The 143,581-nt window shown below is 41.7% G+C and overlaps 6 protein-coding genes across 11 annotated transcripts in view; 3 read left to right on the forward strand and 3 right to left on the reverse strand.

The window, feature by feature from the left end:
- Positions 1 to 13,056: 13,056 nt before the first annotated feature.
- Positions 13,057 to 16,475, forward strand: LOC122181492 (14 kDa phosphohistidine phosphatase-like). Its single transcript, XM_042874008.1, has 3 exons — positions 13,057 to 13,215; positions 13,458 to 13,582; positions 16,289 to 16,475. The coding sequence occupies exons 1-3, from the start codon at positions 13,086 to 13,088 to the stop codon at positions 16,379 to 16,381; spliced, it is 348 nt and encodes a 115-aa protein (XP_042729942.1). The 5' UTR covers positions 13,057 to 13,085; the 3' UTR covers positions 16,382 to 16,475.
- Positions 16,476 to 16,865: 390 nt separating this feature from the next.
- METTL18 (methyltransferase like 18) lies at positions 16,866 to 20,737 on the reverse strand. Its single transcript, XM_042874007.1, has 2 exons — positions 20,661 to 20,737; positions 16,866 to 20,495 (listed from the first exon to the last, which is right to left on the reverse strand). Exon 2 carries the CDS (start codon positions 20,328 to 20,330, stop codon positions 19,350 to 19,352), a length of 981 nt encoding a protein of 326 aa, XP_042729941.1. The 5' UTR covers positions 20,331 to 20,495; positions 20,661 to 20,737; the 3' UTR covers positions 16,866 to 19,349.
- An 85-nt stretch (positions 20,738 to 20,822) lies between these two features.
- On the forward strand, positions 20,823 to 37,639 carry CUNH1orf112 (chromosome unknown C1orf112 homolog). The gene is made up of 24 exons (XM_042873526.1): positions 20,823 to 20,957; positions 21,377 to 21,416; positions 22,143 to 22,231; positions 23,137 to 23,241; positions 23,760 to 23,900; positions 24,826 to 24,988; positions 25,293 to 25,377; positions 25,879 to 26,017; positions 26,450 to 26,530; positions 27,166 to 27,230; positions 27,688 to 27,836; positions 28,747 to 28,855; positions 29,418 to 29,604; positions 30,279 to 30,361; positions 30,716 to 30,767; positions 31,105 to 31,194; positions 32,467 to 32,652; positions 33,313 to 33,435; positions 34,595 to 34,690; positions 34,928 to 35,041; positions 35,430 to 35,534; positions 35,873 to 35,953; positions 36,270 to 36,383; positions 36,693 to 37,639. Exons 1-24 carry the CDS (start codon positions 20,859 to 20,861, stop codon positions 36,876 to 36,878), a joined length of 2,682 nt encoding a protein of 893 aa, XP_042729460.1. The 5' UTR covers positions 20,823 to 20,858; the 3' UTR covers positions 36,879 to 37,639.
- Positions 37,349 to 50,782, reverse strand: SCYL3 (SCY1 like pseudokinase 3). Of its 4 annotated transcripts, XM_042873529.1 has the most exons (15): positions 50,311 to 50,506; positions 50,120 to 50,205; positions 49,362 to 49,652; positions 48,710 to 48,895; positions 47,634 to 47,747; positions 46,695 to 46,751; positions 46,157 to 46,259; positions 45,462 to 45,573; positions 45,212 to 45,289; positions 44,110 to 44,249; positions 43,315 to 43,502; positions 42,616 to 42,787; positions 40,802 to 40,945; positions 39,456 to 40,192; positions 37,349 to 38,053 (listed from the first exon to the last, which is right to left on the reverse strand). In XM_042873529.1, the coding sequence occupies exons 3-15, from the start codon at positions 49,524 to 49,526 to the stop codon at positions 37,991 to 37,993; spliced, it is 2,259 nt and encodes a 752-aa protein (XP_042729463.1). In that variant the 5' UTR covers positions 49,527 to 49,652; positions 50,120 to 50,205; positions 50,311 to 50,506; the 3' UTR covers positions 37,349 to 37,990. The 4 variants fall into 4 exon arrangements, with proteins under 4 accessions (XP_042729463.1, XP_042729462.1, XP_042729461.1 ...); XM_042873528.1 differs by lacking the exons at positions 50,120 to 50,205; positions 50,311 to 50,506 and adding an exon at positions 50,709 to 50,782; XM_042873527.1 differs by lacking the exon at positions 50,120 to 50,205.
- Positions 50,783 to 54,581: 3,799 nt separating this feature from the next.
- On the reverse strand, positions 54,582 to 119,161 carry KIFAP3 (kinesin associated protein 3). The gene is made up of 20 exons (XM_042873357.1): positions 119,069 to 119,161; positions 115,212 to 115,343; positions 114,637 to 114,791; positions 114,121 to 114,176; positions 113,446 to 113,587; positions 111,814 to 111,913; positions 110,783 to 110,907; positions 110,258 to 110,356; positions 109,410 to 109,588; positions 107,089 to 107,251; positions 94,365 to 94,465; positions 89,517 to 89,625; positions 88,185 to 88,297; positions 87,191 to 87,356; positions 86,858 to 86,983; positions 86,378 to 86,476; positions 85,010 to 85,095; positions 75,875 to 76,064; positions 71,696 to 71,795; positions 54,582 to 55,017 (listed from the first exon to the last, which is right to left on the reverse strand). Exons 1-20 carry the CDS (start codon positions 119,098 to 119,100, stop codon positions 54,909 to 54,911), a joined length of 2,382 nt encoding a protein of 793 aa, XP_042729291.1. The 5' UTR covers positions 119,101 to 119,161; the 3' UTR covers positions 54,582 to 54,908.
- A 14,101-nt stretch (positions 119,162 to 133,262) lies between these two features.
- Positions 133,263 to 143,581, forward strand: part of NTMT2 (N-terminal Xaa-Pro-Lys N-methyltransferase 2) — a 21,971-nt gene continuing 11,652 nt past the window's right edge. Inside the window, exons 1-2 of one of the 3 annotated variants that reach the window (XM_042873075.1) lie at positions 133,263 to 133,523; positions 140,128 to 140,303. In XM_042873075.1, the coding sequence (XP_042729009.1) occupies positions 133,283 to 133,523; positions 140,128 to 140,303 (417 nt within the window). In that variant the 5' untranslated portion in view covers positions 133,263 to 133,282. Of the gene's footprint in view, positions 133,524 to 137,533; positions 137,594 to 140,127; positions 140,304 to 143,581 lie in introns of those variants that run through there. The other 2 variants (XM_042873076.1, XM_042873077.1) reach the window with 2 other exon arrangements.

Genomic DNA, 143,581 nt, shown 5'->3' on the forward strand with positions numbered 1-143,581 from the left:
TCTAGGTTTGTTATACATGATCAAATTAGTGTTTAAGGATCCAACCAAATCATCTCTTGATAATTACTTTTGAGAGTATGTGTCAGAGGGCTGACGAGAAGCAAATATTGTCTCTCTGCATCAAGAAAGAGGAAAGAGAAAGGTAATTAGAAGCCAACGTCTCCACACAGCTACCTAGAATGATACTTGAACGGTATTGGAAAATACTAAGGAAAGCAATTGAAATATGCAATAAAACCCTGAGTAACACAGTCAATACATTATTTAAAACTCAAGCAAAGTTCTATTTATTCTTTTTGTGTTTTTTAAAGAATTGAGAACCATACCACACTCCTGACACCCTGCACTATTTTCAAACGAGAAAATAAAGTTTTATTTCTTACCGACACCCTCATTTTGTTTGAATGACCTGCAAGCATATTGCAAGTGATCTAATCTTCTCAACTACCAGTTCTCAATGCATTGCAGTTCCAGTAATGCGTGTTCAGAAAATAGAGCAAAAAGTGCAACATCTATAACTATAAAAGGAATTTTAATCACTCCTCCAGCCAGAAAAGACAGCAGAAATCTACTTGATCTTCTAAAATATAAAATGCATGTTAGAGTACTTAGGAGGAATTAGATGAACATTTCTTTATGCCCACTTAAGAAATAGTAGTTTATTATAGTAGTCTATAGTATTTAGTATAGTAGTATATTATAGTCTTTATACCCACTATAAGAAATAGTAGTTGGATTGATACGTAGTGATAGAATTGTAAAGGACATTTTTCTAGATGCTAAAGCCTTAGCAGTGCTAGAACAGAAGTTCTTCATGGAGATTTTCCTTTAGAGATTTAAGTCTTGGCTTGGGAAAAATTTCTCAGTGTCTTTAGAAGGAGCTTATGGAAATGGAAAGCAGTTAAAGTTATTTTAAATGATTAAAAGTCTTAATTGAATTTGCTATTACTACCAAAATAAAACAGATACAAGATACTTTAGGTTCCCAGATAACCTGAATATATACACATAAATACAGACATAGATTCAGACTTTTTTGGCCATGTCTTCTAAGGATGGTTCTTTACCTGTAAGGTTTCACCTGCATTTATACATTTCCAAGCTAGCCTTCCTCTTAAAGCATGCTAATTATGCATTTATGGCAAGACAAAATAGAGAATTAAATGACTGTGAGCAACGCAATTCCATTTCTTGCATAGTAGGCATAGTTGTCATTCAAATATGAAAATATTTCAAACATATTTATGTCAAAACAGTTTGCATGGTAGACATTTATCCCATGGCAAAGAGCTGTAAAATTATATACAATTTTGAAATCTTGGCAAAAAACTCCAGTCTTTCTCTTCATTCCATAGAAGAGGAAAGCGGTAGCCAGCCTTGAGGGGAAAAGGACTTCTGGTGCCAGTAGTGAAGGTGTTTCCTGTTTAGACAGGAGCTTGAAACGCTAATTATTTAGAAATTCAGAGACAAAAGGGCTAATGTACATGTTTTCCCTGAGGTCTTGATGGGAAGAAAAGATTATTTCTGAAGGCATACTCATCCTTCAGCCTCCGTCTCATTAAGTGTGAATACAGTAGGTAATACAACTGCTGCTACAAAAGAAGCTGGAATTTCTCAGGATGCCTAAGACAGTCTCCATTCTGTCTGGAGCAAAATCCCAGGAGACGAAAATCTTATCTCCTCTTCTTATTTCGGGAACACTCTGATGTGACTCATAACGCTCAATTTCCTTTAAGCCAGCCAAAATTCACATTCATTAATCCAGCTAGAGGACAATCATCACTTGCATTGGCAAGGTGTGATTCAGTCCATCGAAATAGAAAGCTGAGTGCAGGAGCAGAGGAAACAACTTGCTAAGTGACAGAGTACCTCACACCTTCAGTTAGGATAAAAGTGAGGCTGGTCTTAACATCTAGAAATCAGTTGCTTGTGGTTGCAGATGGAGCTGATACCATGCTGAACATGATTATCTGCTGGGTCCTATGGCAGTGGCTTGGATCCTTCCCACCCTCCATACACAAGGATGGATGCATGACTTTGATCCATGCACAGATCAAGCAGTGTTAATTTTACAGCCTGGGTCCATTCCATACTTCCGTGCCCTCAGCAGGGGAGATGCCTGAGCGTAAGATACTGGAAGGGATAATGCTTGCGAGGAGAACAGCTAAACTTTTGGCAAACAAGAGGAGTAAAAAAGTTGTTTCAGGATTAAGAGATCAAGTAGGCAGCTGGTTCTTGTAAAAGTGGTCTTTGTGTGAAGTGTTGTTTTCTAAGTTTCTCCCACAAAGACTGGAGGAATAGTCAGAAAAGGAACGAGTCTTTTCAATCCTTCTGACTTCTTCAGTTCCCAGAAAATACCATTTTGATTTATGAGATTGAAGATGAATTAGCAGTAGCACTTGGAACGCTGATGTAACTTTCCATTCTCTGTCTGCAGCATTATGAAGGAGAAACAACAAAAACAGATGAGAGCAGTGCCTTCACTTGCTCACTTAACATATTCCACCATTGATTTAAGATACCCAAGTTTCAGGTCTGTTCTTTTCAGTGCTTAAATCAGTTTTAGGTAGATTTCCATATACTTGTGGACACGGTATTTAATGTGTTTCAGTCGACAGCTAAATTACTTAGATAATACTTCAATACCATAACTCCTCAGGTTTCTGCAGATCTTTCCAGCCAAAATTACACACCCCATGAGTTCTACTGCTTTAGGAAGAAATATCTGTTAAACGACCTTCAGATAGGGCCTGTACAAATAGTTGTGTTTTGTTTTTGAGAAACAAGAAACAATGATAAGAAACAAGCAGTAAATAAACTCTGCAAGTGTTATCTGCAGAAAATTATAGCCAAATTTTTGAAGTATTTAGATGTTTTGGATTCTGTACCCTAAAGATGCTTTGGGTGATGCTGGCCTTCATATTTAAGTCTCTACATTTAAACACTATCATTAAAGTCAAATGTCATTTATAAAACCAAGCAGCAGAAAGAATCGTCACCCAAGCAACAGACATACTGTGAAATGAGATCTTACCACTTAGTATCTGAAATCTTTGAAGCAATGTTCTTTGCAGTTGCAAGGAACAGCTGTGCAGCAACGAGAATCTGACCAGCTGATCAGCTTGCAAAGGCTGATACCACTCACTGTAGTCATGACTTCCCTCAGATCACAAGATAACAGAATTCCTTGAACTAAGGAGCATTCAGGAGCCCTCTATCCACTTCACCACAAACTGCTGTCACTATAACATCTGTGCATTATTTGAAGAAAGAAGTAGATGTCCACTAGCTGGATAAGTAACTTTATGTTAAACCAATGTTTAACATAGGATCACTGCTGGAGGATAACTTGATGCATATAGCCTTTGTTTTAAGAATAAAGAAGTTCATTGTTAACACTGAAAACAATGGTATTAAGTTCCACGCTCTTCTTGTTTCCCGCACAAATAACAGTGCCACGAGGCTTCTTAAAGTTCCTGTTAGCTGGTATCAAGGTCACTTGAACATTGTTTATTTAGTGGGCCAGAAAACAATACTTCAACTTTCCAGTGAGGTGTTTGCTCTTCCACCCCTTCTAGATTTCTTGACTCATCAGGAAACGTGGGTGTCATCTACCCTGAAGTTGCTTCACTTCATGGAAAGGCAACAGAGTACTGACTAGACTCAATCTTTTGATGGGCTTTTTATACTCCAGTCTAAAGAGCAACGCACACAAAGACATTTTTCTCAAATAAAAGCAAGGACGGATCCTCATTCCACCATCCTCGATGCAAATTCAGCCTTCTTGGTGGTGCAAATTATTTGATGTTTTTTTTCCTTTTGTGGTAAACGATATCAATAGCCATTTATTCATCTTTTATAATCATATCTGATTGTGATCGGTAGCAGAGTCTGGTTCTTTATAATCAGCTTAGAATACTTTCATAAGAGGTATTGGATCAACGGGAAGTGAAGGGATTATTACTTATCATCTGTAAAATAATACCAGGCCTGAAAGAAATGTTCTTACCTGAAGCAGGTATGAATTCAGCTTCTTTGTACTTCTTTTAAGTGACAAAATCCATGTTAGACTGTATAAGCTACAAAAGACAAGCTACTCTATTGTCAAAATGTAAGGAAATATCTAGGTTTAAGTAAGTTGGGTGTGCAGTTGCTCTATGTTCTATGGAGTCAAAGACTTAAGTTTATCTAAAGCTTAAATCAAAGGAGATTCGTATTCTCTTCATTAACAAAAATGAGAGCAGATACACTTGCTTTTTCCAAATCAATCCATACCCAGAATTCTGCAAGTAAGTCTTTGTACAATTACATTCACCTTCTTCGTTCTGTGTTTTATCTTTGATCTAGAGTATTGCACACTCAGTACCATGACTAAGAAGGGACAGAGTGTCTCCCTGCAGCAGTGTCTTCCCAGCTACCTGGAAAGCAGCAGCAGCTAAAAAAGCTCACAAAATGTGATGGACTCTTTGTAAGTGCCAGGTAAGCACAGGAGCTGATTGTAAGCCTTCTGTACACAAATGGATAAAGTTAGTACAAAGCCCAAATGGATACAAACCATCTGTGAGCAAATGAAAACCGGATATTAGGGATGAATTTCCATCAATGAGGTTACAGAAAAGAGCAGAAATTTTAAAATGTGATGGTTTTGACACAGATGTTGTTTGGTTTCTGAAAGTGATTGTATGAGAGCATTATTCAGAAAAGTCAAACATAAAGGATCCTGCAGACACCCTGTACAATCCTGCATCCTGGAAGTTGCCTTGCATTATTCCGTGCGCAGACCAAGCCTCTGGCTTCTGAGCTGCCAATAAATACACAGACCAGAAGATGATTATATGCAGAGAGATAATGTTATTACCCTGTATTTGATCTGGCTTTCAGTGCTAATCTGAGGAGCTGGTAAGCAACAGTTGTTGAAGAAAAATCTTCATTCAAAGCCTATTAAAGCAAGTGGGCCATGCAGCAAAGCAAACCTGTGGACCCAGATGTCCATGACATGTATAGGATACAACCGTATTTCATTTGCATGAGATAAAGAATTTGAGAGAACAGCTGAAAGTTAACCCTCATTTTATTTTCTCTCCTCTTGTATGAGAGTTACATATGATGGAAATCACCTACTTCAAAAATATTTTCTTAATGCTTTCCTGTAATACAAAAACAGATGAAACACATCCTCACGTCTTGGGCACTTCTGTCACAGAACTCAATAAAAGGAAAAATTTATAATACTGAACTTCAAATTGATTGTTTCCCTTTTCCTGATTCAGATAACCTGGATTGGTCTAATGGCTTGGGAGAATCCCATGATGAGCTCCTTAGTTGTGTTGCAACACAGTTGTATACTTAACATAGTTGTTTAACATTAACATTTATTTTCTAGTAATCCTGTAAAATAAGATTTGGGGTGGTGTTTGTTTGTTTGTCTCTTTGGTGGTTTTCTTTTTTTTTTTTCCTGTTGGAATGAAATGTTACATTTGATATTAAAACACAAGTCAGTGTCCTTCTTTTATGATGTTATGCAAGTTAACTAGGATGGTCTGAGCACTGAAAACGAGCTAGAAATAACAGATTTGAGACTCACACCACAGAAAGAATCTTCTTTTTTGGCAGGATAAACCAGCTCCATGTTTCTCTGGCAGATGGCTTCTGATACCTCAGCTTGCTGCATTACAACTGGAGTACGGGCACATCTTCCCTCCCCATCCCTCATGTCAATCCACATTAACAAAGCAAGTGACAGTTGTCTACAAGTTAACAACACCCTCTCAAAAACTCTACTCGTGGCAAAATTATCTTTTAATTACAAATATAATACCATAAATCTTCATGCACAAGTTCCCTAGTTCAACTTTTTACCCAGACTTTTCCAATGATCCTTTTTGTTACTAGGTTACTCAAGAAAGGAAGCCAGTGTGTTTTCTTTGTAATCATCAGCTGTTGGGTACTTAAATTTTCAGCTTAGTAATATTAGTTGAAGACTGAAAAACACAGAACAAAGAAATGCAGGGGAAAGCAGTCATCTCAGACACTCAACCTCTGAATGGTACAGAGGCAAAATGAAATATAGTTTCAGAGGTGGACTCCTGAAATTAAACACAGGACAAGGGCTGAACACAGTGAACTGTGCTGCACACAGTGTTTTGCCTGAACTTTAAAAGAGCACTCATGTCTATTCCAATTGAAAAATACTGTTGCTGACTACACAGAATTGAACTGGACTAATGACAGTAGAAGCTCTGAACCTCTTTTTCTGTGGAAGAGCTCTTTTGTGAACACCTAATCTTTGCATGCACAAAAACATTTAAATGGGAAGTCCATTCATGCAGCCACTGGCACACAAGCCAAAAGGAAAAACAACAACAGCAGCAACAAAAAGATAGGCAAACAGTTCTTCATTGCTTTCTAATCCTGGAGCTTAAATTTGCCCTGTTTTGTACATGCACATTTTTTTAAGTGATATTTAAGGGCAGGGTTAGTAAGAGATTCAATCCTTCTGCCGTCAGAAATAAAAGTTTTAGGAATCCAGATAGCAGGGTCTTAAATAGCCATCTAGTATCGTTATAGCAAAAGAAAAGGGAAGGTGCAAGTCAGGCAAAGGAAAGGAATACCAGATTCGTATGCCCTAGTTCAATCAGTAACTTGGTTTGGATGCACCAGTTTCAGTCTGATAACAGTTAACCACATAAGCTGTCACGCTCAAGCACCATTAAACCCAACAGTTCAGTGTACTGAATAATACAGTGCAATACTGGCACAAACCAAGCCAACGTATGAATAGGGGAATTTTACAAGACTTGTGGATGATAGGAAATACATACATGGTGACACTTTATACTCATCTGGGTCCAATCCAAAGCCTGCAAATCATTATGGAAAGCAAGCCCATCATGTAACACAAAAAAGAAAAAAAAAAGTGTTGGAACATTTACTCTTATGGTCTGGATACAACTAATCACGAGAAATACCCAGTGCCTTATTTTAATCATCACCCCATCCATTCTCTGCTGTTCAGTTTGAGATATTAATGATTCTTTTCCTCAGAACAATGGCTTTAGGACAACACGATAAAGACACAACATGTCACCTGGCCAAATAAAGAAGAAAAATTTCATTTTTCAGAGTACTGCTGAAAACTCTGCCACAATTAGATATGAGTAAGCCCATTACAAAAGGAAAGTCCCTTTCTGCAGGAGTCGGCCTGTCTCTGGTTTGAGACCCCTGCTGCCCTATGCCATCCTCTTTGCACTCCTGAGGCCCACAGAGTGACGCAGTAGGAATTACCAACAGCGGGGGTTTTGTCTTTGGCCTTCAATCCAACAGGAAACTCCTATACCCCATGATGGCATAGGAAACTACTCTTGGCTAAGGTGTGTGCTTAAGAAGACAAAAGCATTAAGAGGAACGTAACAGCTGAACGTAACAGTTCAGCTTTGCCTGTTTCTACTCAAACTCGACTTAGGTCAAGGCCAGACACCTGCTCTTGTTATTAAGTACAAATCACTTTAAAGCTTAGCCTGTTTGAGGTGTGCCATAAGGATTTCTACTGCCATCTCCACCCTTGCTCATCAGCATTACTATTGTTTATTGCTAGCTCCTTCTGTGTATCACAACCAATGTGTGGCAACACTTTTTTCCAGAGCCAAGATTGCACAACACACTTCCATGCTCAAGGGAAGGAAATACCCTATTCCAGTTAAAAATAATGAGTTGTTTTTTTTTCAAATGAGCAATTCCTACAAACCCTTCTAGGCATTAACTTCAACAAGAGAAACATGAGATCATCAAATATCACATCAGATCAGTAACAACTAACAAGCAAGCTATATACAGAGAAACCACCAAAACAAAAACATACCTTTTAGACTGAGTGACACACTTAAAAGACTACCACTGACATAATCCAGCAGGCCTTATTACTGGACTGGACAAATCTGAACAAAGCAAGCTTAAGCAGCCATCATTTCAGCTACATTAGATTCTCTGCCATCTCCCAGGTGACTAGTGATAGGATAACGGCCTTGGGTTGCACCTGGGGAGGTTCAGGTTTTCAAGACCACGATGCCAGTCCAGACTGGTTTACATCCTGGTTCTTATCACAATGTTCCCATTGTCTCTGCATTAGTGCTATATCTTGCAGGTGTCACACTACTGGTTTGCATAAGCAATTACTTTATGTCTACATGTCAAGTCTCCCCCTTTTCTTCCTACCCTAGCAAATTCTTTTGCTGTATAATTCCATTTCTGTTCTAGGGTCTTAGCAAAATATTTACCTTCCTCCACTCTCCGCTGCAGTCAATGCTTCTTCCATACTTCATAGCTATTCCCAGTTTGCCTACATGCTCACATAAGATATTTCAGCATGAGGCAGAGTATCAAAACTGTGAAAATCAGAGCCAAGAGGATCACGAACAGCTGTTTGATCCAGGCTAGGTTTGACAACCAGGAAGTTAGTTTCTCCCTAACACTAGCACTACCCCAGGATGTGTCATCTTGGGTGTCTTCTAGGGTTTTCAAATGATCACAAATTCTTTTGATGTTAGTTTCCACTTTCTTGTGTTCACCAGTATAAGTGCAACAACTGGTATTGATTAGGAGGACAACTTCCTTTAAAGAATTTACCTAAACCTGCAAGTCCTTCAGCCACTGCATTTGCTATTATTTCCATTTCGCTGAAATATTTACAATATCTGTCTCTAGCCGGGCTACCCCCAGGGTAGTGATCAAAGCCTTTATAAAACCATGATACCCAGTATTATATCTTACCAAAGGGTTATCAACACCTGAGGTGCTTTAAAAATCCCACCTTGTGGAGGCAGATATCCTCCCATGCAATGTTCTTTCCAAAGATTGGGAAAAGACTTTCTGTCCCTGCCATCTCCACACAGCCACCAGTATCCCGCTCCCAATTTGCACCGACTATGAAGCCATTGCACCTATGCAATTGGGATCTTCCTCTTCAAAAAGAGAACTGAAAAACTTCCCAGACCAGAGAATATTGTTGCAGGAACCCCAAACCTTGGAATTACTTCCTGCAGCAACACCTTGGTTATTTCTTTGGCTTTATTGGTACTGAAGGGCAATGCTTCTGACCATCCTGAAAAGGTATTGTTAGTACTAGCATATAATGAAACCCCCCTTCTCTTGGAATTTCCAAAAATCAGTTTGCCACTGTTGCCCTGAAAGGCTCCCTTTCCTGATAGGCCCCACTTGTACCCTGTTTCTGGTACCAGGATCATAAAATCACTTTGTTCAAATATTTATGAGTGTCTGTTTCCCCAATATGTTTTATTATGTTCCCTTAGAATCACTAAAGGGTACAACAACATGTCTATCTGTGTATGCAGCCATCTGTCAGCTTGCTCCCTTCCCTTCTAAATCATTAATTAGATTCCTATCCTGTCTAGAATACTTTACAGGTTCTGACTCAGGTTAAAAGATTTAAAGTTTAAAGCCAGTTCACTATTTTTTTTTTCCCTTCAGCTGCCTGTTTTGCCACCTGATCCACCATCTTATTTCCAATTTTCTGTGTAGTGTTACCTTTCTGATGTCCTCTACAATGTACAATAGCCACGCTCTTTGGAAGATTTACATCATGCTGAATTTGTTTTCCATGTGTGTGAGCAATCCTTGCACTTTCCAGATGGTACCATGAGTGTGTACCACCTCAAATGCATATTTAGCATCTGTCCACATATTTAAGGCTCTTGTCAAGGCAATTATTTCAGCCTTCAGAGCAGAAGTCCCCACAGGTAATGGTTTTGTCCTTGTCTCATAAAACTGCTTCCGTCGATGAATCCAGAAAATGCCAGCATCGCTCAATGATTCCTTCTGTAGGTCTGGCTGACTGGCATAGACAGTTTCCAAGCAGCCATGCACTCCTGGCTCTGAGGTGGCTCCACATTCGTGCCCTTGGCACTCAGCAAAATGATTTCTTCCTTCTAGATTTCTGTTGAGAAACTTGATAACCATTTAAACCAAGAAATTCAACAAACTTGCAGTCCACTGAACACAGTCCTCTTTTTATTACTGTGGCATCCACATATTGCAACAAAGTTCCACGTCAGGGCAGATGAACCCAGTCTCAGGCACATGAGCCTACTGGTTCTCAAAAATCACTGGGCTGTTCTCACAACCCTGGGTAAAATTGTCCAGGTTAACTGAGACTTTTCTCTCCATATTGGGGTTTTCCTACTCAAAGGCAAATAACTTCAGACTTTCTTTGGCAAAACCAGTCAGAACAAGGCATGCTTCAAACCCAGAACAGTAAACCCCACCTACTCATTCCTTACTTTGGTTAATAAAGTGTAAGGATTTGCCACCACTGCATGTATATTTTCAACAATTCTATTAATTGACCTCAAATCTTGTACCAAATCATAGCTCTTGCTGTCCTATTTTCACTGGCAAGACTAGGGTGTCACATTTGGATTTGCATTCAATTAATAATCCAAACTCCAAAAAGTTTTCTTTTATTTCTTTTATCTTCTACAGACTTGTATCCTCAAAGGGGCACTGCTTTATCCTGATAGAGCTGCTTAACTTCTATTGGGGCTGCATTTTTGGTTCTGCCAGGCATCCCCAGTGCCTACATGCCTGGGTATAAATGATTCAAGATTTCTGTAACTTCTGGGTGTACAACATTGTTTTTTATTTCCAGTTTGGGAAACTTCCCAGCTTCTGTCATTCCATCATTCAGCTTTTGCAATCAGAGATGGTCCCCTTCCCCCTCAGCTTGAGGCAGCTTCTCCACCAACGTCCCATTTCCTTGTTATCTGCACACTGCTTTCAGTCCAGTGGAGGCAGAACTCTCCCTGGGTCCTTCCAGGCTCCCTGTACCTCTTCCCGGGGAGATCTCTGGGTCCTCGGGCCATGACTTAGTGCAGCAACAGTAGCAGCTGCTATTGTTCTTCCCAGTTTCTTTCTTTCATTAACATCTCTGTTCCTCAATCAGTTTTTTCGGATCCCTCACCTCTCTTCTCGGTCCTCACATCCCTGTTACATCTTGCTCATCTTTGTCTTCCTCAAACTGTGCATTTTGCAAATCTTTTTTTCCTTTTTTTCCCCCCACACTTTCCAAACTTTCATAATTACAAACACTATTAACATATTTCAGTTTCACCTATACCCCCTTCCCATTTGTAAGTAGCATGCTGTCTACAGCAAGACCCTTCTGCCACAGGGGTGTTCTCATGCTGGCACCTATCTGTCTTGGCCAGTGCAGATCACAAACTCTAATATCTCAAACTTACTGTTTTTCTTTAAGTCTTTTGCCATTTTTTTCCACAATTCCACTACTTGTACCCTCAATTACACTTCCATATACCATTAAAACAGTTTGTCCCACTCCCTTCAAGACCCACAAGTCAAGCAATACAGTTCTTCAACTTCTACAAACATCCAGCTCTTGGTCTGACAATTAGAATACTCAATTATGATAACTGGTCCCATTACTTCATTTATATTCCTGGTTTCTTACTCAATATTCCCTGCTCTTCCACACCTCTTGTAGGACATCTCCTCATGACTTACAGGTTCCCCTCCAATCTAAACCTACCTGGTCCGCTGATAGTTCTTGTCTGTTCCTACAGTGTTCAGGTAAGGGGAGGGAGTACTTCTGAGAAATCTTGGGGCGTACCAATGGGTTCCCCTCCCTCCAGCTGGTCCCACAGTTGAACAGAGTGCCTCCTTCCTGGCTCACCAAAATTGATGTGCAGAATCAAACTCTATAACCCACATAAGGTTATAAAGCAGGTATGTTTATTATGGCACCAGGTGCGAGGGGAATTACTCCTCATAACTTGCACACCAAACCGCCTATTTGTCACCTATTTAATATACAAAATCATACGTATGCATCGGATTACACAAAAGGTGTTTTGAGCTTGCTTAAGAGTCCCAATAACTCATCATAATATTTCTATTAGTTTAGGGAAATCATTATACTATGTCCCACCTCTGGGCACATGCATGCTGCTCTCTGGTCATCCTGGCAGGGGTCTTCTCCAACTCTTCCTCATGAAGGCTTCCTGGTGTACTTCTCACCTTTGGCTTGCTCAGTGGTTTTTGAGACCACAGTACTGGTGCTGACTGGTTTACATCCTGGTTCTTCCTACAAGGCTCCTGTTGTGTCTGCATAAGTCTATGATCTTGCAGGTGTCAGACCAATGGTTTGCATAAGCGATTTTGCTTTACATCTGCGTGTCAACATGGTTATTGAACATGGTGGTGACTGGTTTGACAGCTGGACTAGATGATCTGAGAGGTCTTTTCCAACCTTAATGATTCTGTAATGCACCTCACTGAGACAGATTTTGTTACATTCCCTGCCACACTTTGTCCATGCAAGACAGCAAAGATGGCAGGCTTGGTCTCCTAATTATAGCCCTTCCTCACCCTTCTCACCTTCCTCACCTTCTCACTCTCTGAGGTTTAATTAGCAGGAATTTGGCTTGGTTTATCAGCACTTTGGTCATTTATTTCTTTCCTCACAGTAATTATGCTATCCTGTACCCAAAAAGGTAACTAAAAGTTGTTTCTAAAATAACAAAACATTGCAAATCTTCACTGAGATTTCAGAAAGTAGCTCAGTTAACAATTTGCCCTAAGAACCAAACAAACCGTAAGACAGCTTCTCGTATAAAAACCAAATTCATCCTGTGAAGCATCTCCAATATTGTGCTCAGCTGGTACTCTTCTGGGAGCGACTTTTTACACAATCTGATTGTGACAGGAGAAGGCGGAATGGCGTTAAACTACAAGAGGGGAGATGGAGGTGAGAGAACTCTTCACTCGGTGGTGAGGAGCTGGCGGAGCCGCCCAGAGCTGTGGGTGCCCCATTCCTGGAAGTGCCCTGGGCAGCCAGAGCCCACGGCAGGAGCGGAGCTCAGTGATCTTTTAGGTCCTTTCCAACCCCACCATTCTGCGGTTCTACGACCGCCTCTGCTTCGCTAATAGTTTTATTTGTGGTACGCTTCGGAAACTTGCGTTAATAATGACGCGCTCAGGACGAGCCGCTGGGCGGTGCTACACGCGGCCGCCCCGCCCGCCGAGCCCTACGTTCACTCCCGGGTTGTGGGGCTGCCATGGCGGCTGTGCGGGACGTGGAGATCGATCCTGATGGCACGTTCAAGTACATCCTGGTGCGGCTGCAGCGGCCTGGCGGCGGGGAGCAGCGCGACATCGTGCGCGGCACCAAGGCGGCCGAGTTCCACAGTGCGTGCCGGGCGGGAGCGGGGCTCTGAGGCGGGGAGCGCCGTGCGTCCCGGCTCCTCTCTCACCCGCCATTTCGAAGCGCCTCAAACCGCATTTGTCCCGCTATGCTCGCCATACAGCCTTAATTACTGCTCGTGCCCGTCTGACAAGAGAAACCCCCCTTCGGCTCGGAGGGAAAACTGGTTGCGAATAGCTGACAGTCCTAGTTATAGGGCTCTGATGGCTCTGTTCTCCTTGTACAGATCACATCTTTGAGAAAGTAAATCCTGAGATGGAGAAGCTGGGATACGAGTGCAAGTGCCTTGGAGGAGGGAAAATTGATCATAATAGCAAAGAGAAGAAAATTAGGGTGTTTGGGCTGTCTACAGTAAGTGCCTATTGTATTCCTTTCCATCTCCGTTGTTCTGGAGGTTTTGTTTTGTAATAAGTAAGTGTGGTAACGAATCAGAGCATAAATGTTCCCTGGGAATGTTGCCTGGCTCCCCTGTGGGGAAAACACTGCTTTAAGGGCAGGAGACCAAAGCCAAAGGAGCAGATAATGTGGAATGATAGCTACAAACAAGGCTAAAAGTGGAAATCAGCGTTTCCTGGCTCACAGACTTAGTGACAGAGGAGGAATAGCCTTGTTATAAGCCACGGGGTCATGATTCAGTGTGATCTTTGGCTATAGAAACGTTGGCTGGCAGTTGACCAGCTGGGTTGTGAACAGTCTGTGTGTGTGAGAAGGGCGCACCCAGTGTGGGTGGGCTGGGTGTTCGGTGAGCGAAGGTGCAGCTGTGCACAGATCTGTTTTTGTGAGAATAGAAGTGGCTCTGCGTGTGGAAACCTGAGCGTTTCTGTTCTGTGCAAGTTACTGAGTCTTCTCATAAAGAAAGACTTCAGTGGTAATTTCTTGAATTGAGGGATGTACCATAGTCTGTTTCTTGTGTTGCTCTGTGATGCAGTATAGCTGCTTCTGTAGTAATGCTGTGAGCAAAGGTTCTTTGCTTTTAATGTAGATGAGAACAGAATAGTCATCGCTTTACATTAAAAAAAAAATTCAGCTGATTTGATAGAACTCTTTCAAATCTGCTAACCTTAACCTGATAACACATTCAAGGCCTAGTCCCTATTGCTTAACTGTTGTTAAATGTTATTGTTGCTTTTGTTCTAAGATGACGAGAAGGAATGGTTTTAAAAGAAGAAAGATACAGATTAGGTTTTAGGAAAAAGTTCTTCGTGCAAAGGGTGATGAGGTGCTGGGACATGCTGCACAGAGAAGCTATGGGTGCCTCATCCCTGGAAGTGCCCAAGGCCAGGCTGAATGGAGCAGCCTGATCTGTAGGGGTAACTGGCCCATTGGCAGGGATTGGAACTGGATGGGCTTTGTTGTCCCTTGCAACACAAGCCATTCCATGGTTCTCTGGTTCTGCTATCTCTGCATCTCTGGCTCTTCCATCCCAGATGCTTGCTGTTTCTATGATTCTTTGACTCTTGCCAGCTGGAATCATGTAAAAAAACTCACCGCTATAGGATTTGTTATAGGGAGAGAAGACAGTGGATAATACTTGCTCTACTCAATTCTCTTGATTGTGAATGCCTATCATCATTGCATTACTAGATGAGGTTTGACACCTGCCTTACTAATTTAGCTGCCAATTTACTGTTAGAAGTAGCAGTTAGCACTTGAAACACACTGCCAATGGAAAGTGCTTTTTTTTTCTTTTGTGATTCTTTTTGGTACCTTGAAACATACAGATGAGCACAAGATGAAAGCACAGTTTTACTACCAGGAGGGCATCTGTTGAGCAGAGACCTGGAGATTTGAAAGACTTCAGCTGTAGGTCAGAAGTTGGTATAGAAATCATTTTGATGCTTTTTTTCACTTGGAGATTTGCTGTCAGACTCTTAAAGAAGATTATCTTTTTTTTTTTTATTATTTTTTTTTTAATTTTTTTTTTATGAAGACCAGAGAAACAGATTCTTTTAAAGTAGATGCTGTGCTGTTATTTGCAAAGCTGAATGGGGGTCTTCAAAGCAGTTACCAAAGCAAGAGTGATCTGTAGAATTGTGATGTAAAATGAAAAGTATAAACCAGCAGTATTTTTTTTATAGAGCTCCATTATCTGGTAGTTTGAAGAGTTTGATGCATTTTCTAATGCTTCAATTCAATTTGTGCAGCTTAAATGCTAGTTTACTTAAGCTGTTCCTTCAGAGATAGAGCCAGTGATGAATTATTGTGTTTTGTATGAATTGCTCAAGCAATCTTGAAGTTTTTTCAGTCTGAGTTAAATGGGTTTCACTGAATATTACTGGAAAAAGGCAGTAAGGTGGAAATAACAGGTTTTTATCAGTAGACTGAAGTCTTTGACAGGTGACAACTTACTTGTAGTTCTGAAATAAGAAATCAAGATTAGTAACTTCAGGCAGTCAAAACGATGGAAGCGCACCTTGTATCACAACTCTTCAATTTCAGTGAAAGACTGAAACTGTGATAAATGATTTAAAGAGAGTTAAAAATGAGATAAGTCTGATGATGCTTTAGTTTGGAGTTGTAGTGCTGAAGATTATTTGTGTATGAAATTATGCCAGAGAGATAACAAGTAAAGACTTTGGTCCCTTTGGTGACTAGAATAGTACTCAGATGTTCACACATGGCTTCCTGTTCTGTTGTCCTTCAGCTGAGCTGCAGCAGATGCTCGTAGGCTCATATGTTGATGTGGGTCAATACAGTCTGTAGTTTAAAAAGAACATTCAGTAAATAGAGTGGCTGAGGGATTGGGAGTGTTTTAAAGTAAGCTTTTTGTTAGAGAAATCGTGGTGTATAAAATGCATCCTGTTACTGGAGATCGACTCATTTATTTTCTGCAAATTGGGTTGGGGGAAATTGGAGATGATAATAGAAAAATGAAGTGCTATACTGCAAGAGCAACTTTTTTTTTTTTTTTTAGAACATGCATTTATTTCTAATTTTTATTTGAGCTACTTGCAGTATCAAGCTGTCACTGCTGAATAACGTGTGTTGACAGCAATTGAATGGTCCTGTGGAGTCGCTTTCTGCACTTGTCTAATAAACTCTTGCTCTTTCTTGCAGGGCTATGGAAAAGCAGATCATTCGGTGACTGTAGAGATACTGAAAAAAGTGTACACAGATTATGAAATTACATGGTCAGATGACAAGAAATAAATTGGCTACTTATGAATGTGACAAGCAGTTAAAATCTGGAAACTTTCTGTGAGTTGTGCTTCAATAAATAGAATGGAATGTATGTTATCATGAATCCGGAACACTGGACTCTCCTTTAATTTATAGTACAGTTAAATAATCCCCAGGTATTTCTTAGTTTGCAGATCATTGCTTTGTGCAAAAAAAAAAAAACAACTTCAGAAAGTGATTGTATGCCTGGTACTCAGTAACCAAGAATAGCATGCATGTCACTAATCTGCAGCTTGAGCACTTCCCGCTTCTATTTTCCTCTGGGCTTTTTTTCCCCTAACATTCAGTGAAATAACTGTAACGGATGCTGTTTAGTTGGTGCCAGTATACAAAACTGATTTTTTTTTTTTTTTTTTTTTGGCGTTGTCCTTTCCCAAAACCATCAGATGGTCTTCAGGAGGAAGTCATCAGCTAAGGGTAGCGCATGTTAAAACAAACAGGCTTTTAAATTCAATTTCCTGAAACACTTTATGACAGACTTTAATGTTTCTCACTACAGTACTTACGAGAAAGACATAGTTTATACAGGATTTCTTACTGCAGTGACTCTCAAAAAGTATGGGGATGGGGCAGGGGAGAAAAGGAGAGACTTGAGCTGAAAATTGAGTTGCCAGTTGACCTCTTTGTTTCGTAATAAAGAAATTGGGCTTGATACAATGGTTTGCATTATAAAAAGGGGGCTCTGAGGGTCCTCTAAATTCTATTATTTTCTAATGTAATTTAACTTGGAAAAATGCTGTTTGCCCTACCAATAATAAGTCTTACAAGTAAGACGAAGATTTTTTTTTAATTCCAGATCATGAAAAGAAGCAGGAAACTGGTCACAAGGGCGATGATGATTTAGCAAGTAGAAAAGTCTTACTGGCTTTCCTGATCTAGGAACAACACTTTTACTGATGCTGAAACAGCAACAGAACAACGAGCTCACAAAATTAAGTGTGTCTGCTGACTTCTAAAAGCAGAACAGAACTCATCTGAAGTTATGGAAATCTCAATGCTGATTTCACCTGAGAAAAATATCCTATACTGATTCTCTTATCATTCTAAAATGGGAACTTAATTACAATGTGTTGGGTTTCCTTTTTTGTAGGTGTGCAATCACTGTGTGATTGTGGCTCTAGCAGTCTTCACTTGAAATTCCTAAAAGATCTGATTCTGTATTTGCATGAAAACTGAGCTGCTTGAGCAATCCACGAATAAGATGAGGATGCTGAACAAAGGAATGTTATTAAGCCTGAGACAGGGTGAGTTTGATCAAGGAATATTTTCAAGAGGAAGCATTACAATTGTTTAGAGCCTTCTTTATTCACTGTAAATACATGAGATTCTTGTTCTTAACTATATTCATTGTCATAGGAAGTCAAGATTATTATTTTTTTTGTTGCTTTAGGTACCATTCTCTGAAACAGCACCTAGCAGGTGGCCAGTCAGCATGTGCCAGCAATGATTTGTCTTCAGGCTGAGGTATATAAAATAGCAAGTAGTAGTGGTGTTCCAACTTTCCATTTTTGACAAAGAACTGCTAACAGTATTTCACTGACCTGTGCCAGAGCTAAATCTTTTTTTCTGTTCCCCTGTTCACAGTCAGCATTTGTCTGTCTTTGGCAGGTTGCAGTGCAGTCACAGCCTTAGCATCAAGTGACTGCTTTTTTCCCTCTCTGCTGTGAGAGAGCACTTCAGTAGTGTCCTAAGCATCCATTTAAGTAGTCTACTTATTTTTGTTCCATAAACAATTCTAGTTAAGACTCTTCAATGAAGTATGGGAAATCCTCTATGGCTATCTTAATAGCAACATGGTCAAAATAGGAACCTCGCAGTTGGCTTTCATACGCAGAAATGACAGGAACTTACGTAATACTATGTGACTGAAATCATTATTGTAGTGATTCCTTTTCCATCTTCTCAGACAATCTTTTCTGCCTCGAGTTTATACAGTCTCCCTTTACCCAGCTTACTGTAATGGTTGACTATCTCTTAAGTTTTTATTTTTGCAAGGACACCCAAAGCATTATTGCTGCAGTAAAGCAGCGTGTGCTGACAAGAGGTAAGATTGATGTACCTGGTACAGTCGTGTAATAGCTTTCTGTCCAAAATAATTATACAATGTTATTTTCTTTGTGAGTTGTTGGTGATTCCAAACACTTGGGACTGGATTTTGTAGTTCTCTCGTTTTGTTTGCAGTTTTTCTTATAGTAATTTCTTGAGCAACATAGTCTTGTCCCACTGTGAGCATCTTCAGCCTACGACGCAGAAGAGTGACTTGTAAGCAGACTTTTCTGAAAGTTTGCTGCCCTGCCCAACTGCTTAGAAGATTGAAGAGTTATGATAGTGTTCAGCAGTGCCCCCAGTAGCCTGAAATTACAGTAATGGAAGAAGGCAAGTTTGGAAAATGGGCCATACCATGTGGGCAGTTAGTATCTGCGGAGGTCTTAGAAAAGGAAGTAGTACAGTTGCTTAGAATACAACGATAAATACAATCACATCCCCCTCTGGTGGCAAAGCAGCAGAGCGCACAGGTATGCAGCTGATTCTGAAATTTGTTGCTGCAGTTAAATCATAGCTGAGATGGGAGCCTGGCCCTTAAGAACTACTTGCCCTATATTAGGGAGCTAAATGATCGCCCTCAGGCTGTGCTGGCACTGCCACGGAATGTGAGAGGCGGACTGGGAACAGTGACTTGCTTTATTTTTAAACACATACAAGTAACAAAATGGGCTGAAGAGATGATACTTTATGCAGGAATATACTTTTCTACCAGAATCAGAAGAGTCCTTCACTTCAGTCAAGCATCAGAATTTGTCAAAATATTTTCAATAGCTAGAAAAGAACAGCATTAACTCATCCATTTTGAATAACCCAGTAAAATTTAAAAATACGTATGAGGATAAAAATATTTTGTCTTTATCAAGATAATTTTGGAGCACTGCTGGAATTCATGTTAAGTGGAGTCTTTAAAGGCTATTTCTAAAATAAAGCGCTTTAGCCCTTCCTCAACTTCTTTCACTATGCTGCTCTTAAACACCTTCCTCTCCTCGAGGAATTTTTCAAAGAGGTAGGTACCCCCACCGACCCCAAAATAATGCACTTTGCTTGCCAAATACACACGGCCATTTTTAGCCAACAGCTGAGCCAGCGTATCGTGCAAAGCACCGTAATAGTCGGGGTTATAGATGGTCTCAGACGTGAGAATTAGATCGTATTTTGAACAGGGCTTGCTGCTGCTTAACAGGAGCTGGCTGATTTCAGACCACCCTCCAGAGAAAAACCTGCACTTGGTGAGCTCGTCAGGCAGGCACTCTGATTTCTTGCGCTTCTTTGAAGGAGGCTTAACATTCTTTCTGTCATCTTCGCTGTCAGCCTTACTGCCATCATTTATACAGTTAGCCACCACATTAGGCATGGTTATTTCCTCAATCACTGTGCTGTTGTAGTCCTGAAAGTGGACTTTCTCAGCATTTCCCTTTAAGGCGACTATTCCCAGCAGTCCAGCCCCGCACCCAAGATCCAGCACTGTCTTGTTGGCAAACTGGATTTTGGCTTCAGAAAGGAAATCCATCAGATCGTAGGTGCACTCCCAGATTTTCAGTCCTCCCTCATAGACTCCTGGGATGAGATCAGAGTGAGAAGAAACACTTTTCGACACAATATCTTCTTCATGGGTGCCATCTTGGCATGTCAGTTCCACGACAGACATATTTACATAGCACAGCCCTGATACTGTTTCCAGGACTTTATTTTCCAGTACCTTACTGACATCTGCAGGGATATAGTGCTCCTTAGCAGCTTTGATGCAGACATTTTTCTCTGGCAGCCTCGTCTCTGGGTGTTCATGTGTTGGAGAACAGGGCTCTGTCTCATTGTGAGCATTGGGCTCTTTGCTTTCATCTTCATCAGGAAAAAAATTAAATCGAAAATCCATTCTCAGGAATAACAGACTGGGAAGTCGCAGCCAGAAGTACTCATCTAAAAGCAGCGCTGATGTATTTCTCTTTTAGAGGATATTTTCAGGCACTTATCGCTGTGGAAACGAGCGCTCGGTGGGCAGCATACCCGCTGCTTTGCCAATGAATCAAGCGAATGATTCCTGCAAACAGAGCAAGCATTTTTACACAGTATCAAACTGCCAGAACGTTAACGCCAGCAAACTGGTAGCAACATCCTAATTTTCTCTTTTTTTTTTTAAAGAGAGGAAAACTTCTAAACGCATTTTAAGCACCCGTTCCCCCGAGGGCCCGCTCCCTACACCCACCACAGGCTGCAGCGCTCAGTCCCCCTCCGCCTGGCACGCGTGGTTGGCCTTCCGCTTCCATATGCGCATGCGCACCGCTGGGAGACAAGGGGGCGTAGAATACGTACGCAGCGGCCCCGAAGCCGCAGAGGCTGCTGGGAACGCGGCGCCGAGTTGAGTTTTCCCGCCACCGCTGAGGGGAGCGGAGCGCGTCGTGCCATGTCTCAGACCGACCCCGAGCTGCTCCTGCGGGAGCTGGACGGTTGGGACTGGGAGCTGTGCCGCAGGGAGCTGCCCGCCGTCCTGCCCCGGCTCCTCATATCCTTCCTGAAGGGTGGGAGGGGGGGCGGGACTGCGGTAGGGGGAGCCGGGGGTACCCACACGGGGTACCCTGAAATGGTGGGGCTGCCCCGCGCAGTTGAAGCATGTAAGCCTGTGGGTGGGTGCGGGGTTTTGCTGGAAGTGAGTGCTGAACTTCACCAAAATAAAGGCGAGAAATAGCGTGTGGCTCCTGGAGAGCTTTTAGTAATTGCCCCTGTTCCTTCCCATCCCCCAGAAAATTAAAAAAAAAACCCATAATCACGGCATACAAAGCATGCTCCCAGGACACAGAAGTGTTCTGATATGCTGAGCACCTGTGCTGGTTATGGAGCATCCCTTCGGTTTGTGGGGTTCTGCTTCTGCTAATGCCTTAATACAGTCTTACTGCAGATCCTGAGTTTCCTTAACGCTTTTACTCTATGTATCAAGAGTCCGAAGACTGGACTGAGCACATCCGTAAGTAGCAGCCAGCTGGTTGTCTTTATGCTAAGGCTTATTGTGTTGCACGTATAAGTTCTGCGTGAGTTAATGAGCTCTGCTCTCACCTGTGACTTTTCTGTCATGGTCCTGACCAATCCTGCACCTTGTACATTACAGGAATCACACACACAGCTTCATAAAGTCTCATAAGATGTGCATGTAAGGCTGTTTTTTCTTTGCCTCTATTTGTGATTTTTAGGCTCTTGAAAGGGGGAGGTGATGCTTTCTGTGGTGCTGGCTGTTATCTCACAAGTGGCCAAACCCTACCACCTACTTCTGTGATCAAAAAATATTGAGATGCAGCTGTTTAGGACTCTTGCTAACATTCACTGCTCAGCTATGTCTCAGTGTTAGCCAGCACATCAAACTGTTGTAACTATCTGAGATTAAGAATATGGAAGTTTCCAGTTGTATCTAGGTGCCAGGCTATGGGTAAACAACTGTACTCAGCCTTCAACCAAGTATAGTCCAGTGTGATGCTGTTGCTGATGGTTCTATGCATGTCGGAGCTATTATTATTAGTGTTTTTTTTTCAGCTAATGTGACATACATAATAAGTGACACGTTACATTTCTTCTCTCAGAATCGGATGTCTGATCTGTTTCTGTTCCATGCAGTTCTTTTTTTCCCTCTGTTCAGTACCTAGTACTTCTGATAATCACATGGTTTTCAATAATGTTTTGGAAATGTTTTGCTTTGCAGGTGTTTTGAGGATCCTGACTGAAATGTTTTTGCCTCATATCAGCCTTGGAGATTTGGAAGAAACGTTTTTCTCTAAAGTATTACCTAAGGTATGCCACCTTCAATTGAACGTGACATTTTCTGTCAGTACAGTACTGAAAACCTGCTTAGAATGCATTGGTTCTTCTTTTGAGGGCTCAGCAAAGAATCATTACTTCGCATGCAAAGCTTGAAATCAATATTTGACTGTTAAAAGTTTAACAGTGTTGCTGGACTACTTCTGTGATTTTTACCATTCTATACAGTGGGGAGAGGATTGAATAGTGTCTTATTTTCTCTATTTAATAATAGAATTGCTTTTTTTTTTTCTTCTTTTTTTGAGAACGTTGGGCTTTGTATAGAGCAACCAAGGTGGGGAATTTTACTTTGAGGCCAGCTTTCGTGATAAATAAGCTGAAGAACCCAATACTCCTATCACAAATAATTTTTGTCATATTTGTGAGTAATATTTTGAATAAGCCTTTAGGCAATATTGATCTGACATATGTTCTGTTTTTTGATTAAATGGTATTTTGTACTGTGGTTGTATTATACGTGTATCTTAATGGTGTTAAAGTGGTGCTGAAATGCCAACTAAAGGTTCAGGCCTCATCTTGTATATTTTAGCAAGCCTGTAAAAATGCCCAGTTGATTTCCATTTCCTTTCCTGAGTGTCCTGTAGCAAATTTTAGAGATAGAAGAAAAGTGGCTCATAGCATGCATCTCCTGAACAAGGATTACCATGCCATACCCTGCATTTACCTGGCAACTGTCTATAATTTGGGAAGAATAGATGGTTTTCACATCTTGGTATATAATTTTGTTTACAATTTATGTTCTAGAAAGCATCGTTTTCTCCCGTGAGTTATCTTGGTAGTCTCTGACTCCTGTCCAAGGGAGCACGCAGGTGTTGCTATTTATTTTGTGCATGTTTATAAATAAAATATTTAAACTATGTGAATTTTTTTCCTGACAGACTCTACGGTTATATGATAAATTGATGTATGAACTCTCCAGTGAAGCCAAAGGATTAACTGACCAGAATACAGAGTTACGCAGTACTGTAAGGAATCTTTTACAGGCAAGTCCATTATGCTTAGGTTTTACCTAATAAGTTAACTGGGTTTTTTTGAGTGTTTATGCTGTCTGCTAACTAGCTGGCAAAAATGTAATCCAAACATCATTGCAATTGAAGTTCAGTTAAAATTTTATGAATTATTTGACTGTGTTTAGCCTGTGATGTTGATCAGAACGTAAAGAAAATATCAAATTCTGCATAGTTTCTAATGCAAATTGAGTGTAATTCTCCATATTTGAAGACTAAATGTGGCAATTATTATTACAGCCATTTAGGAGTTAAGATGTTTTCAAAGTAGAGAACAGTAGCAAAAAGAAGTGGGGAGTGGTATCAGAAAAAGCATTGGATTTGTTGATATTTTGTAGACCTATATTCGTCTTTAATAAACTACTTATTGATGCAAATAGCGGTGAACTTTGAATGTCATAAAATCTAGGAGCAATTCTGCTAAGAAAAAATGCTTCTGAAGTTTGTACAGGAGTTGGAAAGCATTAATTATGGTTGTTTCTTCTTGATTTAAGACTGTAGTGCAACTCCTGGAAACTCTGACCAGTTGTGTACGATACATCTGTACACTGCAAGACTGTGTGCCCTTGGAGAGTATCCGCACCCTTCCATCCTCTGTTCTTTATATAATAAAGAACACGTTTACACACTGCAAGGTAGGCCTGTGTTAGAAGGAGAAAAATTGTCTGACTGATTGTTTTCTGGGAGATGATCCCTTTATAAGAAGATCCTGTTTCAAAATAATGTTGCTGTAGGATTTATTTCTATTGCTATTAAATCATTTACAGCATGTACAAGTACAAAAGTTATTTTTCATCTGTCTGCCCACCAATTTGTACCTGGTAGTGGCAGGCATAGGCCCTCCTATTTCCAAATTTTGCATCAGTGTCAGTTGAACATAAGCTCTGCTTATGAATGTAGGCTGTGATATCTGTGCACTTCTGATAGCTGCAGGAGTTTTCAGAGCTACAAAGGGTGATGAAAATGGTGCTGCTTGCCTTATTTATATGTGTGTTCCAAAGTGGATTGGAAGTTGAAATGAAAACCTTTTTATTAGTTACAAGGAGTAACATGTATCAGTTTTTAGATGCAACAGTAATGCCCACTTAAACAGTCAATATGAAACCAGGTTATTATAAGGACACAACAGCTTTTGGTGAGCCTTCACTTTCACTGTTCACTTTTTGTTTCTTACGGGATCATTTACAGCCAGATTTGAACTCAGGTGCCATACCTTTTATGTAACAATTTTAATTCTGAAGTTTTGGGAAATGTTTGGAATGCTGCTTTCTTTGTTCTACAGCTATACTGTTGTGTTCAGAAATATGATCTGAGATTCATGAATCAAATGCTAATCCAAAGCCAACTGAACTCACCAGAGCCAGACAGACTTCACTAGCTGTTGATTAGGCTGTGCAGGTAAATAGCATTTCATATTTAGCAAGCAGGTGTTGGTATCAGAAACTACAGATCTAGCTGGGTATTGAGTAGAAGCATGTACATCTATGCTTTGTTCTTTTTGAAAGGTCAGTCTGTGATTCCTGAACTTTTTTTTAACCTTGTCTTCCCCATTTCTTATAGGATAGCGAATCAGTGTACTGTGGGCATCTGCACTTGATTTCTGACCTCCTGCAAGCTGTGTTCAAGGAAACTTATTCTCTTCAGAAACAGCTGATGGAACTGTTTGATCAGATTTCTGTGGGGTCTGCATCTACTGAAGATGACATCACAGATATGGTGTCAGGTACAAGTGGATCTAAAGGTTGTTAGTTTTGCTCAGTCTTTTTTTTCTTTTTTCTCTGTGGAAAGAATGTTTGAATCTTTAAGCATGGTTCTGAGTTCAGTTCCTGCAGTCCTGACCAGCCCTTTGGAAGGCAGCGTTTTGCTGCTTGAAACCCTGTGTGTGAGATGGGGAATGTTGAATGTGTTTGCTTGAAAGGGACAGCCCTAAGAACTGAGCCATTCTCCTGATTCAGCATCAATGCGGTGCTGTCTGTGAAATTATGACTGCTTGAATTCAGTTGTTGCTATTCTTATTTCCTTCGTAGTAATTCACACCATGCTGGAGATCTGCTCTGTCATTTCCAATATGGACCATGCTCTTCATGCCAATACGTGGAAGTTCATAATCAAGTATGTCTAAAAAATCCTGAATTTTATTGCGATCTGAGCCATAATTCTACATAACCAGAGTTTCACTAGCTTCGTGTTCAGAGTTTGGAGTGAAATGGAGATTAGAGAACTCAATTTCTTTGAAAATTTAGCTAGTAAGTAGAATTAAATGCACCGTCAGTGAAAACAGGCATCATCCATGAAGAAGTGATAGAAGCTTGACTTGAGCATCTGAAAAAGCTTTGTTGAATAAATAGTCTTAAGAGTTCTGACGTGCAGTTTTGTAGATGTTTCTAACTTAAACTGTGCTGTCTTGTGCTTTCAGCCTACCTGCCCTTTGTGCTTCTGTCATGGTTATGAAGAGGGCAATTTTCTCTCAGTCTGTTTCCCTTCAGTGTGGATATTGCACAAATTAATGTGGTATAAATCGGCTCAAATGGAAGAATTAGTTGTTTGGATTTGTTCTACTTTAGTGCGTGATCACTTGTGACAATTAAACATCTCATTATATTCCTCTTTTAGGCAAAGCCTGAAGCACCATTCTCTGCTGCAGTGCCATCTGAAACACAGTGACATCCTCAGCGGTCTGTGCAACGATACTCTGCTTTCTTTTCACTCCAGTTTACAACTAGCTGAGGAAATGAAGATGTCTGACATTCAGGTGAATTAAAAAGCTTCCAAAGCTGCCACTGAGCTTCTGCAAGATAAATTCACTGTGCCTGGGGTATTAATTTTTTTAAATGTTCTTTTTAGCTCATGTGTGGTGGGCAGAATACCTTGTTCTTTTGAAACTGTGTGCAAATCAGGCCACTTGACTTCATTTGTATTGGCACTGGAAATGAATTTCCACCATTTTCTATGGGAGTTTTGTTTATTTCCTAAACTGATGAAATCCCAAGGTGAACCAAAAGATAGCATTTCAGTTCTGAATATTGATATGAAAATGTTGAGGATTTCTAAAGTTTGTCTCCCACTGCTGCTGAGTTTGCAGAGAGTTAAATGTGAAATGGGTTTTGAGTGCTGCTAGCAATTTAAATTTCCTCTGAATCCTGTTAGTGTGTATTTGAAGTTTTAGACCTGCTCTTTTGGACAGGATGGCACTGACCTCAGGCTATTCCAGAAGACTGTCAAACTGTGCAGATTCTTTGCCAATTCCCTGGTATACTACACCAAGGTAGGTTTGATTATTTGAATTCTTTGGTGGTGTCAGATTGAAGCCAGCGTACTTTAACACGCAGCACAGTCTAATGGTCTGGATGCAGTGTTAATAGTTAAAAATGCTACTGTACTGATATCAATTCTGACACGAATTTCCTCCCCTCTTAGTTGCTATGTTTAAGTTTCCTCATTAGTAGAAAAGATGCTGTAAACCGACCCATTTTTAGAAAGTATGTGAGATAATTTTGCTCTCTAGGAGAAGCAGTGGTGATGTGGTCTGCATCCACTTTGTCCCATGGGGTAAGAGTGGGAGTTTGATTTTTAGCATTCTGACTGGATGAGACAGCCTTACAGTGTATGTCAGAGCATTTAATGTATGGCTGTTGCAACTCTTCTTACTATTTTTGTAAAAACAAGTCTAGAAATGTCACTATTTTCAGTAAATTATATATATGTGCATGGCAATTAGACAATAAGCCATTCCTAGGATGGTCCTGTACTTGTTTTGTGCTGTGGATTGTTAAAACTTAATCTGTTTTTGCATGCTTAGTATTCACACACTAGCAGAACAGAAACTAGCAGAACAGAAAGAGAACATTTAATTGTGTGTTCTATAATTTAAGTACCTTTCAAAATTAATGACTTTTGCAGGAATTTCTTCCTTTCCTGTCTGACTTATGCTCACAGTTGCATCAACTGTTCCTTCAGATATACAGGTAAGTGAAATTCAGAGCATCTAGGATTTTTTTCCCAGCTTTACTGTCATGCTTTCAATCTCTTAAAAGCTCCCAGTGGGACTCTGGTTCTACCTAAAGCAAAAGCTTTTATTAATGTGATGCTTATAAGTATTTCCTTCCCTAAACTGTAAGCAGCTTATCGTTTTTCTTTCAAAAGTTTTGCTCAGTTTGTTGCATTGTCTGTATTTCTAATGTGTTACACATTTTAAAACTCACAGAACGTCAACTTCTTTGCAGTGTTTAGAACAGTGCTGAGTTTTGGGCTGAAAGACTAAATACAAAGTTGTAACTCTCAGGCTGTAATAGATATTAAAAAATGAGGAGTCCTTTCTCTCATTTATATAGCAGTAAGAGGGAGAGCACGAGTTGGCTTTTCTGTAGTTGTTTTGAAAAGTAATGCCACTGAGAATGTTTGGGTTTTTTCTTCTTTCCTCAGCAAATTTCCTCCCAGTCTTTATGCTCCAGCGATCTCAGAGGTACATCAAGATGAAATATCGCGGGTTTTTCTTGTGGCTCTAGATCCTCTCGTCAGTCAGCTTCTTCCCTTTAGCCCTTTCATGGAGCAAGTGCTAAGGGACACTTCAGGTGTGTTTAAAACACAGCTACCATCAGTGCAGTGCTATGCAGCCATGTGTAAGGGGCCAGAATTTGTATGGTGACATTCTGGACCACATTCTGTACTGGCTTGCTTGCACCGTTTCTTTTGTTGTTACTGTGTTATAGTCAGCTGAATGCTAATTCAGATGAATTGCATAGAAGTTCACATTGCTGTTGAATGCATGTTTTCCAAAGTGCTCACAATGACTTTGCAATCAATTTGGTTAACAAATCCTATTAATTGTGCTGTTTCGCACGATTTCCTTCCATATTTGCCACTAACATTTAAAGCAGAATAACCATTTTATGCTGTGCTGTTGATTGAGGCAGATATTTTTCCTGATACTTTTTTTTTCTGTGAAAAACAAAATGTCTTCAAAATGGAAGATGCTTATCTTTGTCATAACCACCTTTAACATTTCTGCACTGACCTGCATGTTATAATTCTGGATAGCTGTGCAACACTGTGAGAGTTATGAAGTGAGCATCAGTTGCTCCTTCTCTCTGTAGGCTGGGTGGGCTTGCTTCTCTCCCACGTGTGTGCTGTGGTCTTGTGGTTATCATGACACACTCAGGAGAAAAGTTTGGGCTCTCAGTGTCTCATCCAGTGCTGTCAAGGGGATAGGAAGCACAAGGCACATAGATTGTAACTCTTCGCAGCAGTACTACAGTATTTTAGCTTTTAATGGATAAAGGATATTGCATTTATTTTTCACTTCAAACACAATTAAACATTGTTTTTATTCTGAGTGTGTCTATAAGAGACTTTGGATTGTTTTACTGAGAACTTCTTTGTATCACCAGTTCTTCATCTTCTGTCAATTGCTTAAAAGCTAGTTTCAGCACCATATATATTTACCAGGGTGATTAATAGCACATTTCAAAACCAATTCTCCAGGTCTTCCTGCTGAGCAGCAGCTGCCCCAGTGTCTCCTTCTGATTACCATCATGGACAAGCTGTCTTCTCAGCCTGAAGAAGTACAGACTCTCTGGAACACAGGAAAACGGTACCGAAAATATTTTCACTGTAGTTCCTCACTAGAGGGATCAGTCTGTGCAGGCAGTGGAGCTCAGTTGTTAGGGTTTCTCTCACAGATTTGTGAAGTTTGACATCCTTACGCTGGGAAAAACAAGACTTGGTGTTCTGCTTCAGGGCTGAAGGGTACAGATCAGAAATATGATGATCATTGTCATCCTTTTCAACACAGGCCATTCCATGGTTCTGTGAATGTCTTTGTTATTTCAAGAAAGGGATGATACTTAGACTATGTCCAGGGCAAAGAAAGAGATATGTATATAATGTTGACATTTTGCTAAGTTAAAATCTTGCATTTTTATGCCTGAATGCTCTAATAGTCTTTGTAAATAGTGCTTGTGAAAGAGGAAGGTAGTCAGAAATACAAATCTAGCATATAAATAAAGCGCTGAAGTTACTGCCATAGTTTCTAGTTGAAGACAAAGCTTCTGTAGTAGAGATGGTGTTCGCAGGATTTGGGGCTTGCCTATCTGTAACACAACTGTTGTCGTTTTTCTTCCTTCCCCTCTTCCTTCTCACTCCCCCACCCCCAGCCTGTCTTTTCTCTCAGCTCTTTTCCAGAGTTTCCAGCAATGCTTTGCCGAGCTTTCTCTCCCTGTTTGTTTGCCAGAAGTGATCAGTACAGGACAGCCAACAGTCCCCATCACCCTGTACCACTATGTCTGTGTCCATCTGTGCTCCTTCATTGCTTCCACACTCCCATCACAATTTCCTCATCTGGTAAGACTGATGTTGCTTATCATCTTTTCAGCTGTTGTGATGCAAAAATAATATTTTTAAAATAATGAGTTATGCCTAATGGTGCAGCTGAAGAAATGATTGAGTATCAAGTGCTTTGACTTGCTCTTCGAAACGCAGGGGTTCAGTTACACACAAAATGTTACCTGTGAGGAAAGGGGAAAATCAAACTGCGTACAAGTTCTTGTGGAACCTTAGTGTGTTGGAAATTCTTGTTCTCTTCCCACGGGGATACCGAATTGTTAAGAAAACTTCAGTGCTTTCATGTATGAGGAAAGGATTGATTTGTGTTTAAGTAAAGCGCCAGTAAAAATGGCAAAAAATAGTACAGTTGTTTAAATGTGAATATATGTCTGTACACACATACACACACACACACACACAGCAGTTGCCTTGCAAAGAGATGTGCATCATAAAGTATTTTGAGAAGTGGGGCACCTTTAGCTCTTTGTAATGAATGTATGCACGTGTTCCAAGTATGCAAAACTAAAGCTGCTGGGTTAATATTGTGGCTGAGTAGAAAGAGTGAAGATCAGCTGTTAAAACATTTCAAATTGGATGAGCTGAGAATTCTACTGTGCTAATTAATGGAGTAATAGTAGTAGTAGGCCTGCAGTTTGTTTCTGCTTGAATTTAGATGAGCATTTTTTCCTCAGGAGCACGCTCTGCTGGATGCTGTGCTGGGTTCTAGTATGATCACATCCCTGCTAGCAATGGACTCATGGTGCTTCCTTTCTCGGTAAGAGATTCTTATTACAAATCAAGCAGGATTCCATAGATCCAGTTAGTTCTGTTACGTGAGAGAGAATTTTAAGACAAACTTGTCCCAGCATTGAATTATTTTCAAATACAGAAGTAATTTGATAATTAGGAACAGAAATAGCTCAGCCATTTTTATTTTCATTCAAGGAGAACATAATTCTGTTAATGATTGCTTTCTGGAGCAGTTCTCAAGTAAATTTTATCTGTGCTTAAATGTGTTAGGAGAAATGGCCATCTCTGAGACAAGATGTATGATATTTAATTTGTACAAGTGTAGGAAACACAGACTCATCTGTACTTCCATATAACTTTCCTCTTTTTCACATTTCAGGTATGGAACAGCTGAACTGTGTGCTCACCACTGTATGGTGATTGCTCACTTGGTAAGAATCAGTGATGTTTGGAATTCAGCACCGGTTCTGATCCTGGTTCTACTGCAAATTTCTAAATCGCCAAAGAGGAGAGTTTAATGGTTCTTATCCAAATCCAGAACGGAGATGACTTTAATTCCTCATATTGGGCTAACAATTAGCAAAACAGTGCTGTGAAAATACAAAGCCATCTAGCTAGTATTCCTGATGTGTCCTGCGTTGTCTTATGTAGTGTTACTGTTGTCATCTCGCATAGCAGTTCTTGGAACATTCAGTACAGAATTCATTTGCTGAGTGGTGATTTTTTTCCTTAATTTAATTAGATTCATTACCTATTTTCCTAATCCAGATAAAGTCATGGCCCAATGAGTGTCACCAGGTCTCAGTCTTGGGTGTGCTGCTGAAGCGCATGCTGTTCTTGATGGCTCCAGATCATCAGGCAAGTACAGCACCAGCTGTGCCTTTAATAAACAGCTTTGAATCAGAGCCATGTGTCCAAAGTATCTTCCTCCTGTCCTTCGAAATGTCAGGATGCTGAGTGCCCACTAGTGTAAATTTGTTAGTGTTAGATCCTAATTGGTGCAGATGTGCTCTTCAAAGCAAGGCAGGCACGTACACTTCTCTATAGTGGTACACTTCTCTGATAGTGACACACAGTAGTGTGTCAGTGAAGTCCTTTCTTGAAGTATGGAAAGAGCACATCTCCCTAATTTACTGAAACTGTATTTCTATCACTGAAATTGTACAGGGTACATAAAATCTAATTTGTAGTCATCTCTTGTATTCATTTAGTAGAGATTATGATGAAGAATCATACTGCAATATGTAACTAATACCAAGAAAATCAACATAGTAAAAAGAGTATTAAAGTAATTTCAGTACTTGGGAATACACGTCTAGCTTTTCTTTATATATACTTGTGTAGATAGATTGCATCAGCTGCATGGGGTGACAGTGGCTGATCATCTATTCAATCACTGTTGCTTGTGAGAAGACAAGTAGGCTCAAATTTTGTTGCAAAGTAGTCTGGAGTAAGAAGAACAGCAGTCTGCAGAAGCAGGCTCTTAAGGATCATCATGGCAAATGTTCAGACTCTTCCTAATGCCTACATGGATGTCAGCAGAACTGACTGATTATTAATAAGGAGACTGATTACTGCAAGCAAACCTATTGGTGTACTGCTCTTCAGGAATGAAAGTTTCTCAAGTTCTCTGATATAATCTGTTGGGATGGTTTGGGGGTTGATTTAGCAAGGTGATGCACGTTTATGATCCTTCATCTCTTTCTTCTAATATCTGGGGCCATTGCTTCAAGTAGCTGAGAGCATAAATAGCTTAATGGTTCTGATGTCCTACTTCTGGCAGGGAGGTGGCAGTTCTGTATTTTGTTGTTGGGTTTTTTGTTTGTTTTCTGTTTACTGAACAAATGGACTTTCTTGAAAACTATATAATGTAAAACTTTCTAATATAATATTTATAAAGCAAATAGGAAGTGTTTTCCTATGCCTGGTCTAGTATTAAATGGAGGTTGGTGGCCCTGCATGTGACAGGGGGGTTGGAGATTCATGATCCCTGAGGTCCCATCCATTCTGTGATTCTGTGTTTTTCTTTTCCTTGTTGGCTTCAGAGCTTTTTGAGTTATTCAATTCTTTTCTGGTCCCATTAGTTCATATTATTTTATGAACGAATGAATTTTATATTTTTATTTACAGGTGGAATTTGCTCACAAATTTCTCCCGGAAGAAGTGGAAAACTTGGCTGTGTGGCAGCACGTGTCCCTCAGAGCCCTGAACCCTGATCTTGGGAAGCGAGTGGTACGGGAGCTCTGCATGGCAGCGCTGGCGCAGTGCAGACGGTGGCTGAGCAGCAGGCGTGCCTGGGGAGAGCTCCAACCTGTGGTAAAGAAGATTTGGTTCTCTTTGTGAAAGCATATGAACTCTGTACTACCTGACCATGAGGAAGCTGTGGCTGTTGCCTCAGTTTTTTCCTTCTATCTACTGCACAGCTTTTTTTCTATACCTCGTCAGCAAATGCATCATCAAGAACACTAATGTTAATGTTTCTTACAGTGTGCAATGCCTTGGGGGCCTTTACTCTGAGAGTGATAGTGGAGATCTTTTGGTTTATTTGTTACTTTAGTTGCTTTTTGCTCTCTGGATGAGCAGATGTGCTTTTCTTTACAATTTCCTGTTTTTATCATATTATAAAACTAATTCTGAAGTCTGGATGGTTTTGTGTGGAATCAAATCTGAAAGGTGCTCACTGGTCTCCCTGGCAAAAGCAGGGAGTGGAAGAACCCAGAAGGTTCCATGTGAAGTACCGGCTGCCAGCTTCCTCCTGGCAGTGCAGCTAACAGCTGTAGCACCATCTGAGATCCCACAGAAGTTACGGATGGTTCTCCTCACTTTGGAAGCTTTGCTGGCCATGGGGTTGGTGGATTAGCTGTGCTGTACAGCTGTGGCACAGCCCATTAGGCTTCTTGCCATCTGGTGTCATTTTAGATACTTAATGTGAAGCTGGGGTTTTTGTTTTACTTATACAACATTTTTTCCTACTAGAATGTTGCCTTTTCTGTCTTGCTGGTTACCTGCAATTTTTCTGGTGATGCTTTGGAGGCAGAACTTCGGACATCTATTTTGGGAGTGCTTGGTCAGTTCTGGACTTTCCTTCAGGCTAAGCAGGTGAGAGTATTTACTATTCTGACAGTGAAAACATGATGTCTGTGGGAGGCTGCTGCTGCTACAGCATGTCTGTTACTAAGTTGTTTTACTTGGGTCAGACCATTTCTGTAAAGCACAATTCTGTTGTCAGGTGGCTTGTCTAATAGATAGGCTTGTGCTAGGAAATGGAGTTTGAGTTTCCCCAAATGCGTGGCTCCTCCTTACTGCATCTGTCACTCAGTGCCAGACTTGCTTAACAAGAAGTCTGAAATACTTCATTCTGATTCATCTCAATTACGTATTTGGCCTATGTTAAATGTCTATTAGAAAGTGAACAAAACCCATGGTGATACTGGTTAGCACAGGAAAGCCTACAGAGCTAGTAACTTTCCTCTCATATTTGAGAACAGGGGGTAAGGTGATCTCCCCCTTGTGACTATATACCCAATCATTCATGTCTGCAGCTGGAGTCAAGCAAAAAAAAAGTAATTATCACAGTTACTACTCCAGATTAAAACAAAACAAAAACAAAACAAAACAAAAAAAAACCCAAAGGAAAGGAGTTGAGAAGAGTCAGCAATGTGCCCTTGAGAAAAAGAAGGCTGATAATAGCCTGGACTGCCTCTTGGGAGGAGTGTTGCTAGCAGGCTGGGGGAGGCAATATCCTTCCTCTCCTCTCAGCACTGGTGAGGCCACTCCTGAAGCTGCACTCCCCAGTCCAAGAGAGAGATGGAATTCCTGGAGAGGGTCCAGTGAAGTGCCACAGAGGTGATCAAGGGACTGGAGTGTGTGTCCTGTGAGGAGAGGCTTAGGGAGCTGGAACTGTTCAGACTAGAAATGGAAGTTTTTGGGAAGATCTTATCAATGTACATGAATGTTGGAAGGGAGGGTGCAAAGAGCCACCCTCTTTATTTTGCTTATATTGGTGAGTGGAGGAAGGAAAAGGGGTTTAAGAAAGATCATTAATAAAAGTCTGAGGAAAGGATCTTGAAAAATACAACTGCTTAGAAATATGTATTTGTATTTCTATCTCAATCTTCTCTGCTGCTCATGATGTATTGCTTTAAGAGTGTAATTAGGCTAAGAATTTTAGGATGCTACTGCAAATACTTTAGGTAGTTATTCCATAAACTGAAATACACTGATAATGCATTTGCTAATACCTTGTGATCTGTTGAAGGTCTCAGATGAACCATGTCTCCAGCAGACGTTGTGTTTATTACTTCAGCTTCTGGAGTTTTTCATCCAAGCATTAGATGCTCAACTAATTAGCCAGGTAAAGAAAACAACCAAAAATTACAAGCAATGTGCTTCATGAAAAGCTTGTTCTTTGTGATTTAATGACATCCCAAAGTTACCCCAAGGCTTGGTCTTTATCCCCGCTAGTTTTCCGCAAGCAATAGCACATCTTTTGTTTTCAGTCCCACTTCATAAAATCAGCATCCTCAGATTCAATGATTACACAGAGCAGCATTCATCTGTTATTCTGTTTGCTGGGCTTTGTTTCCTGCAGGTATTTTCCCTGCTGTCTTCCCTTCTCCGGATGGATCCCCCCGATCATGTTCGTCAAGCAATGCTGGATTTTCTCTCTTCTGTGGGGAAGGTGTTTATACCACCAGAAGTACAGGTAATAATAACAGTGGTTTTACTTACTCTTTAGACTTCAGCGAAAAGATGTTCAACTATTGAAATATAAAAGATTGAGTTAAATACATACAGATGTGCCATGACTTAATCATCTTGGAGATTCATTTTTCATTGGCACCCCGAGTGCATGTAAGATGCTTGGTTTATTTATTTGCTCATTGCTTCTTACCGGTTAGAAAAGGCTGATGTCTGAGCCCCTAAGAAAGCATTTCACCTCCCTTACAGAAATGTGTTGCCAAACAGAGCAGTAGCACTCTCACATTTCATGAACCTGTGCCTTGAGCTTAGACCAATCCTTTAATAAATCAATCATTCTGGTAAGATACAATTAACTGCTAGTAATTGATAGATATTTGGTCTTTTTCCAGAGGCAAGTTGTACCCCAGCTGTCCTGTTTGTTTGCTTCTCTGCTAGCTGACCAAACCTGGTTGATTCACCAGCGTGCACTGGAGGCATTTAGACGCTTTGCAGAGGTAAGAACAGCAGAACTCTGGATGTAATAGCTTTGGTCATACAGGGATTGTTGTGTCTTAAATGTTTGCTGCTCTTCACTGAAAATGCAAGATTTTAGTTACAAATGCTATTGCACATAGGTCAAACTCCTCATGCAGTTACCTGTGATTTCAGGAGCTAGAAGTGAATGAAAATGAAACGTTGGTTGTTTAGATTGATTGCAACGAGGAAGGTTGTTTAAAATACTTTGTCACCAGAGAATTCTTCTGATATTGTCACGGAAACGTTTTTCTTTGTGTATTTCTTTCTTAATATGAAACTAAACTACTAAAGATCTATTACCCAACATTTCTGACAGGAAACAATCCATGAAGATGTTGTTCCTCAGTGCCTTGATTCTGAAGAAATTAAGAATAAAGTTGTTAATTTTATGGCTAAGGTATGTTGTTGAATCAGCTTACTGCTTTCTTAGTTGATGTTGCACATATCCATGATTTATGAGCCTGGCTTCGCTGCCACACTCCTGTAGGTTTTGGCAAAGTTGCAGTTGTTGTTGTGGGCAGATGAGGTGTCTATGAAAAAAGACAGTGATTTCATCGCACTGTGTTATTTCCTTCTTTCTTTTTTTCTTGGACCAGCTTCTATAAACTCTCACACATTCGGATTATTTCCCTAATTGTTCTGATACTTATTAGAACTGCTGAAGGCTGGTAATGACTTCTTGTTTGTTACCTCTCCTGTGGTTTTCTCCCTAGGTAAGGCAAGGCGAAGAGACAACAGAAGCACGTATAGAACGCCTGAAACAAGAAAGGATTACCTGTGGTGCACATTTTATGAAAATGGTTGGAGAACTGGAGTCAACAGGAGAGGTATGTGTACTTCTTTGAACTGCCTTGCCTCTATTGTAGATTTCTGCAATTTTCTGGGGGAATGAGGAAGTATCTGAAGAGGTTCAAGTCAGCCTTTGCTGCCTTCCGTGTTCTAGGAACAAAAGGCTGTGTGCAGTCCTGGACCTCAATATTACAGCTGCATGCTCTGTTCTGCCTGTCAGCCAGAAAGAACTTGCATGAGACAAGGGAGTCTCGTGCAGCTTTCCACTCTGTGAGGGTTTCTTGCATTTGCATTCTGATCACCTCTAGAAGGAATTAGAGATGTCTAATGCTTACTTAAATTTGCAGCCTCTGGCAAAACGAGCGTGTCACCCCCCGTCTGAGGAGCAGTACAAGTCAGCAGTAGGCACAATGGAGGGGGCAGTGGAGGCCGTGAAGCTGCTGCTGCAGAAAGGATCACCCCCTGCATGGGTTGCAGTGAAACTGGAGGCTCTACATACAGCTATAGCCATCCTCAGAGACAGCGTACGGTAAGGTGGCAATGGGGTGTGAGAGATGCTGAAACCTTTCAGCTCTCTGTTGTGAGGGAACTGATGCTTTGTACCATGGCTGCTGGAGAAGAAAAAAACTGTGACATGAGGTGACGGTCTGCTGCACTGCTAAGTCTTGGTTAATATCCCCAAACGAACTGAGGCCCATCTTACATACCTGCTGTCTGGATGAACAGTATGTTTTAATGGACACCTCTGAGCTGACTTTTGTACACTGCTGCTGTCTAGGTTAGTCATCTTAAGCTCTGCTGTGATGATAAACGTTTCATGAAATTTTATTTTGAATGTTGCTATGTTTGAATCTGTTGTGAAAATAACAGTTACCATTGTTCCTGTCACACATGGGATGAGCAGTAGGTGCTGTGTGTTAATATTTTAAAATACACTTAAAAAATAACAACATAAGGCTCTATGCTGTTCTCTGAACACTGTTGGTTCCACTCCAGACTAGGGTCATCTTTTAAAAATAATCTTTATTCATCACAGTTAAGAGCAGAATAAATGTGGCGCTTAAATGGTTTGAGTTGAACAGTCCTTCACCGTGCATTTTCTAGCACCGTTTATGCAATTCATGGAAAGAGTTTTATAAACAGAAATAAATATGTTGTACAGATTAATTTTAAAATCATCTTACAGCTAAAATGTTACAAGGATCAATTTCTAAGGGCTTTCTTGCCAGGAAAAAAAAAAAAAGCAACAAAAATAACAAGCCCAATAAACGGGTAAATCAGAATAATTTTCATTTATTGTCATCAGAGCAGAGATGAGTTTTGCTTGCACCACCACTCAGCCTCCATCAGCATGTCAGCACCAATGCACCCATCCTGCTGTTCCTCTCTCCAGCAGCATGGCACACACCACAGCTGGGCCTATTGCTCGAGTGCAGGCCTCACCTCCCTGCATTTTTTGGCACAGATTGGAAAGGAGCATCCATTAGAAGGGATTGGGCCCCCTGGGATTTTGCTGGCTGCTGCAGCAAGTGCCTGCCTTTTCACAAAAGCAGTGCTGAGGTACTTATCCATTATACTGTAGAAGCAGCAACTTCTCTTACAGATTCCAACACAGCATAAATTGCCTTTGTCTCTTTCAGTCCCATTACCAGTTAGCATCATCTTCCCAGTTCAACTCTTCTTCTTCACCCCAGCCTGCAGCTTCAGCCTAGAATCGTGTAAAATTATCAACATTAAAGCATGCACACTGTAATTCTGTTCTCAATGCAGCTACAGGAGACAGGCAGCAACCAGGCCAACTTGTGATGGCAGAGCAAGACATTTTTCACGATGTTTGAAGAGAAAGGCACCCTCTTCCTTGCCCCTTCGAGCACCTGGGCTTTACACAGAAAGCCCCTCAGAAACCAAAAACAAAGCACTGGAATTTACAGCTTTTCATCTTGAAGGATTTCTAACTGTAAAAGGAAACACTTTAAATACAAGGAATTTCTTATGGTTTCCTCCTAAACTTAAATCTAGCTTTGTTTCTATCAAAACCACTTTTCGTTAAGAACGGGATGCTATAAAATAGACTTCTTTCCCTTCCTCGTAAGAAACAGCTGTTGTCCTGCTGTACTCTAGCACTCTGACTTTGATCTCACTCTCTGCTACTCCAAGAGCATTGTCTGCACTACAATAAGTGGATCCCATAAAATGAGGTAGATATCACAACAGCGCATCTGAAAAATCAAGTCTCATTTTCAAATGTTGTAAACAACTTCAATTTAGACGTAAGGCTCCTCTCCTCCTGCTACCACTGTGCTAACTCTCCTAGGGCTAACTCAGCAAAACAACTTGAAGTCAATATCTATTCCCTAATGGAGGTTAAGTGTTCAGGTGGAAGTGCTACCTCCCCTCCCTAGTGAACAGAAGCAGTCTGTGAAGCCCTAGAGCTGGAGCTAGATGCATTTATCTGCTTACCCGGAAAGGCAGCTTATAAAACTGCCTCCCAGGTCTATGAATGGGAGAAATGCCTCACCTAATCCTTCCTGAAAACAAGGCTCCAAAAAGCTTTTCTCTGTATTATTTCAGGTATTATTTCTTCACTCTTTCTTCTGGAAAAACCTGCTAGCATTATAAATAACCACCAGCAACAGTGCCTTGAATATCCTCTGTGCTTAGAAGCCCCTGTCTCTCAGTGCTTAGGGCCACGTTTCTTCAGCAGACAGTATGCAGCCTTATTTCACTTCCCCTGTCTGACAAAAGACTCACCCTGAAGCCACGTAGGGTCCTAGCATGCAGGATACAGCAGCACAAACTAAAGTCATAGATTTAACTTAGAATTCCGTAATCAATTTCCTTACTGTTCCTTAACATGGCTGCCTTGCTGCTGTGGCAGCCCACGGAATTACCCTGTGCTTGATAAGAGGCATCATCCAGAACTCAGTATCTTGTATTCACAACTGTACAGCCCTGCGTTGCTGATACTTCCTCAGGCTATCAGCTATATGATATATGACATGTGATGTATGGAGCCTGCTGCTGCCACAACAGCATGTTGTTCGATGTATGTGCTTTAGAACCCTCTCAAATGTGCATTTGTTTAAACCCCGCTGTCTATAAGCTCTTACCTCACTAACATCAACTGCTGCAAATTTGGATGAAAACAGCGCATTCTGGGAGGCACCTTCTCTGCTGGATTCTGCACCAGGGTGACTGGGAACAACTGCTTCTGTCCTTGCTTCAGGTAAAATCAAGACTGCTGAAGAAGGTTTAATGTCTGGTATCATGTCAGCAAACCAGTCCAGCTCAGGGTCTTGCACTGGTTTCCTCTTCACTTTGATGGTGAATTCTTCTCCTAGGCCAGACTCTGATGAAGACTTCAGTCTTTCCTCTAAGGTTTGTTTGGGCAGCACAGTTTTTCCTAGTTGTCCTTGATGGTCCCGCTTGTCACTGTTCCAGCTGTTCTTAGGGGAGGACTTTGTTGAGGGACTCACTTTGAGGCTTTCTAACTCTTTGCTCTGTTGATGGGTACCCGGGAGAGTCCTTCGCATTTCAGCTGCATCAGCTTGTGTCACAGTGAAGCAGTTTCCTGAGGTCAGGTCAGTATGAGGGCTGCTGGGCTCAAAGTCATCCCAAGGCTTCTCATCTACATCGTGTTCAACAAAATAAGGTCCTGTGCTGCCCTGTGGTTTCTGGGGCTGAATTTGGATGTTCACAGTTTTCTCAGTATCTGTCTCCTCTGGCTCACTCCAGTCTGGCCACTCCTCTGCTGGCTTTTCGGAGGTAGTTAAAGAGCTCCTGCTGCTCCCAAGCACATTAATGCTCCCAGGAACTCCATTAAGGGGGAGCTGAGTGGTTTGCTCACCTGTGGAGGATAAAGGTGTTATATATGCATTTCAGAAAGGCAAGTGTGGTTGACATCAGCAGATGGCACCTGGCATGGACATAAAGCATTTGCCAGTTAGAAAGTAACGGTAATTGCGAAGATGTTTCAGTGCTGAGCTCTTCTCAAATTAGAAAGCACAGCCATCTTCCTGTCTGCAAAGTGGGGGGCATTAAAAACTGGCAGCTGGCAGACATCATTAAGTGATTGAGAGAAGGCCAATAAAGGACTGAAAAAACGCCATGAAAGCAAACAGAGTCAGCTTCTGAAGCCAGAGAATGATCTGGCCTACAAATAATCACAGAGGCAACAGTCTGCAGGAGGGTCTCTGCCATGTTGTGGAGAGGTGAAAAAGAACAGCAGAGATCCTGCGGTATGGAAATACAAAAATCCAAAGCAGGCCAAGCATCAATGCGTGTAATCATCAGATTCCCAAATAACTATTCCCTAGAAAGTCAAGGGTCATGTGCTCTTTCCCTCACTATTACCTTCCTTTCAGACAGCACATGGGCAAAATTTACATTTCTCAACCAACTTTTCATTTGTAGGACGCTTGGTTTCTAAAAAGGAAGAGATAGGTCAAAGTTTTACCTGTCTTTAAAGCCAGTGGATTGTCTTGTTGCACAGAATGCTTCTTGACAACTGCATTTCCAGAGACAGGGAGCACGCTGGAATTGTTCTTCAAAGGCCAAGAGGTTTGGTGTCTCTGATTGCTTACAGCATGAGTTGGTGAGTCTGCAGGGACAAAAGAAAGGCCATTAAGTCCACCAGGTGTGTTGGCAATCTCAGTTGAAACTGCCCACGGCATTGGAGTTTTATTTATTACAGAGATGAGCAATAGCAAAGACTGGCACTGCAATGCAAAAACTGCACCTCTTATCTATACATAACAATACTACTGTTCCTGCAGCTCTCGCCAGTACACAGTTCAGGCAATGTAAATGGGTCAGTTTTTGCTGCTCTGTTCTTTCAAGGTACTCACAGTGAACAAACAACATGATCTGAATTAGATGCTTAGAAAATGCTGTCTGCCACACAGCTGGATCCAGTTGGATGCATGGCAACACCAATCTCCCAGTCTGCCTCATATGAAAGCATAGCAGTCACAATTCAAAGCATAATGCCACTGCACAAACTCTTTATGTCTGGGCAGGAGTAGAGCAAGAACAAGAGGCCTTATCCCAAAGGCTGTATGACAGCCTTACTTGTATGATGCACCCAAGGTGAGGTATGATGGAGGGAACGTTAAAGGCTGCACACTGAAGCTGCATGAGGCAGGCTTGTTTTCCTGGGCCGGTCAGAACAGTGAGCAAGCATCTGGTTCCAGATCATTGGGGGGGGTTGTAGCATACTGTCACTGATGCACTAACACTGGCTTCAGCTGTTTAAGCCCCTGCTCCCATCCCTTCAAAGATGCAATAGAAGGACTTGGGTCACTGCTGTCTCCACCTGATGCTGTGTGATGCCAGCCAACTCACAGGACAGGAAAGGACTGCAACTGATACACAAAACATGAGCCCTCCATAAAGGGTGCATCCTTTCAGGAGCATAGACAAACATCTCATTGAGTGTCATCTATGCAGCATATAGTACATCACCTTTTTGTACTTCACCACTCACTGTTGAGGACAAAGGGTTGATTTTCAATACCCCCACCCCTCCATCAACAGTTAAATCAGGTCCAATTTTAAACATATTCTGAAAAATGCATCTCTTCTTAGCATAGAAGATGAAGGTTTTTATTTACTACAGTCTACTACAATAACATAAAAAAACACTGCAATGAACCATCCACAGATTTTAATGAGGAGCAGCAGTTACCAGTACACACAAGCAGGACAAAAACATTTACACTGGAAAAAAAAAATTCACCTCCATCATGCATTTCACATAGGTACCTATGCTTTATGTCTAAAATAGAGCAAATGATTCCCTCCAAGCTACAAGTATTATTTCAACATGCAGAAAAGTTTTCACTTGGTTTACACTTGGTTCCAAGTTATCTAGCAGGTGCACGGACTACTTTCTTCATTTGGATTAGGTGAAAAGCCTCCAGAGAGCTGAGAAAATAGGGAAGTTTGTATTTCTTTTCCAATCTACAAACAGAAATCGAGGGGAAGAGGATGAAATTTACTGCTTTTAAAAAGCATGAAGGACAGAGGAAATACTGAACGACTACGTGGATGCAAGTATGTAAATCTCAGAGGAGTACAGTACAGCTCTTCCACTAAAGACAACTGCACTTTAATATGATTTCCTTTGCACATCTTTCCTTGCAGTTTAGGGGCAAATTAGGTTTCCTTTAATTAACCTAACAGAAAAAGATTATTCAACCAAGAAGTTCTACCCGTGTTGCAGGGATAAAAACAACACGAATCCCAAAAGAGCTCACATCACTCACTCACCTTCTGGGGAGAGATCAGCAGTTTTCATGAAACTTGGTGCAGAGCTTTTGAAAATCTTTGTTCTTTCACCACCTACAACCACTTCAGGTCCAAGCAGGGAGACAAGAACTGCTAAGCTGTGTAGTGTTATTGCCACAATAGAGTCACTAGTGTCTCGAAGGCCCAGCAATACCTACAGCAAGAATGGGACAATGTTATCAAGAACAGAACATCCTGTTTTCCCCACTTTTTTCCTCCCTCCTCTATACATGTTGTATTTGCAGCACTTTTCAATTCTAAGATCTCCTGAAGCTCTTAGTGGATTTTGGACATTATTTTATGCCAGAATACCAGCCTTCCACTTTGTGTGAAAGCTAAAGAGTACACAGTCATAGCATTTGGAGAGCTCAGACCGATTGCTCCCTGCTGACAGCTGCAGTGTTCTGTGAAACAGAAATGCCACATCTCTTGTTGTGAGGCTGCAGTCCAAGCTGACAGGTACCAATCAGCACAAGCAGTGGATGTGTCAGAGGCATGAGGTTTAACAGAAACAGCACTCCGGATCGGGGGGGGGCGTCACACTTAGGGCTTGTGTAAAAGGAGGCTGGAAACTGTTTGCTGCCAGTGCTGCGAAAACTTAGTTTTGAGCTAAGAGCCAATAGAGCAGCAGAAATCCCATATACTCAGATATACACCATGTATTGCTTTCCCATCCTTAACCTGTGGCAATATGATGTTTTTCAACTCTTCCCGAGAGAACAGTTCTGCATAGGCATGAATGTGAGACAGCAACACCATCCGCACGTGCTCCTCATGAACCTCAAAGAGCTTCAGCAGCACAGGAATCACGTGAGTCTGGAACAAGGCTGGCGACAGGAGGCAGCTGGTCTGGTTTTCTCCAGTTTGCTCTAGGGAAGAGATGGGAAAAGCCTGCATTGAAAACCACAGGCAGCTCTTCCAAAAGCTATTCAGTGAGAGACTGTTACAGCTGAAATCTACAGCATCACCCCAGTGCTGAGTCTGAGTCGAGGAGAGACAGCCAGCATCTTTTGCCTGACAGCAATGGCTCTGAAAGCTTAGCAGCAGTCATAAGAAGTACTGCTTGCCTGAAATACCAATAGTTATTTAGGTAAACTATAAGAGAGTGGAAGCAAGCAGCACGGCCAGAGGTTGCTGTAGATCCAGCAAGACATGCTGAACATCTCCCTTAGAGATGACAGAAGAGAATCAGTGCAGGGCTGTACAGCCCAGGCTCTCAGTGGCTCACTGGGCAGGTGGGGTGACACTTAAACACAGGAAAAAGCCTGGGCAATTTGTAATTCTCACCTAGCATCAGCAAAGCAGTGGAAAAGCACTTCAAATGGGGAAGCTCACATAACTCTCCTCTCTAGTTCTGTGCATTAGAGAATTTGTTCTTGTTAAACAAACAACACTACTTCATGATTCAGTGGAATGACCACCGAATTAATTCCAAAACTGTCAGTAATAATTTTGAATAAAGCATTTAAAGATCACCTTTCTTTGGCCCCAGCAGATGAGGAAGAAAACTCCTGACAGCTACAGGTTCAGCAAACACAAGTTGATTGAGTAGAAGAGGCACCAGCCGTGATGCTATCAGCTCCTCTGACAAGCCAGCCACTCTGTCCAGCAGGAACCTGTGTTCCAGGAGAGAGCAATTGGTATCAAAGTGGCCTCTCATGCATTTACGACCATTTGTCATTGTGCTGCCTTCCCCTCTTTTGGGGGCCTGCCTGAGCTTCTACATAAGGAAAGTTTCCCTTGTAAAAAACGAAATCCCATATTGAAATCACATCCAGCTAATGCATTTTAGAGGCAGCCAGAAGAGCATGAAAGAAAAATAGCTTCTCCCCTTCTCAGGCCAGGTAATGCCATGACTAAATGGAAGCTTCTCTTATAGAAAAGAAATCTGGAGAATACAACAATAGGATTTCCTGCAGATGCTGCACTTCAGCAGCCTGGACATCCATTACAGACAGCAGCTTTGCCCACAGGAGGCTGGGACCACAAAATTAATTCACTCGACAAGTCTTATCCAAAATTCTCATTATCGTTTTACCAAGATCTGCCTACATGAAAGAAAACTTCAGCCTTCAATGTGTCTGGTGCTACATTTCACTTTTTAAACAAAGTCATACTCAAAAGAAAGCTACTTCTAATAATTAGTTGAGGAAAAATTCTTTTCTTCCACTACACTGAAACAGGTTTCCTGATATTTTAGACTGTGAAACTGGGCAGACAGCCTTTGTGTAAAGCAACGGGACCCTGAAGCAGCTCAGCAAGGAGCCAGAGGACAGGCTGATCACCACCTCGAGCAAACAAGATTGTTACACCACACTCCCTCCCCCAGTGGCACTACAGCAGATGAATGCACTTTCCAGATGATTGCCACTGCGCAATGGGAGATGGAGTAGTGCTGCTAAAGGGAGTGAAGGAAATTCAAACAGCATTACAGAGCAAACAATATTCTGCCAAAGCAGTCAAAATCTGGCACCCGAGGAACCACTTCCCTGGCAACTAGTCTTCCCAGCTCTGCCTGATGCCCGTGTGACAAAAGCATTTCTGACATAAGCTTCCAGATTGCAGTTCCTTCACCTACTTGAAAAATTCCGTTTTCTCCTCCTCAGATTTTAGTGTTAAGGTCTTCAGAAAGTTCACAACTTCCAGAAAATCATTCCTAGGCAAAAAAAAAAAAAAAAAAAAGTAGATTGTCACTACTGTCACCAGTGCTAACTCTCAGCACCTCAGCTGGAAGGTGATAATGCTTTCTTAACTTAAGGACCCTCTTCAACAAAGAGCCCCGTAACAGGAACAAGCAGTACCAAGAGGCAAGATTTTTCTTTCCTTACCTGAAGAATTCATGAGACAGTAAGCTGGACAGTGGAGGACGACACTTTGGATCTGGATTCAGCAGCGTACAGTGCAGGGTTTGCTGAAAGCTGGAGAGAATATCTGCTGAAACTGAAAGCCAGAGCACCTACAATTAGATTTCTCTCTCACCACTGGATAAGCTATGCTCAGGAGTCTTCCACTTCTCCTGAAAACTTACTTTTAGAATCTGTTTGATAGCAAAACGACTCATATTTGCTCCCAAAGGAAGAGAGAATAGCATCTCCATCCTTCTCCCTATGCTGCTGGTCTGTCATGGCACCAAGGAGTCTTACTGTCCACTGAGAAGCTTCCTGCCCCTGCTCAGCTGTGGAACACAGCACCCACGTGCCATGTATTTGTGTTCCTAAGCACTCAGTGAAGTTTCTGGCGGGAGCAGAGCTGTGCAAATCTCTGACTGCTACAGAACAGATTTGGGAGCACTTGTTGTCTGACCACATTCAAACAGGGGAAAATGGGAATAAAGGAGATGCTGATGTTTGGATTTTAACCTAGCAAACACCAAGATCAGTGATGGCCACTAAACCTGCACCACACACGTCAACTGCAGCAAGAGTTGCATCAGTCAACACACACAAGGGATAAACTTCACAGGTCCATATAAACACGTATAAGGACCATATAAACAGGTCCAGATAAACACGTCATTGCTCACCCTGATCATTTAGGGCTGTCAGGAGATTTTCAACCATGGCTCCAAAGGCGTAGGCGTCCCTTGCATGCCCGCAGCTGCTGGGCAGAATTTTGAAATCTACAGACTGAAAACAAAAGACAAAACCAAGAACCAAGATCAGCAAAGCAGGAGTTCACAAAATACTTGCCAGAGACCTCCATTCCCCCACAAATGCTCTCCAATTCTTTTTATAGCTCCAAAGCTCCACCAGGTACCCAATTAAGCAGAGCACTTTGCAAAAAAAAAAAAAAACCACCAAAAAACCTCCACCAAGAAATTTAAAACCCAAAGGAGGAACGGCTTCACGGTGTAACAATTCCCCCCTGAATACATGCTGCAATTATAAGTCAACAACTTTCAGCATAAGCAGGGATAGGAAAATAAATCAGATATTATCCAGCAGCTGCCTTCTCCCATTTAGGCATAAAGAAACAAAGTGTCTGAATGAAAACTATTTTCTGAATACAACACTGTCACTTGTCACCAGCAACAAGTTCCTCCACGAAGGCAGGCCACTTACCATCTCCTCACATGGGATGCACGACTGGTCTCGCACTGATTTGACATGACAGAGGAACTGGAAAGGGAAGAGGGGAGACGTGAGCTGCCTCCAGGGCCCATCTGGGCCAAGCAGCAGGAGTGAGCTCTCCCCACAGGCCAGGACTAACGCGGGCCCTTGCTCCTTCAGCTGGCAGCAAGGGGCAGGCCATGCTGTGCTCTGCACAGACAGGAAACACTACGAATGCACCAGGTGTGAAGCACCAAGCTGACAGAAAGCAACTTCAAGGCACCACAGCCAATTGATCCCTTTATGTCTTAGGTCCCACCATCCACAATCCATCTGAGCAGGGGTAGGATTTCATGACCTTTACCAGTCAGATTTCACTGCTGGGCTCTTTGCATTGCTATGCACCACCACACACACCGGCTGTGCGCCCGTCTGATCCCTTCTGAAAGGTGATACGTGAGGAACATCACACAGTTTGTGAAGGATTTGTGGGGAGAAAAGGCAACATACACACACCGCACAGTGCCAGGCTGCAGCAATGACTCTGCGCAGCATGCAGCAGAAATCAAACCAAGAATCTTTCTGCCAAGACCAGTAAAAGCAATGAAGATGCCAACAGCAAAAGCTGAAGTCATTTAAATTATTATTCTTATTGATTTATTTCAACTTGGATCTTCCTGTTCCATGCTTTTTTTTTTTTTTGTCAGCCCAAGGGAACAAGAGTTCTCCCTCTCTCCAGTCCTCACCTACCCTGCAGCCAGCTGTCTCCCTTAGAAAAGTAGCTGATTTGGAGCTAGCGGGAATTAGTGTCAGTTTATCTAGATGACACAAATAGCTGTAGTGCTCCTGGAGCAACAATTCAGCTGGGAGCTGGACGTGAGCCTTCCCAGTGCTGGCAGGCCAGGAGCCCCCTCCCAGGCACTGGAGGGGTGTGCTCTGCTCGGCTCTTACCTCTGGGGTGGCTTCATTAAAGTTACAGACTGTTTCCATTCCTCCCAGTTTCCAGTGCCCGTCCTCGCTTACAAACACAGACGATAAACAGACGTTGTTATGAGTGAGGTTTCCCTAAAACACAACGAAGAATGACATAAGATGCAAAATCTTAATCAGAGCTAATGAGGAACTAAAGAAAAGCTACCAAAAAGCACACAATTCTACATGCCCTTTGGGATTTTGTAGGTGACCAGCAAATATCACACTGAAGAGCTGGGTTTTTAGAGCACACAAAGCTCCAACTGTGACAGCCTCTACAGAGCAACTGTAAATCCAGAGAAAACCTCCAGCTACCAACAAGCTCAAAAGCTCCAGTCTTCCCAGCAGGAATTTACGTTCAGTCCTGGACACACACAGTACCAGAACAGGGAGCAGTGACACCAACCTCTGACGCATGGCAACAGCTGTAAATAAATACAATGGCTGAGCACTCCCTCTCCATAAGCGTGAAGCACTGCAAGCAGCTTGCCATTTACAAACCTTACTTCCTAAAGCCATCCTATTTTCAATTAGCCTTCCTTCTAAAAAACAGTCAACAATTTTAGCAGCTTCAGCCTAAAAGAACTGTGAAATTCATGTGTAATGCTATAATGTGATGGAAAACACAACAGTGACAGTGGGCTAGCAGAGTCCCAGGCTGCAGCAAGTGAGGAAGAGCCCAAGTGTAGCAGCTGTGGATGCAGAAACAAAAGAAAAGAATCTGCTTACCTTTGGAAGGCCTCAGTTAGGCAAGCAAGATACCCTTACTCCCCCCCCACCAACCCTTAAATGAGATCTGGGAAGGGGTGGATCCTGGCTCCAGGTCTTCTGGTCACTCAGATTCATTGCATACATCTGAGCTCCCCTGGGTTGGCCCTGCCTTCCCACCAGGTGCTCAATCACTGCTTCATGCTGTGACTTAGCATTTCTACTACAGCAGACGAGCGTGTTTGCAAGGAATTAGGAATGAGAGCTGTCCAGGCAAGTCCATCTACAGCACTCCTCTGCCACACTTCTCCTCGCTCCCACCAAAGCCTGGTGCTGCTGGTACCTACCCTGTCATGGAGGAAAGTGAGTGCCAGCAGCACATCGTAGATCCCTGCGCAGATCTCTGCAGAAGAAAGTGTCTCCAGGACCGTCTCCAAAGGCTTCACACGTTCAGTAACCAAATGGATCCCATTAGCTTCCACAGTGCAAGAGAGGAAGCGCAGAAGGCATGGGTGGCGCAAGGTTTTCAGGTGCTTCCAGAAACAAAAACATCTATTACATCTCATCCAGTCATCTGTTGGCTGCAGAGCTTAGCCACATTTCCTACGTGAATCTAGACAGCCAACCCTGCTGCTCACCGAGCACTCAGCACACTGGCTCATTGCAAAGTACTTCATAGCACATCTGTGCGCTTACACAGAAGAATAAATACAATATTTGGAGCCTGGCTCAGAAAGACTCTCTGATTTTTGGATTTGCAGGAAGAGATCAGCACTGAGAATGCCTGGGTGCTGTTATCTGAACACTGCTCGTCAGCACCGCGCAGTGCAGGAAGAGCTTTGCGGCTGCTGACCCCCCTCTTCCCTACCACATGGCCAGGGATAACCCTGATAACTCCTTCCCTCACCCCAAGGCTTTGGCCCTCATTAACCACTTCCCACCTCTCCAAGAAGAAGGAGGCCCAGCTCTAAGTCTTTCCCAGCACGCCTGCTACAGTACCTTGGCAGCTTTATTAACCACGTCCTCGTTCTCCTGCTTGTACACAAAGACAGAAGCAAGTTTGCCATCTTGCAGCACAGCTGGATAAATGGTGTGTCCAGTTGGCAGCACGAACGGCGGCTCTTCCAGCGTGTAGCTCTTTAAAGCACTGTTCTCTGAGCCCATCACTCGCCGAGTTGGGCCGCTGGAGAGATTCCCTCCTGGTGACAAACGGGTCTCTGGGTGGAGGAAGAGCTTTTCAGGCAGACTGAGTTGAGGCAGGCACTATCCTGTTCAATTTCAGAGCATTTTCTGCAAAGCACGAGACAGCCATGAAGAACAATCCTATCAGTTGATTACCAACAACAAAAACAGCCTCCTAGACTCAACGCGTTACGATCTAATACCTTTATTAAATATAAACTACCCCAACTGCACAGCCTGCTAAGCAGCAGGAGCATTAGCAAGAAGCAAAATGGGACTCTTCCAAGAGTGTTTTCTATGGAGGAGACTGAACCTCCACAGCCCCTTGTTCATGTCTCACCTCCCCATCTCACCTGTCAGCCACAGCTCTGCAGCCAGCACAGCTCCCGCTGGGCTCCGTGCTGGGAGGAAGGAGCCACAGGGACACGTTTGCTATGGGAACCTGAACGCCTTCTAACTGATGTAACAGGGCTCAACGTGCCGCACGGCACCAAGTGAGCACACAGCCGCAGAATCACCGAGGTTGGAAAGAGCACTAAGGTCACCTCATCCACACCGATCCCCTTTGTGCGAACCTTAGGAAAGCGACAGAACTCGGGCTCACAGCGTCCAAGCACCACACAGAAGGGCAGGGAGGTAGGCAGAAGGGAAACAGCACAGCCTGGACGTGTGTAGAAAGGCCTTCCGTGAGACCTGCCCGGCCAACGAGGGCTCACACAGCGCCGAGAGCACGGAGCAGCGCCCGGCTGCGGGGCTGTTCGCTCACCTCGTAACCCCGCTCTTCCCAGCAAGGCTGCCGGCGTTTGTTTATCCACGGCGGCGGCCGGAGCTGCGGCAGCACGAAGCTGGCGCTCCTGACCCTGACACGGGGAGCGCTTCTGAGACTGACACGAGCTCCCAGCCACACAAACCGCACGGCGCAAAGACACCCCGTGAACACGGGCAGCACGGTGCGCACGGCCGGGCTGCCACGCTCGGCGCCGGGAACCGCCGCTCAGCCCAGCGCTGGGCGGCCGCACCCGGAAAGCGAGCGCCCCGCAGCCCAGACGCGGCCACGGGCGGACGACAGCGCCGGGCCCGCACCGCCCTCACCCAAAGCGGCGGCGGCGGCTCCGGGCCCGCCGCGAGGTGCCGGCCCCGTCCCGCAGCCCGGCCCCGCCGCACCTGCTCCCGGCCGGCCCGAGGGAGCCGCCTCCCCTGCCCCGCCGGCCGCTCGCTCTCTCCCGCACGGCGCGGCCGTCGACTGCGCTTCCGGCAGCGGCGCGAGGCGAGGAGGGCGGAAAGAGCGCCGCCACGCGCCGCGCGCACCCCCTGCCGGCCCGGAGGACCCGCCGAGCAGGCGGCCCCATCTTGAGCGAGGGCAGGGCGGCCATTTGGGTTGTGGGCGAGCGGGCTCCTCCTCCCCTTTGGCGGAGGACGCCTTCCTCAGAGCCGCGTCGCTGGGGACGGGGAGGGGAATCAGCAGCGCACCCCTCGTTAGGGCCGAACGGCAGCCCCACCCGCAGGCGGTGTGCTGACACCGCCACGGGACGCAAGGAACGCCATTAAAATAATTGCTGCCGTCGGCGCGGAGTAAAGGGGCTCCGGGCAGAGACCGCACGTGAGTGCGTTGTGCGGCAGGAGGAGCGCCGGAAGCAGCGAGCGCAGTGCGGTGGGAGGTGCGCACTTTTTCACACTTTGCTCTCGTATCGGCGCTGTTACTGCGGCTCCGAGGCGTTAGGATGCGGTTTGCGCCGCCGCTTTGAAGGGAGCGTTCAGAACGAGGAGGGCCGGCAGCACGGCCCGCACCACCGCCCGTCTAGACGGGGATCAGAGCAATGACAGCGTGCTTTAAGGTGGTCTGAGCCGCTCTGAGCCTCGGCTCGCTCTGTAACGGCTCCACCAATTCAGCGCCCGTTACGTCTCGTGCTGTCCAGCTGGCGAGAGCTCTTTAGCGGTACACGTTCACACCAGTTCCAGTTACTGCCCGCAGGCACACCCAGAAGCACGGTGCGACGGCTGACAGCCTCACCGAGCGCAAAGAAGGCAGAGTCATTCAAGAACCAAAGCAAGGATTTAGCTGTCCCCTCTACACACGTGTCTGAGGCACTGTTAGACCCAAAGGACTGCAGGCAGAGACAAAATACAAGCAGGGAGCGAGGCTGCTGCTCTCCTGAATGTCAGAAGAAAAGAGCCGGCCACAGCAGCTCCAAGGGCTGTCAGTCGCAATGGAAGCTGTGTGAGTAAGTCAGCTTCATTGTCTTTTGTTTGTCCCAACAAAGTTGGAGCTACGATCAGAGAAGGGTTTAATTTACCAATGGTGTATTACAGGAATTCTGTTAAGGAACCTGTCAGAGGGTCTTGAAATCTGTCGTATCTAAAAAGAGCTTGTCTTGCTTGTTCCAGGAAAAGATGCATCTTGTTCCTCTTTAATTTAATCCAAAGTGGATCAAATTCAGCAGAATCACGGCAATCTTATTTCAGAATGAAATACACGTGTTGAACTGTTAGCAGACAGCACCGTACACACCAGTTTAAAAGACTCTGAATCAGGTCCTTCCCTTTGGGCTGAGGATATCTGTTCGCTTCTGCCTTTCTCCACCCCGTGTTACCCAGTAACCTCCTTAATTTCAAACAGATCTTAGGGTGCTGCATTTAGTAAAATATCTCTGAAAGGACACTGTACAGCTGTAGAAAGCCTGAGTAATAGCTACCAGACATACAAACTTCTCGGCCTATGCTTATTTCACTGTGCTGTTAACTTTATAGCCTGCTTACATCTAAAACACCTGCACAGCCAAGCTCATCAATTTATTAGCAGCAGAGAGTGAAGGACGATATCCCAGTAACAGGGATCCCTGCTGTAGAGGGAAGCAAAGGGGAGCAAATCAAAGTCAGGAAGAGAAATGAGGAAAAGGTAGGCAGTGCAGGAGACGTAGAAGGTGCTAGAAGAAAACAGATCCCTCCTTGCCTCATTTTATGCAGGATACACTACTCAGGGACTGAATCCCTAAATGCAGATAATTAAAAAGTTACCCTACAGGTCAGACGAGTGTAGGGTCTCCCTCTGACACCCACAGGAAATGTGATATAGATTGAAAAATGTATGTGCTCATATCGTTTTTCCTCTTTCTGGCTCAGGAACTGTAATTAAAGAGAAAATGAGGCTCTCTCCTGCCGTAGAGAATATAGTGGCACAGCTGGTTTTCATCTTGGCTAGCAGGCTCTGTCCTCAGGCTACCAAGTGCTGAGTAATTTTTACCAAGCTCTGCTTGCAGATAAATGATGTTCTTCTCTTAGCTGCTGCCAGGCAAAGCTACAAGTACTTGATCTTTTATTCTTTTCTCATAAACTCCTAACATTGAAAACTAAAAATGCAGCCAGAGATTTTTCCACTGCCGTTTATTCTCAGCGTGGGCACAGCTGTATTACAATTACAGACACCCACCCATTTGCTGAGTCTCAACTGCAGTTCCTCGTTAACCTCGAAGCTTCCAATTAAAGGCTCCTTCAGTTTCATTGATAGTTTGAATGTGCTCTAAGGACTCACTTCTTTCCTCCCCCTCCACTCAAAACGCATTCCGTGAGGAGAACAATTGCTTTAAATAACCTAATGCTGATTTTCTGGAAAATCCTGATGTGTGGGTACTGCTCCCGAAAAAAGAAAGCTTGTGTCTGACTGCAGTTTGGGTGATTCCTCTCACAGCTATAGCTATAAAATATCTGAGAGGGTCCCACTAAACGTGGCGCAAGTGCCAGGCAGATGGAGCGTAGGTTCAGGCCAATGAAAAGTATCACACATCAGTTTAATTCACATTTTCTGCATGTTTCTAGAGAGAACTTCAATCTTCTAAGAAATTGCACATGAATTAGTTAACAATTGTGTAAAAAATGATTTTAAAAATAGTAGTTAATCTTGGCAAGGCTGCTCTTCCACCTACCTCCAGTAAGTGGAGCCATGAACGTTGAAGCCAGCACAGGGTGGAGGCTGAAAACTTTGTAAGAAACACCAGGGCTAATTTTAGAATCATTTCCAGTCACACAGAATGAAACCTGGTGAGCAGCAGGGCATATGGAGGTACCCGCGCATCTTTCAACAGCAAGGCTTAAGAACAACCCTGATCTCAAAGATATTGAAGGTATAAGGTAAATACAAACTCAACAAACAACCACCTTCGTAGCATATCCACCGTTTGTAAGGGAGTACTGGCTTCTGTTCTGGTACTGCCAGCCCCTCATCCAGGTGTGTTTGCTGTTTGAGCCTGGTGTGTGGAAGAGAGGATGGGCACAATTCTGCAACTCAACAGCCATTTAAAACTGAGGAGCTTTAAAAGGGATCTGATGAATTTTAAAAGGGATCTGAACTGCTTTCAAGATAGTGGCAAGCAGAGAGCATTGTCTGTATGCTTCCATCTATCCATTATGGGTGACGGTACAAGATTTTATTGTCCACTTTCCTAAATTCCACTTTCACATAGCATGTTTCAAACATGGCTCAGTTTCATCACAGCACTGCTTGTGTATGTCTAACTTGGATTGTCTGCTGCTCAGTCCACACTGTGTGCTTAGATCTGGCTTAAACCCATGTGAACAAGTAGGCCGGGATAAATCATACTTAAGGATAGAGAAGCTGGGGGGAAAGACTGCACCTGCACTCTGAACTGAGCTACAGTGCTTTTTTTTACCTTGCTAGACTTCAGGATGTTAGGGGTTGTTTTCTCTCAACCTACAGGCATGTCCCAAAACTCACAGTAAAGGTATTTTTTTTGTGTGCTGTGGTTTCTAATTTTAAGTTTTCAACTAGACTCTAAATGCCTGAGGCCTAAAGGGAGTGAATCTGTGCCATCTTTCCATTATTAAAGTCATCAGGCCAAAGACCAGACTGCAGTAACTATGTGTCAAGGCAGTGCCAGGAGATGCAGGGGCTGAAGTGTGTTCGTGTTACTCAAGCATTAGAGGGAAACAGTCCACATTAAACACTTCACATGGAGCATTCCTCTTAAACACTCTGGAAAACAAACAAAACGTGGGTAGAAATGCATTCGCCACATCCGACACTGACCACACAGGTTTTCGTATTTAATAGAAATTAAATTAGTAGCTTAATATACATAACGTGACACTTTCCAGTCCAGCAGCTTTTCAATACTTGTTTTCAAGTCACAGAGCAAATCTGGTACAAAAATGGTATTAAAGAGCAACTGAAGAGTAACACAGTCACTACGACAGCAGACCCAGAAAGGCTGGGTTTACCTGGAGCTACACACGCCAAAGGATACATAACGACGGACCCGCTGTGGTACAACCATGCACTACCAAGGGACACATCTACCGCCTGCCATGCACACGCTGGTCCCTGCAGGCAGGGCGCAGCAGCCCGGTGCTTTATCGTGCTCCATAGCTGTAGTAGTAAGGCTCGTCAGGACGGTAACCATACGCAGTCGCCGGGCGGCCGGGAACTCCTGGGGATTGACCAAAGCCATCAACACCGACACTGTAGAAAGAAGGGAGGGAGAGAAACTGTAAGAAACTTCAGCTTGTTGCGTGGTGGGGAAGGCGTGCTGCTGCTGGATGCTCCAACTCTTCAACTTAGAAGCAGCTTAGCATCTTTCTCATCCTAGCCAGCATTGCTCCGTCCTCACTCCTGTAGAACAGAACAGCTGAAGAGAAATCAACAACTCTTTTCCAGGAAAAGGAGGCTTAAGAAAAAAAAAAAGTCCCTGCATGAATTCCTTCTTGTTTTCTGAAAGTGAGGCAGTGGCAAATGTGCACTGTGGAACTAAACAGCTTCTCGTGAGCTGCTTTTGACTTTCAGCCCAGAAGAAAACCCCTAAAGAAACCGACTCTTCTCTTATGGATTCACCAGTGAAGCTTTGCTTCTGTGACTCAGTTTCTCCGCCTGTACACTGAAGTTGATGTGTTATTTCTGGGGACACTTCAAGTACACATCTTGCAAAGCCCACTGGTAGCCCTGTCCCTACACAGTGGATCTGAATAATCCAATTTTCTTGCAGAAACAGTGCATTTCTGAAGCCCTAGGGCACAGACCAGTCAGAAATGAAAAGTGACAATATATGGCATAGCAACACAGTTCAGCAAAGGACAACGTTTCTGGTGGGTTACGAGACTGACAGCCAAACGGCAGAAAGAATTCATCAAATACTTGAGTGGCTGCATTCTAATGAGACACAATGAGCCATTTGTCATACAGAAGAGCATCTTTTACACCTAAAAGTCCCACAGCACGAGAACTGCGTAGGGAAAAGTGGCACATATTTCATGCTCAACAATAACTCTCATGCAGGAGGTAGAGGGAAAATGAACGTTGCTTAAGACACTGGATTAATGCCTATTCTTAGCTGTGTCACTTTTAAACTTCCACTTCAGCAGGACAAATGGAAAAGGACTCTAATTTATTGTCTGACTAAAGATGCATTGAAAGAAGTTGAACTTCCCTTCAGAAGACTGTCAAAACACAAAGAACCAAAGTGCTTTTGGAGTGGGGAAAAGCTGAACCTCATTACTGCCAATTATACATATGGAACATGGGTTATGCAACAGCCAAGGCCTGGGAAAGAATGACCCATCCAGAAGATGTACAATGGCTGGGCCCCAGGCCCTGACTCACCAAAAAGCTGGCGCTGCCCAACTGGTTGGGCTGAAAGGGCTCAGCTGTAGCGCTGGGGGATCCTGTCCAAGCACTCTGTCCTTGCCAGTGTTATTTTCCTCATGGTGCCTCTGGGAGAGCCTAGGAAAGGACCTCACGTGCCTGGTTCCTCAGGAAACCCATTCCCACATGGGATGCTCTGATCATCATGTGAGGGTGGAAGGCCCGAGGCTGAGACTTGTCCTCTGAGAGGGAGGGAACAACCAAGAAAACCAAATGCAGAGAAAACCATTCTGTTTCACCTAAACGTTTCTGGAGGAACACAGTACCCTGAAAGCACACTGCTATTTCCACGCCTGCCTGTCTGTATTTGAATTGGCAGAGCCTCTGTCTCAGAACTTGTACATGGAGCCATCGGTCTGACCCCACATCTGAGCGGTCCCTTCCGCAGAGCAAAGGGAAGCAGAGCAGCAGTGCTGGCAGCACAAAGCAGTGTGCACACATGGCTGTGGTTCTGCACCCTCCTCCGCTCTCCCATTCCTTCCTACAAAGACCAATTACTCTTTTTTCAGCCCATTCTGAAACAAGCTGCTAACATCTGGGATGCCTTCTCCAGCTCCCTCCTTCGTACTGGGCACACAACAGCTTCCTCCTTAGCAGACCCAAAGCCGTAGAAGACTCCTGGAAGGAGGGATATCAAGAAACCTCATTACTTTCGTGGTATCCAACTCTCCAGGCACACCGAACATCGCGCTCCAACATCTGCAATCACAGTCCCTCGGTCAGAGGATGACGGTCCTCCGTTACTCCATTATTTGCTATGGATACGGGTGCGATGCAGGGACATCGCCGAGCCACGGGGTGGCAGTGGGTCTCCATCCCTGCAGCCAGAGCTATCCCAGCTATTTCCAGTTCAGCCATTCTCAAAGAACTTTTAAATACACTTACATTGATAAAGAGAGCAAGGAAAATATGGTTTCGATTACATTCTCAGCAAATCATTGTTTTATACATATATTTTTTTCCTTTATAAACGTGTAAGCAATTAGGTAAAGATCCCCAGAGTTTAAACTTTGAGAAGTATCAGTTATTTCCAAATGGTTTAGACATATGTTGGTGTCCTGAGGAAAACTGGAAGAGATGGATCAGCTGATAACTGCTTTGGACAGTTAAAAAAATTAAAAAAGAGAGAATAGGAAATCACATTAAGACACCTTGATCAAATCACTACTCTCTCTAAATATTTCTCATCAGTAAGTGAATGCTTGCCCGTGCTTCAAAAAAAAGCTGGCTTCGTTTTTACATCTTAGTGCTCTTGAAACATACCAGCTTCACCTATTTGATTGTTTGGGCTGACAAACATAGCCAAAACCTTGTCCTCATGGATGAAGGAAAGACTATCGAGCCTGGGCAACAGAACTGCAAACATGTGGCTCTGGACTGAAGTCTGGCTTTGGCACGAGGCTGGCAGGCCAAGAGCAGTGCCTCTGTGAGCACAACCTATGCAGCTGGACACAGGGTTGGAAAACCAAGTCCTGCTGAATGCTTGCCACCCCTGCCAAGAACAGCAGAAGGGCACAGGCAGGAAAGATGGTAGCTTTCAGCTGTAAACACTTGTCGGCTAATGGTTGGCCTGAGATGGTGATTTGTGCCGCGTGCTCGCAGATTTATACCAGCAATCAACTTCCAGACTTGCTCCTAGGTAAAAATGTGGTGTTAGCATTATTTATACAGCATCTACATGGAAACTGTGCTCAGCGCCTGGTTCAGCTGGGTATCCAACAGCAGCGTATGCAATCCCTGCACTCGTACAATGGATGTGCATCACACAGCATCACGGACTTCTCAGATAAATTAATTACACAGCTGCCTTAATCTGCAAGTTATTTACAGGAGCTTTTTCTCACAGCATCACGTCTGCATGCAGAGGGATCCACACTCACTAACCCAGCATAACTGTCTGCTTGTGCAAAGTTTACCACCACGCCTGGAGCTGACGGAGTTAAACAGTGAACAGCACAGCTAATTACTATGTACTGCTAACCTCAGTTGCTGGTTCATTTTGAGACCCTTTAAAATATGAACTGTGTATTTTACCCCTATGCACTCTCTTAATGATTTGTTTTTTTTAGACTGAAATCACTTCCAGCCATCAGTTATACTCGCGGTCTCTACACATGCACTTCTCCAAGCACAAATATTTCTTTTTCCTATTGGTCTGCCAGCCCCTGTCAGAGCAAATTTCACTTTAAACTAAATGCTATGATACTTAAAACCTCTTGGATTACTCGGGCTGCTAGTGTGATCTATGACCTTCCCCAAATGACAGCTGAACTTTCCAATTTGCTCGTACTGCTGGGGAACTGAAGAACACATGCCAAAGAGGAAAATGTTCCTGATGTGCACGAGTGAGGAGAGATTTCTTAACAGCTCTGCTTATTGATACTCACCTCCGATTCCCAACATCCAAATTAACCCTCCCACCTTGTATCCTGGGTGCCCTGACGTCATTTAAAAGAGACCAACCTAGGGCAGGGAACGCCAGCCAGAAGCCCCCAAAATCCTCCCTTCCCTTCCCACCTCCCTCCTCCCATTCCCAGAGCCGCCGAGAAGTGACAGGCTTTGTGGTTTGTCTGGGAGCCTTGGGCAGGGCACACTGTGCCACCAGCCCTCCGTGGACATTCCCACAGCAACCTGCAACTCACGCCGGCCTGGTGCAGGCAGAGAGCCTCTTGAGGTTGGCACTGTGACCAGCAGCACCTGGGTGCAACTGACCACAGAGCAGAGCTGCTTTCTGGAAGTCTTCCTGATGCAATAGACACCTGAGCCTGTCTGCACTAGCGTTCACACTGTTAACAGTGCTGGTGTTGACAAGCTGCTCTAAAACGGGTACTAATTCCTCCGGCATAAGCAGGGCCTCAGAAAGGCAAGTCCCGAGTAAAAAGCAGCACCTTGACGTCCAACTGAAAGCCACACGTGGAATGCATATATCTTGGAGCAAATACAGCAAGAAACGCTGCTTGGGAAAGAGGCACAGAGCAGTACAGCAAGGATTGTGCCCAAAAGAAAGGAGGTGGCTGCCTGAGCAGGTGAGAGTGGCCCAGGAAGACAGCCTTGACCTTTGAGGGTCAGTTATCACTTCAGGAGCTTGCATTTTAGAGCCTTCATTTCTTTCAGTTTCATGGTTGGAAGCCTATAGTTAAAACACCCCGAAATCAGTGACCACTAAAGATGAAATCAGAGATAAATGTTACTTGGAGCACATACAGCACTTCCACCTGCTCCACAATTTCAGCTGTTTCTCTTTTCACTCTAACCCAGTTCAAAAGCCCTGTCTACCCTCTCCTGATTCTGCATCAACAAGGCTTACACCAGGCTCATGCCCAAGAGACTCTCAGCTGCTCAGCAGGGATACAAGTTTTGGAGTGAACCCCTTCCACCCCTTCTGGTTGCATAGGTGAATTGCTTCCACCTGTGCTCCCTGGGCTGGCTATGCACCTTCATTAGGTGCTCCATCACTGGTTCAGGCCATGACCTAACAGCTCCCATAAGAGAGCACGCAGGCTCTCTTGTTCATCACTGGCAATAAAGCAGAGCTAGTGGTGGTGGCTACGTGGAAAAAACTGTTTCGCAGCTGAGAATTTGCTCAGTGTTATTGTGCTCTTTGTATCTGTTGTTGCTTCCATGAAAGTAAATAGGAGGCATTACTTTTGGAGTGACCTACATATACGCCGCCCAAAACAACTGCTCTTCACTCAGCGTGACCCAGGCAAGGCAGAAGGTTGGACTCCCATACCTTACTGTCTCTAAGAACCAGCTGTAACTGTCAAAACAGCCCCATGTGCCCCCCAGACAGGCATTCAGTTTGGTGCAGAGCATCCCCGGAGTCCCAGTGTCTCATTTTTGTGAACCTACCAGTGTTTGACAGCACTGTTGATAACATATGGTACAGTTACCATCCTACGTCTCCATATAAACTTTCATGCCATAAACCCATCATCTCTAATGCCGTATCGAGTTCCTGTGTATAACAGAGTAAGCTACATTCAAACCAACATTGAAGGCTGTATTTTTCCCCTCGGGAGGTACCAAAGCCATGGAGCACCAGTCCAGACTTAAGACAAGCACAGCATTATAACCTGCCCAACTGAGATGCTGCTTAGAGACTGTAACACTCACCAACAAGAACTCCAAAGTCTGTAGATTTTCCTCTTTCTGTTGATAGTTGCTACCAACTAAAAAAAACCAAACACATGATGAAACAGTAGAGGTTCCCTCTGCTCAGAGTGCAGTGATTGAGAAGATGATTCTCTGAGATGATTTACTTCTCTGTGCCAGCTACTACTTTGGTTTTGCTTCACTGGCCATAAATTTTCTGTCCTTCAGAATATGAACATAAACCATCAGTTATAGAGAAACAGCATACAACTGAAAAGCCTTAAAAACACACAGAAAAACCCAATGTTCTGTAACTGTAGATTCTCCCACTACTGGTAGTGACGTTAAACTATAAACCACAAGTCTCTTAAATTCTGTCTCTCATGGCCCCACTTTCTCCCCTGTCTGTGAAGCTTTTTTTCCATACTTTCTATCCTTCGAGCTCAAGTGGGAGAGCTCTGTGGCAGAGACACTGCCTGTGCACACTAGTATTAAAATGCTAATTGGAGGCAGATCTAATCTTCGTTTAATAACACTGCATCTGCTCAAAAGGTAAGAAATGCCAAAAATGAACCTGCGTAGTGCTAATTTAGCTCCCTTGTGCACGATGATACAGCTTTTATGGATGTGATCACGGCTCCCCTTCCCTGTGATCCAGTTTTCTTCGCTGCAATTGATGACTTAAAGTTTCCAGTTGCTTCTGGACTTGGTGCCCAGTTGTATCTCAGCACAATGCCACTGCTTCTTCCATGTAATTATAAACAAATGCAAATCTGACAATTGTAGATAAGTGAGCACTGTGTCTTTGTCTTCTGTGTCAGGTTCCAGCTATGCATCAAGCAACAAGCATGCCAAAATTCACAGGTGGGAAGGCAGCACTTAAAAGCTAGATTAATGAATAAATTCCCAACTGAATGGCAAGAAATGGTAGAGGAGCAACCAATCCAGATTACAGCCCGCTCAGCCGTTTCACACAGCCATCCTGTTCCTGTGCAAGGCATCACAGTAACTCTGCTAACGCTCCCTCACCCAGCCTCACAGCTCCACCACACGGCAGGGAGTTGCTCAGCTTTCAAGTGTGCAGTCAGAGCTGGAATGGAAAGCAGGAGTTCTGTCTTTCCATTGTAAGCCTGACCGAAACATCTCCCGTGCTGCTGGCTCAACATCTGGCCAAACCCACTGATCAGATATAGGCGTTTCTAAAAAAATTAATTAAAAACCAAAACAAATAAAAAAGCCCCGAGAAGTAGGCAATAAAAGTCAAGGAAGATGTCTTTTCTGTCTTTTCCTCCCCCGCTCTCCTTGGGCAGGCCAAAGTATGTGTGTCAGCTCCATAAACTGATGATTACATTGCCTTAACCTTACCCTAGTAATACATCTGGCCTGGGACGGTTTCGGGCCTCTTTTACTGAGCTCCAGTGATGTCAGTTGGGTACTGAAGTTTCAGCCAACAGCCTGACCAGAATGAGATCCTGAAGTGGCAGCTTCACAAAGGTGACTTCTCACTGACCACATCATCTCAGGATTGGTCCACATCTTCCACATGCTTCTGAGCAGCTTCCACTTTCCAGATGACAAGTGTTTCTGCTTCCTGTGCTGCGTAGCAGAGCAAGCGCACTGTGCGAATGCACTCCCAGATAAACAGTTGGAGTGGAAATACAAGTTCTCAGTGCCCTGAACTGAAGCATTCCTAGCCAGACAATTACTCCTTAAATTATCTACTCAAGCTCCTCAAGCCCAAGCACTGCCACTTAGCTCTTCACAAACGGGAAAAAGCATTCCCTCTTGTGCACAAACACCCCGAGCCGAGCCACGACAACAGGTTGCTGGCTGATAGGCATGCTGCCTGCAGGGCTCAGCACCAAGATCCAGGCAGCTCAGCAGGGAGGATGATCCAGATGCTGGAGTGAAGGAGACAGAGACAAAAAAATCTGCTCTGCTTTGATTTACAGCTGCAGCCAATAAAATCTTTCAAAGCCTCTTCTGCAAGTTAACATTACTCGGATTTGCAGCATTCACTACAGCAAACAATGCAAGGGGAGTGTTAACACCCATACACAAACATGAAATGTTGTTGCCACCATAGATGATTATGCAGATTTGAACCAGTTCATCAGCACAGGACTCCACTGAAGCCTTGTCAAAATTCACCCCTAATCAGCCATCATTTCAGTGTAAATTAAAAAGGAAGTTGATCTCAATGTCTCTTAGCACTTTTTTCTCCCTCTAGCATTGGCTGTAAGGGAACGAGCCAGACAGCCCCAGATGTTGCATATTTTCTTAGAGATCTCTATCTTGGAGTAGCATTATTATGCAAAAATTTTCAACTTTGAGCAGAATGAAAATAAAACGTATCCAGACTAAAAGTTGGGTAGGGTGCCTTGGACAAAGCAGGGACAAAGCTTAAAGGGCTTAAAAGCCAGAAATAAAGGGAAATAAAGGTTTCAAAATGTCTGTTTCAAGCTCACAGTTTAAAGAAGTCTCCCAGTTCTCTGGAGGAAAGAGAGGGGAAGGATGGATCTGTCACCATACACGCAGGGCTGAGACTGACAAAGAGATTTACAACCAACAGAACTCCAGCAGTTTGGCAAAAGAAATGGATCCGTTACATTAATTTGTATAGCAGGGACTTGTTTGCAGCACGCGCTCGGTTCAGACAACAACCCTTAGAAATATCCCACTGATATATGGGACATAAAACCGACTCGTTGCAGGTTTCATTTTGAATCCTGTGAGCACGCTTATGCACAGCACACAAAACACCCTTCGCTTTATTACAGTTTTAAATCTTTCTTCCAGGTCTGGCCTCGCAACCGCTTGTCTTGATAAAATAGGTCACTTGAAAAAGGAAAGCTCAATAAAACGAATTACAAAAACAACAAGATTAAACTGATTGTGCTGTTTTTGTACAGTGCAGCTGAATTCTGCAAATATGCTGCTGGCTGTGGTTTGGCATTTAACAGCATGCGATCAGTGAGAAGGAGGAAATTTTATTCTCATTAACTGTTGCAGATTTACTGCAGTGAAAAAGGGCTATGTAACCTGAGAAGTGACAGAATGGAAAGATCAAAGCAGCAGTCTGGAAACTAAATAAACCTTCTGGCTACTTCCTGCAAGGAAAATTCACTCTGGCAATGTAAAACAGAGTCCAGTTAAAAACTACTCTCAGTTTTATGAGCTGTCACAGCAGCTTGAGTGGTTTGGACCAGTCAAGTTTAGAACATTATATTTCCTTGTTTTTGTCTCAGATACTTCTGTAAGCAGTTTTATAGTTTCTTTTTCTTTTCTTTCTTTCTTTTTTTTTTTATTTTAAAGAGAAAAATAAAATTCTTCTCTTTTGGTTGAAATCGAGAAGGTCACAGCTAAACTCATTAAAAACAGGCAGGTCTTCATTTGCACATTCCATTCCCATTTACTATGTTTTAATATTTTACTTTGAGATTTATAAGCAATGTACATTTGCTTTAATAACTCTTCCGCATTCTGTTCACTTATTGTTTAATATAAGTGCAAATCAGTTTACAGAGCCCAGATGGCTTGTAAGCAGGGAGCCAGTCTATTCCTAGCAGCACATCTGGAGGGACCAGAGTGGCAGACAGAACGTGGGAATTAATTAATGCTACATTTCTGAAGAGACAGGCTCAGGTTTGGGGGGATTTTTTGCTAAGACATTCCAAAGGAGTTGAGCTAACTGCTGCTGCATTTTGGCATTCTGTTAACATTCTTAATAACCTAAACCACGTCGGTTAAATGAGGCTAACTGCAGGTGGAATATAATAAAATACAAAGCAACTAAAAAAAAAAATGTAAAAGACGACTGCGAGTGAAAGAGGCCCCAGCATCTGATATTCCAAAGGAGCTGGAGTGCATTAAAACCTCAATGCTAACTCTTCCCAAACGACATCTGCACCGTGCTGAATGGAAAAAAAAGAAGTCACACCTTTAAAATATTCCTAAGCAAGCTATTTCACCTATTAGCATACTAGGGCAATTGTTCAGAGCAATTAAATAGCCCTTACAGTAAATTAAATGAGTGCAACACGATCCTTCATGATTATGGACCACACACCTCGGAGCAGTGGTGTGGTCTGGTCGCAGAGCAGTGAGCAGTGAGGAGAGCTCTGCTCTGCTGGAGGCTCCGGCACCTGACTTTGGATGAGCAACCTCTGCTTGCCTTTGGGCCCCTGCACACTTTGGGCTCTTCGTGGCCAGGGTGGGCTGCTGCACTGCAGACATCGGCTGTGTGCTGGGAATTTTCTCCTGGTACAGACTGAGAACACAGGAATAACAGAAAAAGCAACCAAGCACATCAAGAAAATGCTGTATAACTAACACCATTTAAGAAGAACGTTGTCCTTATTTGGCTGTTCCCAAATCAAGGTGGTGCTGGAGCCATTGCTTTGTGCTACAGTAATCAAAACCCTCACAGGGCAGCAGGTCCTGCTTTCTTAGCGCTATCTTTTAGATGCAAGATCCTCACTCCATGCATTTATAACTCCTGAGCAGATGTTGTTTGGATGGATACAAAGCAGTGGCTGAGCTGAGCTGCCTCTTGCACACGAGCAGATCATAAAGGCTGCACCAGCCAACTCTGCGTGCATCACTGTGCCAAGCCATACCGAGCTGCATCTGAAATGTAGTGAAAACTTCCTGATCACATCCAGTTCATCTTAAAAATCTTAACATAGCGGCAGTGAGGACAACAGAATACAGTAAAAAAGTACAACAGCTACAAACTAACAACATTTTTGTGGGTTAAAAAAAATAACAGAAAACCTTACCTATCTCAAGCAACTTCATTGGTTCCGGGCCTCTCTTTAAGGACTTTTCAATTTCATTTCAGTGGGATTTACAATTTGCTAATACCGATGTGTGATAAACTAATAAAACTTGCCTACAAGGTTACAGGCCCAATTTACTAGTAAAAACTAATTCAATTCTCTTGGGAAATGCAAATTAAATAGCATCCAAATGGTAGAAGCTGAGTACAACATTTTCTCTGCGTTGCAAAGAAAACATGGGGCTTTTGTTATTGTTTTGGTTTTTAGATAGAGGTTGAGTATGGGAAACAAAAAGTAACACAGAACTAAATAACATCATTACAGTAAACATCTGAAAGCAGAATCATATTGTAATAACAATTTACGCTCTACTGGCTTCTAGTTCCATTAATTGAAAGGTTTTATACTTCTGTACATTCATCTGCGCCCCACCTCTAAGGCAGAAAAGCATTCAAATAACGAAGAAAGGAAGATGCAGATATGCTCATTTCTGCCCTTTGTTTTTTCCTTTCCCCCCAAGACAACCAAAAACCAACAAAGCCACCTTTTACTGTCTGCTCACACATCAGTCTTCCCAAGACAGCACTGCGCTGCTGAAACGCTGGGGAGGGAGAGCTCAGACTTCTAAACAAACTGCCTGATGCTGAAAAGTGGTGTTTCAAAAGGAGGATGCAACAGATGAGAAATGCTCTACAGCACAGTTCCCAACTCCAGTCATTTCTTTAAGAGGGTTCTTTCTATCAGAAAGGTATTTGTAGGGCTTAGAAACGGAGCAAGAGATGAAATCCTAACTTCAGTGCTTGAGAGCAACATAGAATTGCTTTCTGTAAATCTAATTGGAGATGATGGTCTATATGGAAGACAGGTATAAATGCTGACAGAGAAGATAAGTTACACGTACAACAATTTTAAAAAGTCGATAAACATTGATGAAGTGCCTATTTGCCACGATATGATGCAGCTGCTGTATCTGAGTGGAATGTGAGCTACTCAGCTGTGACGTGACTGAGAGGTTGCAGAGCATTGCAGAAGCTGACAGCAATGTTGGGGTACAGCCCCACCCCCCTAAGAATATTCACATCTGATATTCATCAGGGCACTCAAGCAAAAAGCCTATGGGATATCCTATAGGATATGACTATTCTTGCCATTCAGTAGGGCTGTACATGCAGACATTACGAAGGGGTGACTTAGCTAGAGAGAACTGAAGCCACAGTGACAGTGCCCCCCTGTGCTGCCACCAACACCCATGGCCATGTACTGAGCCAGTAAAGCCCACACCACCAGCTTCCATCAACCCAAGACACATAAACCAAGTTTCACACGCCTGTACTTCCCAGCAACAGACACAGCTTAACTGAAGTTAACGCAGAGCAGTCTGTAAGGTCCTGGCTCCATGCAATTGACTCACAACATATCACAATGACCTACCGTGGGGAAACAGCTACAGGTTTGGGTTGTGAATCCAGGCAAGAACAAAGATGTCCCATCAAGGACAGAAACAGAGCCATCCCATAAAAACAGAGTCTGTTTGACATGCCAAACCTCACTGCTTCCTGGGAAGATGTTTCAATTGCGCTCTGCTGAGAGGACACGAGTTCCCACACCAGGATGTGCACACACACACAGAAATGCCTCGTCCCAGTGAGAACCAGGCACAATGGCAGCTCTGCCATGCCTTGTAATGGGGTTAAAGGATTCTGCATTGGAGAAAACTTCCTCTAGAAGAAAAAAAAGAGTTTTGGCTAGCTCCAGCATTCCGACTATTAATCTTCCCAAAGCTACAGGATGAGAGAACTCGGGAACTCTGATTAAGATTTTACAACAAATTGGCTTTCGCACTTAAAGTTTGTTTTATTATCTAGTTACAGCTGAGAAAGGCCAAAAAGTTTTTTTCCCAATGGGAAAGAAAAATGCTGTGGAAATCCCCATTAGAAGATCAGCCACTGCTATTATGCCTGTGTTTTAAGAAATCATTTCTAGAAAAGTAATTAAAACTTGACAAATGACCAGGGATTCCTGAAGCTCTCTTTCAACTGGCTTTTCTCCCTTGCAGCTCAGATACCAAGCTGTCATTGCTTCAGCCAAAGGTGAAGGCTTTTTTGTTTGCTACAATCATAAAGCTTTCACTCCATATTAAGAGTTATCAGTACCAGAAGCCCTGAATACAGATTTTAGTACAGATGAAAATTTCAAACCTATGCCTAATAAACATTTGCTTCTGAAAGACAGTATGGCAATTCAAAGCTGATAATGTAATCACAGAAGCCTTTTTCCCAGCCAATGGAAAAACCTGGATACAAGCTGTCAATGCAGCCTCCTCAGCCACATACATGCTGCTGAATGGAAAACAAACCTGATCATCTGTTTGCACTCTGCTCCGAAGCTCGGAGGAAAACAGGAGATGCTGTTTGTGTATTTTATCACTCCTGAGTTGTTGTTTTATTCCAAAATAATTCTACTTACAGATATCTTACATAGCAGTACTACTCTTTTCAGAGTGTAGTTCAGAAAGAAGAGCTTTAATCTAAAGCTGTGAAAGTCACAAGATAGAAACGTTGCTGGTAATACACTTCTAACAGCATCTTGGATCCTTAAAATGAGGTGTCTCTGATTCCAGGTCTATGCTTATGTGCAACTTCTCCTTTCTCCTGACAAATACCAGAAATAACAATTATCCTCACCTGCTTTGTGATGTGGTCAGAATAGCATGCAAATTTACAAAACAAATTCAGGGTTAGATACTCCTACAGTTCTTTTCAAAGTTGCTCTGTACTGCAGGAACTCATCGTCCAAGGCAGCATTCTCAACTCTGACAGTAGTCAGTAGTCTAGTTTTCAAAGGGAAGTCCAAGCAACCCTATAAAGGGAAGGTAATGTCTTTGAAAAATTCAACCCTTGGGATATTCCACCTGGTTCAACAAATCTGTAGATGTTCTTACTGCTAATACTATTACTTCATGCTTCCTTGTTAAAAAATAATGGGGAAAAAAGCCCCTGTGCTAGCCCAGGTGCACAGAAACAACTTATTTAATCTTCTGCTTTATTCATGCCTACCCACATAAGACTGTGCAGCACATCTGGGTATGGAGGTACTGCCTTCTTATAGGGCAGGAACTCCACAGAAGATTACGGTGATGTCCACACTGGCTTACACAGAAGTCAGTAATTTCATTGATTACACACCTGTATACATCTGCTGCTCCAATTCCCCTCAGTCTTCTTGAATACAACTTGGTGGAACTTCAAAGGCAGTCCCTGGACCTCTGCTAGGGCTAACATTCTACAACCAAAGAAGCACATGGTTTTCACCATCTGCTCCATGCAGCATAACTGGTATAACAATCTGATACATGGCAGCTGATGTGGGCTGACTTTCCTCATACAGGTATGACTGAATATTGCTTATGGTGAAAACCTCTTAGGCAACTTGAGTTTGGCTGTGGTCCTTGAAAACTTTCCTTACAGATCCTTTTCCTTGGCTACAAAAAATTAGGTTGATGATCAGACAGGCTTCAGTCCCAGTAATGCCTCCCTTATAAATGTACTGGGGCACCAACACTAGTTCAATACCAGCAGTTTCTCAGTGATACGCAGGCACTAGAAAAGTCAGCTTTTATAACTGACTTGTAAGTACATCTATGCAAGCTCTCCTGAAGACAAGGAGAAGCCCTAATCCATAACACGAGCTAAGAAATACCATCAGAGAAATTAAAGTGCTGATGTATTCTAACTGTTCCTCACAGGACTGCAGAAAAAAAGAAAAAATTACTCAGAGTTGAGCAGAAAAGTCTCCTCGTGGTCGTTACCTACCTCAAATTTCTCAGGCCAGGCTTACACAATGGAGAAGACTCCTTACCAGCTCTCCCTCTTGCTTAGTAAACAGCTCTTTCTACTAGAAAATAATAAAGCCTAATATACACACACACACATATATATATAAAAATCAAGACCAGAAGAGAGAAACACGATGACTAAATGCTTAATAAAGCACAACAAATGAGGAGACTGAAAAACATGCATTTTCTCATTATAAAGCCATCCCCCTTCAAACTCACAAAAAATGTTACCATTAATTGACAATCGTAACTCAGCTTTCTTTACAAAAAGTTTCTGAACATACCCAAATATTAATAATAGAAACACAAACCATTTTTATAACAAAAATCTAGATTTATTAAAAGCTGGAACTGGTTGAAAACAAATCCCTGACATAAGGTTCTTGTTAGCTTTAAACTGTAAGCATAAAAATACCCTAGAATTATGTTTTGGTATGGATGAAATGTACACTATATAACACATAAAAAGAGCCTTGACTCGCTGCTATTATTTTTAATTAGGGGCTCTAGCACGTATGGTTTTACCTTCCAACACCAATTCAAATTTGGGAAAAGGGAGGGTCTGACTCTTCAAGCTCATGGGACTGGCAATTCCACGGCTCATGCCTCAGAGCAATAATGCATTTTACATTAGCTCTAAGCATCAGGAAATCCTGGCTTCTGGCGCCAAGAAGTTCAAAACGATAATGACACACATCTGAAAACTAGGATTCGCCGTCCGACTGCCAGTATCTATTCTATCAAACAATTCAGTCCTGCCCTGTTACAAATGGGACAGAACGTTTGCAGCAGTGCACGCTGTTTCCAATTAGACTGTGTCTGGACTGCAGATAAACCCATGGAGCAATCATACAAAAAAAAGCTTTCCTAGAAAACAGAATTGTAATGAGAAATAGGAATATTTACAGGGGCTATCAACAGCAGGCAATTACTAAGTTTGTAGTTAGTCAAATTACTTTTTCTGTCCTCTGTTTTTGAGGCAGGCCTCCAAAACCCCTGGAGACATTACAAAGAAGTTGTACAAACGTTTATTTTAATTAAGGATATACAAGGTATGCTTTGCTACTCATTTTAGTTGGAGGACAATCAGATGAAAACGCATCTTACTAATGCAACTCCCTGAAAAGGGCTTGAAATTTGAGGCTGAGGGATCTACCTTAACTCTTACCCACGGACACTGAAGATCCTTCCCAGAAGGCACAAAGACCATCAAGAATACATAGGCATACGGTGTTGTAGTTAATACAGAATCTGTTGTCTCCTAGGTCGTGTGTCTATGCTAAAGCTGAGATCTACAAGCCACGTAATAAGACTCGATAAAGCTCACACTTCTGTCACTTTCTCAATCACCAGCATGCCCTGAGATGAAGGCTGCCCATTTGGAAACAATCAGATAACATGGTGTATACCAACCTATCACTGACCCTTTCATTAAAGCATTAATCATGCTTCATAAATATGTTAACAATATCACTCTTACTGGAGGTTTAGCAAGAAAATTACTTGGCAAGGAACTCTTCCTGGATTTTGTGCCAGTATCTCCTTCTCAAACACAAGCTGCGCACAAAGGGTTGCACACTGATCTGGATTCTTTCTGAGCATAAACGTCATTTTCCCCCTCAAGGTAACCCATCTTTTTACTTTTTTTTTTTTTTTCCCCTCCTAATTTCCCTCCTAATTTAGGATTTCAGTTATTTTAATTTGTTCCTAGAAACACTGCCACCATTGCAACCCCACTTAACATTCAGCTTTCTGGCGCATTACAGGTAGAACAAAGAAATGAGTGTAACCTCCCACTGCCCCTTGAAAGCTACAAGAAGCCAAGGTAAGACAAAAAGCTTTTGCTCCACCTATGCATAAAGTAAATTGCTCACATTTTACAAACGGTGACTTGAGTTGGAAGCACTGAAAACAGTGTTAACAGTTTGGAAGGCAGCAACTTCAACCACGGTTCTGGGCACGTCCAAATAGCATCATCTTAAATTGAATCCTGTGTTTGAAGTACTTTCTACTAAAGAGCAAAGGTCAGTGATGCTCTATAAAACAAGTTTCCTAAATCTTTCATGAACTACAAAGAAAAGGACCCTCTTCTTTGAAAAAGGTCTTTTCTGTTTTGAACCTGTGGGAGAAGTCTACTAGAAATGCAAACAGCAATAGGTTGCTCAATGCAGGCAGAGAGAGGTCATTAACCAGTGGGATAATTAAAAAAAACAAACAACAACACAACACCTCCCAGAAGTCAAGGCAAAACAGGTATCTTGAGCTCATTTACCCAATCACCAAAAACACACACCATGAGTAATAGAACAGAGAATACTTTGGGAAGACTCAAGGTAAAAGAGAAAAAAGTGCAGAAGCAGTTTTGCTAACTGAGAAAGTTATTTTCAACATTTTAAGACTACAGGAGAAAGTATTCTTCTAGGTAATCAACACCTGAAACACCTCTAAGTAGGTCTAAATAACAATGTCTGAATGTTACAATTATTGTCATACTGTAGTCATGACAATGCATTATAGTTTCACTTTTCTGTAGCTTTTAGAACACTATTACAGATTATAACATGTATGTTAACATAATAAGAAAAAACATGCAGTTCAAGAAGGCAGACCAAAACTGCATTTTCAGCATCAATCACTTCCATTATGAGAGCAAGAACTGAACAACACAAAGCTCTATAAAGAAACCTGATCAGCCATTTTCTGATGTGGGCTTTACGACCCTCAGGGCTCCCCCTTCCAGCTCAGGATACTCTATGACTATACACATTCTTTACAAACAACAACTTACCTGCTAGAGAAGGGATGCTGCCCAACGAGGTCTCCATTCTGAAGATGATAGTCACTGAAGAAGTCTGGACTCACTGCTCCATCGGGTGCTATGAGGCCATCTATAAAAACAAGGAAGATACAGAGGCTGTAAGAAGGAGCACCATTTCAAGGCAGGTGGGCAACATACTCTGTGCTGGTTTGTGTCAGAAATTTGTGAGCAACATGGAATGTTTCTGGGAGGAATATCAAGCAACAATAATACTGAAAAAGAGCAACTTCAGCTACAACAGAAAATTCACCGGGACTCCACAACTAGCCTACTGCCCTAGGAAACAGCTGTACCCAAGGAAAATTCTCTTACCTCTTCATCTTTTGGTCTGGAGAGACTATATCAAGAACCATACTGTCTGCCCCATCAGTGAAAGTGAGCACAGAGGAAAAAGTAATGAGAAGGGTCAAACACAGGTCTACAGTAACAGCATAAAAGCAGAGAGCAACAATGGTTTTAATTCATCAAGACTCTGCCTCTCACCACAGTATCTTTTAAAACTGGTTGAAGAAAGCAAACAATCAACAGGAAAGCAGCTTCACAATCAATTTTTTTCCCCACATCCACTATTTCTGTGTCTTCCTGCTATTTATTTCCTAAAAGAGTGGTCTTTTTACATGATGTACTCACAGGAACACATGCTACTGTTTCCTTTTGCTTCTTTTATATTAAAAGCATCAGCATACAAAGATGTAAACATCTGTAAGGCCAGTAGTATTCCTTAAAGCTTTACCGTCTCTCCTCGCTTTATAAAGAGAAGGAAATCAGGGGCTGACATCTTCCCTCCGTTACATCAGCGTAAATCCAGAGTCTTTGAAGTGAAGTCAGTGCACTGACCCCAGCTGAATGAGAGCCCAGCTTCGCTCTTTCCTGTTCCCGTCCCCCAAACTCACTCCTTGTTAATATTAAGGGCACAGTTACTACCTGGTAATATTAGGCTCTCAGTAGGTAAAACAATTTCATTAAAACAGAGCCTCTCTTGGTTTGTTTCCATTATTGTATGAAAATGATCTGAGCTTCATAGAGCAGAAAGCAGCCCAGGAAGAACCAGGCAGAAACAGGTACATTCTGATGGACAATTTAATAGTTTACCAGAGGAGAGAGATTCCTAATGACTAGGAAGTTACAAATGCCATTCCACTTTAAAGAAAGAGAGATAAGACCCAGGGAATCACAGGCCACTCAGCTTAACCTCTGTGGTTTCAAATCTACTAAAACTGCCTGTGCAGGAAGCAGTGGAAAGTTACTTACAGACACACGGGCTTAAAGATGACAACTCAGGCATTCAAACAAATCTCCCTGTGCTTTATGAATTCACCTGATGTTTTTTGAAGATAATATAGTGACAAATGATAAAAGGAATAGAATTGACACATCTAGATTTCCAGCAGACGTTTGATGAGGTGCTACGGAGATTCATTTAGAAGATAATACCTCATGGGAAAGTGACCAAATACAATGCAACAGATTGTAAATGAAAAATGCTAGCCATGATCAGACTACATTTTAGCTGCACAAGATAGCTGTAAATGGCTATATTCTAATTGTATACATGTGCATACAGTATGTGAAAGGGTATTACTTGACAAGCAAATATATTGGCACGGATCTGTATTACTGTCTTTCAGCATGCTCAGATAGACACAAATGCTCTGTGATAGCGTACGAATTAAAGGGACCAAAGAAAAGGGAGGAAAGCTGAAATGGCTGTTATTAACACATGCCAAGATTTTCTATCTGTGTATTTTTCATATCAGCATTTCTGCACGTGGAGCATTCCACAGGAAAAACAATCTAACAAGTGACTGTGTTTTAAAGAGGTGAGCTTAAAGCTTAATAAGTTTATCTGCTTTCAAATATCTCATTTCCTTTCTGCTAATAAAACATGCATTATATTTCCACTCTGAGACCAGAGTTACCACTGGTTAAAAATGTCTTCACTCAACAGCGCTAAGATTCAAGCCATAGCACTCAGAGTTCTGGCTCCCATGGATTTAAATGAAAATGGAAGCACACGGATACCATCAGCAGCAAATAACCTGATTACAGTTAAAGGACCATCTGCTGTTATGTACATTTCAACACAAATTAGGGTTAAGTACCTTCACCGCAAAGGAGACACCAAACTCAAAGGTAACTCCAGAGATTCTACCAAGTTCTTGAGGTAGGGTTAGATCACATTTCAAGAGATGTTTGGCATCATTCCAATAGGAACTCACCTTGTCAACGGCAAACTAGCACTGTTAGGGCTGAGGGCAGATACGTACTGTGCGTGAGCTACCAGCACAGGTCACCAAAATACAAACATGTCACTTCTGACTGCACAAAAGCTATTATTTTTTCTCATTTCTGACCAACTCTGTCCTTCAGAAACCCAAATACCTACTCCAACTGGTACAGCAATCCATAGCCTTTTTAGAGAAAAGTTACATCCCTTCTGGCCACACCTCACAAGTATGAATCTGGCAGAGTTTAGAAGCACACCATTACTGGCACTTGCTGGAGGAAACCTGAGAAGAGAATCTGCATTTTGAATATATTCCCTTAGTCTAATACTTTCTAAAACAAAAGCATTTTTCAAACATCTGCAGAACGTGTCACTGGAAATCTGCCCCTCCTTACTGGTCAAGTAGCAGTTCCAACACAAAAATCTCTGTTCAGGTAAATTAAGCATGTAACATAAATGGTTAAAAACCAGGAAACTCGCTGCTAACAGTGACGCTCCATTTCTAGCTCCTACTGTTTGGAAAATAAGTGGCCCTGGGAAACGAGCAAAGGTTTGCTGCCTCTAAAGCAGACACCACAACAGGCACACTGTCACATCTCTAACTCAGGAAGCCTGAAATAGACTTGATGTAATTAGAGAACCTGGTACCATACTACACATGGCTTACACTGCTCATCCTGAATGTCCAGTACAGTGAAATAAAGCTGCAGGATCCAAAAAGGAAAAAAACTTACCACTACAGAGGCACATTGCTACATCTGATGTCCGTAACCACACAGATGAATAAGAATCCTTAAGTTCTGATGTATTTTAAGAATAATTTTTGAAATGCCACTGTGATATTGCACGTTTATTTTCTCACAGTAACTACAAATAAAGCTTACAGATTTCAGTGGTTTTATTTTTCTTATTAATATTCCTGCAAATTCATCCAGAGTCAGAGTTTTGTGACTCATGCTTCATAGCAAAGGACTGGACACTTGTATGGAAAATTCAGAAGCCACACACACATACGCAGCTATGCAGGAGTTTGAAAAGGAAATAAAACCACAAGCTTGAGAGCATAAGCCAAATCCTAGCTGTGAAAGGTTATGAAGACATTAATCCAGTGGGCAAGTCATTTCATGAGGTCTCCCTGCAGGGTGAGAGCGTACCTGGAAGGTTCAGCAAAAGCAACCCCTGGAGAGAGGATACTGGACTAGAGACATCAGTGGGAGTGAGCTACTATTACTCCTTTAGAGGATATAAAAGGAGTAATCTTCAATATGAAAATGACTCCTCTCAATTTTAATTATTAAGCAATAAAACTTTTCATACAACGATCTCAAAAGAAATAGAATTTCCATTACAAATTCACATGCCTCTTTAGATACATGACAGCACAATTAGACAGTGATTCACAGAATGATTGCTTCTGCTCAGAAACATGCATATTTGATGTGGCTTAACTGAAATCTTGCATCAAGTTCTGCAAGAAAGTTCCATTACAGAACTAAAACAAGGCAGAACAAAATGCAGCATCAAATCCCACAGCTGTACTGCTCTGAATTTAACAGCGATGAGAAAAGGTTTGTGTTTGGTTAAGCAAACAAGCTATGAATGTAAGAAAGAGCTGTGAGGGAACACAGCTGGGCCACCACCCTTTAGATCAGTAATCATGCTCTGCTAGGTAGACCCGTTCACATCTCTAAGGACCTGCCACACTTTGTACTCCAACTACATGGAAAAACAGCACTCAATCCTTCATTAACACTTTAGCAAGGACAAACAAATCCCCAGCAAGTAAGCATCATCACTGCTCCCCCTGACACACAGAGGCAGCTGTACCAGTTTGACCATCCTTCCTACAGCAACAGGCCAGATCCTGGTTTCCAGCACAGAGGTAGCTATCCCAGCACTGAATGCTAATACATGCTGCTTACCTGCATTGTAGTAGAGATCAGGTCTTTCCAGAATATCTCCCTCGTGGATGTAGGGCTCGATAGGATCATCCCCATACAGATACTGCTCACTGTCATCCATCTGCCGACTCTCCACCATCTCCAGCCACTGAGAGTTGTGCCATCGAAATTTCTCACTTTGGATTTTTTTCGCCCATTCCTCATCATATTCCTGTTAGTAAAAAAAAAAAAAGAAACAAAAACAAAACAAACTAAAAGTGACCACACAAGAGGTTGTGATGAAGAATAGACAAAGACCTATTTGGTTGAACAGGAAATAGCAGAGGAATTTAACATCAGCAAAAGATTCAAGTTTCAGCACTCAGTGCCTTAAATCTTTTAAGTGTGTAGAATACTTTGAGCTAAAAAGGCAATGATTTTCCAAACACCAGGCCTCATTTTGGTTTTGTACGTGCAGCAGCAGTACAATCTTCCCTTCACAGTTTGTAACTCTGTACTGTCCAGAAAATTCTCTTGCTTTGAGCAAGGCAGTCCCACCATCATGGTCTCCTCGCTGGCAGTGTCAAGAAGAGCCTATTACTGCCAATTTTCAGAGGGAATGCAGGAATTAAACACAAACACTGGCCAAATACTGTTTGATCTCATTAGAATCACAGAATGGTTTGGGTTTAAAGGGACCTTTAAGATCATGTAGTTCCAACCCCCTGCTATAGGCAAGGACACCTCCCTTTAGACCAGGTTGCTCACAGCGCCATCCAGCATGGCCTTGAATGCTGCCAGGGAGGGGGCATCCATAACCTCTCTGAGCAACCTGTCCCAATTACTCAAGAAGAACAAAAAAGGCTGTGATAAAACCAGTTAAAAGTCTTTGTTTCACAAGCACCAGAAAAACAGGATTTATTCTCAGCTTCCTGTCAAACTTCAAAATAGATTGCTACGTTTAATATTGAACACCCACAAAACTGGCACACAACACTCTTGAATAGGTTATGGGAAGCCAAGACAAAACTAAAGCCAGAGAAGAACCTTTCCAGAACACTGAGGGAAACAGGACAATAGCTATAGGCTACTATGGAAACAAAAGGTAGTCATGAAATTTCAGGCTGGAATACAGCCTAACTGCACTCTCTGATGATGTGATATTCAATATAAAGGAATATCAGAAGGAAAAGACATAGCAGTCAGTGCAGTCAGCTGTTTAGAAGGTTCCTCTAAGCAGAGCAGACTGTCTGGGCTGCTGATTACCACTGAGCAATCACAGACCTTGTAGTACTCAGATTTTCAATACTGCTGGAAAAATAGGGCACAACTACCTGTAGGCACTTATGAATAAGTTAAAGCTACAGGTGTTATCAATTTAGGAAGATCCACAAATAACGCACAGGACTATTACCTTTTTTAATCAAAGAATTGTGACAGAGAACAACGTTCATAACAATAAAGTGTTTCTGGTTGTGGGAAGCAACATCCTTGTGAGGCAGGTCCCAGCACACGCACCTCACTGCCTTCTAACTTGACTCCAAAAGAGACAAAAACTGAAAATCATTTCTTACCTCAAGATAGTTAACATACACTCTAGACAGACTTCCCTCTGAGATCTAGCTGGAGCACTTTTAGGTTTTTAAAATCCGTTTTACTTAGCCCAGAAGGGAAGGAAGATTGTTCGTACAATTAACAACGCCTTGGCTGCAGAAGTGGTAATTTCTTAAACTGCTCCAGCTAGACATGCAAAAGCAGATCTGTCTACAACCTGAGGTAAAAAAATAGCAGTGAAGACAGAGTAAGTTGGCTTAGTAGCTCAGATTAAACTTCTGAAACCCCTATGGACTGAATTTGAGCGATCAAATCATAATCATATCATAAAGTAAGTCAAAATCAAATCATAATCACATCATAGTAAGTCAAAATCAAATCATAATCACATCATAAAGTAAGTTTAAACTTACTTTATAGTCAGGATACCTTGTCTTCACTGCTGTTAACCTGACGTGGGTACCACACTGTCTACCTAGCCTTTGCCCTTTCCACCCTTCTGACTGCTGGTAACACAAAAACCAGCTGGTTCAGTCCTTCCAACAGAAGATTCTCCAACACTGCTAACCAGCCTATCTCAAGGCTCCAAGATCCCACAGGGAATCACGTTGCATTGTACAACCATAAACCATTACGCTATGGCAGTGGGCTTTAAGACTGTTTTACTTGGAAGAACAGCGAGTTTGTTTCTCCTGGCTTACAGCAGGAAGTGAACTCCTTTTTGATGAGACATCCACGCACGCTGCAGATGTGGAGCCCTGATCAGTCTGTGGTATCATTCTCTATTTCTCAGAATCCACCTCTGATCAGCAGCAGTTGTGATCTTTTTAATTCCCTTCTGCACCACCCTGGCACTCGAGCAGTTCTGTTCAACACCTGCTCTCATGCACAGCATCCATGCACAGAACAAGCATCACCTGTGGGATCTACAGAGGCTCCCAGTCCCTGCTAGCCTCAAGCAAAATTCCAAGTTGCTGTCAACCGTACAGTAATGCAGTATCCTTAGGGAGGAAAACAAATCAACCAACCTCACACCTCACACCATTAGGAAAAAGAACACCTCATGCTGTTTGTGCTTCTTGATATTCCCCCCACACACACTTCGGCTCTCAATTAAACGGAAATCCTAAAGCGTTCTCTGGCAAAGGAAGGCTCAGCATCATAATCTATAAAATGACCCAGAAAAAAAGAAAATGAAAGCAGGAGTTTCAGTGCCACACGACAAGCATCTTGGAAGCATCTACTTTGCTGCATCTGCCAGAGCTAAAACGTGGACTATTATATCAGCCCTCAACAGTTGTGAATTACTTACAAGCTTTAGAGAAACACCTTGTAACTGCCAAAGATCACACTGTAGTCTTAGCAAAACTATTCCCAGAAATCACGATTGCAAAGAGGTGGAAGAAAGAAACAAGTTTTACAAACGGCAAATTAGATTAATCCATGGGAAAGCTGAATTCCTTTCACATTACCTTGTTTACTTCTAAAAGTTCCCAAAAGCAGGAAGGCCAGTAGCTAAATCTCTATTTCACATTTACCATCAGTGCACTTTGAAAACGGGTCTACCTCCCAGAAATTAAAAACCAAAGGAATCCCAAGTGGCCAACACCACTGTCCCATTTCACAGGACTGTCTGAACTGGCTGGACGTTTTCTACCAATAGGCATTAATTTAATATACTCCTGAAAAAAAAAATCAGTTAACACCATTCAGATTGTTGCTCTTTTTTTCAATTATTTTTATTTAGACAGCAAGATAGAATACCCCTATGCATTCTACATTTCTCTTCTTACATTAGGAGGCTTCGAACCTGCAGGTATTTCCCCTGAATCATCCATAAACTTTTGGAAAACAGGATGAGTAACTGACTGGCAAATTACTGGTTATGAGACCGAACATAGTTTCACATTACTTACAGATGCCAAGCTACCAGTTCAAACAGTCTGGTTTTTGTGTCTCTAACCTGCACTTCACTAGGAATGACCAACAAGAACAAAGAGATGGCCATGCCAGAGTAGGATCAACGATGAGCCGTATCAAGGGTTTCATTCTGGCAGCAATCCTAGAAAAGGATGATTTGCAGCAATCTCAGATGATTTACGTAACCTCAACACAAAAAAGTTCATTTAAGTACTGCATGATCAAGGATTTGTCTGTAAATTTTCCACAGAAATGCGCAGAAACACCACTGGGTGAATGATTAATGGAATAACATCAGAATGGAAGAAAAGCTGTAAATGCAGGACTACAGCCAAAAGGCACAAAGAAACCAAATTAAAGAAACCAAATTAAGGAATTTTAGGGCAAAACAATTCCCTAAAACACAGTAAGGCTTCCAGTAATTATATTTTCAGCTATTAAAAGCTTTTTAAAAAACAAAAAAGAAATGAAGTGCGCCTTCTTGAAACTAAGGAATGCCTGCAAAAATTAAACCAGAAAACTAAACATTATGGAGACAAACACAGCTTTGTCCCCTCCAGTGCTTTTGAACACCAGTCCACCAGAAAAGAAGCGGATGGAATGTGCCTATTCTCCACCCCTCACCCCAAATACAGCACGGGCAGTAACATAAAAGGAGGAATCCTGAAGGTTGATTTTATTCTCTTTGGAGCTCCCTGACATCACTGTTTTTAACATTCGGTTTCCATAAATCCAGAAGTGACATGGAAGATGTATGGCTTGACTCTGCAAGGAATGTGCCATCCTTTTTGAAGTTCTGCTTCCAACTTTGTTTACTACTGAACCATTGAAATATTATGAAGCGTTAACTGGCCTATTATCAGAGCGTGTCTGTTCCCTATCAGGGGTCCCTTTTGTCACTGGTTTCCGTCACACCTTGTATCTGATTAACACACTATAGGATAACATAGAGCTACACAGATCTGCTTTGTGTTCCCTCGCAGCTGATGAAAAACAGATTTTCCTTTTCACTTTAATGTGGTTGCCCTTTAATTGGGTCTGTAATAGGGTTCATTTGATGCGATTCCTCATACTAAACTAAAACTGCTATACAGTAAGTTAAACGTTCGTTATGTTTAAGGCCATGGTCAGTAAAGTGATACGTTACATTCTTCATTATTTAAACATTCCTAAAACATATAGTTTACAAGAAAGGTTAAAGTAACCATTTTTTTTAGTTAAGGAAAGATTTATCTTGTCTAGCTAACCAAAATTTAGGCACTTAATTTAAACTACACACCTCTATAAAGCAAGGATAGAAACAGATGGTATGGATCACCTTCCGTGGGTGTCTATGACACCTATCTTAGGCTAAGTAGTACCAGAGGGCAATTCAATGACAGCTCAAAAAAACCTCTAACTTCTGCTGGCACAACTCATGGTTACCTCTCTGCAAATGGGCTCATCACTAAATATCTGCTGATAGCAGACTGGTAAAAACCTACAAAATGGAATTAAAGGCAAAGTAGCAAAAAGAAACAACATTCATGTCTCCTAAACCTAGGTGTCTACATTAAAAACACTTTCCAGGATTCCTATACTGTCAACAACTGAAGAGTTCAACTCTTTTCTCCTTGAAGAAATTAGAGGCGTCTCGTTGGCCAACTGTTATAGAAGTAACAGAGACAACTGGTTTGGTTCAACTTCCTAGTTTTTCAGTTCCAAAGAGTAAGCACCAATGCTAGAATGAAATCTGTATAGGTAACTTTATGTGAAGACAAAAGAATCAGAACCCACGTACCCCAACACTCCCTGTACTGTGGTCATTTGTCTCATCCATGCGGAGTCTTTCTGCTAGGAGCTCTTTGCCACAAAAAGCTGCCACAAAAAGCACCAAGGCAGACTGATTTCAAACTTCATAATGCAGAAGTTGAAAATACTAGTCAGCAGTACGGCCAGCAGTCCACAGCTGCTCTACTGCCCACCTCTCTGCAGTCAGGATGGCTAGAAGATAACAGAGGTACGCAACAGCGTGGAAATAGGGAGCCCTGACAAACAAGGTAGAAACTCTTTCCTGGAGTACAGCACTCACGAAAGGCGGACACCAGGCTGGAGTCAAAGGTTATCTGCTTTCAGAATACGGTGCTTATTCAAATAAAGCCCGTGCTAAATCCCTGTGGTCTGCTTTTCCTTGATTTTCAGAGAGCTGGTCAACGTCTTGAACAGCTGGCTCCAAATCCCTGAGGATTCACAGCACATTCCTGCTTCTTATGTGAACTTCGAGCATTCGCAACGTGGAGAACTTGGGTCACAGCATTTGGCTAATAGACAAAGATGCAAGCTACTCATTAACACAGCTACTCATTAACACAGCTTTCCATCCGAGAAACATTGCCTGGCTTTCACTGCAAGTATTTGGGGAAAAACAATGAGAGCTGGAAAAAAGCACAACCGAAACACCACACCTTAAAAATACCTTAAGCACGTGGCCCTTAGTGCTGTAGCTATATCTTTGTTTTTTACTTCTGTACAAAGGACAGTAATTCACTCTACATCATAAGGGAAGTAAGATGGTACAGTGGGCCTGGATTCAAAGCAAAAAAAAAAACAACTGAACAGGAAATCTGTCTGAAAACTGGGGAGTAGGAAAGCTCATTAGACCAAAGACTAAAGATCTGATTGTGGTTAAATATCTTTTGAATAAACTAAAAATATCATTTAATGGCAGCAAGGGAAAGCAAAGAACAGAAGACAAGAAAACTGAACCATTAATAATTTCATCAGCTCTTCATAATACTGTCTGAAGTGAACAGAGTAAAACCTTCTTGAGTAAACTGACATTTATTTCACAAGCATCAAGAACAAATGTCCAGGACCAGAGGAAGGGCAAACTTCATTCGCTTGGGAATCCCACTGTTGCCTCCAGGCTTCCAGTTGAGCCATACAACCTGTCCAGCCTTAGGTGTACAGCCACACTCAGCTAACTACTCGGTGTTAAGACTCAGCACATAACACAAAACCAAAGCTTTTCTAAATTATCAACACAGACTTCTTTTTGACAAAAGCAGTATCTTGCTTCTACCAGCAAAAAGCCAAGACTTCCCAGAACATACTATGCTAAAGCAACACATCTGTTTCGCTTCATCAATGGCAGAGTCCAGCCAAACTGTATTAAACAAATCATCACTAGTGTAACATTTCCATAATTTCTGTGACAATTACTTTACTACAGTAAGTACATCTCCCCTAAGGCATATAAGGCATCTGATTTTCTACAGTGTTATTTCAATCACACTACATAGAGCTCATTGATGAGTGAAAGAAGCATTTGTCTCCCTAAGAAGAAACGACTATCAAATCTCTTCTCCATCATTTACTTTCTGAACTCCATTATCAGAAGAACTAACCCTGTCAGCATGTATACAAGACTGCAAACTTAAGATTCTCTTCTTGTGGATTCAACACTGATCAGAAATTTCAACAATCCTAGAGACTATGCCTGTTCAGACACTTCAGAAGACACTGGCAGCGTAAGAAGAGCACGCAGCTAAACATCTCAGTGTTCATAGGCTACTTTATCATATAATAGAAGCTACATTGCAGAATGTCTTTCAAGACCTGAGGGTTTTGAGAACTCACTGATTCACATATTCTCTATTTGCCATCCAGGATGAGTTGCCTTTATAGCCTGTGATTTGTTTGGTACTGGAAAACGGAGTGCTACCAGCCCATAACACAGCCAAGGAAGCAGTCAAGCAGTGGTACTCCATCTTCCAGAAAATAGGGTGTTATTGTGCTTCCTGTGCCCCACACAGCCAGTGTTAGCTATAGCTTATGCCATTTATAACACCACAACTAAATAATAAAGCTGAAAAGACCTCCACAGAAAGGGAGTTCTCCTAATACGCCAATGAACCCTGCTACAAAGTAATCTACCATCATACCAAACACTCAGTACTGAATATCTTCTCTCCCATCCCCAAAATCAGCAGAACCAAGTCATTTTCTGCTTCTATTCTTCCTCAATGCCTGTGAGAAGCCTGCTTCTCACAAGCTCAGAGAGGCTCTTCCCATTGATTACCACAGCACTCCTCAGTCTTTCCTCATGCAGCAGCATGAAGATGACCTCTTCCCAGGAAGAAAGGGGAAAAAAAAGCTCAGTAGATTTACTCTGAAGTTCATGCTGAATGTGAAGCTGTGTCTGAAAGCACTTATTCTTCTGGATTCCATAAAATAAAGCTTGCTGAATACTACTAACACAGTAGTATCTGCTTACTGAAAAATTAGTCCCACATTGCAAAGCTTCCCTTAACAAACATAAAAGCCCCTAAGACACCTGGAAGCTGCGCTGGCCCTAAGGAGGGGAAAGAAAAAAAAAAAGGTGTTGGAAACATTGATAAATATCCAGCTTCATCCAATGGATAAACTCTTCCTACCATTTCCCTTGGAGAGGTCTCTGGAAGTGACTGATCCTGGTAATACCCCTCAGAAATGAGTACTAATGCATCTTAGTTGAAATCTTGCTTTTAATGAACATTAACTGCCACTGATCAGCAAGGCACAATTGTAATCCTATACCTCTACCAAGTACAGCAGAGAGACAAGAAGAATTCCAATACAGAGAGTGTTATGTCATTTTACTTCTTACTTCAGAAGATTATTAAACCTTACAGAGAACAAGCTGCAATATGCATAATTCCGCAGAGGAAGAAAATAAGTAGCTTATAGCAAAAGCAGTGACATAGGCCAATATTCTGATATTACTCTTGACTCACAGTCAAGTTCTCCTTGTAAGATTTAATTTCACAGCAGCTGCTCTACATACAAAAGGTGTGTATTTACATAATTCTAAAAGACTATTAAATGCCAGGATTTCTTCTTGTCAATAGAAGTTAATTGGATTAAACAGGGCAGGACTTTTAACAATGAAATGCAACTTTTATATAAAATCACAAAGGTAAAAGCATTGGGAAGAATGCCATGAGAAGTGTGAAAGCTTCTATAGGCAGAGATACTCACAAGTGGACTACATTTACTACATATTGTTGTCTCTTTTATAGCAATATTGCTTTAATTCTAAGTTCAATATTCTTAGTTTTCCTCTCAAGTTAACAGTTTAAAATAAAGCAGCTGTCCCAAAGGTGTCTTCTGATGAATGGATAATTAGACAAACTAAGCCATGAAGCTGAAATGAAACCTATCGTAGAGTTGAGACAATACTAAAAAGTTCACTATTACACTGCTTGGTACCCCAGCAGAAAACAGCCAGCTTTAGAACTGCCTCCCATGTTTTCTTTTTGAAAACAAAACAAAAAACAAAAATAACCAGACCTGACATCAGGCATTGTAGAAAAAGCTGAATAAAAGTCAATAAAAGCTGCTGGGTAACAGGAGCCATTTGTTTGGAGAACTGTGACTTCTGAAAGCTTGACATGCTTATGCACTGTGATTAATTTTATTTTTATTTAGGTTAAAAAAGCATTTCTTGAAAGTGTTCACAGTCTATAGTTCACTGTTATGAGTTTTCTAAGTATGTATGTGCTTTCTGGAAGTTTGGTACACCACCCTGAATAATGATTGTGTGAATTCAGCTTTTACTTAAGTGATTGCACATGGAAAACGTATTCAGTTTGTAAGTATGAACATGTTGCCATCCAGTTATTATTTCACAGTTATGTCACATAGAGATGCTCTTGAAAGATGGATGAGAAAAATCAGACCTACCGCTATAATGTCCAGGGTGTTGTCACAAACTTTGCGTATCTCAGCATTTTTATCATGCATCAGGTCTATAAGATATGCTGGAGCCTCTGGAAAGAACCTGTTAAGGATAAAAGCTGGGGTTGCTTTGCACAGTCCCATCTTCCTCCAATTACAACTTTCTTTAAGAACCACAGTGGGGAATTTTCTATCACATGTGAATTTCGGCAGCCTGCTCCCTTACCACCTTTTTTGTTTGTTTACATCACATTTTAAGCTATGCCAATAATCTTCAACATTTATGAAGAAAAATTAAGTACTCTTACAAAAAATCTGCCACAAGGAAACCTGTATACATATATATCTGCATATCGATGCCTTTGGGTCTAACATGTTAGTTCATCTCCATGGAATGCTTGAATATTTCAGGAACATTACCTTTGTAATCTTTCTGGAGTTCTACTATCTAAAAAGTTTCCAGTGTAAGATACCAAAGCGAGGCCTATAGTGCAAATGAGAGTATTATTACTAGATCAATTTGAATGAGAAATATTACTTGAATCTTAGCACTATAACATAACAGATATGAATGTAAATATAATGTTCTTTAACATCTAAACTCTCGGGAGTCAAAACAGGAGAACAACATCCCAAACAGCTTTTCAGATATTCCTCAGTGCTCAACAGAAGCAAGGACATTAAGAGGTAGCCATCGTGTTGTTAGCAAAATAATCATTAACCTGCTGTCTTTACAAGGGTCCCAGTCAACCTACAGTTGAGTTGTACCTTTCAGTACAACTTCACACTCATCTAATGCCCACAGAGCCTCTTTCCACAGCCTTTGGATCACCTGTATAAGCTCAACATCAACATCAGAAGTGATTGAAAAAAATAAGAAATGACTGTAGAGGAATTGGCATATCAACTTTTGATACAGAACTTAATACAGAACATAATATTTTAATGAAGAAAGCAGACGAAAAATGCAAAGCAGGCATTATTTATGGCATCTAGTTTGATGTAAGAAAACACACTATTAAGGTAGTTCTGTTCACTTCACTTCAGACTATGCAGCATATAAACATAACAAACTTCTTGGGCTGCATCACATTTAATTAAGTTATTCCACAGACTATCATTAAGAAGTCATAGAACAATTCAGATTGGACAGGAAACAAAGGCTCATCTAGCCCAATGTCACTGACCCCCTCCCATTTCAAAGCAAACCAAATCTGAATCTGTACTATTCATCCTGCACTCCACTCAACATTTTTCCTTCAGCTGAAATAAACCATTTACAAAGACATCTGAAACCAAGAAATTTATGGGCCAAATAACAGCAACAGCAAATTAACAACAGTAATTCTGTATGTTTGATCATTAAAAAGATACGAGTTTCCTTGATAATGACATCTCTGGTGGCTTGGTGGAAGACCATCTGATAAAAAACATAAATGATCTGGCAGACAAACTCATCATCTTCCTGCTGAGCTGTGAGGGAGAAAAGAATATATATAATTTAAGATCTCACATCTAGATGCTCTTGATGCTTAGATAAAGCCCAGCTCTTACACTCAGCTAGACAGTTCAGTGGTATGCACAAAAATCCAACTCCTGACAATAGAATAGAAGAATGCTTCCTTCCCTGCTGCAGTCAAGTAGAAAAATTAGATTGCAGCACCAACTGTGAAGGTATATAAGCCTTAAATCTATTAAACCACTAGATCAGTATTTCCTTATCAGTATTAGAGTAATCACTCCTCCTTTCATATACAAAGACCATAGCCTTATCTCACAAGAAAAGACGAACACAGTACTTGGTTACAACACAGCTACAGCAGCTAAATGTCTATGAAATACAAGGCAAAATACCATTTAAAAGCTCAATGAGGGCAGGAATGATTCCAGATTTGGCCAGCAGAGCAGCGCAAGAGTCGTCCATAGAAACAGTTCCAATCATTATCACCACTTCTAAAACAAGGTCATCTTCTGCAGAACCTGGAAGACAAAAGAAACAAAGCACTGCCTCTTAGAAATTCTTCTTCTGTCAGTTGGATTTTTATTTGTAGATACAATTCTGCTTTTCACCGTTACGTTTCCCCAAACCACCAAGTCAGAGGTAGGCAGACTCTACGCTGGAAGAACAATATGTGAACACTCTTTCAGAGACACCACTTTGAAAGACTAACCAACCTTTATACAGACCTGGTTTCAGTTTATCCTTCAGGTATGGAACAAGTTTGTACTCTTTCAGCACAAGCTCCCAGTCCAGATCTGGTAGGGTCAAGTTTGCAAGTGTTCCCAAGCATTCAATCACAAATTCTTCCTCTTCATCATTTGATATTTGAGCTGCCAAATCACCAACATAATCCTAACGAAAACACATCAGAAGGATGACGAGCATTAAAGGCCAACAACCTGGGGTTCTGAAGGATTCACAACTCGATCAAATCAAAACTAGTTCTCAAATGCTAGAGAGACTCTTCCCCTGAAACTAAGGCTGATATGGCAGTTTCACTTGCAGTTCAAAAATGACTCCAGCATTTCAGTATTCTTCCTCAGTCTTTCACTTTTAAGGGGTATGAATAATTTATTCAGATGTTCTAGAGGAAGCTATGACTGTACATACACTGAAAGTTCCAGAAAGATTTCAGAGAATGAAGAAAGTGAATACCATACTTTGTTAGGAACAGCAGTGACATCACCTTCCCTTAAGGTGTTGAAAAATGGCTTTTTGAAAAAAGGGTTTTCAAATACAGGAGAGTCAAGAATTTTACTTACTATCCATACTGTTTTCAGACAATTTGATATTAAATTCTTGCTTTAATTATACATTTAATTTACTCAGTTAGGATGTTATGTTATTCCCCTCTTTTCTTTTTAGCATCTAGAATATCAATACAAACCAATTAACCAAGAAAATAAAAGCTTCTATTTTGCCCACTAGCTATAAAAGCAGAGATACAGGATAACTTAATTGTTACGCACACTAGCAATTACTTTTTGGTCTGCTTGTTCATTTTGGAACAGGGTTTTGTGGGATACAGCTTAAGTTCTGTTTGTTTTCTCTATAGTGAGGGATCCTCCTAAAATAAAATATAAATACTCACCAACCCATGACACCTGTAAAGGAAAACTACAGCAGCCAGGCTTTTCCAGCAGGAAGAATCAGAGATCACAGACAACAGACAGTACTTACAATAAACAGGTTTTTAGTAGGCCCATCATGTTGTGAAATATTCCTGATCATCTTCATTAACAATGGGTCCTTAAATTTCAACGCTCTCTTCATCAGCATTTTCAAACCATTTCCTGAAAAGAAAACCTCTTAGGAAGCCTTTCAAATTCAAGTGAGAAATATACTGGCCAAAAGGAAAAGAAGAGCAAAACAGCTTTAAAATTCGAAAGAAAAAAGTGAAGAATCTGAACAGGAACAATTTATTCTCCCAAGCTGAAGAGATAGAACTGCTCTGCACAAGTTCCAGAGCTTCTCTACAACAACAAACAATACGTACTGGTGAGACATCTGACTTTTTGTCAGAAAAATAAGGGCTTCAGGTGAGCTCAGTCACTTGTTCAGATCAAGAGAGGTTCTAGATCCAAATAATTATCTTATTATGAGTGGAGATGCAGCTGTTGGTACCAGCTCAGGAATCATTCTCTCCACCTAAAGTATGTCACTACTGTTTTACAGGACGATCTACCAGACACGCAATATGGGAATACACATACAGACACACAGATCTGGTAGCACAGGGCAAGCTGCACTGTCACAATTACATTTCCAAAAGATCGCTTTGCCTGTAAGTGTTATTGGCTCCAATTCTGTTTTTACGTCTTTAATATAAAATTGGATCTCCCTTATCCTTCTTTTACAGAGCTCCACAGAGAACTTTAAAGTGCTGTCCATAAAATCAATTGATTGCATTTTTCCCTTTTGAAGTCTAAAAACGTATTACAGTAGTCCATAGTGAAAATTCTGAGCACAAATGAAAAATTAGAGCTACTAAATAGCAGTGTGCCACACCAAGCTGCTAGGATGCAAACAGTGGAACTTAAAGAGCAATTTAGAGAGCCACTAAACAAAATGCAGACATCCGTACTACTGAACAATATGCTAGAATGCCAGAGATACACAACTAGAACAAAAAAGAAAGGAAAGATGCAATTAAACATCACTATGCTATTAATTCTGTACTCGTAGGTGAAACCCCAGTTAGCTGAAGGTGGATTTTAGGTATCAGGCTGAACAAAACCTTGATCTTTTCATACAACCACAGTTTTCTGAAGTAATGTCACCTGTATTTTATAGAACTGCATGAGAGATGTAGGCACAAGTGGCTACTCAGTGCCATCGAGACCAACACTGAGGAGGATACAGTCATATTTGCAATCTCACCCTAAGCAGGAGCATATATTTATTTTAAATACACACATATATAAACATATGTACAGAAATAAGTATTTGAGTTGTTTATATTATCAGAATCTTTTCAATCCCCCCCAAACAGTAAAATCTCAGTATGTTCACCTTCACAGATAAGTTGCACATTTCTTTTGTTAGCAGCAAGGTTAATACAGAAAGAAATAAGCTCCAGGTCAACTCTCTCATCAGGACACTCAAAGAGCATTTTCATCAGCTGCCAAGAAACACAAACACATTCAAGTCATTAATTTTTCCAAAGCAAAGAGCATTGTTGTGTCAACTGTCATATTTTTAAGAACTCAGCATTTCCATAGGCACAATAAAGTTACAGAAGCCAAAGGCATGGGATGTCTGCTTCTGTGATCTGGAGGTAACAGTTCGTACAGAGTGCCAAAGATGGCAGTCACTCATCACCCTGTAACCAATTCAAGTTATTTTATTGCTACCACCAAATTCTTTGGTTTTCTGATATTTAAACTTGTGAGTGAATAATTTTTATTTATTCTAACATTCAGGTAGAGATAATACAAAATACAAGTTGATTCCCCAGAAAATACCAGCTGGATGTTTAATAAAATCATGATTCCATAAACAGATCAATTAACTGCAGAATAATCTACTGCTATTTTGCTTTCAGGTTACTCTGCCTGCAGGCAAATTAGCTGCATTCTGTCTGCAGCAACGCACTCCACCTCCGCAGCTTTCACTGCTATAGCAGAACACTGCTGTATACCAAAAACTTCTCATTAGCAATCATGGGGTTTTTTTGGTCATGGGAGGCAACAACCTGAGTTGATATAAACAGACAATCACCTACAACCCTGTTCAGACTGAAATTCCCAGATTCCTCAGGCACATAACCTTTACATTATTGTTGTACACCCATCTGCTGCCTGTACAGTCCATTACATCTCAAGCTATCTCGTCTCATTTTGTTCCACAAGAATGCTTTCTTTGAAATGGCACACTGAATACATGAGCGTGACTCAAATACATCTGTTTCACTTCTTTTTTCCAGTTGCAGCAGACAAGTTGCACTGCTTCCCCACCATGGGGCTGCAGGACATCACCCTACTTGCTACTAAAGCCTGCTCTGTTTTGAGACATGGCAAGTTGCAATGCACAGCAGCGTGATGACAACACTGGGATTACTGCAAGTAGAAACAACTGAACCTAAAGATAAGTGGGGACTAAATACAATACACTGAGCTCAACTTATCTCAAATAGGCACGGGAAGGAAAAAGCTGCAAGTAAACATCACGTATTTGTGCGCTTGCCCCCTGGTGGCAAGACAGTTTGTAATACATTAAACACTAAAAAGTGAGTAAGCAACTCACAGAAAAATATAACATTGGGAACAATAGGATTGCAGGACTTTTACTTCGAAATACTTTTATGCAGCATATCATAGGTTTATCTCTTACCAGATAGCATGCTGCCATCCCAAATGGGCCCCAAATAAAGCCATACATATTTACGTTTCCACAATACTAATCTCTTTTTCCTGGGACTTTCATGTACTGACTTAAAAGCCATCGCTGATTTCTTCCTCCGTCTCTTAAAAGAAGTTGACTCAGATTTCCCCAGGTTCTTTTAAGAACTTATAAAGCCTCTACTTTATTAAATTTGTAAGCCTGACAGTCACACAAGAGTGAATTAAGCGGAGAAGAAAGTTACCACTTAACAAGTGGAACACGAGTATTCCAAAATCACCCCCTGCGACTATTCTGTTACAAAACCTTTAAAAAGAGATTTTTTAAAACCCTTCAAGTAATTTGAAGGGAAACATTCTCATTACGTACACAATACAAAATCTGTGGAAATCAGACGTTTAACAAGAAGGAATTATACTGTTAATTACTGAGCTACTTCTCCATAAAAAGGAAAAATATATCCAGTTTCAATTAAAGTCGTTCAAATTTTAAAATAATAGTTTAGTACGAGCTCCATGTTTCCCATTATGTCTTCATTTAATTTGATTGCTTCTTGCGCCACTTCAAAAGGAAGAATAATTGCTGCCAAATAGGAAATATTAAAATTAAATTTGTTCTGCTTTTACTATGTCCATTGTCATCTTTTACTGATTTAACAGGAAGGCAGTAAAAAGACTGCAGCATGTGCAATGAAGAGGCAGTAGTGTTCAATCAGACAAGTCCCATATTGAGTATCAGATACCACAGACCAGGACTGAAATCACTGTGTCTAGACTCTCTGGCACCTGCCTTCACTTATTTACCAGTGACCAGAGGCCAACCCCCACAGCTCTCTGCTCACATACACCTCTGTCCAACCCCCTCCCCGAGCCCAGCTCAAACATCTTTGAATGATTATGCCAGAACTGCATGCCTCAGGAATCTTTTCTGACCGGCTACTCCCTAACTCTGCTGTTTGAAGTGATGCTCTGGTTTCTGAACTTCAGCAGATAATGGCGGACAGGAGCAAAGGGTGCTGTCAAGAGAGGACGTTTACCAGCATTAAGCTGAAAAGAAGCTTATAGATCAAAGAGGGGCCAAACAGGACAACCGTGGTGGAAAACATGTGGGTTGCTGCAGAGAACCTTGCGCACCGCTCTGCGGTACAATATTAAATATCACCATGACATCACTGCCTAACCATGCCCTTTGATTGGCCAGGTTATTACCAATAAATGCTTTTATAAGCATCTGGATGGCATTTGCACCTATTTAAACAAAACACGCATTGCTGAGGTCTAAACAAGAATGAACTGTTAATACTTGCTTTTAACTGTTACTAGAATAGCACCCACTAACTCCTACAATCCGCATGGATGTTTACCTGGGACAGCACACGCGAGCCTATCAGGCACCTCACACGTACAGAATGACAACAAGGGACGGATTTCCCAACTGCTTTCCACAACAGCTAAACATTTGGTATTGAGTATTTGCCAGCTTGGACGTACACCTCTCCTCAAAAGGAAACAGACCCACAGAAGGGCATACATTGTTACTGACAGGAGAATTCAGTTTTCCAGCATAGAATCAGATGACGGAAAGCTTTTGAAAAGACCGCCTTCTTCTCTTGACGCCATACTAATTTGCCCTTGTTTCTACTGCTTGTTTTTGTTAATATTTGTCCTAATTTTCAACTTTCACCAGTAAAAAAGTGTGACTGTCCAGCTGGCCCTTTCTGAACAGTCTGCAGATGTGATCTGTGCGTAATTACATCGAGCACTAAAGAATCAATAGCAACAGAAATCCTTCAAGTTTTGTAGCTCTATCCAAAGTCTAATTAAGTCTGTGAGCTTGTCCCCTGTTCCATTAGGCTTCGAATAACGCCCTGCAAGCACAACTTTGAGCAGCCACTGCCAGTCAGGACAAGGAGGCTCACTAAAGCTCAGCATATGATATCACTGAAGTTTCCACAGCTCTTTACATTCGAAACTGGGGATCTAAGATGCAAGCTGTATGGGAACTGCTGAGTCACGGCCTGAACCTCTGATTAATCACCTGAGGTGAGCCATGAGTCAGCCAGAGGAGCACAGGTGAAGGCAATTCACCTGTGCTACCGGAAGGGGTGGAGCCAGGCTCCACCCCTCCTGGACCTATTTAAGAGCTGGCTACCAGAGGGGAAGGATCTCTTCTGGAGATCCTCCTCTTTGATATCTTCTAGTGAGCTCAACCCAAGGGTAAGCTCTTCTACTTATTCTCTTTTGTGATCCTTGTTTGCCTTACTCTTTTGATTATATTGCAATTATAACATCTTGGTTATACAGCTTTGTCTTACTCTTTTGATTATATTGCAATTATAACATCTTGGTTATACACAAGCCAACATTTCCTGCAAGCATGAAATGAGCAAACATTGAAACACAGCACGTGAATTCATTTGGCAGGTGATCATTCAGAAAAAAATAAAAACAGGTCCCTTGTAACATGCAGATGTCATAGCAAAGTTACTTCTGGGGCAGAAAAAGAAATCAGGATGATGTTTGCAACAGGATTTGGCAACACCCACTAGCTATTCCCACCACTTGTCCCTTTTCTCCAAAATCCTCCTCTATTTGGAAAAATACCACAATGCTTGTCATGAAATGATGACCAGAAACATCCTGAAAATTTGCCACGGCAACTTCCTATTCTAGATGCACTTGATGTTAAAAACATGTTTGACAGGAAAAAAGATATTATGGTGCAATTCTGCAAAGGCTACCAGAGAGCCTTCTACATTTACGTAACACAAGCTTTCTCAGCTCCAAGCCTCACCAGGACTGGGAAGGAGGCTGGTAAGAGAGGATTCAGTGTTTAAAAACAACCTGCAAACAACACACCACAACCCAAGACCAAAAGAAACACACATACACACAAAAAATCCCCCATAAAAACATGAAATTATGCCTGTGTGTGGGTGAGGGAATAGTGCTAAAAAGTTGCGGAAAAAAACTCTAATCTGACAGAGAAGTGAGGAGCCCTCTATAGCTTGTTGTACATGTTTGCACTTGGAAAAGAATTGTCATGTGGCAACGTAGCATTGCTTGGCAGCTTTCCAGTTCATATCCTGTAACACTGAAGACGCTGAAATTTTGATACCCCATGGAATCAGGAAAGAATGCCTCCTAAAAAAGTAAAGGAAATATTTTCCACAAGGTTCCCTATGGATTTACTGCGTACAACTTCTCATTTCTTTCAAGCATCTCCAATCTTTCCTGGAAATTCATCAGGTCATACGTATTGTTTTCTAATTAATCAGTGTCGCTCTGTGGTCAGCAGTACTGACAAATAACAGCACCCATCCTTTCTCTGAGGACCATCAAAACACAGCATAAATAGTCAGACTGCCCAACGAGTAGGATGCTCACTACTGACTCAGCAGCATCCTGCCTGTTCCCATTCTCACCTGTGGGTGTCAGTGTGAGCTCTGCTATCAGTGAGGAAAAGATACGCCCCTGGACAGATGCATCTTGCCACCACATCACATATGAATGTACATACCTGTGGGATACAGTCCGTATATGCAAACATCGACTTGAAACGATCATCCATGCTTATGTGGTACAGAATACACATAGCTACTTGCTTGTAGTTTTCATTTGCTGAAAGGAAAAAAAATCCAAATGAATAAGGTTTGCGTTTTACGTATCACTAATGTTTACGAGAGGAGAAAAATGAAAAGCACAATGATCCTAGTTAAGGCACATTTACAATAGGGATGTTACTGAAAGAGTCATAACTGACGTGTCAGAATGAACAATTTATTTGTGTAAAGAGGGAACTAAGGCAATGCCAACTACTACCACAGATTTTCTGAAAGGAACACTTGATAACGATGGGTCATCCAGAGAAAGCCTTCATCAGATTCCAGCCAGGAAATTAAATACCAAGTATGACACTGATTTAGCTGTGGATATTCCTGTTGAAATGACAGGTTTGTTTCAAAGCGAAATGGCAAGGAAGGCAATGTCAGAGAAACAAGAACCACTCTTCTAAAAAGCGTTGTAGAAGGAATCCAGTGCCTTTCAGGCAAATCACACACTGACTGTCTTACGGTCTTAAACTGTGGGTGTTTTGTGTTCCATACATTTGAGAGAAAACAGCAGATTTGCACATTAGTACTTCCCAAACAAAGGTTTGGAAGAAAAACCGTAGCAACTAGCACAAGTAGGTTGTGGAATATTTAACAGAAAGATTCTATCAAAACAGCTTAGACAAACCTAAGAATGCTTGGAAAGAACAAGGCTGGTGTGTTTGATCCTGACTGCTGAGAGTTGGACTGAGCACTCTCTTGAGCTCTCCTCTAGCCCCACTTTAGCAGGACACTGGCTACCTAAGGGATAACACACTCAACTGAAAATTTAGACCGGTCTGCAATCAAGTCTTCAATTCAGAATTGTTTCACAGCTCTGATGCAGCTGATCAGAAATACCTTACCTCCCACTTCAGCTTAAGCTAAGTCAGAATATCTCCCTAATGCTTTGGAAAAGCATCAAGATCTCCAACAGCAACCAACTCAGTTAATCATTTCTCTTCTCCATACATCACTGGAAACTGCAATTTCCTTTAAGCAGCAAGGACACCATGACTTTATCCTGAGAATGCATATTTGTGACTTCTTACAAAATTGAATTAGCAAGAAAAAAAAAAAAAAACCCACCACAAAACCCTTCTGGTAGTTGTTACACTACAGTGAAGTGTTCTTTCCCATGCCAAATCTGAAAACACAGCTGACCTTTCAGCCCCTCCTGGCATATTACCTGCTTTGAAAAGCAAAAATCACCAATACTGACTTGCATTTCAGCCTTCTATGCACTTCACAGCTAAAGAAGACACAAGGACCAACTTCGAAAGATGTTGAGGCTATCATTAAAAGAAATGTGCAGATGATACTAAAGCATACAAATACTGCTTGAAGCAAACAGAACAAAGTGTTTACTCACTTGTACTTCTCTGGTGACTTGTCACTACAAATGAACAGGTAGGCAAGATGACATTACAAACCAACAATTGCATGGAAAAAGAAAGCCCACACTACACATACAGCTGAAATCTTCTCATAAGCAAATGTAGAAATGTAAAGAGTAAACTATGCCCACAAGTTTCTTAGGGAAAAGCTGTTTTCGTAGGGAAAAACAGCTGTTTGCACTGCTCTTAATACTTCTTTCCATGCCTCCATTTAAAACTCAAACATCAAGTTGCAAATTTAAGACTCAAATTACAATTACACGTTGCTGGGTAATGCAGGAAACACTATGTGAAGTAAAAGGCAAACTAGTAAAAGTGTCAGAAAATTGGCTACCCAGAACAGTAACTTGGAAAACAGAGGGACATTGAGACGGACCTGCAGCAGGTATGAACTGGCAAGGCAGCCAACAAGAAGGGTTGAACCTCTCTGTTCGATGGGTATTTCTCCCCCACCTTATTTTGGCAAATTGCATTTGTGCTAAGAGAAAGCCTTACATATGGTAGCATCCATAGTTTAATTTGGTAACACTGGTAACTTGCTTTCAAATAAGACAGCTACTGTAACAGCCAAAGCCTTCCATTTTTGGGGGGGGAAGACACTCTTCACATACTTCTCCCTCCTTGTTTCAAAAGTCCAGCACGTTGTACTGTCATTTCTGATGCCCACAGAACATCTTTGGTATTGATGGCAGCACTGCCTCTATTTCTAGACTTCCAAAAATAATGAAAAAGACCTATGCACTCACCTGCAGTGTGAAAAACACCTAAAACTTAAATCATTTTATCCAAACTCACTCACCAGCACTTAAATCTTTCTCCCAGTGTGTTGCATATGACAGATTTCATGACACACACAAGGAAAAGACAGTCCTAATTTTAAAAAGAAGAGTAGAACTTAAATTGTTTCTTGCTCCACAGTGAACTGATCCATCATCCCCAGATGCCCTTGTCCTGTAGGCAGCTGACAGAATGGAAAGGGCTTGGGAGCACTCACAGGCACAGTAAGGAAGTACTTTTCAGTTGTGAACATGCAGGAAAAAAGCCTGGATTCTCCTAACTTGAGGATGAGGACAAACCCCAGATCTGAAGTGAAAAGAAAACAGGGTGCAACTAAACCAGCTTTTAAGAACTTAATGGTGTATGTGTTTTCTTAAACTTTCATTTCCCTTTTAATCTCTCAGAACACAATTTCAGATCAGTTTCAAGAAGCTTCTGTCCCACTTATGAAAGAACTTTGGTGGAGAAGCAACAGAATCTTCTCACTTTCATCAGTCCTCTTGCAAAACAGTTGAACCAAACAATCAAATGCTTCAGGAAAATCAAGAAGACGTGGATGTTCTTTAGCACAGCCACCGTGATTTAATGCAACTGTTAATCCCATGCTCAGCCAGAAAGCTAAGCCTACTGGAAAGTTGATTGGAAACTGTACATAATTACTATGTCTATAGAAGAGAAGAGATTCAACAGCTCCAGTGCTATGAACACTAAGTATCACCTTAAGAAGTAACAGACTGAAACAAATCCACCAATGAGCCCAATGTTACAGAGACCTCATTCTCAGAAACTTGCAAACACTGATTATTATTTGAATGTGCCAGTACCAAAAATCACTTTCTTGCTTCCTGTTTTGTTTTATATCCACCTAAACGATGATAAACAAAGCTTTAAGTCAGTTACTGTTTAGAGACTTCAAAAACTTGCCCAAAGAACAGCCTTCCAAAACATGGGAGCAGTACCTTTTGTGCTATTTGTGACTGCTATGAAAGGCCACACGTGAAAAAGCAGACATTGTACGAGAGAATTCCCTATGACCTGGTACAGTAGGCACCAATTATTCTCCTCATCAAAAAAAAAAAAAAAGCAAGAAGGAAAAAAAGGCTCTGCCAAACACTTTCATAAAAATCACCAAAGTTTTGGTGGGGTGCCAGAAAGTTGTGGCCTACAAATGCAAGCAGTTTTGAGCATCCAGCATTTTAGCACTGAAGGCGGAATAGCCCAAATGGCCTAAAGCAGCAAGGGCAGCCCCGGAAAATAATGGTCTAGTCATTATGGATTCTGCTGGTATGTATGGCAATAAAACATGAATCATAATGAACTCATTGGATATTAAATGTAAGGGTCACAAGTACTTTGATAGGATTTCCAAAAGAATTTACCATTAATTAAGCAAATAATTATTTGAAAGTGTTACTGAATTATCCTTAGCTCTTACACAGCCATTCCAGAGAAATTGGTCATTCCCAGCTGAGTGCAGTTAATGCCTTAACAAACCGGTCATTAACTGCAGTTACTGATTTTGTGGGAATTATTGTGTTATAAAATACACTCAACAGTTTATAGAAACAATACTTAGATTTTTTTTTTTTTTTTTTTTTTTTGCAGCTGTAGTTCAGCTGGAGCAGCTGGGATGGAAAAATCTCAGGTCCCTCGGGCTGTTTTCACAACTAGTTTTCTGCAAATTAGAGAGGGAAATAAATACACGATGGGTTCTGAGTTCAAAATGGCTTCAGATTTTTTGCCTTTGAACATTAATAAGAAGCCGTGTGCCAGATCCACAGACCAGTGCCCGAATTCTGCGTTGAGCTCTTTCTAGGGTTAAAGATTGAATGGTACCAGTAGCTGAAGCTGAAGAAGTGATTTCTTGATAACAAGATCTGGTCCTATGCTGTAGTGAGCTTAAAATACAAGATCCTCCATGAGCTCCACAAAAACAGAAGAGAAAGCCTGAAGCTGTCAAACTGAAACGACAATTTGAGTTTCAGCAGCAGCATTCAGCTTTCAAATGCTAATGTAACAATGAGAATATAAATTATGGCCTAAATTATTCAAATGTGAGAGTATTAGTAATTCAAGTAGCCATCATTTCTAATGGACTCATCAGTGTACCAACATTAGATGTGACGCATGCCCTATTCAACCCACATGCAAAACATTAACTACACTAAATGAAAACCAGAACTCAAAAGAAGGTAAGTATCTATTAAAATAGCAGAGTGAATCTTCATTTCAGTTTCAAACTCTGATACTCTTAAGTCAAATCTGTTGCAATATTATACAAATAAGAAACCTAAGCAGATAGAAACGTAGCAAACTGAACACAGTCCCTATATACCATCTCACACTGCTGTCAGAAAACTACATTTACATTTAAGAGGAGCATATTCATGTGCATTAAAATTAGCAAGGAGGGAATCATATCTTCATAATAGAAAGGTATCACAACTTTCCTCTGTCTGGTATTATTCCTTGCAAGCAGCACTGAAACAGTTGGAATAAGTCACTCCACGTGTGGTTTAGACACATATTGGTTTGATTTACATATGTAAATATAAATCATATTGAATATATCAGTTTATTTTATCAAGAGAACCTTAAAGACTTTGCAAATCTGCTCATACTCAGAAAGACTAGGCTATGTAAATAATGTTATTAATTACCTACTAATAACCCTTCTTGTATCACCTCTATCATGTTCGAAATTGGCTTCCTACCACAAGTCTAACTTAAAAATTTTTCTCTTTTTCTTTTTCCTTCCTTAAAGAGGCAAGCACATGAACACATCTGAAATATGGATATACTTATTTTTCCCTAGGAAACAAGGACAGAAACATATCGGTAATTTCTAAGCCAAAGGAGTCATAAATGACTAATTTAGGTAGAGTTACTGAACGTTACAGCTATGGACAAAAACAAAGCTGCACATCTGGAGCACCAAACTCAATTTCTTTGTCTGCAACGCTGCACAAGACAGTCAGATTGAAATATACACAGTAAACTCTTCACTGCAGTACTGCTGCTTGCAAAAGAAGACAAAGTGTAGCCACTGAGTAAGCAAAACACTGCTGAATTTAGATACTACATCCTTTTCTGAGGCTTGCTCTTACTACAGGAAAAAAAGGAATGCTTATTTTGTTACTTAGGATGTCCTCCAATCAGTCACGCAGCAGTACAGACTTGAGCAGCAGCAGTGGCTGGAAAGCTGCACATCAGAAAAGGAGTGAGGTCCTTTTCTAAAATACCAGCCACCAGTGTGCCCAAGAAGACCAACATCAGCCTGGCTTGTATCAGAAATAGCATGACCAGCAGGGCAAGGAAGTGATTGTCCTCTTCTACGTAACACTGGTGAGACTGCACTTCAAGTACTGCGTTCAGTTTTTGGCCCTCACTACAAGCAGCACACCAAGGAACACCTTCAGAGAAGAGCAACAAAGCTGGTGAAAGGACCAGAAAGCAAAACTTATGAGGAGCAGCTGAGGAAACTGGGGTTGTTTAGTTTGGAGAAAAGGAGGCTGAGGGGAGACCACATAACTCTCTACAACTACTGCTAGGAGATTGCAACAAGGAGGGTGTCAGCCTCTTTCCTCAGGTGACAAGTGATAGGACACAGGGCAAGGACCACAAGTTGTGCCAGGGAGGCTCAGGCTGAAAATCAGCATGAACTTCTTCATGAAAGGGTTTCTTAAGCATTGGCATGTGCTGTCCAGGGCAGTGGGTACCCCAACTCCTGGAGGTATTTAAGCAGTGTGTGGCAGTGGCACTTAGAGATATGGTCAAGCGATGGGTGGGCTAGATGGTGCAGGTTAGATGGTTAAGGCTTGATGATCTTAAGGGTCTTTCAAATCCAAACGATTTTGTGATTCAAAGAGTAAGACTGCCTTACCTTATGGAGATTTTCTAAGAAAATCTGTAAAGCTTTCGGATATAAGCAGCTTGTGTGAAAGACTAGGTTTAATTTGTACAGATAAGAATGAAATTGCTCTTGCAGTATGCAAAGAAACAACTGAAAGAATTCACTTAGTCATGAATTGTAAGCTCCTCAGCAGAAATACAGACTCAGGAGATCCCTGCAATTCCTTGTATTTGTGGATTTCCAAAAAAACTCAGCTGAGCCACGTGTTCCCACCTCTCCACTGAGCACCTGTCACTGCTGCCACCCATAAGCATTTCCTTTTTCAGTCAACATCCATGAAGTTGGTTTCTCCTGTGTGATGCCCAAAGTCATCTGCTTCATTTCTAGGAAACACAAAACTAGCAGCATAGCTATATGTGAGCAGCATAGTGTAGTAAAGAGCTTTCACTCATCTAAGTCAGCTTTAGTATCCAGATCAGCAATGTTCCACCTGTAATGGCTACAAAATGAAAATATATTTTGTTTTTCAGTCAAAAGCACTACATTAGAGGATGCAGAAGTCTTAGACAGTTGTGCTTAAAAGCTTGCAAGCAAATACAGTAATTTTATGAATTTCAGTCAGCCCTACTGATAACTTACAACAGTTTTCCAGTACTGCGAGGCAGGGATATAAGAAAGTTTTATGTTAAAAAGAAATAAAAAGAATCACTTAAGATTTTATTTCTTCTTCAAACAAAATATTAATGATACTGAAGCCTCTCTATTTTCAGTTTTGTATTCCTCAGCATGAGAAGCCAGTTGTTCTGTAGTAATACTAAAGTCTTCCATCTAAATCCATAGTTAAGGGTATAAGTAAGTGCTGAGTTCTCAGGCACATTGTGTACCCAGCACACTCCTGAAGTCAGACATGCTAGTTTTATTTGAGCATCCAATATGAATTTAGAATTTGTATGCTAAATAGGGTTGGATTTTTATTTATTTTAAACTTTTGGCCATATTCACCATAAATGATAAAAAAAAAAAAGCTACCATTAAAAGAAATCCCTTAATAATTACTGCTTTCCAACAGACCAGTCCCCATAGTTGAACTGTTACTTAATGTGCTACAGCCAGCCTCTACTATAAAGGAATGGAGACACCCCAGGCAATATTCACACAACAAGTATTGGAACCAGCTGCTGCAGAGCCACCTTAGGAAAAAAAGGTTTCTCAATTTAATTGGGAAAACAGGAGGAAGCATAAATTTTACTGCCATTAATAACTTCAAGCAATCCCGATATGACTTTACCTCACCCTGATGGTTGGACATGTGCTTTCTGTTAGGGTCTTTGCCACATCTGACCCCTATTGTTTGCTCACTTGATCAGGTAAAAAAAAAGTATGCTTCTTTATAGGATAAAGGAGGCCTATTAAAATCAGAAAAAACACTGCAGTAGCCTATAAGAAGCTCCATTTTCCAACAGATGTGTGAAGCTCCATAATAAGTTCATTACAAAAAGGCCAAGCAAACTCATAAAGAGAACACATCTACTTTAAGCCTTCTTAAAAGAAACTTTCATAAAAGGAATAGAACATTAAAAAACCCACAGCACTCCATTAATTAGAGAGCAAACTACTTCTTGGGTTTTTAAACAGCAGTCAACATACGACACACCTTGGCTGCATACCATTATCAAGACCTGGTTGTTAAGACATCGAAAATACAACTGCTTGGCAATTCTGTGATTGCTCATTAAACCTAACTTGTAAGGAGTGGAAAAATATCAAACAAATTTCAGCAGTTTCCAGCAAGTAAAAAAAAAAAAGACAGTTATTATAACATAAAACTCAAAGATTCTGTTGGTGGATCCAATGAAGGCAGACTCTTCAGTGAAGAATAAGTCACAGACTGACAAAGTAGCTCACCATCCCTATCTCCAGCTTAATTAAAGAGCCTGAATACAGGAAAAGTTTGACCTACTTTGGAGTTTGTAAGCTACTGCACAACTCCCAGACTTCTACCACAAATTAGGTGGCTGTTACCTCTCAGTGTGCTGACAGTAAGTCTTGGAACATGAAGACATTAAGGACATAGACCAGGATGCTCACAGTAATGAAGTACATGAGCTCAGTATGTACTGTGCCCAGGCAAACTACTTGCTGCTTGGGACTGTTCACGTGGCAATTCACTGCGATGTGTAACAAGCACTACTTGGCTGAATGGAAATTGAAACCCATAAAAACAATTCTTTCTGTCACAGTAACCGGTACTGAAAAAAAAAATAACCTGTGATGTCCATCACTTTTGAGGTGGAACACCCTGGCACTGCCTAACACTTCCACAGACACATCCATAACCCTTCAGCACTCCGTGTCCCATTTGGGCTGAAATTTTAACTGGCAGTATTCCGCAACTCTGCTTTTCAGCTCACAAATCTCTGTGTTCAATGAGAGCTTCATTTAAAAAAAAAAAAAAAAAAAAACACCAGCTCATAATTCTGAGCAACAATGATGAGATACTTCAGCTTGGCTTCCAAACATATTGAGTTCTTTAAACATGGCTTGCACTGGGAAGTGAAAAAAAAACCAAATTTCAAGACAATACACATTCAATACCCCTAAGAACTGTCCAGCAGCTCCAGAGCAGAGGACAAATGCACAAATCACAATCCATTCACTCCCTGCATGCAGCCAGAGCTACTCTTTCAAGGAACAGATCTTCCCTACCCATTTACCTCTGCATAGCAATGTATTTCCCACTGTAAGAGCTCCCACACCATCCCCTAGCATTTCTATCATTTTGACAGAAATTACTAACTCATGGGAGGGCACAAACCCCAGTACTGCTTGCCACATCCTCTATTGCCAGGAGCTTTTTCTGAACGGGAGTCCACCAAGACGAATATGCAGCCTGCCATCACACGCACAGCAGCACTCAGCTGGTTCTGCTGAGCAAGCTGCCTGCTGGTCTCAGAGAGAATGAAGAACTGTTGGTCTCACTTCACAAAGACCGAGAAACCACTCAGACACAGCACAAAAGAGCACCCTTATTGCGATGTGTAATGTGAATCACAAGCTGTGCATGTATTCAAGAGCTGTACCAAATTTTGCATTTGGTTTGGCCAGTTAACTGAAAAACAAAGTGGATTTGGTCCAAACAAATAGTTATTTCACTCTTCCTTGTAGACAGTGTTTTATTTTTTCTGTCTGCTGCCAAAGCGTTTACTTCAGACACCAATCACACAGGGCAAGGACTATGAAAAAAGAATGGTAGCATTTCCCTTTTGTCCAACAGTAGAATGCTTACAGGGATTAAGAAAACAAATTCATATCCTTCCTTTAAAGTTTAGCTCTATGTTTTACCCTTTCAATGAAAATAACTTCCACAAGCAAATTCACTAACCATCAAACTCGACTGCATTTGGAGCAAGTCCTTATTATACTCCCTTTGAATTATGTCATGCAAAGCAAAACGCGAGCAAAGCAAACTTCCACACAGTATTCTATGATGTACAACTTTGGCCTTTCATTCCAAGGTGATGATTAGAGGGCACTGAATCTGGGTTTTTCACATCTCTGGCAAGCAAATAGTTTGAACCACTCAGTGGATTCACAGATTCTCACTTGAATCCACTGGAATTGTATTTCTGGCACATAAAGCGTACACATGGAGAATGCATAAAAATATGATCGCTCCATAGGTATAATTTCTAGGTATTTAGGCAAGTACCATAAGTACAAAACTGTTCTCAGCAAGGCACTGGTGACCAGCAATTACAAGGTTTTATTCAAGAACTGAAGGCAACAAAATCTCTTCCCATACTTCACATAGCTTGTGCATGGAAAAACTTGAACACACCAGACTATAATCCCATAGGCCTCCACAGCTCTGCTCCAGCTCCTGATTGGTAAGTCTGAAGCCAAGTTTCCCTCAACTGTACCCAGCTCTTTGAGAGTCACAGTATAACAAAGATCAGCTGTAGCTGATTAACTTGGGCTCCTGGAGGGAACAAGAGGAGTCTTGTCACATACAATACTTGAGACTTGTGAAGAGAAGCCGCGAAAACTCGCAAGTGGTGTTGACTGGCAAAGCTACACGGGGAAGCAGGCATTGGCACTATTAAAAAGAAAAGGCTAATTAAAATGAAAACCAAGACTAAGCAGAATTTCTCATGTCCTTTCTTTCAACAGCAGCCTCAGCACGCTAGAGCAAAAGACAAGAAGATGGCCTTTCTCCAATGTATCCACGTCATACTTAGTCCATTCCTTTGCTAGCGTGGTTGAAGTCATTCTCCTTCCTCTGCTCCTAACTTCAAGCTACATTAAGAGCGCTCCTGCTCCCAAGCCATCCAGAGTCCCTTGGGAAACCTGCACGTCATCCAGGACTCAACGTTGTCAAAGAAAACCATCTCAGTGCTCAGTCTTAAACTGCTGCCTGACAAATCCCACTCTTTCCTTTCTCACAATCTCACCTCCCCCCTTAAGCACCTACTACGCTTAATTTATACTCATCTCAAACACAGCGCAAAAGACTGAAAGGCACAGCATGCACAAATGTTAAGTTTCAGTAGGCTGAGTCAACAAACCTGACCTCTTGGCATTAGGAGCTGTATGGTGACTTGTCAACAGCTGCTGAGATTTGTCAGCACTTTAAGGTGACCTGCAAATGTAAGCTGAGGGGTACTGACTTGAATAATGTGTTTAATGCCCAAGTAATCTGCATAAAAAGGGTATTTTAGCCCATAATTATTATATTATTAAGGTTGCAGGCTTCCTTGAGCTAGCATACACAAAGCAATATCATGGAGAATGACGTGAATCACTTTATCAAGGGAAGTCTTAGGAATCACATGGCTGACTTAGAAAATTTAAGCAGAAAATTATCTATTACTTTCTTTTCTAATCAGCACATCACAAAATAAGCATCAAACAATTCTACGGGAGGGAGCCAGGTTAAACAGCACGTGCTTCCAAGCATTAAAAAAGGGCTACAAGCTTCCTACACAAGGGAAAAAACTGTTCAAGGAGCCAAGTGCAGACACTGAAGCTACTGGAAGCACTAGCAGAACTTGCCATAGATTGCCTTAACAGGCACTTCAGGATCTGACTGAGATGTTAGCAGCCAGTTCTTCTGAGATAATCAGCCTTTCTTACAAGTCTATATTCAAGCCCAAGGGAATGGCATTTGAAGAGAGATTCTCTTCTCCACATTAGAATCAGACTAGAAATCAGATATCTAACTGATGAGTTTAGTCTGACTCCTATATTAAACAGGGAATTTCTGTTAGAACGGATTTCAGTGGTTTGCGTTGTGCCACTACTTAGGGTGACTTGTACCTAGAAGCCATAGACCAAGCTGAACCTGACTACCTAGCAAGACCCCATCTTAAACAGAAGAAAATACACTTCCTGACCAGTTTCCACTTCTTGGCCTCCTTTACTTTAAGCATGATCTCAAGAAGAACAGTGGAAAAAAAATGCAAGAAGATGGATTCCAAATTCTATTTTTCTTATTTCTCCTACCTCAGGCTAGGGAAGGACATTAAATGCAAACATGACTGTGGGATGGAAAGCCTTAAAAAAACTGAGGAACTTCAGGATATGTCAGATAGCCATTGTAGTAATCACTAACGCTGCTCTCAGAGCAACAATTCTCTAAGTTTTCATGATGAGTACTAAAATAAGGCCATGCTGAGATTCACTGCAGAACAGAGAAAACAAATAATCCTAAACAAAGGTAGAGGAGAAAGCTCTGCATTCCAGACCATCTGTCACATCTGGATACTGCATTGAACCCAACAAATCACAGAAAACTCAATGTCTTGAGTCAGCGCTTTATGCACGTAAGGCTTCACAACAAGATCCTCAGCTCCCACTTAGAAATGAACACTCAGCAATCCTTACAGCCAAACATTCTGTATGTCTACTAGAGTGGTTTCTAGATAGCATCAGCCAAATGAACACACAGGAAGTAATGACACCTCCTTCTCGAGAGCTCCACTGTAAAATAAGAACCAAGTTAGACAATCCCCTGCTTTTCCCAGACTCCTCATAGTCTCCATAGCTTTCCTCTATAGCAAAAGTGGGAAAACTTTTTTGTTGTCAAGTTCTCACACAATCTTAACACATTACAGACTGTTGAGCACAAAGTCTAAGAACAAAAAGTCAGTGCTGTCCACAGCTGAGGCTGAGAAAGCTGTGAATTTTTTGGTCTCCACATGGACCACTATGGTAACATGAAGCAGCACATACAGCTAGCTTCATAAAAAAGATAACAGGTATCTTCAGCAAGTAAGCTCACTGAAATTGCAGGCTATTTTTCCTATTATACTCCTATTTTTCCTCCCCTAAGATTACAAGCATTGCCCATGAGTCAGCACAAACAATTTTCACTTAGATAGCAAAGTTATTTTTAAAGACTCATTCAACAGCGTAAGAGAACTCAACAATAAAACTACTAGGAACTGCATCATTTTAGACTTTCATTTAAACCTGCATCTCAAAAAGATTATCTAAATGATAGAAGTTGGGAGTGGTGAAGAAGTTCCTTGGCAAAGAGAAAATGAATCCAGCAACTTCTTGCTATGATATATCACAAAATAGCTTTGCTGCCACCTGCTGAAGCGCCCACCTTGGAACAAAACATACCTAGGAGTGCAGTGAGTTTGGGAAGCAGACCAACTTGCACCATTTTATTTCTCAGGCTTGTGTCAAAGGAGAGATTCAGTAAGAGTCGGAGGGTGATGTTCAGTAGGTCTTCATGTTCACAAGGTACCATTTTCACAAGCTTTTCAACAATATCCATTTCTACCTGTATATAAAAAAAAAGAAAAATCCATAACCCATCCTAACACAACTTTATCTTCAATGTAAAAGCCCTCTGAACGTGCTGTACATTCACATGCAGCCATGCAACACGTGCAGTGGAATTTCTGCACTTAACAGTAACTGTCAAAGCATTTTCATCTGAAGCAAGTTCTCTTATGTCTTCGTGGTTAAAGCCTTCTGGATTGGTTTATTTCATCCAGTCAATTTAAAACAAGTTGAAACAGTTCAGACATCTTAGAAACACCTCACAAATGGAATACTGTAAGAATATAATCTAGAGGCATCACTTGCAAGGTGAAATTAGGAAAAGAGGATGGTTAACCATTTAAATGGGAACAATCCTACAGCAACTGATATTGAAGGGAGATGCCCAACCAAGAAAGACAGAATCTGCATCCAAAAAGAATCTGAGATCTTTAATTATGAATCTAACACAAACCCCTAGACAGAACTTTCACATTCTCTCATATGCAACACTTTCAAACTAAGAAGTGGAATCCAGGAATTGAGAAGTGCTATCCATTCCTGAGATCCACTACATCAGTCAGAAAAGACATCTGAGCACTGAATGGCAAGGCTTCAGAAAGTTTTTATTGTTTTTAAACATCATTTATCTGCTTTTATTTGACATAATCTTTTGACAGCATTCATTCTCTCCTGGAACCTTCCTTGGCCAGAAGGAAGAACATAAAAATAAGCTTTTGCAGGGACATAATTAGCACTCCACTTATAAATACACAGAGGATTAGTTCTAAGAAAAGAAACTACAGCTCTCTTCACGTGGCACAGTGCAATAAGCAAACAACTGGATCCTTCTGATCAGAAACCATCAGATACCAAGAACTCCTACTTCGCTGCTTTGAATTTAATACTGCATTTGAATACCAAATGAAAGAATGTGCTATAAATAAGTGGATTATTTAGCTTTACTCAGAAGCAGACACTGCACCATTGCCTCAGCTTATTTCGCCTTCAATATTTGTGTATTACAGCCTAATAAAAATATGAGAGCACCTCCTTCATAGGTACCCTTCCTTCATAATACTCAGGAAAAAAAAAAAAGCACATCTTTTTACCAGAAAGATACTCATACAGATGACTTGTTTTGAAAAAATTTTAAAAGATTTGCATGCTACATTTCAAACACTCTGCAATAAAATAAACCCAACAATTTTGTTCCATTTGTCTTTCTGCCGAATGAAACGGATTGTTCAAAGCACACCAGCAATAAGCAGGGCTGTAATCCTTATTTTCCTAATAAAGTCCCTCAGGGCACCAGACAGCTATAAAATAAATAAAAGATTGATCACCTAATAAATAGTCTACATGATCTTAATATTCATTAAGAAATAGGATAGTTGTATATAAATACAGGAGATGCACGCTGTCAACAGCATTCAGTGCTTAGGCAAGAGTAGAATAGACTTCCAGTAACAAAGATGCAATTAATTTTCTATTACACAGATCTTTTCATCTCTCATGTCTGACATTAATCTCAGATTACCTCTTGGATAAGGAAAATTTATCATTTTTATTTCAACAACTGTATAAAAGCACAGAAACAAAGGCGGGCATCTACTAAAATCCGCTGGGAATTCAGTAAACCAGACACTTGCCTAGAGCATAAGGAAGCTTTCTTCAGGAAGAAAAAAAAAATCCTACAATTTCAGAAGTTTCAGATTACAAAAGTTTAAGAAAAACATCACTGCTTCAAATTCCTGTGAGCTACTGGCAGCATAAAGGAACAGTTCTAAGGTGCCCTCGAAGGCCAAAGTAGTCTAGCAGACTGTAAAAAGATAACTCTCTTTCCAAGACAATCCTTGGGATAGTCAATATCTGACCATGCAAGTCGAATTCAGGGGCAGGATCATGGACACCTCCAGAAGCACAGGTATGACAAACTCTGGAATAATAACTTAAATTTGGAATTCCATGTATTTAGTTTCACTGTTTGGAATTACAGGACTTTTTTGTAGCACGTTGCAGCTTAATGTTTTATTTCCTTCCTTTTAACTCATAATGAAACAGGATAATCAGGGCCAGCTAGGGTGACAACAGAGATATCTCTTCCTTTCAGCCATACAAAGTTTCCAGACACTGCATAATTTTCTGACATTGCAGTGGAGTGCTGTGGGCCTTACCATGTCGTTTTTGTTCTCCATGAAAATGCTGAGTTTCTTCAAGAAAGATACAACCAGGATAAGCAGCTCAAAATTATCACGGTCCAGGGCTTTCACTAACATATGGACAATGTTCTTGTTTCTCATCTTCAGCTCGGTGCGAGTGTCCTCAGCAAGATTCAGGAGCAGGTAAAGAGCAACTAATAAATTCAATACGAATCATACCAACAGGTCAAAGACAGTGGAATTACCTGAGTCTCTACACACACATTAAGTACTTAAGACCTTCAGAAGCATTCCACTGCCTTTCTAATGCATTTTCAACATAACTAACCATAAATGCTTTTTATTCCTATTTAGAAAACAAAACTATGATTTTTAACAGTAATTCTATAAAAATTAAAGTCATGAGGTTTATGATCACTAGAAGCATTTTTTTTTCCTTTTTAATTAAAATGGAAGTCACTAACAAGCCTTTCCAGGATAGCCTTGCTACTCAAGACCATCTCAGTCTGACATTAAAGTCTATTTGAATACAGAAATCGAGACAGGGTGAGAGTTACTCAACATTATTCAGACACAGGCCAACTTAGAAAGAAACAGACAAATAAATCTATTAAAATGTAAAAAAGAAATTACCACCATTAAAAGAAACAAAAAAGTTGAACACTTTGTTTTCTTCAAGACTGACAGATCACTTTAAGAAACTGTTAACATGCTGTCAGCCATTCTGATTATTTGTCTTCTCTCTGTTCTTTCATCAAGCTCTTCCACATTCATCCACATTCAGTATGTTTAAGCTGTCATGCTTATAACCAGCATTCAAGAAAACTCTCTACCCACGTTAAGCAATAATTTGATTTCTATACCTCTGAGTAGCTGCTCCTGCTTGACAACCAGCCCTTGATATTTCTTGTAGGTTTTCTCATAGTCCTTCTTCAAGGTCTGATTTTCAGGATCTTCATCAAGTAAATTGCAGAAGTTAAGGAGTTCAGACAGAAGTTAAACAGTCTGGATGACTGGTGTCCTTAGTGGAAAGACATTATCTCCCCAACAACTCACTGTCATCTCCAGTACTTTTTCCCCCCTATTCCTGGATATATTCTATACTCAGTACTCAGCAGAAATGCTCCCAGGACACACTGCTCATACAATAATACACTTGTGTTGTTTAATAGCTTTAGAATGATCTCTTCAATAGCTCAAACTTCTCACAATCCTTTTCATATCTAAATTATATCATAATCCTTTTCATATCAAAATTATATTTTGCAATTCTAATTTTTTTTTACTGCTTTGACAGTAATTGCTGTATGCTAATCACATGTAACTCAACAACAGCTACCAATACAAGGCAAGAACCATCAAGCTGCCCCAGCCCATCAAAAGGATATCAGCTTTCTTCTTTTTAGCAAGTTCTTCCTGCCAGAGCTCATGTCTCTTCAGCTCATGGTCTATGATGTTCATACACAGAGCTCCAATTTTGTAGTGTGTGATTATGCCATGAAATTGAGAAAAACTACATTGAAGAAGGAAAGAAGTAAAAGCAAACAACCTTAAAACTGTTATGACATTTAAGATAGCAAGGTTCCAATGCTACACCACCTGATTATTATTTTAAAAAATAGCTACTTTCTGCAATATTACAGAGTGTTTCTTTCTGGAAAATTACTCCAAAACAATGATCTAAAACATGAATACTCTTTTCAAGTTTTCAAAAGCACAAGAAAACATCTTGCACAGTCAAGATGACACAGCAAAACAGTTAAGGGGAAAAAGTTACTACAGCAGTTAAGTACTTCAAGGCATGAACTTAAAATACAAAATAGAAATACAGGTCTTGTATTTTTGATCTGAAATTATGGTCCCAAAGAGAAATTCTTTCTTCATAATGGATGAAACACAGACATCTCCATGTGTTGTTCCAAGTCAGGATAACAGTGCATTCTAATTTTCATGCATACAGGAAAATGGTTTCCAGTTAACCTCACTTCTCATGCTGTAAGAGCTACAGAGAATCTTCTACTCACATGAACTATAACAGAGACCCAAAATCAAGTTGCAATGCAAACCATACACAGGGTATGCTGGAATGCTGGCATATCCAATAAGAGCAAGCACTCACCTCAGTTCTGAATACCCTTTTTTCCCTGTGAGACATGCTGAAGGAAACAGAAGATAGTAGCACAGCATCTTACCTACACATCAAAAGCCTTATTAGCTTCTTCCCAGCTCAACTACAAAGCACCTCACCAAGGGGATTTTTTCTATGCCTCAATTTTGCCATTTAACAGGTGTTACTAAATCAGGAATATTTTGCCCCTTTGTCAGCAAGGTTTTGTAGCACAGTGCAAAGAAATGAAAAGTAACTAAGCAGAGAAAAAAATGTTCCTTATCTTCCTATACACAGAGACTCTGAACTTACCTTGAGAAACAGAAGAAAATATATATTATATTAGTAGCAAGTTCCACACTTTGTTTCCAGTCTTCTCGCAGCACTCTAGCCAATGCACCCAGGGCAGTTTCTAAAGCAAAACAAGAGTTAGATGAGCACCAGCATTTCATATCCCTCTTTTTCTCTTGAAAGACAAAGTCTGAATGCACTTTATTCTGCACGTCTTGTTGTTTGATTGTTTAAAGAGAAGCTTTTCAGAGTTATCTCACTTTGACAGTTAACACTGCTCAAAAAGTTCTGCTTGCAGATGGCACAGAGCACCCTGACTGGCCACTCACAAGCATCAACAAGAGGCAATAAGAAAGGACAGTGAAACCAAGCATTAACACAATCTTAAGCCTACTACTGACTTTGAAATGTTGTGACCTCTATCACCTGTGCACTCCATACTACACTTTGGCTCCTCGTGACAAAAATCAACACATCACTTTCAAATTCTATTTCAGTTCTGCCTTAACAACTGTCGCTTTTTCCATTCACTACTTTCTATTTCTTTACACCCACCCCAATTCTTGCAGTAATCTTACTTATGGACCTTGTAGGATGGTTACATTGCTGTAATGCTATAACACGATGGAAAATACAGCAGTAGCAACAGGGTGGCACAATCCTAAGCTGCAGCAAATGAGAACAAGCCCAAATACAGCAGCTGTGGACATAGAAACAAAGGAAGAAACGCTGCTTACCTTTGGAAGGCCTCAGGTAGGCAGGGACCTCCAGCAAGACACCCTCACCTCCACTGCCAACCCTTAAATGAGGTCTGGGAAGGGGGGGAACCTGGCTCTATCCCTTCCATCACTCGGGTGCACTATGGTACACACTTGAGCTTCCCTGGGTTGGCCCTGCCTTCCTACCAGGTGCTCAATCACTGCTTCAAGCCATGACTTAGCATTTCCACTACAATCACTTAAAGAATGTCAGGAGAGAAGAATCAATAAAATACACATGGGAGACAAGGAAGGAGAGAACTAAATTAACAAGACATGAGCCTATCGTCTGTTTCAAAGCCTGGTTTGGACTGAGTGCATCTTCTGTTTGTCAGACTCACCTTGACACAATGCATGGCAGCATACATACATACACAGACAATTACAACAGTGTGAATGTCACAGAGAGAATTCTAGTTTTAAAATGGATCCTTAAACCAAAGAAGCATGCTACACTAGTGAAATAGTTGGATGATGTATCCACAGTCAATTTATTCTCTTGGAAACCTAACATCTATAATTACGTGAGACTGCAAATCCTGTTTTCAAACCATCTATGGTCTTGATCTTCAGAATGCAACTCTTTTTTTGTCTCCAGTACCAATGCCAACTTAATAAGATGAGAAAAAAAACAGCTGAAGTTGAACCTGGATGATTTCTGGTCCACCTACGGACAGCCTAAGTTGTGTCCATTTGTGGTGAGATCTAACTGGAGTTTGACAGCCAGTTCATTATGAACTGAGAAGCACAGCCTAGCATATTATTGAGAGCAAGCATAACATTTAGCTACAGCATAACGCTACAGAAAATCTCAAATGAAAGACAAACTGCTTTTTCATCAAGAACGCACCACAAAAGCAACATAACATTAAGAGAAGTTTCAAACCCTTGTTACCATTAATAAGCAGTTCTTCCAGGTTATCAGGATTCCGAGCCAGCTGCAAGATGAGGGCAGAGCCACGCACCTTGTCAGGAATGTCCTCATACAATAATTCAATGTACTCATCCATGTCATTGATATTGGCAACCTCATCAATCTGAAAGCAGTCATAAGCAACGGTTTTACAGATAAAGAGATGTCAGTTTAATACAACTGATCACAGTGTTTCTCAGTCACAAGATGAAAGAAAGCAGAGCTTTGAGTTATGATATTTGGAAAGGATAAAGCACTCAAAAAAAAAAAAAAAAAAATCAACACGCAGAATCACAGCCAACAAGCACCAGGAAATCTGAGAAGATTTAATTACAAAAAACAAAAGGATGCTCAGACATGACTCCCTGCATCCTGTCCTATGTTCCAGACCTCTCTTGCTGTCCTGCTGTGTGCTACAGATGAGGAGGAAGTATGAAAGTCACATATTTTACCCTTTATGGAGATGATTTTTTCCATTGTGCAATATATCTAAACCAAGTTCATTGTTTAAAAAGAAACACACACACACAAAAAAGGAAAAAACAACTCACCATTACACATTAATTACAGAATTAAGCATTTCCCCTCCCCATTTATATAACCACTTTTTAGTAGTAATTTTTTTTTTTTCTTTGCTAATCTAACACCAATATTTACCTCCATGCCTTCAAATGGTGGTGGATCTTTTGGCTTACTGGATTTCTCCTTCTTTTCTATAATGAAAAAACATAACTGCAGTTAACTTACACATATTCATAGACAAAAACACGTTTCTTCCAAGAGTACACATTCTGGTACAATGAAGCTCAAAGTCCTCTTGCGTCCAGCAAGGAGAAAAACCCTCCTTTCCACAGTAAGACACCTCAATAGCTTTGAATCTGCTTGCACAATGTAGCAAGGCTGCCCTGCAACAGGCCATGACACATATTTTAATAGTTAAAATGACAATTCTAGCTTCCACCTGCCCCACCCTCCTCCAGGCATCACTTCATGATTGCCTTTTTTTTTTTTTTTTCCCCACAAGTGTGGTTTAATTACACGTCTTTCCCATTTTGAACGTGGGAGCTTGTACACCAAGCAAGTTAGGACCTCAGCTAAAGAAAACCTTGCACAGCAGTTTTTCTAACATTGAAGGATCTCAGCTTCAAGCTACCTTGTTCTCGTACTGTTTACCTTTTCCTGCTGACGCATCTCTGCGATTCTGTAGATAGTACAACAGCTGTTCTACTTCTGCAAGTTTGGAGGGGTGAATGAGCTTGCATTCTTCAACCACCTTTCGAGCCAGGGAAGCAATGTCTGTATTTGCATTGAGACTCTTTAGCCGAATGCTGCAAAAGAGTTAGAAAGGTCTCATATTTTAGATCCTTGTATCTTGAGTCCTTTGACTTTACACACATCTAAGAGCTACAGAAGGAAGTTACTTTCACAGTGCCTGCAAATGCAGCATCAGGTGTACCTCACAGTTCTGACAGACCTACAGTAAAACTCCCACAAGCAATGATCAGTAAGAAATCTCTGTGGGTACTAACAAAAGGATGAAGCAAAAATGAATTCCAGCAAATTGCAAATGTGAGTTATGCTGATTCATCTGAAACAGATGGACACGTCTGGTACCCTCAAAAACAGTCTCAGGATTCTTTCCCTCTATTACTTTTCTTACACGGACTCACACAGGTCGTCACGTCAGCTCAAATTTTCAAAAATAACTTGTGACAGAGATAAAACAAACCTAGAACTTGCGACCTTACATTTTCTGACACTCTTTGCGCTCTCCCAGCATAGGGTCTCCTGTCTCCCCCAGAATTGTTGCTTCCACTTCATAGTGAACAATGAGGGCTTTCTCCGATGGATGCACATCTATGTTGCCTCCTTTTACCTTCCTGCAGAGAAAAACCAAGTTACTGATTAATTGAAAGGCTCAAAAATCATGCTAGAACATAGATCGTTAACAACAACCAGTCTCCAGTTCTATATCCTCACCCCAAGCATTGTCCTCCTTCCACAACACATTTCTTCATTTCAGACAGCTGTGCCAATGCTTATTCTTAAGTACTACCTCTTGTATGTACAGAAACACCCAAGTCATCGGCCATTCTTGGTTGAAAGAAGCTTAATCTTCACAAAGATTAACAACAAAGATGCATTTCATAAAGGTGAATTTCCCAGATCCCTTAATCTGCACTGCAGACTCTTCTGCTAATTGATCAAGTGGTACAAGTACTGCCACTTACAAGTGAGAATTTTTGCTCTAAGACTAACTTAGCAGGCTTATCTAAACCTTGACAGTTAAAATTATTTGTAATTCACTCATGGTAAAATTTTAGTCCCAAATTCTCTATTCTCTACTGAAACATAAACCCATTCACTACTGTTACTTGCCTCATGGTGTTTGTTGCCAGGCTTAGGGGAATACCAGATCAACAGCTGCCATCCACAGGTGTGTAAGTCAAGCATGTCTACCTGCTTTATTATAGCTACACATACTTGGGAAAAACATTCCCCAAGAAAGCACTGACAGAAGTGCCTGACTTGCTTACTTAATTAGGCCAGAAACACCACGGTCATGCTGAACTATGAGAGCCGTGTTCTTAAGTGACAGCAAAACCACATCCATAGAATACATTTACACATCTGTCTTTAGTGGTAAAGCTGACACTTATCTTTTCTTCCTTAGTACTGCCAACAGACTGTGTAACAGCTATGTTATCAACCCAGCTGCCAAAACACTGCAGGTGAAAAAAAAACACTTGTAATGTGGGTCAGTTTTTGGTTTTGATTGGTTGTAGTGTTTTTGGTTTTTGCTGTTATGTTTTTAATACAGCTTCTGTTTTATGAGATCTACAGGTGACTTTGCAAGCACTGTAAGTCAGGTGGCAGCTAGTGGTGGCGCAGGGTCAATTAGACCAAGGAAGATTTGTTATGGCTCACAGAGCTAAAAATGTTAGTGAACCTGGATGTAGCCTTCAGTGTAACCACTCAACAGAAAAATTTTGGAAGTCATGCCTTCTTTCATTCAGCAGTTTCCTTCTGCAGAGATGCAACTGCAAAAAGCACCTGGTTCTTGAGATATTCACAGCCACCCAAATAACCCTGTAAAGGAAACTGTGGGAAGGAAAGCAGAGTTCAACCACAAGCTTTACAAAGACATAAAACTACAGGGCAAACAAATACAGCTCACTGCTGAAAAACAACACCCTCCTTGAGGAGACTGGAGCAAAACTCCATTTATCACTTAACGCTTTGGAAGAGATTTGTGTTTTCATTTAACGGTACTTTGGAGCAGATGCTCCATGTCAGGCTGTTCTCATATAGAAGCCTCATGAGGTTCAGTCTTCTGAAGCAAAAAGCTTGTGGGAATCTATTTCAAAAGAAATCAGCATCCTCTCTTTACTCCTAGATGTATTTCCCCCATATTTACACATACCAGAGGATCCTAACCACAAATGTTCCTCCTGGCAGACAAACCCCTATTAAGTGATGGCTAGGTCATTTACACAGATATAAAGAAAAGGTTGGGTGGTGAACAAACAGGCCTGAAGGAGCAGTGTATACAAGAACTAATCTGAACTAGCAACTTATCACTGCAGAAAGAATTTGATCTTCCCATGGTTTCCCTGCTCCCAGCAGTCACTTTAGTTCAACACAAGCAAACCCCTTCACAGCCTCTTCCAGCAAGTTAAAAGAGAACTCGTCATGTTCTGGGCAGCAGGAGATTTTCCATGTGTTACTCAATTAAAGTGCTATGTACAAAGGGAATAACAATCTCTAGCTACAAGCAGGGATAAAAATGAAGGCAGGAGATCTCCTTTTGGCAGCAGTAAGACACTGATGAGCTTAGTTATCAGCAGAATCTCAGCCTAAGACTGCTTAGTTTTAACATTTCCTGTTTGTTTTTTTTTTTTTTTCCCTTCCTTAAGAGGGACAGATGGGTAAGCTAAAGAACATACAGCTGCAGAGATTTTGTCCTCTCATCCTGATAACCGCCCTCACTGAGCTACTTCCTGGCTGTATGATTCACGAATCAATTCACATTCAATCTCTTCCTCTGAAATACTTAAAAACCTACACTGAAATGCATCACACAGACACTAAAACTGCATACTGTTTGGAGACCACTGTATTCAGAATGCGAGCACCACAAAAAGTACATTTATTTAAAGACCCCTTCTTCCACTCCTAACGAACAAACATCTGCTTTATTGATTTTTCTATCCATCTTGAGTTTGCAAGCACCTAATAACTTCATAAACCAAGTGAGCATACAGATGTTCTGCTAGAAGCAGCAATGCACAGGGGGGGTGTCCTCCCCTTCACTGCCTACTCTGTCAACCAGAATCCTACTCTATCCAAGTTTTGAAAGGAGGAAGGCCTTTTCTACAAAGGCAGTGCCAGCTGAGCTCACATACCAAAGCTGGTGCATGAATGCCCTTTATGGACTGATTCCTTGGGGGGGGGGAAGCAAAATCAAACTATCCTAATTAAAAGTGGCACAAACTACACACGTGGATAAAGCTGAAAATCCAGTAACAAATCCTTGCATGTCTGACATGGTGGGAGTGGGACTACGCAAGGAGGATGACAAAGGGAAACAGAGATCTGAGAAACACTGGACTTGCACACAAGCCTTGTCACGTTAAAGAGCACAGCAGCTGTTTTTTGGTTCGTGTTCCCTAAAACAATAAAATGATGCTTATTACAGTGATAACTACAAAAGAAGATTCCTGCAAGGTCACGTAAGGTGGCACAAACAGAGCATGCAAAGCCAGAAACGGGCACTGCTATGAAATCACAGCTGTTTCCTTACAGGCAGCCCTTTGATTTGTAGCTGCTTTCACATTTACATGACAGCATTAATGAGTGTCAAAGATTATTGAGAGGCTTTTTCTCCCCACCATTTCCAATTAATACTGGAATCTTAATATGTGACATATCAGGGAAAAAAGCAAAACCCAGACAGCCCATCAGCAAGATCTGCAAATGCTGCTGAACACCACAGAAAAGAAAGGAAAAAAAGGACAACAAACTCCATCAAATTCAAGATGAGATAGATAACATCACTCATACAGCAGCAGAAAGCAACACTGTTCACAAACCAAGCCTAAAGGAGGCCTTGGAGTCGTGATATCTGCGGGACTGCCAGCCAGTGCTTCTGCTCTACAGCAACACTGATGCTATAGTTCCCTAACCAGACCCCGTGTGGTAGTCTGACTGGCCTCACTGCCACACAAGATAAAAGAGCCATTAATCCCTTAGGATCACTCATCCACCTGCTACCTTTTTCAGCCATTCTATCCACACCCAGCTCCCCTTCACCCCTCACCAGCCTCTACCTCGGCATCCCAGATACCCACAGATGCCACCGGTCACCCCAAACCGGGGCACCCCTCTAAAACCTCCCTGCCACCAATTACCACCAGCTTACCACCCACCTCATTCATTCCCCAGCAAAACCCGGCACCCCGCGGCGCCTCAGCAGCACCGCCACCTCCACCACAGCCTCAATCCCCCAGCACCACCCCCCCATCGCCACCACAGCCTGCCGCCCCTACAGCAGACCGCCGTCCCCGCCCGCCCCCCGAGCGCTCCAGCCGCTTCTCCCGCTTACCTCTTGAGGTATCGGGCGTCCTCGCCCTGCATGGCGGCTGGGACGGCTCGGGCAGGGCGCGGCCCCGCAGCGGTGCTGTTACCAGGGTGAACGCGAGCCCCGCCCCGCGGCCCCTCAGTGCGCAGGCGCCGCCGCCGCCACTGCCCAGGGAGGGCGGGTGAGAGCGCATGCGCAGTACAGTAGGCCGGCTGCCGGTGGCAGAGCAGCCCCTGAGGCGTGAGGCCGCGCGTTCCAACCTTGTTTGCTTTTTAAAGGTAGGAACGCGTTCTCGTGTCGCTGAGAACACTCACCTTTACGCAAAAAGCATAATTCGGATTATTTTCTCCCTCAAAACATGGCGAGGTGCCCTTAACCAGTGCCAGCCACTCTTTGTGTGGGAACAGCATCCACCATGTGCCACAGTGACTTTGTTTTATTTCTTCCTTTTTGTTCTCCCAGTTTAAGCCAAGCGATTACAATAGTAATCCAGGTTGATGCTCAGCCTAATTCTGAAGCTGATTCCACGGTCTGTGATGAGCCCTGTGCGGCCTTTGGCATATAACAGACATAAATGCCCTGGGGTTGCTCAAAAATTTCATTGACTCCCAGCATCACCATGGAAAAAAAAAAGTAACTAAAGTAACAACATTGCTTTCCCATAAGAAGTTTATTAGAATCAGTTAGTTTCTCCCTTCAGAAATCCAGAAACCCACCCTAAGGTTTGTAACCTCTCCTTGAAAGATTACATCTGCCTCTTAAATAGAAGAATGTGTGGATTTCAAGGGAAAAATTGTGAATTTGCGGACATCTTACACCCCCTAAAAATGAACTATGTGTAAAACTCCATAACATCCTTTATTAGCTGAACTATAAAAATCTGAAAGGATGACTTTCAGAGTAAATATTTTAGGTGATTATGCTGTACCACCCAGGGGGACAGAGATGATGTTGGTCTGATGTGCTGCCCCATGGGCAGTGGTTGAGGCGCAGAGGTGATAAACATTGGGCCCTAAGTTTACATTGGAAGTGGGATGAGGAAAAGTAAAATCTGCATTGCAATGGGAATACCTGGTGCAGCTCTTCTCAGTGAAATGAATTTTGGGACAAAGGTCAAGATGATTCTGGAATGCCTCTTTGATCAGCAGTGACAAGGCTGTCTACACAAGCAAAGGACATTGCCAATAAAACACATGAAATACTGAGTACTCTTCGTATCCTTGAAAGAGAGGCTTGACAGAGAGCTTGATTTATTTTTTACACTATCTAATATCAATGCTGACTTCAGTAAATGCATCAATTTGCGGCTCATTTAAACCAGTGGGGAGAATTAGCTGTAGGTTTGGGACATTAAAGAAATGCTTAAATATGTGAAAAGAAGCAGGCCTCTTCATAGACGTGGACTTTTCTTTTAATTAGGTACTACTGAGCAAAGTTCTCTCTTGGCTTATTCATATCAGATTGCTCAATCCCATGAAAGCAACGATTTGACAGCCTTGTAGTCTTGCTCACTGGGCTGAGTAATTACATTGAGTTGGTGGTAAAGTGACCTCTACCACCTTGTGCCCCAGTGCTCCTCAGCAGCAGGAGTGTCACATACTCTGTGGTTGCACCCCTGCACAAGCCTGCAAAGCAGAAATACAATCTCCACATTCAGCCAGAGTTTGTGATATAGAAAGCAATCATCAGACTTTCATTGCCTGATGTAAGATCTTAAGGTTGCTACTTCTAAAAACATACCACTTAACTCATGTCCTAAGGCTGATCAAAATGTGTTGGAATTTATAAGATTTACCACAATGGTGCTAATTACCTTCTTTTTCCCCCTAAAAGGTCAACGCTTTAAGAGGGAATTTTGCTGAGAGGCACACACAACTGAACAACAGATTGTATGCTTTCAGTATGTTCTCTGCATTGTATACTAGAACTTGCGTATTTGATTTCTGCTTATTTCCTGATGCACAACCTGAAATGTCATCCTTATCCAGAGAGCTAATCACATGCTTTCATTTTGTCATTTGGATTGCACTAAAGAAAACAGCTTAAATATACAACAGTGTACAATAGCAGAGTGTTTTTATATTGTCCAATGGGCCACTGTGACAGTGTAGCAGATTTCTTACTTAAAATCTGCTTCCTGTAACATTAACGAGAATTTTATCATTGACCCCCAATAGGGACAGAATTGTACCTCTCAGTATGTACTAAGTGCAGCAGGCAGAAAGCAGGTTCATGGCTGTAAAGGCCATAGCATTTTATGGTTCTGACTACAGCCATTCAAGCACATGCTTAGTTTTGCCACAGTAATAAAGTTAAGTGCCAGCTTAAGTGTTTGCAAGAAGTCTCCTTTGCACTTGAACAAGCCTACATTTGAACATAAAGCAGGAATTTCCCCCCCTTCCTCATCATCCCCTCCATAAGGAAATAGATTTTAAATATGATCATCAAGTTCTTTGCTCCTTAAAATGCTATGGTTTTCAGGTTTTGCCAAAAAGACATGGGAGAAGGCAAAGGAAGGGTAAGGAATGGATACCCTTACCAGAAATGCTGTCAGGTGTCAAGTGACTTGAAACAAGTTACTCATTCTAATACTTTCAAAAGGGGAATTTCAGTTTGCAATATTTACTATGAATTTCAGACAGTGACTTTTGTCTTTGAAATAAAGTGAGGATTTCACAGAATGTTTTATATGCAAAACCTTTTTAATCAAGGCAAGCCTACTCCTATTGCAGGTAACAAAAGTCATGTTATTAGATCCCACTTAATTTTAACCGAAGTGCATAAGAAACATAGTGACAACAAATGCATTTACACCAGATTAACTCAGGCCTAGAAGCAAGTACAAAGTTTTAAGAAGGTAGCACTTAACCAGTAGAATAACTTCCCATAGCATTCACAAGCAGAAACTTCCCCATCAGCAGCAGCCTTTATGTCAGGAGAAAACAGTTAGGCTTCAGCTTAAGTCATTCATAGTGGCATAGCAAATAGTGCTTGAAGTGACCTCTTTCAGTCTATACTCTTCCCCAGACAAGATATTTTCCTTCTAAAATGCTATAACAGGGCAGCAAAACTCTTTAGATACATCAAATCAGAACATGCTCAAATACAGCAACCACAAACACAGACACTGAAGAGCTGTTTACCTAAAGAAGGCCTCAGATATGTAAAGGACCACCCCAGCAAGAGATACCCTTGCCACCACAGCCAACCCTTAAATGAGGTCTGGGAAGGGGTGGATCCTGGCTCCAGCCCTTCCATCACTCAGGTTCATTGCACACACCTGAGTTCCTCTGTGTTGGCCCTGCCTTCCCACCAGGTGCTCAATCACTGCTTCAGGCTGTAACTTAGTATTTCTGCTATAGCATCCACGTTCTTTTTTATCACTAATACCACCTTTACTGATGGACATTTTAGTCTTCCTGGGGAATCTGTTACATGGCTAAATTGCCATTATTGCAATAAAACCTTTTACTTCCTCTTGTTTGTATCAAAGCTACTTGACCCATATTTGTCCTGAAGAGCCATATCCAAACCTGGGTACAGTAGTTCAGCTGAAGCCTTTCCCACGTTTCAGCTAAAAGTAATAACAGGTGTAGCAGAAATGCTAAGATACAACTTAAAGCACTGATTGAGCACCTGATGGGAAGGCAGGGCCAACCCAGGGGAGCTCAGGTGTATGGAATAAACCTGAGTGACCAGAAGGGATGGAGCCAGGCTCCACCCCTTCCCAGACTTCATTTAAGGGTTGGCAGTGGAACAGGAGGCTTTTGGCTGGAGGTTCCTGGGCATCTGAGGCTTTTTACATTTAAGTAGATTCTTTTATTTGTTTTTGTGCCTACAGCTGCTGTTCTGGGGCTTGCTCTTTTTTTTTTTTTTTTTTTTTTTTTTTTTTTTTTTGCTTCAGCCTTGGATTTTACTGTTCTGCTGTTATTGCTGTGCTTTCTATTGTGTTACTGTATTAGATAGGCAAGGAGTATGACTTCATGCTTTTATGGGGATGAAGAAATCAGCTCAGGGTGCTATGTTAGCAGACAGTGACTCAAGGCGTTTTTTTCCTAAGCGCTTCCCAGAGCGTCTCTGGCTAGAGTAGTTATTGCTTGCTGGTAGCCTGAATTCCAGAGTGTTGTGTGTCCTGGTGCTGTCCTTGCCAGTTCAGCATAGAAGCAGGTAAAGAGATCCCTGGTAGGGAGAGTGCATGGGGAGCCTGTAAGAGAGTTTGCACCAGGGAAGGATGGTGATTAGGTTTGAAGCAAGTTGTATTGGGGGGCAGTGAAAGGCAGGAGAGGAAGAAGGGAGCATGAGGTCAAGAATATTTCCTTATCATCCCACCTGTAGTTTTCAGGAGTCTTGAAATCACTAGAAGAAGAGAGGATCAGGCCCTGGTCCAGACAGCCATGGTTAAGAAAATACAAGAGCCAAGGAGTTAAGCTCTGCTAATGACTATTTCTCTTGAGCTTATGGGTTATAATAATGGGAGTTTTACAGTGCTGTTGAGCAGTGTGTTGAAAAAACAATCCTTTAGCTTTCAAGTAATTTACTTACCATCTGTGAGCTGTTTGGGCAATTTGCTTGTTTAGCTTTCACCATTTATTTTTGCTGTATGTGCCTTTTCTTTATTACACCACCTACATGTGCATCTGTACAGGCAAAGAGTAGTACATGGGTGTGTAACTCAGAAGATTTCCCAATACATAGAAAACACAATTGTCACTGATGTGCTTTGAGGGCAGGAAGGGATAATGCTAGCTTACTGTAGCCCGTGCATGGACTGTACTCATTCTGCTTCAGTGACAAGTGGTCTGTTCTTTCCAGCAAAGGATTTTAGACAAACACAAAGTGCAGAATGCATAAATAAATAGAGCTTTGTCCAATGAAACACTAACTTTGGTATTTGTATAGCTGTCAGGCTTTCATTTCGTGCTTTATGTACCAAACTCAGTTTGCTGTTGCTTTCCAGATTTTTAAGTTAATGCATTAAGTTGTCCTTAGATCACCTAGCTCAGGCTCGGTCTTCTATCTCATATGGTTTGTAAGATTTCCCTGGAACCCAAGGGTGTATCAGTTGTCATGGCAAGGCACTGCAAGTTGAATTAATTAATAGCATTCCAACATGTCCTGGGCTTTATTGGCTAATACTGAAGAATCCCAGAAGAAGGAAAGTACTGTAATTTTGCCAGATCCATCCTGCATTTCCTATAGTTACATTCTTGAATTCGTTTTGTACATATAATATTGTCTCGATGCCAGTGCTCATAGTCTCTTAAATTAAAAGCATTCCCACAAAGGGGATTACAGGATTAAAAATATTACTCATAAAGAACATGTTGATCCTCACTGAGAGGAGGATAGACTTAGAAACATCACATTAGTGATGTCACAAAATAAAATTAATTTAGGAGATAACAGTGGATTTTTAAAGCAAAAGTAGGGATGTGTTAGATTTACAAACTGTAAGAGCTTTCCTTCCCAGTAAGCTCATTCTTCATTTATCATTTCATAATAAGAAAACCGCTTACACTTAAAGTTAGTCTTGTACAGATGTCACTTGCTAGCCTTCTTGCTAATCCAGAGGAAATATTATCCTAGTGGTCCCTGAGGACCAATGTCTAGGTGTTGGATACATGATAAACTTACTTGAAGCTTTCTTGGTGAGATATAGTACTCTAGAGACAGCTGTGGATTTAATTTTTCAAGCTTTAGTACAACCTAACCCTTTAAAAATAAGATTTAAGTTTCCCTTGTCAGATCACTTAAGAGTTTCTTCTTTATTTTACTCTTTTTGTTTTTTTCTCCTCTGCTACTTGCCCAGACTTCTAATCCCCAGCCTCTGGAGGAAACATTAACCATCTCAAGCTTTTCATGCTGATTGTTTTTCAGTTCCAAAGAGCAACACACAACAGTCTTAGTTTGCCAGCTCAGATAGGAAGTGTTTGTGCAAAGGAGGGAATTTCAAGCCTTCATCTTTTCTGTTTCTATTTTCAATGCTGAACAAAGATGTTATTTGCAAATTTTTGAGCCAATACTGTCTGTAGGAGCTGTGTTTCACAAAATGTGTGTTTATAGTCCCTGCAATTCATGTTGTATTTATACTACAAGGGGTAGGGCTCAATCTAGGTTCTTTTTTTACCCCTCTATATGTATCATTTCATCATCCAGAAAGTGAATTTAATGTTCCAAGGTGCGCACAAGATTTAACTGTGTAGTTCCTGCTATTGTAAAATTACACCCAACTCAGAGGTAATTTGAAGATGAAGGCTGTTCAAGCCAGCAATATCATAGACACACTGAAATGCTGGGATTAGTATACTTGTGATACTTCTGCTGGTGTAGTAAAAATGCTGCTTACAGCTGCTGCTGTTCTCTAATCTCTAGTTTTCTGGGTCTGTGCTCCCTGGTGTCTGCCAGACATACCTGAGGACCTAAAGGTGTAAAAGATGGTCAGATTTGTTCCCTGCAGTCAACTTTTCCCTTTCAGCTTGTTTTCCTTTGGCTTTCTCAAGAAATAAATTTTATCCTGCCTTTCTTATCCTTGCATTCATCAGGTCTCTTCTTTCTCCTGCTAATAACTTCTTGATGTGTTGGCCAAGTGCAGTCACCATTGAAAGATGTGTATAGAGGCTGAAGGTTAATTGAGTTTCTTGAGGTTTGTGCAGTCTGGCTGCCAGGTAGATGAGAGAAACCCATGATAGGGACTTCACTGAGGGAGAGTGAAGCAGAGTTCAGCTGTTTGGCAGCAGTAAGAGGTCGGTCACTCTTTGCGTAATAGCTAGACAGCTCAAATGAATGGACTGACCAGGCTTTCCCAGAGCAGCTCCAGGATGGCTGCAGCACAGGCAGTTTCATGTCCAGGATGTATCTTTCACAGTAGATGGCCAGTGGGAGCAGGTATGGGGGTTACTTCTAGTAGAAACAGTGAGGCACAGCGATCACGTGGCTCTACAGCTTGCAGGAAAATGAGTTTTCCAGTCTTGCTTTAACAAAAAGGACGTTCACCACCACTGCTGTGAAACATGCTGCTCTACCAGACTAGGGAAATGCCAATCTCATGTTTACAATCCTAGCCAACAGCAGCGTGGGATCCACAAAGCTCCAGATCTGGAAGCCTGGATCTTTATGCCTCTTCAATAAGCCATGTCTATCCCTAGCAAACAGCAGAAAATTAAATGACCTCTCTGAAGCACGGCCTGGCCATATCACTTATTTTTGCAGATCTGTTGTTATCCATTGTACCCTTTACCTCTTCAGATTGGAGTTCCTATATTTTCATGCTGTTCATGCTGCAGAGAAGGGCTGTGTCTCCCTGTGGCATCAACCATCCTTGTCCCATCACAGTTGTGATGTGCTGTGTGCTCTGGTATTCCCAGAATAGGAGCCTTTGTGTGTGGATTTTTAATAGTTCAGGGCAGTGCTTGGTCTGGCTGTGAGGAAGCAGCATGTAGATGCTAAGGGTCAGACAAAGCATATTTCTTAGCTAATGGGTTTAGGCTGCTTTTCCTAGGCATTGCTGCCATTTGTTGTTAGAGATGAGATAACCAGGCAGGATGCTTTTTCGTCTGAGCAGATGGGTCAGTCTTATGCCTTAGGTAGGAAGGATCCAACTGAGAGGAAGTGGGAGGGGCTTTTTTTTCTGGCAATGCTGTGTGCAGAAGGAGCTTTGGTGTGGTTTACTATCTCTCTTTTGCTTTGGAACTTAAAATAAAGCCTCTTTGAGAGACTTTTTAGCAAAGTGTTTCTGGCAGTTACATGCCAGAGCTGCAAGAGACTCTGTAGTTTATCTCCCACCTTCCCGATTCTCCCACAGGTTTTCTGTATTATTTTTCATAGTTTTCTGAGTGTGCAACATCCTCTTTATCCCAGCTTACCAAACCACTATGCCCTCTGCTCACTCCTTAAAACTCTCTCCTTATGTGCAGTCCACAGTGGCAGAGCCAGCCAGTCTGCAGAACTCTTTCCTCCCTGCTTCGAGAGTTGTGCCTGCATTCTTAAAGGCAGAGCTGGGGGAAGTGAGCTGTGCATGCATGCAAGGCTGCAGCTATCTTGATCCTGCATTTTCCAAAACCCACAAGCTGTGCCACTCAGCCACAAGGAGGTTTTTGTTAGCTTTTACCTAGAGGAAGATCTTTATCTTGCACTCGAGCCAACAGAGGGCAATGTACACAAAATACAATATCAAGAAATGCTTTTATGAGATGACTGTAAGCAGCCCAGCCCTTACTGTATCTGGAATCACATATCACAGTGAAAGGCGGCATTCCATGCTGGACCTAAAACCTTCTCAGGCTCCATCAATAAAACCACCACATATGGGGTGGAAGAGACTCAGCAAGGGACTCTCACTAGGGTTCAATGAAAACCAGATGTTGTGGGCACCGCTGTCATGCTTATCAAGAACAACAGAGCAGCCCCTGCTGAAGTTTCATCAGGAACCCTCCCCTTCTTTCCCTCTAGCCCCAGCATTACTGAGAGTCCCTAACCAAATAAAATCCTCACAACCAAAGCATGCAGAAGTCCCCCCCCAAATATTACTATGTATATTAGTGTACTGTTTATGGATTTCCAGATCAGGGCCCCACTGTGGCTGTTGCCATGCTTGAGACAGGATGAGGCAGGCTTCATGACCACCTAACAGCAACTTCTCCCACTCTCTTAAAAACATAATTTAGTGTTGGCCCCTGAGCTAGAAGGATTTGAAGGAAAGAACTGTATTCCCTCCATAGGGATAAATCTCTGGCCAATCTCATTTACATGTATTATAATGTATTTACCCATAGGGCTCACATGCTGTTTTGTTGCTTTAGATGGAAGTCCAGATTGCTAAATTCCAATTGTATAAATGATAACAGATTGCTGCTGTCACTGTACCCATGAAAGGGCACAGGAATTGTGCAGGATATGCCCTGAAGGGCATGAGTCATCCTGACCTACAGTCAGTGAACTCTGCTTTGGAAATGTATTCAAAGAGAGGATTTTTCTTGAGTGATCACAAGTTCTACCCTAGGAAATGGGTCTTTGCCCAAGGACCTGTTTTGCTCTTCATTTCCTTGCATCCTTTTGCCATAGAGTGATTTTTCTGAGACTGACCAGCCTACAGGTGACTGTAGACTTCAGCAGCATCAGGCAGTTGGCTCATCTGTTGTTGGATTACTGTTTCCCAGCTCTGTACCCCCATGCTGACATACACTGTTGCTCTGAATAAGCCGCTGGAGTTGCAGTCTGAACAGCTTTTCTGGCTGCAGCAAAGTCATTTGTAAAGGTTACCACCTGCAGTCCAACCTGCAGCTGTTCTTCACTGCTGTCATAACTGCATGTGTGCTCTCTGCCTGTGCCTCTGTCGACATGATCCTGTGGTTTTTCAGGAACTTTTAAAAACTTGTTGTCAGAGATAAAACAAAAATTACTTGCTTTAACCACATTTATTCCTGACATCATATGCCAGCTGTGAGCACGAGGGAGAAGAATTAATATAAAAGCCTTTTTAAGATAGAGACATCCTACAACAATCCTGATGGCTGGTCTGTGTGGAAATCACATTGCATACCAGGTGTTCTCTAAGCAGAACACAGTAATTTAAAGGCCAAATTGACCCTTTGTGACCTGTGTGATATGTAGTGCTGGTGCACGTGTTCTTCTGTGCAGCTGATGTGCTTCAGAAGAAGCAAGTAGAGTTCAGATCTGCAGATCTGACCTACTAATATAGAAGTCCAGCTTCTCCCTGATACTCCAACAAACAGATCTGCTTTGAATCATAAAGCATCTGATAACTTGTTTTAAACCTACTGCCCTCAGGCAGAGACCATTTGAAGGTATTGTAACTCTGATTCTTCATTTTCATCAATGAAGAACTTGATGTCCTTGGACTGCTTAGTCTTACAGGGAGGAGGAAGATGACAGATGGAGAACTATTTGTTTACTCACTTAAATACCAACACATTCTTATTTTAGACCAGAAGCTGTTCAAGACAATGACTGTTGTGCATTATGACTGTCTCTGCTGTTATTTTAGCATAGGGCTTCAGTTTACTCAAAGCTTTGGACCTCTAGCTTTCTCTGCTACGAACAAAAAAGTAGACTTTCTGTCTCAGAAAACTTCAGAAAGAGTCAAATGGCCATTCAGTAAAGGAAGTTAAAATGGAAAGGACTGTCTCACATTCCAGCAGTGACACTAGAAGCAGTATGGGTGCCTATATTAAACCTCCACTCTTCTTGTTAGTGGAGATGTAGGCTATATAATAAAGTGTTACACGTTTGCAGCTCCTAGGTAGATCAGTATTGCTTGTTCTCAAAACAAGGAGTTAGGAGGCAGTGTAAAGCAATCAGAATTGTGAGTGGTTTTAGCAGGTGATACTGAGATTTGCTGCTTGCAAATACACAGAAAATATAGCATCCACTTTCTGGGGGAAAAAGGTGCAATTTATGTGGCTTTCTTCAGGCACTTCTGGACATAAATCTGCTGCTGTCTAACCTTTGGCAGCAGAAGGAAATGCTTTGAAAATGATTTAAAAGGTTTCATGCTGTTGTGACTCACTTTAATCAGTATCTGAAGATGCAGTGTGCCTCTCCTAGATTTCAAAGCTGTTTAGAACAGGAATTTAGTCTTGTTTACATGCAAATAGAATGAATATAATGAGTTGTTATACAGCTTGCCATGGATATTCACTGTTTTTGAGTGGGACAAACACAGTTACAATCAACATTTAGTCTAAAAAAAACTGTTTCTGACAGATTTGTATTGGATGATTGAGAATGCTGCCTTGGAAAGAGGTGCAGTTGTGCCCATGCCCTCCCCTCTTACAGATTTTGTGCTGTCCCTGGGTAACATTTTTGGATGAAACCTTTGTCTACTGCTCTACTGTTTTGTTGTGAACTTTGAAATATCTGTGGAATTTATTTGAAATAGTTGAGCTGGTTTAAATGTTGTTTGGATGTGGAGTAACAGAGGAAACTCAAAGGTATATACATAAGCAAAGAGAATGCATCTTTTTTTCCTAAGGAAATGAGACTAAGAGTACGTTACAAGAAGATCTGTGGCACTATGTTAAAAAGGGAGCTGTTCTGAAATATGCCCAGTTTCCCCTGTGCATGTATTGGCAAGGTTCTTGGAGGGTGTAAATGCAGAGATCTTCAGTGGAGACAGTTGCTTCGGCACGCTTTAGAGACACTGAGGAATTCAAATGTGTGGACCCAAAGGGAGTGTTAAACCCCATTTGGGCACAGAAGGCAGGAGAAGCAAAGCCCTCTCTGCTTTTGTACCTCACCTCCTCTTAGCAGATGTAAATGGACCTTGTGACCGTCAAGGCTGTGGGGAACCCTGAGCCTGTGATCTCAGTGTGCTCAACTGTGCTGTCCTAGCACCTGGCTCCCTTAGGACACACCAAGGCTTAGGTTTCATGCTTGGAGTCTCTGCAAGTCTCTAAGCAGAGAGGTCACTTTGCTACACAATGGGTATTGCCAAAATCACAGCCATACCAAATGTGAAGTATGATGTCAAATGTGGAGCAGGTGGGCTGGGAGTTTGTAGGGCTGTCTTTCATCAGTGACAATGTGTGAGCTCTTTCCAAAGCGTTCACGTGTTGTCTTGACACATCCATTACTGGTGCATTAACTGAGTGTGGCTGAAAATAGACAACCTTGAAGAAAGGGCCAGATTTGTGAGGGAACCAAGAGATACACCAGGATTTTGTCAGGGGTCACATTTCAAAATTGGTTGGAGAGGACCTTATGCTTCACTGATAGAGTTCAGGAAGGAGCTAAGAGTTTCTAAGGATGGATATAGAACACAGTTCAAGGGAGGTCTGGGCTATGGTGCACTAGTGGCACCAGAGCGGATCTAATCTCTGCCGTGATCCCACCCTCCCTACTCCATGCTCAGCTGCACGTTTGTCTCTTTTTGCATTTTTCTGGCAACTATAAGCTCTGCACTGAGCTTGTTCACAGTGCTGACAGACAGAAAATGTGAGCTTATGTAGCAAGCTGGAAGGCACAGCAGAGACCCCAACAGAGGGAATACCTAAAGGCAGTCAATAAACAGGAGGGGAGTCTACTCTTTGAAATGGTAGATAGCAGCAGGACAACGGGAAATGGTTTTAAGTTGAAGGAGGGAAGATTTAGTTTGGATGTCAGGAGGAAGTTCTTTACAGAGAGAGTGGTGAGGTGCTGGAACAGCTGCCCAGAGAGGTTGTGGATGCCCCATCCCTGAGGTGTTCAAGGCCAGGTTGGATGGGGCCCTGGGCAGCCTGGTCTAGTATGAAATGGGGAGGTTGTTGGCCCTGCATGTGGCAGGGGGGTTGGAGCTTCGTGATCCTTAGTCCCTTCTAACCTGGGCTTCTGTGAATACAAGAGCAAGGAGGAATCAGGCCATAGAAATGCATTTTCCAGTACTTTGATTACATTTGACTTTCAGAGAACCAGATCCAGCACTCATCTGACAAGATACAGGGGGAGATCTGCATTATTGTGAAGGCTGCTGTGTATTGTGACTCTTGCTACTGCCATCATAGATAACAGTTTCAGCTTCATGTTGTAGCGTGTGACAAATTCCCTTGTGTCAGTTGAAGACTGATGCCACTTGAAAGAAAAGTACATTTTTCTGAATTAGTTTTCATGATATCTATTCACTGATCTGTTCACTTACATGTTTGTGTGATCAATTAGACTGGATCAAGTGGCAGAGCAGTGTGCCAATGCATTTAGGTGAGAATGGGTATTAGGGGATGTTCACTGAAGAAACAAAACAGGTAGTAATACCCAATGATTAACTGATGCTTTGCTAAATGCTGCTTAGCATCATCTCATAAAGGCAGAGCCTCTTTAAAAAAAACAGCGGTGCAGCCAAATACTAGAGATTTTTGGCAGAAGCTCCTTGCTCAGAAGCTTGATCAGACATTTGTTGGTAATTGCAGTACTGCTCAGGACATACAGTAGGAGGCTTTTTATGTTGAAAACATCCAACTTTCTCACCATGCCTTGCTGTGTTTTAGTGTGCTTATGCTGCAAGCAACTGGAAGAAAAGGCTTGAAAGAGGAAACCTTCACAAGCACAATGCATGGAGGTCAGTGCCATCAGCACAAAATCCCCATCCCCGTGACAGGTACCTTTGCAGCTCTGGATGCTTGAAGCTCAACTTCCTCCTCTTTTCCAGCTAATGCATTAGTCTAAGTTTATTAACGGACAGTTTATCTCCTTTTGTTCTTCCATGTATTTTGATAGCTAAAACAAAAAACTCTTACCCTTTCCTGGCTGTACCTGCTGGCTCCCAGGCAGCAGTTTCTTGCAGCTAGCCTCTGTGGATGAGATGCTTGGTACCATTTAATCAGATTACATGAACTTGGGCAGCCTACAGTCCTAGAGAGTGGTTTGCCCTGCTGTATACAATGGCAAAGTATGATGTTGAACCTTGTCTGGTAACTACTGAATCCTGGCCTGAACCACTGATTGAGCACCTGGGGAAAGGAGTGGCCAGCCACAGGAGCACAGGTGAAGGCAATTCAGCTGTGTGACTGCAAGGGGTGGAGCCTGGCTGCACCTCTCATTTAAGGCAATCTCATTTAAGGGCTGACTGCCACTGGGGAAGGATCTCTGGTTGGAGATCCCTCTGTGGGGTTTTCCCTGTGAGCCTCCATCTTCAGAGATGGGTGAGCACTTTTCCTTTGTCGTGTCTTTTCATTTGCACCAGTGCCTTTGTTATTACACCTCCTGTATCACCATTCCATTGCACTGATCTAATTGTTACGAGCCTACTGTTTTCTTGTTGCATGCAATCATTATCGGTTACTATAATATATATAATCATTATTGGTGCTTATTAGGGTGCCAAATTTGTATAGAGACATATGCCCCATTCTGATCTTCTGGCCTTCCTCTTGGTTTCCCACAGACCAAAGAATACTGAGAGAGAGAAACAAAATTCTCTTGTGAGATTAAAGAGAGATGGGAGACCCTGGATAGTATCTGAGTTTCTTTGAAGTGAATGCTGCATAGATTAGGGAAAGTCTAATTGAACTAAAGGCACTCTTTTTTGAAGTAGATATACTTTTACCCTGGCTCAGCAATTTCCTGGTTGAGGTTTTTATCGCTTTCCAGCACCTGCTTGCTTCAGAGGGCGACACTTCAGGGATTACACTGAGGAAGTGCCAAGAGCCAGCATTTCTCACTCCCCTCTTGCCCGCCTCCGCCCCCTGCACTGCTGCACACACACACGCACACCCCAATATAGAATGACAGCATGCTGCCACAGTTTAAATGACACCGCCTCTGCCTCTTCAGAAGGACAGGTCCTTCAGAGAGCAGCAGCCACAACAGCTGCCTACTCTTGTGAAAAACATCATCATGGCATATAAAGCAGCACATCTGGCTTTTAAGTCGCGCTGGCACAAGACAGACGAAGAACTCTGTCGCCACAGCATGTCATTTGATTTACATAAGGCAATCCAGAATGACTTCTTTCAGTGTTACCTTTATCTGCTGGAAACTCTTCCCCTGGGTGAGTAACTGGTGGGCAGGAATGTTTGAGTGTGTGTTACCATGCTCCGGAGGGACATGTTGTATTAGATAGCTGGGTGCAGCACTCGTGACAATAAATAGTGGCCTTGAGAAGCCCTGCTCGAGAAATTTCAGTCTAGCTAAACCATTTGTTACTCTCTCAGCTTCAATTCAGTATCCTGTTTTATTTTTCTACCTAAATACTCCATAGATTGGTGGGGAAAGAAAGGGCATGGGAAAGACCTCAGGAGCTTAAGGAAGTTTGATTTTGGGGTGATGATACTTTCACCTTTAAATAAAACATGAATTGACCTACTCGGAACACTTGGAAGGACAAATTGGAAAGTTGTGGAGCTGTCAGGCCTTACTTTCTGTTGTCTGATACTCGTCCTCAGCTTTGTATTATGCACTGCTGTGGACAAATGCTTGAAAAGTAATTATTTTTATTTTTTATCAAAAGTCCCTGTAATCCAGATTGTGCAGCAGGCTGTCCAGACCAGTGTTTGTTATCTGGGAGGAAAGTGCTTCCAAAATATTTCTTTATAGCCAAATATGTGTGAAAGATACAGGATGCCAAAATATTTTATGTGCAGAAAAGGAATGTTACTTTCTCTTCAAAATCTCATCCTAAGAACCAGTTTTTCTTTCCCAGGACAGGATACCTGGAAAGTGCATTTTACTTGGATCTTTGTTGCTTTTTAAGCAGAATTATTCAGCTTCTACTCAGTGTTAGAACTGTAGGAATTTAAGAAGGCTGTGTCTGTCTAAACTGTGCTTCTTGAGGGCTCCTTCCTGATTGAAAGATCCACATGGGTAGGTGGATTATTTTACCTGATTCTGTGAGATTGTACAGACACCAGTGAGTATCCTGCTCAGGATACTAGAATTCATTGTAGAGAGAAAAAGTATTTCCATGTTTTCTTAGTATTTTGATGTGGCTTTTCACATGTGGTGATATCTGCAGCTATCTAAAATGAAACATGCAAGGTAAATACTCCCTGTCCCTAGTGGTAGGTAGCTAGGAATGGTGGAAAGAAAGGAAAAATGGAAAGGAAGGGAAGTTAATTATAGGTCAATGTAATCTCAAGAAGTAGATGACAATGTTATTCTTTCATTTATTTTGAAAATAAACACAACATATTAGAAACTGAGCAGGATTTCCTACGATGTGAATGTTAGTGTAAGTACTGGTGGCTAGAAGGTAGTGTTACGAATATCTAGCTTAAAATTTCACATGAAAGCTTCTAGATCGTGCCTGTAATTTATGACTGAGTCGCAGTATGTATTTATGAAGACAAAAATAACTTGGCTTAAAGTCTGCAAATGACTGAGAACTCATCAGTATGTAATTAAGCTGTTTCCAGGTCTAATTGCTTCACTCTCTTAAAACCGTATTTTATTTCTCGTCTCAATTTTATTTGAATTTCCATTCTCAGCCAGCAAGCTCTCTAAAATGTTTACCTGTCAGACTGAAGTGTTCCTCTGCCAGATTTTCAATGCTCTGAGTTATTATTACAACTCTCAAGTTTTCCATTTTGTTGCCAGTGTATCCAAATCAGTAAGACCCCAAGGAAAAAGTACTGTGAGTCCGGCCTACATGTGAACATGCAGTTTATCCATTATGCATGGTATCTGTCACGGAGTAAAAGGGTGCATAAGGACGGGCACTGAGAGGTAGCTCATGTGCTGTGGAGACACATCTGAGAATCCTCTCAGCGTGTATGTCATGGTGTGGATGGGTGGGCAACCGGATGGGTAACAACAGTTGGGTCACTTGGCTTAGAAAGTCAGGGTTAATGTGTCGTACTTGGTCTTGAGATCAGTGGTGTTCACAGGCAGCTGTCCTGTTTAACATCTTTATCAGTGATCTGAAGAGCCAAGCTCTTCACTATGGTCAGATGGCAAGAGACAGTGGATATGAGTTCAAATTGGAGATGTTCAGAGTGACTGTAAGGAAAAACTTTGTGGCTTGTCAGGGCATTGGAAAAGGTTGCCTGGTTAGGCTGTTCCGCATTGCTGCAGGCTTTCAGAACTCACTTGAATGAAGTTCAGAGGAACTTCATTTCTGTCCCTGTTGTGAGCAGTTCAAACCAGCAACCTACTTAGCTGCCTTCCAATCTGGACTACCCTGTGTTCCTGTACTCTGTGATGTGGAGCTGAGCAAATGTGGCAAGTCCAAACCTATCTGCAGAATGGCATTTTCAAGTTCAGAGTGGAACTGAGCAGAAATTAACTGTACTTCAAGATGAGATGCAGAGACCTCTTATACAGAATTAACAGTGTTAAGCCACTAAAACAACACTAAGGCTGTGACCTAGCAGAGCACTTTACAGGATACTTAACCCAAAGTGTGATTAACACGGAAATTGGGCCTCACATTGAAACTTTTGCTGCAGTCCAGGATCAGCAAGGGACAGGATTTTCTTCAAGCTATGCTAACTTCACAATCCTCTCACCCTCCTTTCCTAGGTTTAGTGGTGGGAGCACTTAGGAAGGTTTCCCTATGAGCTGAGCGTATTTGGTATCATGGCCTAACAGAATCATGTAATTTTTACAGGCTGGGGTGACATAAATAAAAGGCATTTGATTTAGGCCCGGATTCAACAGTGTACTCGAATGTGTATGAATGCCTCTAAGCCCAGTGGACTTTAACAGAGCTACTCAGATACTGGAAATTATGCATGTGGTTCCAGGGGCTGAGGGACTTGATGCCAGGAGGGTGAGATCTGCGGTGGAAGCCTCAAATAATTAGTCCAAAGAGCCAAATATTTCAATATGTGAGGCACATGTCTGTAAGTGAAGCCTGCTTTAGGGGTGTGCTGATGTTCAGCCTCTATAAAGCAGTTCTCAGGCCATAGCAGAGAGGTGAATCTTCTCTGCACCCAGATAACCATTTTTCAACTGGAGCGCAAAGCAGATGTTGCATTTAAAAGGGATGCTTAGCCAAAATGGAATTAGTTCAATATCTCGCAGAAAGCAGTTGGAGCCACAAAACAATGTTCACAAATAAAAACTTCAAAAAAATTATTTGCAACATTTATTTCTGCTGGGTAGATTTAGCTCAGCAAGCTGTGCAACTGTAAAATAGTCTGCTGCAGGTTGGGGCTGTGACTGATCCAATGTATTAAGTGATCCCATTGACTTAGGGATTTAGATCAGATACAGCAAAACAAAATTTTGAGCTGATCCTTTAACAAAAAAAATAATCTTGGACTCTGGGGGGAAGACAGGCCTAGATGAATGTTCTGTGTCTAGTCTAGGGGATGGCATTTGGCTCTTTTTTGGCATTCAGACTGTTTGCTGCAACTGAATATTGCTAACACCTCCTGACTGGAGGTGACCTTTAGGGAGGCAGTGTCTGCTCAGTCTGCTTTGCCAGTGGGCTCACTTTAGCCTTTGCTGCTTGGGGGTCTCGCCAAGCAGGTTCACCATGACAGAAGGTTTCTGCTTGCTTTCCTTGAAACACATTTCTAACCTGAAATATTACAGATCGCCTAACTTAACACTGAAAATCTTGTCTGTGAAAGCTGCCCCCCAGTCTCTGCGAGACTTACAGCTCCGTTATCCTGTCCTATCTATGCCCTACTTCGCAAAATACATTGAAATCAGGCTGTGTATCAGTAACAGACCTCACAAGCTTTTAATTTCCTGATGCAGGAGATAGTCCCACATGGATCGTGGATTGGGAAGATGCCTCTGGCTAGACAGGTCCTGTGATGAGGGGCAGGCACGCCAGAGAAGAGCTGCAACACTAACTGCCACCAAGGACGTGTGATTCCTCACACTTCTCTTTTGCGGTAGATTCCTGCAAGCTGGCAAACCTCCTGCTCCCTCTGGTCCTGCTGCTGGAGCCTGCATGCCAGGCACAGCTGCAAGGCAGATCAGAGGTGAGCTTGATTGGTTGTGTCTGGAAAATTGGGTTGTGGGTTGGGAGAGTTGGCAGTGTTGCAAATTCAGGAGAGGGAGGAGAAATACTTGAGGAAGCAAGAGGTGGAAATCATGTACTGCGTGCCTGAGACTGTCACTGCGACAGGCTTTGGGTACAGGACCTGTGTCCTTGCATGCCCTCAGGTGAGGCACTTGCACAAAAAGATCTTTGCATGGTTTGGGGTACAGAAAATGCTCAAGTGTTCAGAGTAGAGCTGGTTTCAAATGCCAGCATGTTAGGCGGGGCTGTGGGGCCCCAGCTGGCCAGGGAGGAGCCGAAGTCAGCTGGTGTGTGCATGCAAATCCCTGCAGGCATCCTGTGAGTCTGATCCAGGTTCTGAGTGAGAAATCTGAGAGCACATGCCACAGATCTGATATCCTGAACAACAGCATATCGTCTCCATGTGTTGCCTTGGGTTCAGCTCATGCATTCAGTAGATGGACCCTGAACATTTGTTGTTTGTGCTGTTTTATGCTGCATGGTGCCTGCAACACCATGTCCTAGTGCAAAGACATCCTGTAAGAGCCTTTCTTTTCAATCAGGTAGAACAGAATAAATCTCTGTCCCCTGGTAGTTCCATTAAAAAAACCCTAGAAATGGTTGCTGGGCTTTCATAAAGACGAGCTTGTAAAGCAAGCATCCAGAGGTTCAGTTCTGTTCACCAGACTGGCATCTGAAACGGAGAAAAGAAACCAGGAGAAAATAAGCTAGTGCCACTCCCAGGGGAGGATGGAGATAATTTACTGGAAGAATCTCCACTGCCAATGGAGTCTTTATTTCTCGGGCTCTGGGAGCCTCCCTGGCCAAGTTGCACAGTGGATTGGCTGCTGCCTCCTTCATATTAATTTCTTCAACTAAATGGTTTCTTCTGAGTATGTGAATATAATCAGTGGAGTGTGTAAAACTCCCAGGTTTTGACCCTTGCTGGGCTCAGTGCTTCTTGTGGTATAAATTTCTCAGGCATAACATAAATGTGTAATGGATTAAAGCTTTAATAGTATCCGTTCAGCAGTTGACTTAAGCAGGTGATGACAAGAGGGGCTGGTAATGCTGCTTTTGTTGGATGAAGGATATGCCGGGCATGCTGCTGGTGTGTAACCCAATAGCACTATTCTGTTCCGAGTGGTCCTTGGTGGTAATTATTCCCCATCCTACTTCCTTTGTCCCCCCTCATTTGCTGCTGAAATGTCATTCTCCTGCTGAGGATGGGCAGGCGTATACTTATCATTCCCTGCTGAGCTTGCTTGCCTTCCATAAATACATTCCAGGCTTATGTTCAGGTCTCTGGCCTAACTCTCATCCTGCGCATGGAGGGCGTAACTCCTTTTCTGCAGGCAGGGTGAGCAAGGCATGGCATTGTTTGACCCTTGCCAGCAGTGCTCCTGGGGAAGTTTGGAGGCTGAAAGATGCAGCCCACATAAGGTAGATACTGAACAGCAACTGGGTGCTGCCCTCTGTCTGCACAGCCTGCAGGGACATCTCCCTTTCCTCTGTTAACCAGAAAGCCATTTGCTGCTTGCTCATTTCCAATTCCTTGAGCCATGCTGCACATCTGCAGTGGAGATGGTCTCACAATGCAAAGTTGTGCTTGCAGACTCATTCCCAGTGTGACTCCATCCCTCCTTACTGCTTAGCTTTCACACGCAGGCTTGTAGTTGCATTTTTGTTGGAAGGCCTGTCTGGGAATGACTGTAGATGTGGGGAAGCACTTTGTATGCTTGTATGTGCATGAGACAGCAGGATAGCTTGTTTCCAAACAGTTTCTAGTCTGCCCTAATTTGAACTTTTGAGATATAACACATAACTACTTTTGATATGCCAATGCATTTCAAGTATGAAAAAACTTAGATGCAGAGCATAGATTTCAGTTCTTCAAAGAATGGGGAAAAATTGTCTTAAACCATACAAAACAGGGTCCGATTGAATTGAATGGCCTCAGACTTATGATTGCTATGTATTACCAGCAAATAGCAGAGCAATGAAAGGAAAGACCCAACCCCTTGGCACACAGGAGCTTTCCAATGTAACACCCACTGATTATCTTGACCTGTGACAGAAGAAAATTTAGGACTCCGTTTCTAAATGGTCTCCCTGCTGTATATTCATTTAGGCCTGAGACTGCCATCTGCTCCTTGGTTCGGCTTACAGTGCCCCAGACTTCCCAGTGTCACTAAAAATAAACCAAAGCAAGTGCCTCATTCATTCAGACTCTTGTTGGTGCACTCTCTGTGCAGCTGTTGATGGCTAGAAAGTATATATGGCAGTCTGCAGGCTGTGAGGAGCTGTTAGGTTCACCACAGCGGAAGTGGTGACTGCGAACAGCAATAAACACTGCCCACAGCTTTTCTGGGGGTAAACTAATCCCACTGCTCTCTTTGGTATTAATGTTCATCTTCAAACCTGGAATGATTTTTCACTGATGTGAAAGCATACTGTGTAATGACAAATGAGTTCTGAGTGTGGCAGGCGCAGGATATACTCAAGGGGTGCTGTGTCCCTTCAGAGCCTTGCAGGATTAAATCCAACACCTTTCCTTCCACCTCAGGTTTGGAAACAGAGGTTTGTTCATTTGGAGGCTCAGCTTAGATTCATAGATTTTCATCACCGTGCCTCCAGAACAAGTAACTAACCCAGAAATGTGTCATTAACAATAAAATAATGATTTATCTGCTTGCAGTGAAACTTTACGCTTTAACAAGCCAAGTTATCAATGGGGAGATGCAGTTCTACGCCAGGGCCAAACACTTCTACCAGGAGGTACCAGCCACAGAAGAGGGCATGATGGGGGACTACATTGAGCTCTCCAATATAGACATTGAATCCTCCAGGGAGTTTCTCAGGAAGTTTGTTGGGGTGAGTCATTTAAATCCCATCTTCTGCAAGAGACAGTAGTGATGTGTCATAAATGACATGCAGTGTGCCCAGACACATTTATTTTAAATGGCACCATGTATCATATTTTGTATGCATGAAGCTCATGTTGTAATTGACTGTGATGGGGCCCAGGAACGTACTATTTACATGCATTCTGCCAGGTCATGCATCACCATGAGTACGCATTTTGCTTGGCTGTATCTTGTTGTTCACCTGTTTTGCATCCTTTTCTTATACTCTGAAGCTGCAAAGAGGACTGTGCAAGGATAGCACAAACTTTGCTTGGGTGGGAGATTAATTCTCAGTGTAGTGCTGAGACTTCTCATTATAAAATCCTTGCTAGCTTCAATGGGAGATATTTCTGTGCAAATTCCTGCATTCTATTTGGGAAAGTGACTGAGACAAGATGCCAAGGTTCTGTTTTGTCTATTTATAGGTATCTTTTTTCTGAGAATGCTGCAAGAAAATACAATCCTCCTTCCCCTCTGTTAGCAATATGTAGAATAAGCTATCTGTTAGTAAAAATATGATTTCCTGATTGCTGCAGTATTATTGTTGACTTTTGAAGGCAGATCTTTAAAGGTCTGTAAGAATCTTCAAAGATTTGCTTTGAGATGCAAAGTGGGATTTTAACAGCAATTAAAATAGCAGTTTCTCTTTGGCATTTGGGTTTTTGGAGTGTCTTGTTAGGAATCTATTTTTTTTTTTTAAAGTTTGGCCCAAAGGTTTTCCAACTGTCTCTTTCCCTTCCTGAGGATAAGAAGCCTGCTGAATTAGCTCAACAACTATATTAGATGCTAAAGAACCCACAAAGTTACAGGGAACTGAATTTCATAAATTTTCCTACTCACAAAATTACAAGTTCTACGCGATACTACCATAAAACTTTCATTTTCTACTCAAATGTACAAATTTTGCTTAACTAGATGACTTTTTTTTAGCCTTAATGACCTATTGTGGGAAAAAAAAAGCTCAGTAAGTTAATGAGATGTTGTGTATAAAAAAAGGGCACAGTTAAAATGGATTTGGATGAAAAATAAGTGTGGTTTAACAACAGATAGAAATCCTGTCTAGCAGTGAAGAGCAACTGATGGCAAAGTTCACTGTGTATGGCACTCTTGGGACAGTATGCCAACAAAACACAGTTACCTAAGTGATCAGCTACTTCATTTCTATTCACAGTCTTTTGTATTGATGTCTTCACAGCATTTTAAGGCCTCACTGTGTCTGTAAGAGTTTTGTAAAGCAGCTTCACAGTGTCTCAAGGCCTCATTGTATTTGGTTTCTTACAAAATAAGAAAAGGAAACTCAGAAGATGAACGATAGTAAAGTGGTGCTTTCAGTAAAAATGGAACATAACTTGTAAACTTCAAGCCAGCTCCAGGCATGTCCCTTAAATTTTACGTGTCTTTTCTTAAGGATATTTGGAATTCACATGGTGGACAAGCCTGTCTTCAGGGAAAGATTTCATGCTTCCTAGACATCATACAGATTCAGTTTCCTGAACAGCGAGTTTATATCACACTGTTAAGCTTTCTCATCTCCAAGACCTGAAAAGGAAAGAAGTACAGTCTGTAGCAGAGTTTCATGTGCCAAAGAGAAATCATACCCAATGCATCAGGTGTGATGACAGATACAAAAGACTCCAGAGCAGAGCTTCTACTCCTATTATTAGCCAGGGGTAGAAAGGATATTCTGAATGGCCAAGATCAAATAAGGAAAAAAAATAAAAGAAAGGAATCTGCATGTTTTGCTAATTCTGATTTAGTTTATTACAGCCTGTAATCTCTCAAGATACAATCAATTAGTTGTTTTACTTATGGTTTATTTTCCTTCCTTACTATTGCAATCCTACTTGATCAGATAGAGATATTTACAGGCTTTCTGTAGAAGTGACCTTACTGTATAGCTAATCTGAGCCATGTCTTCCTTTTGTTATACCCAGTTTGTCTCTGAATATTTTTTTTACCAATAAGCCAATCAAAGTAGAAGAAAACAATCTGTTGACCCAAACATAAGCTATGCTTTTTTAAAAAGTTTAACAAAATCAGAAAAGGAAATTAGTCTCAGATCAACTGTGCATATTTAATTTAGGTTTTTGATTGTTTTGCCCTCTGATTTTTTTTCCTGTTGTTCTTATTATATGTCGGTTCCAAAATGAAAAATGCTGTTTAGAAATGAAAAGCTGACAAGACATTTTTTTTTTTTTTTCCTTGAATGCAGTCAAAAAGAAATATTTCAACATTTTCAACATTCTTTCCCATGTTTCCTGGCTAAAACTGTTCTCTAGATTTGAGGTATCGATATCACAATTTTTCTTTTTCCAAAACTTTTTTTTTCTGGCAGAACTGGTGCTCCTTAAAAAACAGTTGCCCAGTTCCACTCAAATTACTCTTCAGTTAGTTTGGCTGGTGTGGAAATGCCACACAGTGACATTTCCCTTCCATGACTGATGTTGCATACCTTCGTGTATGGCATTTCTTAACATGTTTTTTAGCACCACTGTAAACTGAGCTACAGATTTCCTTACCATGGTAGAATTTATCTTGCCTGGGTGCATGGAAGGAATTACAAAAAAAGAAAAGTAGAAAACTGAGGACTTCACTTATATTTTAGCCTGTCTCCTGCCCAGGCGAGTCAAACTGAGTTAAAAGTGCCACTGTGCTCAAGTTAAGAGGTTTTATGTGTGTGTGGGCAGAACTCAAACCAAGAGCAACATTTGAGTTAGAACGTGAGCCAACAGCTCTATATAGACAAGCTATAGGTTGTCTTTGGTGCAGTCGTACCTGAAGGGTTATCAGCAGAGCTATAGCATTGCGTATTTATGGCAATGTATTCATGCCAATTCAAGCTTTGATGTCCATACAGACACTGTGTTTTCAAGTGCCTAATCCAGAGGAAATCTTTTTTAAAAAAAAAAAAAACCTTTAGTTCAGGAACATTCATGATCTACAGGTGTGTGAAATAGTACAGATGGGGATTATATTGTCCTTACAGCTCCCTTTCTACCCCCAAAAAACTGTCTTCCTTTCTGCCCTGTCTTGCCTTGGTTCAGCTGTCTAATTGAGGACCTGCTGAATGAAAAGTGATTTTTCTTCTGTTTGATCAGGGAGATGGAAAAGATTTTGTTCAAAGCCTGATATTTATATAAATAATTCAGAAAGAAAACTGTTTAACTATTTACTGAACTGTGGTTTCTTTGTTTTCCCTTCGTATCTATACTGCCTTCCTGCCCTTCCAAGACCTGAAGTAGCACC

This window comes from Lagopus leucura, unplaced genomic scaffold (assembly GCF_019238085.1).
Source record: "Lagopus leucura isolate 7727_CA_CO unplaced genomic scaffold, USGS_WTPT01 Super-Scaffold_100009, whole genome shotgun sequence".
Classification (NCBI taxonomy): domain Eukaryota; kingdom Metazoa; phylum Chordata; class Aves; order Galliformes; family Phasianidae; genus Lagopus; species Lagopus leucura.

Bases quoted from the DNA above. Each gene is read 5' to 3' on its own strand.
- LOC122181492 (XM_042874008.1), top strand. From the start codon at position 13,086: ATGGCGGCTGTGCGGGACGTGGAGATCGATCCTGATGGCACGTTCAAG. The intron at 13,216-13,457 runs GTGCGTGCCGGG...CTCCTTGTACAG, and splicing joins CAAGGCGGCCGAGTTCCACA to ATCACATCTTTGAGAAAGTA. The intron at 13,583-16,288 runs GTAAGTGCCTAT...TCTTTCTTGCAG, and splicing joins GGGTGTTTGGGCTGTCTACA to GGCTATGGAAAAGCAGATCA.
- KIFAP3 (XM_042873357.1), bottom strand. From the start codon at position 119,100: ATGCAGGGCGAGGACGCCCGATACCTCAAGAG. The intron at 110,357-110,782 runs ATATCCTTTTGA...TCTGCAATTTAC, and splicing joins TGCTAAAAAGAAGAAAGCTG to TTGATGAAGATCCTGAAAAT. The intron at 71,796-75,874 runs GTAAGCAGCATG...TTGTTTTTATAG, and splicing joins TGATCTCTACTACAATGCAG to ATGGCCTCATAGCACCCGAT.
- CUNH1orf112 (XM_042873526.1), top strand. From the start codon at position 20,859: ATGTCTCAGACCGACCCCGAGCTGCTCCTGCGGGAGCTGGACGGTTGG. The intron at 26,018-26,449 runs GTGAATTAAAAA...TCTTTTGGACAG, and splicing joins TGAAGATGTCTGACATTCAG to GATGGCACTGACCTCAGGCT. The intron at 29,605-30,278 runs GTAAGACTGATG...TTTTTTCCTCAG, and splicing joins CATCACAATTTCCTCATCTG to GAGCACGCTCTGCTGGATGC.
- SCYL3 (XM_042873528.1), bottom strand. From the start codon at position 49,526: ATGGGCTCAGAGAACAGTGCTTTAAAGAGCTACACGCTGGAAGAGCCG. The intron at 47,748-48,709 runs GTAGGTACCAGC...GTTGTGTTTTAG, and splicing joins TCACTTTCCTCCATGACAGG to GGAAACCTCACTCATAACAA. The intron at 45,290-45,461 runs GTAAGGAAAGAA...TTTTTTGCCTAG, and splicing joins CTGTCTCATGAATTCTTCAG to GAATGATTTTCTGGAAGTTG.
- METTL18 (XM_042874007.1), bottom strand. From the start codon at position 20,330: ATGGATTTTCGATTTAATTTTTTTCCTGATGAAGATGAAAGCAAAGAG.